At 43.0% G+C, this 144179-nt stretch overlaps 2 protein-coding genes, 3 long non-coding RNA genes and 1 other non-coding gene across 13 annotated transcripts; 4 read left to right on the forward strand and 2 right to left on the reverse strand.

Moving 5' to 3' along the window:
- Window positions 1–23835: 23835 nt before the first annotated feature.
- Window positions 23836–57707, reverse strand: GJB2 (gap junction protein beta 2). 5 transcript variants are annotated; one of them, XR_006586051.1, is made up of 4 exons: window positions 56200–57707; window positions 49565–49682; window positions 43400–43543; window positions 40344–41264 (listed from the first exon to the last, which is right to left on the reverse strand). XR_006586051.1 is itself a non-coding variant. In XM_019815796.3 (3 exons), the coding sequence occupies exon 3, from the start codon at window positions 25976–25978 to the stop codon at window positions 25298–25300; it is 681 nt and encodes a 226-aa protein (XP_019671355.1). In that variant the 5' UTR covers window positions 25979–25997; window positions 49565–49682; window positions 56200–57683; the 3' UTR covers window positions 23836–25297. The 5 variants fall into 5 exon arrangements, 3 of the variants coding, with proteins under 3 accessions (XP_019671355.1, XP_023104615.1, XP_003980299.1); XM_019815796.3 differs by lacking the exons at window positions 40344–41264; window positions 43400–43543 and adding an exon at window positions 23836–25997 and having other exon boundaries at window positions 56200–57683; XR_006586063.1 differs by lacking the exons at window positions 40344–41264; window positions 43400–43543 and adding an exon at window positions 43551–43920 and having other exon boundaries at window positions 56200–57706.
- LOC123380387 lies at window positions 31409–33376 on the forward strand. The gene is made up of 2 exons (XR_006586086.1): window positions 31409–31898; window positions 32117–33376. It is a non-coding gene; the product is annotated as an uncharacterized LOC123380387 (long non-coding RNA).
- A 197-nt stretch (window positions 57708–57904) lies between the features above and the next one.
- GJB6 (gap junction protein beta 6) lies at window positions 57905–67816 on the reverse strand. Of its 4 annotated transcripts, none has more exons than XM_023248688.2 (3): window positions 67767–67816; window positions 64935–65102; window positions 57905–59430 (listed from the first exon to the last, which is right to left on the reverse strand). In XM_023248688.2, exon 3 carries the CDS (start codon window positions 59413–59415, stop codon window positions 58630–58632), a length of 786 nt encoding a protein of 261 aa, XP_023104456.1. In that variant the 5' UTR covers window positions 59416–59430; window positions 64935–65102; window positions 67767–67816; the 3' UTR covers window positions 57905–58629. The 4 variants fall into 4 exon arrangements, with proteins under 4 accessions (XP_023104456.1, XP_023104489.1, XP_023104500.1 ...); XM_023248721.2 differs by lacking the exon at window positions 67767–67816 and adding an exon at window positions 66911–67381; XM_023248732.2 differs by lacking the exon at window positions 67767–67816 and adding an exon at window positions 66404–66533.
- LOC123380381 lies at window positions 58067–61708 on the forward strand. The gene is made up of 2 exons (XR_006586075.1): window positions 58067–58205; window positions 59996–61708. It is a non-coding gene; the product is annotated as an uncharacterized LOC123380381 (long non-coding RNA).
- A 37856-nt stretch (window positions 67817–105672) lies between the features above and the next one.
- Window positions 105673–109869, forward strand: LOC123380455. Its single transcript, XR_006586252.1, has 2 exons — window positions 105673–106753; window positions 107694–109869. It is a non-coding gene; the product is annotated as an uncharacterized LOC123380455 (long non-coding RNA).
- Window positions 109870–132993: 23124 nt separating this feature from the next.
- On the forward strand, window positions 132994–133100 carry LOC111556713. Its single transcript, XR_002736422.2, has one exon. It is a non-coding gene; the product is annotated as a U6 spliceosomal RNA (small nuclear RNA).
- Window positions 133101–144179: the final 11079 nt, after the last annotated feature.

Genomic DNA, 144179 nt, shown 5'->3' on the forward strand with positions numbered 1-144179 from the left:
TATGCATACGTATATATATAGATATAGATATCTATATATATGTATGTATATGTATGCATATGTATAGATATAGATATAGATATAGATATAGATATAGATATTCCACAGGGGCAGCTGGATGGCTCAGTTGGTTGAGCGGCCGGCACTTCAGTTCAGGTCATGATCTCATGGTTTGTGAGTTCAAGCCCCACGATGGGCTCTGCTGACAGCTCAGAGCCTGGAGCCTGCTTCGGATTCTGGGTCTCCCTCTCTCTCTGCCCCTCCCCTGCTCACACTCTGTCTCTGTCTCAAAAATAAATAAACGCTAAAAACTATTTTTTTCCTTAAAAAGTCAACAATTAAAAAAAAAGCAACCTGATTCAAAAATGGGCAAAGAACTTGAATAGATGTTTCTCCAAAGAAGATGTACAAATGAAGTAAGCACATGAAAAGGTGTTCAGCATCACTAATCGGGGAAATGCAAACCAAAACGACAATGAGATAGCACCTCACCCCCATGGGGATGGCTACTACAAAAAACAGAAAACAACACCCACAGGAAGCAACGAGTGCTGAGAAGCACAAGGGATAACCGGAACCCCTGTGCACTCCTGGCGGGAATGTAAGAGGGCGCAGCCAATGTGGAAAACGGACGGCAGTTCCTCAGAAAAGTTAAAAACCGCATCATCTTCTGATCCAGTCATTCCGCTCTTGGGCACACACCCGAAAGAACCGAAAGCTGGGCCTCAAAGAAGTACTTGTACCCCCGCGTTCATCGCCGCATTGGTCGCAACAGCTGCAACGTGGAAGCAACCCACGTGTGCACTGATCCATGGTTAAGCCAAACGCGCCATACACATCCGATGAACTGTGATCCAGCCTTCGGAAGGAAGGAAATGCTACAACACGGGTGAACTTTGAGGGCATTACGCTATGTGAAATAAGCCAGTCTCGGAAGGACAAATACTGTAGGATCTCACTTATAGGAGGGACCTAGGATATTCGAACGCATAGAGACAGAAGATGGAAGCGGTGGCCAGGGTCTGGGGAGGGCGGAATGGGGAGTTGGTATTTAATGGGGACAGAGTTTCCGTTTTGCAAGGTGAGAAGAATTCTGTGGATGAATAATAGTGATGGTTGAACAACAGCGTGAATGCGTTTAATGATGCTAAACTGTACGCATGGAGATGCCTACAATTTACATTTTATGTTTGTGTATTTCGCCACAATTTTTGCAAAGTGGAAAAGACCCCGTGCTTTCTATAGGACCCTACAAACACAATGGAGCAGTTCCTGGGGGGCGATTCAGACAGGGAGCTTGGACAGCTGTCTTTTCCAGTTGAAGGGAGCCAGCGTGCTTTCGAAAGCAAGTAGGAAAACGGTTGATAAACTCAGCAAACACGTAGGAGGTGCTTCCTGCTCGGTGCATCAGGTAGCATTGGTGTTTGGTGCGGCTCAGAAATAAAGATGCTCTTGGTGGAGTGAACTTATTTCTTTAAAAAAAAATTTTTTTTATAATGTTTCTTTATTTTTGAGAGAGACAGAGACAGAGCACGAGCGGGGGAGGGGCAGAGAGAGAGGGAGACACAGAATCCGAAGCAGGCTCCAGGCTCCGAGCTGCCGGCACAGAGCCCGATGCGGGGCTCGAACCCACGAACTGTGAGATCATGACCTGAGCCGGAGTCCGGCACTTAACTGGCTGAGCCACCCAGGAGCCCCCGAGTGAACTTATTTCTGATAATGATAATGTAACTGTTGACAGCTCCTTGGTGAAGGTGCTTGATCTTCCCGGAGCCTCACAAGGAGAGTGTGAGGCAGAGATCGCGTCCCATGTGGCAGAGGAAGAGGTGGAGATGTGGAGGTGAAATGGTTTGCAAACGTTTTCTGCTGCTAGGAAGTAGCTCACAGGCCCAGGCCTTTGGATCGCAAATCTAGTACTTTTGCGGAACACTTGTGAGGCTTCTGAGGTTGACTGGGAATGAACTTAGTCTATAGATTAGGAAGAGTCTTGGTCTCATCTAGAAATATTACCAGCGTTAAGCTGCCAGGTTGTGGTTCTGGGATGATGGGTCTTCCTGTTACCATGACAGGCGTCAGGATGCCGGTACATTTCCGTTTCTTTCTTTTTCCTGAAATGTTCTTTATCCTCTCTCATCTTCTGGGGGAGATGTTGCTACTTTTTTTTTTTTTTTCTACTTGAAAGTTATGGAAACCAAGACAGAGAAAGGATGAATGACTTTTCAGGAGAATGAAATTCTTTGGTGGAAAATGGATCGCACGTTTCAGACTGAGGTCTTAAAGTCAGAAGAAACAGGGCAGCGATCTGCACAGTGAAGGTGAAACCTTGGAACTGGCCTCAGGCGAGATTTATTTTTAAGGAGTTGGTTTCTGCTTTGGTTCCTCTGGCCTTCCTGGTATAGAGCGGATGGGGTATTTCATGCAGTTCGTGGGGACAGGGCTTCCCTTGGCGCGTGGGCGACATACCTCGTTACACCTGAACCTGGGTGGACCCTCGTCAAGCCTTCTTACTCAGCCTGGCTCCCGCAGTACTGAGGTCAACACGAAGGGCTTTGAAAGCTGTAGTCGGAATGTGGTCTGTCCCCTCCAAACTACTGGGGCCACCGCGGGTACCATCTGAAGGCATTTGGAGCGGCTGGTTGTGTCTCCCCTGACCACCTGGAAAGTGGGGTGCCCACCGGCCGAGGCTACAGCTTTATGGGGGAGACCCCTTTGGAAAAGCCCAAGGATTTCATCTCCGCCAGCACCTGGGGCTGCACCTCCTCCCTGCTGTCATTCCCCTCCCCCACTGAGCGCACCCATACCAAGCCCCTTCTGAGCGCTTTGTGACCCGCGGTAAATGTGGCCTCCCTGACGACTCGTCTCGGTGAGACCCACTGTCCCGGGGCGCGGCCTTCGGCTGTGTCAAGAAGGGGACGCCACTCCTTTTCCCGCCCCTGCGGGCCCCAGGGCCTGGAGCCTGCATCTGTGTTCTTGCCTGGTCACTTGTCTGAAACCCTTCACCCTGTCCCAATTCCTCACGTCTTCCGAGGCGGCTCAGATGGGCTTCGGTGTTCGATGATGGTCAAAGCACAAAGAAAGGTGCCTTTAAGAGGTATCAGCATAAGTTCGTCTTTTAAGCCATAAAAAAAAGATTAAGGAGGTAATGAATCAAAGCAAAATAGCAGCACGTGGCCATTTGTGTTAATGGGATGCTATTGACGGAAAAGGTCTTGCGCCATCGAAGAGGGACCTACTAAAAGCTGCTATCCAAAACAGGGAGGTGTGGTCCCTCCACTCTGCTGTGTGGACCACATTTTAAGGAGTGTAGTCAGTTTTGGACACAATCCAATCAAAAGGTTGTTTAAACGGGACACCACCCATTTAAAAGCTGGCTGACCCATGTAAAGGGATGGGACGGACTGAAAACCACACGACATGACGAATGGTTGAAGGCACTAGGGATATTTTGCAAAGAGAAAGGACTCAGGAGACTGAGTCCATTTGGTGAGTACTTACTATGTGCCAGTCACTGGGCTAAGAGATTTACATATATTCGCTCATTTAATCCTCACAGAATGTCCACTGATGGATGAATGGATAAACAAAGTGTGGCACGCCCACGTGCACAAACCCACACACCACCCCACCCCCTCCAGGAATATTATTCAGCCATATAAAAAAAAGAATTATCTTGCCATTTATGACCATATGGATGGACCTTGAAGGCATTGTGCTAAGTGAAATAAATCAGATAGGAAAAGATAAATACTATATGATATTATTTAAATGTGGAATCTAAAAAAAAAAATTAAGAAAGAAAATGAAACACGAAACACACGTAAAACAACCCCTTACCACAGCTCAATATAAAGAGCGGATTGGTGGTTGCCTCAGGTGGACACTAGAGGGTGAGCAAAATGAGTGAAGGGGGTCAAAAGATACAAATTTCTTGTTATAAAATGAATGAATCATGGGATGCGATGTACAGCATGGTGACTACAGTTCATAATAATAATATATTGCATATTTGAGAGTAGCTAAGAGAGTGGATCTTGGGAAGTGATCACAAGAAAAATAATTTGGTAACCATGGATAATGATGGATGTTAACTGGATTTATTGTGGTGATCATTTTGCAATACATACAAGTATTGAATCATTACATTGTATACCTAACACATTAATATGATGTTATGTCAATTATACCTCAATAAAAAAAATCCTCACAGGAACCCCGGGAGGGTCATAGGGTCCCCAGTTTTCCAATGAAGAAACGGAGGCTCAGAAAGACTAATTAACTTGCCAAGGTCACAGAGCTAGTAAGTGGCAAAGCAAAGATAGTAATGTGAGTCTGCTGGTTCTTAAGCCCTTGCTTTTAACCAGTTGTGTGTATATACATATATATACGGCAGAAGATTTAGGCACGTTTTGTGTGTCCTCCAAAGGGACAATCATGACCCAGGACAAGGTACTGGAGAATGGCTTTTCCTTCAATCCAGTATATATGCCCTATTGGAGTCGTCAGGAGGTAGCTGGCTTCAGGAAGTGATGGCTCCTGCCTTTGGAGGGGGTAGAGACCGCGGGAGTGTTTGAGGAGCGGGGGATGCCTCTGAAAGTGTGCTCAGGGGCTGCATCTGTGCAGGGCTGGTGGAAGATGGCCTTCTGGAAAGAAGGGATGAGTTCAGATCTAATGAAGGCAATATTAGCGTGTGTCAAAGCATTAAGTGAAACCCACTTACTGACCCAGTTGATTTTGGAAACTTTTCAAAAGAACATCTGAGCCACCTTGTGCAGCCTGCAGGACGAGGAGAAGGGGTGTGTTTTCGAGTCACCCCGCGGGAGGCCCGAGGTTCTCTGAGACTTGCCTCTGCCCAGTGGGCATGGAGCAAGACTGAGGCGGAGGAGGGGTGAGTGTGCCCTGAACTTCCGGGTCCATCTCCTCAAAATAACCTGTGCTCTTAGAGGAAGGACAGACAGCGCAATAGCGCCAGAAACTTCTGGAACTCGAGTCTGGAGGCGCTGCTCCTCGTGGCGTTGCCTGAACAGGTCTTGCTCACCGATTGCCTCTCCGATACCTCGTCTACTCTTTTGCTTCTTGGCACCTACTGGCTACATTTTCTTCTCCCCTGCTCTTCTGGAATCCTCTCATTTTAATTTTTCTTTTCCCTAACGTGTAATTTCTTCTTTTCGTCACCTAGTTCCTCATCACTGATTGTTCTTCTGTGCCTCCCCCGCCATGAGTCTTCCTCCCCTGTCCCTTGCCGGCTGTGTCGGGAGCGAGTAAAGGTGGTGCGGACAAGCCTCTCCACCGAATTCCTGCCGACAGATTCCCTGCCATCAGTAGCAATTACCACACAAGTATATTTTTATTTTTCAGAATGACTAAGAGAATGTCTGAGTTCAAATCACTGGTCTGCCCCTCATTAGCTCTCTAGCATGGGGCAAGCTTCATGGGCCCACATTGGTGCAACTTGGAGATTATCCACATAGGACTGTTTTGAAGATGATTCAAGGTGACCCACGGTGTGAAAGAGTTGAATACAGTGCCTGGTACATAGTTGCTGCTCAAAAAAAAAAAAAAAAAAAAATGGCACTCATTATTATTACTTTGAAAATTTTGTAGCAATCTGTCATTGCTACAAAATGACATAAACCTGTCATTATTTGCTAATAAATTGCTAATGACATAAATCTGTCATTATTTATGTTGTAATTTACAAAAGTATTAGTCTTCAGGAGATTAGGAAAAAAAGTAATCTTTTACTACGGATGGTTTCAGAAGCACTTGTCTAGATGTCATTATTTCCTCTTGGCGAAAGCTGCTGACTCTGAATAGGGGTGTTTATCTAATTAGTGAAATCTTCAAACGTTGAAAGAATCAGCTGCGAAACATAGCCTCATATTTCCCTTTGGGCAAAGAATAAACAGGTAAGAATGAAAAAGCCTTGCTTCTATTAAGGGAATCCATATCTTCCCCTTTCTTCCTTGTGCCCCCATGTAAGGCCCCTTTTGTTCATTCGCAGGGTGGTTGTTGAAGAATTTGTCTGTACTCATCTGGCCCAAAACTCCGCCTCTGTGTATTCACACTCGATGAACCCAGACCAGGATTCAGTGACCCCTCAGAAGAAGACAAACTTGATTTCCTCCTTCTTCAAGGTTCAGTGTATTTGCTACATAGGGACAATGTATTTATAAATAGTTTGCAGCTCCCAAGAGCGTAGAAGTGTGTGTCATTTTCTCAACAGATAATAGCATCAACCCTCTTGAGAAAAAAGAATGACATCACTTTTAAATGATTCCTATGTAACGTCCCCAAGGAAGAGTGTGTTGCAAAATGAAAGGCTATGCGTGTATAGAAATTTCCAAAACAGCGTTCTGTTTACAAAGGCCGAGTCAGGTGTTTGTCAAGGGGAAAAAAAAGCATAAGCCATTGGCTTCTCCTGACAGGACTTTCCTGCTTTTTCTTGTAAAAGAATGAGGTATGGTTAATCCTTTTATTTCTATCCGAGAGCACGGAGCAGTCAGGCGCTAGGTGCGATCTAGCTTGAATATTCATTCAGCAAGGGTCCAAGAGCCGGTAGTGCTGTTCTAGGTGTTGTGACCCTTTCAACATGTATTGACCAGCTTCCTCAAAGAACTTACAGTTCATCAATTCATCAAAAAGGTGGGTCAGAGACTGAGTGAGGAAGGCCTGGGGGTGCCGTGGTGAGCTGGGTTGGCCACTGCTTTCTTGGAACTTTCACAGTCTGATGAGACAATCGCCAAGCAGGTAAATCACACAAGCAGACACATCCTGTGTTTTATCAAATCAAAAGTACCATTGATTGCAAGATATACCATTACTTATGTTTCACCAAAATAAAAGCTGTGATTTTGATGGTAAGATGTCATCAGTTGTGACACACGAAGCTCTATTTCAGAGATGTTGAAATGTTTGTCTGAGGATCTGCATGTATGAGAATTAACTTAGAAATTAATTAATTGTTAATCATGGTGAGTGCTTCAAAGGGGGAAAAACATATGGTGTTACAAGAAAGAGTCACGGGAAGGCCTACTTTAGATTGGGTGATGTTTGAGTTGAGTATTAAGGGATAAGGGATCGTGAGAAAAGTCAGATGCTTCTTGAATGAGTGATATAGGAAATGAGTGAAGTAGGAGCTTGGAGGAGGGAGAAATCAATTTGGGTAGGAAGAGTCAGGTAGGAATTGAGCTGGAATCTGAATGATTTGAATGATAGGTGGAAAGGAAGGCCAAGACAAGGGACACAAAAGCAGCAAACGCAAAGAGCAAAATCTATTAATTAAAAATAATCCATCCTAAAATCCATTTGGAATCTCAAGGAACTCAAAAAAAAAAAAACAAAACAAAACAAAAAACCCACCCCAAACCAAAAACCAAAACCAAACAAAACCCCAAAAACCAAAAAACGAAATGAATTTGAAAGGGAAGGACAAAGATGGAGGACTCACACTTCCTGATTTCAACACTTACTGGAAAGCTACAGTAATCAAAACAATGTGGTATTGGCAGAAAGACAGATATATAGACCAAAGCAATAGAATAGACAGCCTAGAAATAAATCCTTGTAAATATGGTCACATTGTTTTTGATAAGAGTGTCAAGAAAATTCAATAAGGAAAGGACAGTTTCTTTTTCTTTCTCTTTTCCTTTCTCTTTCTCTCTTTTCCTTTCTTTCTTTCTTTCTTTCTTTCTTTCTTTCTTCTTTCTTTCTTTCTTTCTTTCTTTCTTTCTTTCTTTCTTTCTTTCTTTCTTCTTTCCTTCTTTCTTTCTTTTGTTTTTTGAGAGAGAGAGAGAGAGAGAGAGAGAGAGAGAGAGGGAGAGAGAGAAAGCACATGCATGAACCAGGGAAGGGCAGAGTGAGAGGGAGAGAATCTTAACCAGGCTCCACACTCAGCATGGGGGTGAGGGGGCCGATATGAGGCTCAATCTCACAACCTTTGTATCATGACCTGAGCAGAAGTCTAGAGTTGGACGCTCAACCAACTGAGACACCCAGGCGCCCTGAGGAAAAGAGAGTTTCTTTAACAAATGGTGTCTGGACATGAAAAGATGCTCAATGTTACTCCTCATCAGGGAAATACAAATCAAAACCACATTGAAATATCACCTCACACCAGTCAGAGTGGCTAAAATGAACAAATCAGGAGACTATAGATGCTGGAGAGGATGTGGAGAAACGGGAACCCTCTTGCACTGTTGGTGGGAATGCAAATTGGTGCAGCCGCTCTGGAAAGCAGTGTGGAGGTTCCTCAGAAAATTAAAAATAGACCTACCCTATGACCCAGCAATAGCACTGCTAGGAATTTATCCAAGGGATACAGGAGTGCTGATGCATAGGGCCACTTGTACCCCAATGTTCATAGCAGCACTCTCAACAATAGCCAAATTATGGAAAGAGCCTAAATGTCCATCAACTGACGAATGGATAAAGAAATTGTGGTTTATATACACAATGGAATACTACTTGGCAATGAGAAGGAATGAAATCTGGCCTTTTGTAGCAACGTGGATGGAACTGGAGAGTATTATGCTAAGTGAAATAAGCCATACAGAGAAAAACAGATACCATATGTTTTCACTCTTATGTGGATCCTGAGAAACTTAACAGAAGACCATGGGGGAGGGGAAGGGGGAAAAAGTTAGAGAGGGAGGGAGGCAAACCATAAGAGACTCTTAAGAACTGAGAACAAACTGAGGGTTGATGGGGGGGGGGGGAGGCCGGGGAGGGTGGGTGATGGGTATTGAGGAGGGCACCTGTTGGGATGAGCACTGGGTGTTGTATGGAAACCAATTTGACAATAAATTTCATATTTAAGAAGAGAAACAAATGGTGCCTGGAAAATGGATATCCACATGAAAAGAATGAAGTTATACCCTTACCTAACACCATACACAAAAATTAACTGAAAATGCATTAAAGATATAACACAAACGCTGTTACTTTTAAAAGAAAACACAGGGCTAAAACTTTGTGATGTTGGATCTGGTGATGATTTCTTGGCTGTGACACCAAAGGCACAGGAAACACAAGAAAAAAACAGACAAATTGAAGTTCATGAAAATTAAAAACTTTTGTGCATCAAAGAACATGATCAACAGAGTTAAAAGGCAACCCACAGAATGGGAGAAAAGATCTGCAACTCATGTATCTGATAAGGGATTAATATCTCGAATATATAGAGAACTCTTAAAACTCAACAACAACAAAAACAAACCAATTCAAAGCACCTGAACAGAAGACATGCAAATGGCCAATAAGCACATGAAGAGATGTTCAGCATCGCCTATCATGAGGAGAATTCAAAAGCAAAAATGAGATACCACCTTGCACCGCCAGGAGGGCTACTAACAACAGCAACAACAGCAAGATTACAAGTGTTGAGAAGCATGTGGAGCAACCGGAACCCCTGCGCATTCCTGGCGGGAATGTAAAAGGGTACAGCCGCTGTGGAAAACGGATGGCACTTCTTCAAAAAATTAAAAATACCGTTAACATCTGATCCAGCAATTCCATTTCTGGCTACATATCCAGAAGAATTGAAAGCAGGGCCTCAAAGAGACATTTGTACCTCCGTGTTTATAACAGCATTAGTCACAATAGCTGAAACACGGAAGCAACCCAGGTGCCCACTGACAGATGAATGGTTAACCCAAATGTGTTACATACCTACAGTGAATTATGATTCAGCCTTAAAAAGGAAGTCAGTTTTGCAATATGCTACAACATGGCTGAACTTTGAGGGTATTATGCTAAAGGAAATAAACAACCACAAAAAGACAAATGCTACACGATCCCACCTATATGAGGTACCTAGAATAATAAAGTCATAGAGAGAAAGTAGACTAGTGGTTGCTGGGGGCTGGGAGGAGCAGAACGGAGAGCTGTTTAATGGGAACAGAGTTTCAGTTTTATAAGATCAAAAGAGCTCTGGAGATGAATGGTGGTGATCGCTTCACAGCAGCGTGAATGTGCTCAATGTCACTGAACGGTACACTTAAAAATTATAAATTACATGTTATGTGTATTTTACCACAATTGGTAAAAAAGATAATGGGGCATGTCTGCAGGTCCAGGAAGAGATCATCTGGGTTGGTGTGAAGGACTTCACTAAGGAAGTAATAAAAGATGAGTTTGAAGGCACAGACCGGCACCAGATGCCAAGGCCCTTGGATGACAAACGAGTAAGGCAGGAATTTATCTCTCAGGCAACAGGAAATCCGGAAATCCTGGGAGGATTCTCTCACACTCCCCACCCATGCACATGGGCCCCCAAGTGAAGAGATAGGATTCATTCATCTTCCCAGAAAGAGTGCGGACCGAGAGACTGATCATTCGTTAAGTGAGGCAGGCTCGGAGATCCGCTGGGAATGAGTAGAACCGGGTCTATACAAAATCAGGTCACACAGAGACCAGATTGGTCTGTGGGTGACAAGAGCAGTTGTGCAATTTTCCCTGGCTGCAGCAGGTGCAGACAGAATGAATGGTGAATCACTTCATCCCGGGGGATCACCATGCTAGGTGTGTCCAAAGGTCAGTGAGTTGAAGGATTGAGGTCTTAGCCATGGGACCTGGGGGGCGAGGTGTGAAGCTAGGAAGGGTGGTAGGCAGGGAGGACTGGAGGCTCTGAGGGCCTTGGGTAGAAGACCTAAGTGAATGGTAACTGTGGAAGCTGAGTGTACCAACTCATGGACTTTCTTGGGTATTTGCCACGTGACCAGGTTGAGCATGGAGTAATGCTATTAGGAGAAGCCAAAAAGGTATGGATTAGGCTTTTCCATTCCCAAAGGATACACTGTGTAAGTTATAACAAGGGAAGAGAACAGGTTGGAGTGTTCTTTAGACTAATGCTTTACCTCATATGCTGAGAAGGGTTCCAGACCTCACAGTTGGAATATCTTGGTCAGTGGGTGAAGGATGCCCACCTCTCCAAACTCCAAAGAGATAGGGCGTGGGAACTGAATATCAACACTGTCGGTGATGGGCTGGAGAAGGGGGTCACACCACCGACTGGATGGTGTCTCATGCACCTGGCCTCCTGACTGGGTTGAGGAGGAGGCTATGAGGGCCCTACAGTCCACTCAGCCCTTTGACATTGTTGACAGTTGGAGGGTGAAACCTCGCCATCAGAGAGGTGAGAAACCAGGAGGGTCATCTCATTCCCTCTCCCCAACTCCTGACAACTACCATTACATTTTCCGTCTCTGTGAATTCTCTATTCTAGGTGCCTCATGTGAATGTTTCTTTATGATTTCTGAGTTAGAAAATGAAGAGTTCACTTAAAAGCTCTCTGCTTCTTTTTGTATCTTAGAAATATCAGCTTTTCGGGGCGCCTGGGTGGCTTGGTCGGTTAAGCGTCCGACTTCGGCTCAGGTCATGATCTCACGGTCTGTGAGTTCGAGCCCCGCGTTGGGCTGTGTGCTGACGGCTCAGAGCCTGGAGCCTGTTTCAGATTCTGTGTCTCCCTCTTTCTCTGACCCTCCCCCATTCATGCTCTGTCTCTCTCTGTCTCAAAAATAAATAAACGTTAAAAAAAATAAAAAAAAAAAAAGAAATATCAGCTTTTCTTTCAATGACTAACCTATTTTTTACTTTGAGGGTTGAAACAGAGAAGTGTGTTTCTTTGTATCTCTTTGGCTAAGAATTCCCCCCAAACACAGCAAGTTCTGGGCAGAGAGGAACCTCTCAGAGGTATCGAAGGAAGTTCCATATCATGTGACTATGATCCAAAAGAGTGGTGAATGGAGATCATCAGAGTAGACATCTACTCTGTGTGATATCCGGGCGTTGGCACATTATCTGATTATAGCAGAATCTCCTGATACGGTGGTAGGGATCTGATGGACAAGAAGACTCGGAATGTTCCAGAAATGATGGAATTGAAGGTGGGTAAATAAAGGCAATGGGGGAAATCGAGAGGGTCTTTCAGTGGCCATAAGGGGCATCGGAAGAGGATGGCTGTGACTTTGCTAGAGAATGCTGACCCTGATTCTGGGTAAAGGTGTAGGAAGTGAGTGAGTCTCTGAGGGAAGCCCTGTGGTTGGCATTTACTGAGCACACAGTTCTTCCTCAGCATCCTTTGAGGCTTTGTTCCGAGGATGCCACTGCCAAGCATCCCCAGGCGTGCCAGGCAGAGAGAACCACTCCTTCCTTTGTTCTGTGGATATAGATTCAACAGATATTTGGCACTGAATGGAAGAGGGTGGCTTCTGTGCTATCATGGAAGTTCACTTAATCCTAGGTCTATGTTAAGGTTTGGTGAGAGGAATCCCCTGAGCGCCCCTCCCGAGTTCAGAGCCAGGTGAGAAATAAAACACAGGACAGGCAGGTAGAAATCAAAATGTCAGCTCTATAAAGGCAGGACAAGAGAGCTTTTGATACTTCTTTCTTCTTTCCAAAATAGATAGAATTATGGGGCACCTGGGTGGCTCAATCGGTTAAGTGGCCGACTTCAGCTCAGGTCACGATCTCGTGGTCCGTGAGTTCGAGCCCCGCATCGGGCTCTGGGCTGATGGCTCAGAGCCTGGAGACTGCTTCCGATTCTGTGTCTCCCTCTCTCTCTGCCCCTCCCCCGTTCATGCTCTGTCTCGCTCTGTCTCAAAAATAAATAAAAAACGTTAAAAAAAATTAAAAAAAAATTAAAAAAAAATAGATAGAATTAGCTACCTGCTCATTGACTGCTGGACTCTTCTGCAGGGGCACAGCCCGCCGGGTCAGCTGACCCCACAGCACAGAGCGGGCCAGAACGCACCCCTCGGCCTGCAGACAGACCAAACTGGAATGGCCACAGGGCATCGGGCTTCACTGGGCCCATTCCATCTTCCTGACTGCCCCATGAGGTAAGTCTCTCCTCTCACGGAGACACATGGATGAGACAGGAGAGGAGAGAGAGATAGGGACAGAACACCTTGAGATGCTGTTCCATCAGGAGCACCCCCATGGAGAGTGCTGGGATGGAGTGCCATTTGGAGCACGTCTCACACTGCGTGATAGCTGTCCTTCTGTCTTGGCTTTTCTTTCAGTGAAAGCTTTGCCAGCAGTACAGGTTGCCTTATTCACCTTTGTGCTTGGGCATTTAAGGGGAGAATCAACCCGTGTCAGCACTTCGTGGGTGTTGTTTGAGTAAGCGGAATGGGAAGGAGACAGGAACACCTCCTTCCAGAATCCAGGGGAACTCCTGGAAGTCCTGTTCTCCAATTGCTCGGGTGTGGGCTGGAGTGCCCTCAGGCCAAAGCAGTAGCATGGTTGACATGATTTTTCTGACCTCCCAGAGGATTCCTCCTGGCCTCCTTGTTGGGTTGGTTGCTGACCAAGTTCTATGTGCCTCAGTGCCTAGTAGCTGGCCTACCTCCGCACGCACTGCCGTGTCATCCGGACAGGGCATAGGCCTCGCGGACCCAGGCATCAGCATTGCAGCTTCCCCAGTCCCTTCTACGCCTAGTTAAAGGCCCCAACCTATTATTAGACCTTCCTCGCTGAGCACTTTTCTGTCCCTTCATTGGTTGTTGAAGAAGAAGCCTCACACCCTTTTTGGAAACTCATCCTAACCCAGTCTTGCCTGTGATTAGGACTGACTCAGAAGTAAAAATGCTTGCTGAATCACCACCACTTCCTAGAACACCCTAGCATTTTCATTAATTAAGGCCTCCCTGCCACATGTTGAATCACTCCAGCCTGGGATCTGAAATTAGGGTGCGCCCCAGGTGCAAGGGGCTCTTTAATGAGCACAACTCCGTCTGTGCTTTACTGGGACTCCGGAGCACAGGGCTCTTCCCGCCCTTCTCCTTCGGTGGCTGCGTCCTCCAGACAGGAGGACGTGCGAGCATGTGGTACAAGACCAGTGTCCTTCTATTTGCCTTGGCATAGACATTTCAGAATTCAAACTCACATACTCTTGGCGTTGTAATGGTGGTTTTTATTTTTTGTCTTTTTGTGTTTTGAAAGTACTTCCCTCTCAAACAAGCTTTAGTTAAAGCCACTGGTTCTACTCCATTTTGAAACCAGGCAATGTCCTTACGTTGAGTGTCAGTTGCTGAAATACTAGGAAAGCTTCACGTAATTTACCAGGTACATAAAAGTTTGCTTGGGCATATATTCGAAGTGACTTACACGTGTGAAGGCCACAAAAGACTAAGGGCTTTCCGATCCTGATGGGGCCCCTTGCGGGCTGTCTTACTTTGGGAGCGTAGTTTGCTCATCTGTAATGAGGGGCCGCCGCTGTGGTAATAGCAGCACAGAGGTGAAACTCAAGCGAGAAGGAACAACTGTATCTGTGGAGGCCTACTCTGCGTCGGCTACCCGGCCAAGTGCTTTTCACATTGATATTTTATTTTAATTAATTAATTTATTTATTTATTTTTCACGTTGATATTTTATATTTATTTATTTATTTATTTATTTTTCACGTTGATATTTTAAAAAATGAGTCTGAATGCTTAAAAAGTCAATGCAAGTGTTGGTTATTATAAATTGTGTAACCATGGGAGAAGTCTGCTTATCTCTCTGAACTTAATTTCTTCATCTGTGAATCCAGAATAATGCCACCAAACTCAAAGGGTGTGTCAGGCTCACATGGAATTATCCAAGTAAAGGTGTTGGGTGAAACTTATAAAGCAGCTTACAAGTGTTAGATATTATTATCGGTGTTGATGATAAACCTTTAAATACCTGCTCACAAATGAGTTCGACAGTCTTCTTCAAGGGATATATCTCTCTAATCTGGGTGGCGGTGGGGTCAATGACAGTGTGGCAGAGTATCTATGTATCCTTCTATCCAACCCAGCCTGTAGCTACACCCTCTGATTAGTCCACACTGGCAATTTTCGAAGGGACTCAGAGCTCAGACCGGCACTGCTGGTGGGCCCCTGGGGCTGCCATCGCCAAGTCTGGAGGCAGAGCTCTCACGCTCTGAAAATTGGCATGAGCGTTTTTCACGGTGTTTGTGTTTTGTTTTTAGAACCACGCATGCTTTGAGATCTTTTATCTTAAGACTCCTGATGGCTGTGAAAGAAATGCAAGTAGCCACTCTTGTGCTAGTCGCTCTACAGTGAGTAGTTTGTACCACGTGAAGTCAGCTCAAGAAATTTTAGGTTCCCGCCTGGAGGGTACCAGGGTCCCTGCTCACTTTCTTATTTCTAATTTCTACTGCTCGGGCTTGGAAGGTAGTCCTGTTTGGGTCTTCTTCTCTGTCTCACCAAATTAATCTGTTGGCAAGTTCTGATGATTAGTAGTACATTTTTTCGTACATATTTCTGCCTCTCTTTCACTAAATGAATTTGGCCCCATGCCACTGCATCTGATCATACCAGTAGTTTCCAGAGAGCGTCCCCCTCTCCCTTCGACCTTTCTTCTACAACCGTCCCGGAGTCAGAGTTATCTTTCTGGAGCCCTGCTTGGATTGCGTGCCTCTCCAGCCCTGCAACATTCAGTGGCTACCCGTTGCCTGCAAGACAAACTCCATCCTCTTTGCCTTTCTGCTTACCAGCCCCGGCCCCCTCCCCCCACTCTTCCAGCAGCCTCTAATACATACCCCGGCTTCTTCCTTTCCCTTTGCTCATGTCATTCCTCTACGTGAAATGTCCCCCTCCCATTTCCGTCTCACCCCCCACAGGGAGTTGTGAGCAATCTCTGCTTCCTTTGCTCTCATCTTCCTCCGCAAGGTCTTAGAGACCAGGACTGAGCTTCACAGGTCTTGAAGCCTCCTGCAGAGCTTTGTTGGGACGGAGCTGATGAATCTAGAATTATTTGGTGTTCTTTCGGCTCGTTCATCCTTGGGGTCAACTGGGTCTTCTCATGAACCTTCTGGGCCTTCTGTACCATTCTCTGCACAAGCATAAGTAACTCAGAATCAAAAGTGCTGGACAGTTGCCGGTTCTCGTCTGTTTTCCTTCTTTTTTGGGCAGGATCACATCTTAACTCTGTTCTGACTTCGTTAAGTTACCCCTTGTTAAATGGAGCACACTGTGCCAGAATGTGAGCTGCAGTTTGACCACAGACCACAAGAAAAATTGAGATAGAGAAGCTTATTATCCACAGGTCGCGAGGCATGTGCACAGCATGCCTCGAGGGGCTACACAGGGAAGTCAAGTCAGGGTACAGGCAGAGAGAGAGGCAGGACCTGAGGCACCTGTCTTTATTAGGGCCCGTGGATGGAGTTCTTTGGGTCTCTTGGGCTAAGGCTGGACTGGTCAATTCAAACCCAAAAGAGCCGAGTTTTGGTAAGCTCCATGGGGGTCTTATGTCTGGGGCCCATAAGGGGAAGGCCCTGGGAGGTAGGGTGACTGTTTATCGCAAAGCCAGGAAAGTCATGGCCGGGCTGCTGTTTAGGGCATGCATGCACTTGCACGAGGGGCTAGGGTCAGTTTCAAGCCCCCCACGGGCCAAGCAAAATAGTTGCTGAGGCAGCAGTACCCTGAGTAGCTTAGCTAAACCCTTGAGGATCTCCCAGGCCAATAAACAAAATGATTTCCCCATTCATTACTAAGCAGAAGGAGCCCAGAAGAAATCGTTTAAAAAAAAAAAAAAAGACTACAACAACAACAGGTGTTAATTCCCTGTTTCTCATAAACATGTTGACTTTGCTACATTCCTAGAGCATTGGAGCACCTTTTTGGAAACTCAAAGGTAGTAAAAGACTCCTAAGAATGAAAATCCTATGAAAAAAAATTCTGTTTATGATTTTAAATTTCTTGTACCATTTATACAGCTGGAAGTTTGCTGGCTGTTGGGAGAAAATTCTTCCAAGCCCCCATATGCTTCTGGATATAGAGGGTATGGTTATTATTAAAACTTTTGCCTCTGTTTGGGATATAAATGAAAAGTAGTCCAGATTACTAGAATGAATTCTAATTGATACCAGCTTTGGGAGAATTAACAACAGAGGAACATAGAGACGTGAGCCTTTAAGAGCTGGCCATGGGAGGTTCCCTTTGCCCCTACCATTTTTATCACTATTCCTGGCAATTATTTTTGTTTTGTTTTGTTTTGTTTTTAGTGGGGGAAGGACAGAGGGGGAGAGACAGAATCTTAAGCAGATTGCACGCCCGGCATGGTGACTGATGTGGGGCTCAGTCTGACGACTGTAAGATCATGACCTGAGCTGAAATCAAGAGTCAACTGACTGAGCCACCCAGCCACCCCTCCTGACAATAATTTTTATTTATAATATTCTACCTGGTATGGGTTACAGGGAGAACTATAAATATTTCTGAGACTCGGAAAGGTCACTTCTAGCCACTTGAACAGGAGGCAGAGTCACTTTCTGGTACTTATTCCCTAAATGACTTGATCTGACTTGAACATGATTGTTTTTCTTAGGGCAGGGAAAGACTCAGCTGTGTGTTCAGACTTGTCTTATTAGTTTAATGTTTATGGTTAATACACATGGGCTTAGGAATTTATTTTGGTGCATTATAGCACTAATAAAATAGAATAGAGACATTAATAGTGTTTGATGTGTTTCAGAGTTCAAAATACTTCTAAACATACTGTGATCACAATCAGTGTCTTTCAGTGGGGAACATCCATTGTCTCTTGTGTTGAGAAAAGAGATGTCTCTTTTCTCACTTTGAAAAGTTATGGTAAAATACACATAACATAAAATTTACCATAGTAACCATTTTTATAATTTTTTTTTTTAAATCAACGTTTATTTATTTTTGGGACAGAGAGAGACAGAGCACGAACGGGGGAGGGGCAGAGAGAGAGGGAGACACAGAATCGGAAACAGGCTCCAGGCTCTGAGCCATCAGCCCAGAGCCCGACGCGGGGCTCGAACTCACGGACTGCGAGATCGTGACCTGGCTGAAGTCGGACGCCTAACCGACTGCGCCACCCAGGCGCCCCAGTAACCATTTTTAAATGTACATTTTTAAGCACATTCACATTATCTTGCAACCAACACCACCATCCATCTCCAGAACTTTTCTTAATCCCCAGCTGAAACTGTTAAACAATTACTCCCCATCCCCCCATCCCTGGCCCCTGGAAACCATCATCCTACTGTCTGTCTCTCTGGATTTGACTGCTCTAGGTGCATCCACAAAAGTGGAATCGTACAGTATTTGCCTTTTTGTGGCTTATTTCACTTAGTGTTCTCAAGTTTCATTCATGTTGTAGCATGTGTGAGAATTTCCTTCTTTTTTAGGTAAAGTAATATTTCATTGTATGGATGTACCACATTCTGTTTATTCATCCATCGGTTAATGGATACTTGGGTTGCTCCTGCCTTTTGGCTATTGTGAATAACGCTGTTATGAGTTCCCATGTTATGTCATGGGTGTTCAAATAGCTATTCAAATTGAAATCTTTCTTTAGGAAAAGGCAGGGCAAATGGGAAAAGGTTATGCTTTCTTGAGCTATTGTGACTCAAAATTGCCCTAAACCCATTTTTCAGGTTTTAAAAAGTAGATATCGCAATTAATAAGGAACTGGAAAAATTAAAGTGGACTATATTAGGTGATTTCCACCCCCCCCCCAACATAAGGAAATAAAATCAAATAACACTGAATCTTTAAAGATTTGCTGTGTTAATGTTAGATGATGAATTGAAAAAATTTTTCAAATAACACATTCACCTACCCATACAGATGAATGTTGAGTAAGAAATAATCTCACCATGGCATTTACGGTCCTAGATAGTAAGATTTCAAAATTCAAGTGACAGAATACTTAAATCTAAGGGAAAACCTAAATGGGAAATTTGTGGAAAACCACTGACTATGAGCCATGAGATTACAGAAGTTTGCTAATATTGCCTATTATACTCTTTCGCAGAGGAAATATTATACGTTTATGTGTGAATTTTTGGTTTTCATTTTTTATGGTTACCCTGACAAAACAACAATGGCTAGGTATCTACAAATTGGAAATACAAACCCAGAGCAATGGAAGCAATAGGGTTTTTAGGAAGGGGTAAGTGTGGCTGTTCCGGTGTAGAGGTTTTGTAAGAAACGCCCCACAGGCCCAGAGGGAAGCCACGGGGATGGGAAGGATGCCGTGCCCTGTAGTTACCCTTGTTGGCAGCAGATGGCAGCAGAGAGAGGCTTTGCACACCTCTGGGGGTTCTGGTCTGGACTGAGGGCTTCTGAGAAAAGGTTCAGTCAGTTATCACATCAAATAGTAGAAAAGGTCTTTGATAAGTTATTCAGCTTCTCCAAGAAATGGAAAAAGCCAAAGTAACCACGTCGCAGGTCTTTTCCTGGCCAAAGACAGCCATCTTTCATGATTTAGCTTTTTGTTTCTGAAGGCCCCCAAAACAAACCATTTCACACTCTGGACTTTCGGTGGTGCTTTGGTGTTCCTGCCTCACCCAGCTGGTTCCACACTGTACTTTTTTTGTGTGGTTTTTTTTTTTTTCTTTAATGTTTATTTATTTTTGGTGGGGGAGGGGCAGAGAGTGAGGGAGACAGAGGATCCGAATCGACCTCTGCACTAATAGCAGAAAGCCCGATATGGGGCTTGAACTCACGAGCTGTGAGATCATGACCTGAGCGGAAGTGGGTGCTTAACTGACTGAGCTGCCCACGTGCTCCCATACTGTACTGTTTTGTATGGCAACCGCCTCATACGCCTCTGTCCTCCACATTGCGACCCTTTAAAATCATCTTTGCATTTGCCAGAGGCTTAGACAATGCTCTGCACATAGAAGGAGCTCAATAGATGTGTCTTTTTTTAAATGGATAATGAAATGGTAAATATTATTAAATATTTTTGTAAGATACTTCACAAAGTTGGTCATAATGTCCATGCTATTAAGATGAAAACTTGTGAATTAGATGCAGCTAATTCACTCCAAACTCAAGTTATGCTGGTAGATGGACTGACATGAGTTGGAAGGAAATCTTGGGTGGTGTTCCATATACAACATTTTTATTGGCTTAAGTAACTATAGAGAAAGCAGGCTAATTAAACTGACACATGACATAAAGTTGGAAAGAATTGCCAATAAACTGAATACAGGGCTCAGAAAGATCTGGATGGACTAGAGGGATGAGCCAAAATCAGCAAGATGAAATTCGACAGGGAAAACGTTAGAGGCTTGTATTTAGGTTGGAAAAATCCATGTGACATGGAGTATAAATTTTGATAGGAGGTGGGAGGCAGTGGGAAGAGAAGGGGAGGGGGAGTACTCTGTGAAAACTTGGAAACAGAGCGACTGTTCATGGACAAGGTGGCGGTTCAACAGTTTGTGTCTCCGTCATTCTATGGAATATTGTACATTTGTTAAAAAAAAAAACAAAACAAGTTAGATCTATACATACCGACCTGGAAAGATTTCCAAGACGTATTACAAGATGAGAAGCTACCACGGAAAAAAGTATGTAAGAAATGCAAACCAAAGTAGTTATGTATGTATATCTCTGTATCTATATACATCTGCCATTGCATAGAAAAAAGATTGGAAGGATGTACATTGAGGTCTTAATACTGATACTTCTGAGTAGGACTATGAAATGAGACTTTCGCTTGACTTTATATACTTCTGCGTTTCATTTTAAATGCAAATGTATTTGTATATTAATTCTGTAATTACATAAATCATCTTGTAACTGAAAGTGAGGAAAGGTGACGAGGCCGTTAAAAATCTCCCTCAAGGGGGGCCTGGGTGGCGCAGTCGGTTAGGCGTCCGACTTCAGCCAGGTCACGATCTCGCGGTCCGTGAGTTCGAGCCCCGCGTCGGGCTCTGGGCTGATGGCTCGGAGCCTGGAGCCTGTTTCCGATTCTGTGTCTCCCTCTCTCTCTGCCCCTCCCCCGTTCATGCTCTGTCTCTCTCTGTCCCCCCGCAAAAAAATAAAATAAAAACGTTGAAAAAAAAATTAAAAAAAAAATCTCCCTCAAAATTAACGTGTGATACTGCGTCTAGAATAGTCACCCCAATGCTGGGCCACGCTGGAGTGCTGCACCTAGTGCTGGGCACCGTCCGCCTTCTGGAAGACACTGAGGGGGAGCCTAGCGACCCCTGGCACACTTATCCCTGCTTGACTGCCAGAGGTTAGAAAATGTGTTTTGTTCTCTCTTATTTGCTTGTACCTCGTAGGTTGGTACACAGTAGTTGCTTCATATTGGATGAACCAATGAATGACTGAGAAATGTGGGGCTATATAGCTGGAAAATAAAGTTGAGGTTGAACTTGGATCTGTTCTCAGCTCTTTAAGGTTCTTAAGTGGAAAATAGACTTCCTCTGGGTCCACCAGAGGGCAGAACAGATGCTGGAAAGCTGGTGTTATAAACAGGCAGATTTCTGCACAATAGGGAATTCTTCTGATGGCCTCCAGCCCCCTCCTTCTTTGGCCTCATCTCCTCCCAGTCTCTCCCTGACTCTGGTGTCCCGGCCTTTCTCTTCCTGGATGACTCTTCCCTGAGATATCCGTTTGGCTTGCTTCTCTTATGCCTCTTAGCAGAGAGGCCTTCCCTGGCCACCCTACATCGAACAGCGATTCTCATTGTCCCTGGCCCTTCCTAGTTCCCGTATGCACAGAAAGTTCCGTTGCACTTATCTGCAGCATATATAATCGACAGGGATTTGTTTGTAGCCTGCCTCCTTCAACATGAAGGCAGAGATTTTGTTTTGTTCGCAGTCCCGGTGCCCAGTAGCTCCTGGCACTCCGCTGGCCCTTGGTAAATATTGGCTGAGTAAATGAATAATTCGAGATGCGCAGGAATGGAATGGAGTGTCTCTAGAAGTCAGGACTTCTTCTTAACCCTATCAGCACTGGGGAAGATGGGGCGTCCCTATGGTGTTGGCTACTAGCTTCAGGAATTAAATGCACTGGGAGAATTCTGGAAGTCCAACCCTCACCCTTTGTGTGATAGGACTGTCTGCTCGTGGCCTTTGAGTATGATATATTACCTCCCCGAAAGGCACGTTCCTGGTCCATTCAATAGGAATAATACTACCCGAAGGCCTAAGACTGCCAGAGAATCTGTGAGGATTAAATGAGATCATATGCATAAAACACGTGGCAACAGAGACTAACTAGATGAATGGACGCTTTATGACCCTGTTGACTTTTCTTTAATCATAGACTAACATAACTGTCGGAACCCTACCTTTTTATGTCATGACTTTTGCACCTAGCCTCTCCTCTCTCTCTATTGTGCTTACATCAGATTTAGTACAAATGTGCCACTTTTTTTCCAGCTTCCAGTTTGTCAAGCTCTGCTTGAGTCATTTCTATCTAAAATACCACCCATCATCTTTCCAGCTTGGGATCTATCTCATGGAACACGCATGGCAATATGTTACTTAGCACTTCACTACGTAGAAAGCTTCTACAGAAATTGTCTTACTTAGCTGCCATTAACCTTGGAAAGTACCAGTAAGCCCACTGTAAGATGAGAGAACTGAGGTCCGGAGAATTAAGTGAGCTCTTGCAACACCCACCAGACGCCCCTCTTGGCACGTTGCCTGCTGCTGTCTGGTTGACTGCTGAGGTCGGTGACAGCAGTGATGGTCAGCTCGGGCCAGGCCACCCTGGAGAATACTGCCTGCGTCCTCCTGAGTCGGCCCTCATTCACTCACTGCCAATTGCCACCCGCCTTTTGACAGTTGCGCATCTACGGAAGAGTTGAGACCACGAGTGCCAGCTTACTAGCAAACCTTGTGCCAGATAAATTGGCAGCCGGGCCGCACCCACCGTTTCACAAGCTTCCAAGGTCAAATACGTGGATGCCCAGCCAGTGCGGAGGCCCTCCTGGAGGCTGGCCAATGGCCTTGATGCAATCAGGCCGGCCCAGGGTCTTTTGGTGGTCCCTTTTGAAAAACAAAAACAAAAGCCCCAAACAGAGGTTTTTCTTACCTAGCACAAATGATAAATTTGAGATATGTACTGAGGATTAAATTCATGTTCAAAGTTCAAGCTCTAATTTTCAGGTGTGTGGCCAGACCGCTCTATAAGCTCTTCAAAGTGGTCAGTAGTGATCTGGAATTATTTTGGTCTAGTCTTTTAAAACGTTGAGAGTAATAACCTTCACAGCTTATAAGAATGAACACATCTATCTTAAAAATAATGTGCCGTTTTAACAGCCTGTGTGCAGAGCACTTTGGAAGATGACCAGGGACTATTTTTCTCTTTTCTATTACCTGGATGAAAGTTGGCTGATTTTTTTGTCCTCTTAAATCCATTTAGAAAGCGAGCGCATGGCATACGGTTCTCCATAAAAAAACATTCCTAAGTATTTATGTGTAAAATGCTGAGGTCCTCGGGCTCAAGTTTCCTCTTACTGAAAAGCCAGAGCCGCTGTTGGCCGGCTGGGGGAGAGCCCCTGGAGGCAGGCAGGCCCGCAGACAGCAAGCACTCCCACACACAGGACAGGCTGGCCTGGCCTGCCTACGGGCTTATTTCCCATAGAAATGGGCGATAAGGAATGCAGAGCAGCTTCATCAGACCAGATTCGATTACCTGCAAATATACAGAAAGTACATCTCCCAGAAAAGACCCCTTATAGAATTTTTCTCATGCCTCAGCCGAACTTCACCATGAATGACATTTTCGGCTCCCGTGATTCTTCTAGGAGCCAAACCGGTCACGTGAACCCAACTTGGCATCCTGCAGGTTACAAATCCGGTCCACACGTCGTGCTGCACGTGTGTTTGTCAAAAGCCTGTTGGAGGTGAGCATGCGGCTGGACAAAAATACTCTTTCCCCCTCTCCTGTCAATCTTTCTGGTGACAGAGGCTTTCCTGTACCCGGGCAGAAGAATCCCAGAATGGTGGATGGACACCCTGGTAATTTACCGAGTTGGCGTTATAAAATATAAAATATTAACATAGAACACTGGCTATGGGTTAAAATAAAACCTGCTCTTCTATTAAAAACTGTAAGAGATTTTAAATAGTTATTTTACGAATTAATTATATTTAATATTTTAAATGACATTTGAGACATTACAAAATTATTTAGTTACAAGCATGGAATTAAAGCTATGATTTATTATTACAAAATGTTTTTACAGTGCTATTCTTGGCGACAGAAAAGTGTTTACCCTCACGAAAGTATGTCGAGTACCATTTTTTGGAAACCATGTCAAGCACAGTGATAATATTAGGGTCCAGTTTGTCCCATAGAACACCTAAATATTTATCTAAACTCTAATTTCTATTGAAAAACAAATGCCTACCAATTCTATTTTCACTTAAGAAAACCGGATGCTAAAGAGGGAAGCAAACTTTTGAAGTAGACGAAACTCATTTTTAATCATTAGAATTTCGAGTCCATCTAAATTCTTTAAAATTTTGTTTCCATCTATTCTTTGCAAACAGTAACTACCACTCCCCCCATTTTGTTCTGCACCATTAAATTGTACTGTGGCAATGAAGCACTCCCAAGCAGCCTCTTTAAGCCAGTGCTCCCACTGTTGACCACCGTAATGGAAAGGGCAAACACTGTAGAGAGGGTGGCTTGCCCCAGCCTGTAGTCAGTAGTAGCTGGTGGTCCATCCAGCGTGTACTTCTCATGCAGAATTACACCTAAGGTTTTGAAATAAGGCTCTTTGCTAATACAAGCCACCCCTAAGAACTTGTAGTTCGTTTCACGTGTGAGAGGCTGAAATGCGTTTACGGGCTACATACCACAATGAATACAGCCACCAGCCTCGCAGGGGCGCTGCAAATTACTCATAACTGAAAGGCTCTATTTTAAACTCAATGACAGTATCTAATTGCACACCGTTTGCATATCAGAATCTGAGCCTTTGAAACAGGGTGAACATATCACGGTTTTCAGAACATCTTACGGATCAAAAGAACATCTATCCCATTTTAAAGTTTTCACTTAAAAAAGCACAACAGAGTTTGAAGCGTTAGATAACCCTGTCCATTGTTACAGACTAAAACTCCCCAAGCGAATAAAAGAACCAAGAATCTCTATGTTCACCTTTAATTCAGGGAAAACGGCAAAGAGACCCTTAAGGAGATCAAGCAAGCCTTCTCAGCATCCTCTTTAGAACCTGGCGTTTCTCTCCTTTCCTCCAAGAAAGAGAAAGAAATGCTGATGTCCTTTGTTTAAAATAGGAGACAGCCCACACCCACAAGCCCTAGCGGCCCGGGGCCTCACTGGAACTAATTTTAGTGAAAATCAGCATGGGCACAGAATCATGCCTTTGTTTTCAAGCTTTAGGAGAGGAGAGCTCTGGTGGAGGCATCTGGAGTTTCACTGACATCCAGAGCAGTTTCAAATGGTTGCGTTTAAGATAGGAATCTGTATCTCGGGAAATGCTGGTGACCGTGCCTTGACGGCAAAGCACCTGTCTGTGCCTCCTCCTTTTCACCCTCTCTTTTATCCACTGGCTGGGTAATGCGTTAAACTGGTTTTTTGGACTTTCCAGAACAATATCTAATTAGCAAATAACACAATTCGGTGACATTTAGCAGGATGCAAATTCCAGACACCGCGATCATGAAAACCGTGAAGACGGTCTTCTCCGTGGGCCTGGAAACAAAGCAGTCCACTGTATTGGGACAAGGCCACGCGTTGCACTTCACCAAGCGCTGCATGGAGAACCCGTCGTACATGATGTAGAAGACGTACATGAAGACTGCTTCAAAGATGACGCGGAAGAAGATGCTGCTGGTGTAGGTCCACCACAGTGACCCTTCGATACGGACCTTCTGGCTTTTGATCTCTTCAATGTCCTTAAATTCATTCTTTATCTCCCCCTTAATGAACTTCCTTTTCTTCTCGTGTCTCCGGTATGCAACATGCATGGCCACCAGGAGAGCCGGCGTGGACACGAAGATCAGCTGGAGAGCCCAGAGTCGGATGTGAGAGATCGGGAAATAGTGATCGTAGCACACATTTTTGCACCCAGGCTGTAGAGTGTTGCAGACGAAATCGGCTTGCTCATCTCCCCACACTTCCTTCGCGGCTACGACAAGGATCATAATGCGGAAAATGAAGAGGACGGTGAGCCAGATTTTCCCAATACTGGTGGAGTGTTTGTTGACGCCCCCCAGAATGGTCTGCAGCGTGCTCCAATCCATCTCCTCCGGGCCGTGTGTGCTGGAAAAGGCAAAGCGAACACAACACAGGCGTGACTCGTCAGGACGGAACTGGGGAGACTTCTCCGGGTCCCCGGTGAGTGAGCACTCTTAAACCTCCTCGCGAGCAAATACCAACTCTTACGCAACCTCACCCAAAACGATGAAAACAAAACCAGCCCAGCTCGCTGTAGGATTAGACGCATAGTTCCCAAACCGCCTGGAACGTGTTCGTATGTGTTGTCTAATAAAGACTAGCGTGTTCCCGGGAAGAATTCACCCCGTGCTTGGCACATAACAGAGATGCGGGGGGTGGAGGAGGAGCGCCACAGCAAAAGTACTTGCTAACTTAAAGGCACTAATTAGTGCTGACCGAACTCTGCACTCTGCGGACTGCGCGGGTCACTCCGCACCTGAACGGGACCCGCCTGTTACTTCTGCCCGCTAGCCTCAGGTTTTGGACGGTACCACCGGGACCGAGGCTGGCTGAGGCCGGCCTTGCCTTAAAGGCCAACAGACCAACTCCCTGCAGAGCTACCTCCCTTGAAAACATTTCGGTTCACTTTCATGGATTTGGGATATAACAGTGAAATGACTGTTACCGGTGGTAAAGTTTACATTTGAGGCACTCCCAGGTTAAAATTTCACAGAAGGCTTCACTTCCTTTTTCTATATGAAAAGGAACAGGTGAGAATTAGTCTCCCCATGGAGGAAAGCCACGATGCATGGATTTTTGCACATACTTTCTGTGTCTGGATGGGTGGTCCTCACTGCCACGGTGGGGTGGGACTGATTTGCTCGGTTAGTACTGAGGGATACAGCTGTTTGGTGACGGCTGTAATTGTGCATTTTTCCTTGTGGGTCATGGTTTTAATTTAGAGGCGTTTCTAAAGGTGCACATTAAGAAAAAGGACAGCAAATTTAACTCCGTGATTCCCCGGTCACCGGCCCTACAAGATGAGTCACTGTATTGAAGTTCAGAACCAAAGCCTGCTACTCATGGAAAAGGGATTTGGAGAAGCCTGTGATCAATCTGCCATGAGACAGTGGCCTTCTCTTCATCCCAGGATATGAACTGCCTTCATTTATTCGTAGTTACAGCCCAACTGTCTCAATCAACCCCTCTTGTAAACAAGATTCCACCTCTCCACAACTCTGGTGAGTGATCGGTTTTCCACCCCTTCTAAGCTGGTAGTGAATCCTCCTTCTTCTCTTACTTAAAAGCATAATGCTCTCCCCACTTGGAACAAGTTGGGTCCCGTTTCCTGATGGACTTCCTAAGCAAGCTGGGAACGAATGCCTTTCGTCACTGCGCCCCATCTTGGGCACTGCTGTGGGGCACTAAGATCCGGCCGGAGCCATCCGACGCCATCCTGGTCAGAGGAGGCAGGAGAGACACGGAGAAGAGTCACAGACACAAAAATTCCGGAAGATTGAAATATGCTTGAGACACATTGAGACCTACTCAGCTTGACAAAGAGACACATCGACTGGAAGAAACTGTGGTTTAGTCTGGGTTCAGCCCCGACCCTTTAGACAGACTGTCTGGGAGGTCCTCAGGTGAACCAAAATTCATCTTTGAACCAAACAGTATCATGAAATTAGACAGTCCGGTTCTTCATCAGCACCGAGTGGAGAGCAGAACACTCACCGAAATAAACTGTCCCTGGTTTAAGTCAATACGTCCGACTAAAAATCTAGGGTGGTCCTTACGCCTTGGCCTCTTCTGCGCTACCAAGGATCACATGCTCTTTTGTAAACCAGTCCAATCACCATCAGCTGAGAAAGATACTGTCGTTTTGTAAAGCTCTTGATCCTTTAAAGGATCTGCTTTAAAGATCCTCTTAGGAAAAGGAGCAAATTACAATGCGCTCCGCAGGAGAGGCGGGGGTGATAGGTCAAGATGGACTAGCCAAGCAGGATGGAATTGTCCTCGGCATTCAGATCACCCAGGGAGCTGCCCTCCTGCCTTTCCTGACCTGGCAGATGGGTCATGGGCAGGCTCCTACCTGGCCCACACCACCCTGTCATTGTCTGGAGTTGGGCCAGAAGTGGGTTGAGAAGCTGCTTCAGGTCTTCGGGGAAGGCACCGGGTGAATCACCAGGTCCCAGAAAAGGCAAAAGGAGCTCTTGACCCCTTTACCTTCTTCTCAGTCCTCACTTTTTGGATGGTTGACCTCTCCACAGAGCGCCCCCACCCCCTCACAGGTGTCTGTAACTGTGACTGACTAAGCACACTACATTTGAAAGAGACTCAAAGGACTAATGGGGACATGGCCGTCGCCACCCATCTCAAGACAGAGTCCCAAGTAAGTGGTCGTGGTCCTACGTGTCCGCCTGTCGGAAAGCTTGGAGGACACACGCCTTTTGGGCTTATTTCCTCCTGCCAGTGAGGGGGCACCGAAGGGCTAACGCGGCCCGTCCTACAGAACACGCTTCTCAGCTGCAGGCTACCTCGTCTGTAAAAGGTGTCCTGAGAGCGTTCTTTCCAGCTGGGAAACGCCACCTGGGGACAAACGCTCTTGACTGTTGGGGAAAAAGGCAAGCAACCAAACCAACCTCAGCTTCAGGCCGCGTCTAGGTCTCCGGGCTCGCGGGGGCAGGGAGTGCTAGTTAATCCGGCCGGACCTCGACCTGAGTGACTTCCCTCCCCAGGGCAGCGCAGGAGGTGAAGGTCAGTTTCCTGCTGCGAAGGCTTCCTGCTTTGCCCACGACTTTCTGCCACTTTCTGAACTAATCCTTCGGCCAACGGAACAGGTCAGGTGGCCGCAGTTACGGCGACCGGGCAGCAGAGCGAGAATCTCCCCCAGGAGTGTCTCGACACTCGTCACGCTGAGCCGGAACGGTCCCCTCCCCCGCCCCGCGCGCCCAGCCCGGTCACGGCCCCGGCTTCGGTTACCACGTCCCCTTCTCCGGCGCTGCTGCAAATCCGGCCCGAGCAGCCCGATTCGAATTTCAGAGCTCGGCCTGAGCCGCTCCCTTTCCAGACGTCCGCGCTCGCCCCTCGCCTCCCCGCCCCAGGTCCGCTGCCGCGACCGCCCGGGACAGGGACGGCGCAGGGGCCTCAGCGCGCGTGTCCAGCTCGCGGGATCCGGGTTGCCCGGACGCGGCCGGGTCCCCCAGTCCCGGCTGTCCTTCCTGGCGCGGGGTCCCCGGCCCTAGGCCGTCCCGGGGTCCCTCCCGGCGCCGGGTCCCCCAGTCCCGGCCGTCCTTCCTGGCGTGGGGTCCCCGGCCCTAGGCCGTCCCGGGGTCCCTCCCGGCGCCGGGTTCCCCAGTCCCGGCCGTCCTTCCTGGCGCGGGGTCCCCCGGCCCTAGGCCGTCCCGGGGTCCCTCCCGGCGCCGGGTCCCCCAGTCCCGGCCGTCCTTCCTGGCGCGGGGTCCCCCGGCCCTAGGCCGTCCCGGGGTCCCTCCCGGCGCCGGGTCCCCCAGCCCTAGCTGTCCCCGGGGCGCCGAGAGTCGGGCGCACTTGCGGCGCGGCCTCACCTGTGCGGGAGGGAGCGCTCGGCGGGGCCGGGGGCGGGCGGCGGGCGGCGAGGGGGTCCCGGGTGGCGGCGGCGCGCTCTGGCGGGGTCTGGGCCGGTCCCGGCCGGGGCCGCCTCCGCGCTCGCTGCGGGCTGGGGCGCCGCCGACTGGCTGGGAGTCCCGGAGTGCGGAGCGCGCCGGGCGCTACGGGTCCTCGACACCTGCCTGCTCCAGCGACGCCTTTTAACCGCACCCGACACTCCGCCTCTTCCCCCAAAGCCATTTAGAAAGTTACGGAGGGGGCGGCACCTCGCTGCCCGGCCTCCCTCCCCTGCGGCGGGCGGGGCGCGCGGGGCCTCCCCGGTAGCCGGGGCTTTCCGGGACCCCGACGCCCCCCATCGCCCCTCGAAGTCCCGGGGAGCCCGGGCCGCACGGTGCCCCAAGCACCCCTGAGCGCCTGGATTTCCCCGAGTCCCCGTGCGCGCCACTCCCCGCCCCCCCCTCGCCCCCCCCCCCCCCCCCAGCCCCTCCGCCCAGGGTCGGAGCGGCGGGGGGCTGGACCTGGCGACCAGAGGAGGATGCAAAGCCCCAAGCCTCGGCTCCCTGCATTTTGGGGATGGGTGGGGTTAAAGGACAGTCGTTGTTGCTGTTATTGTTATTCTGCTTTAGTCCAAAGAGTACTATTGCATTTAAAGCTCTGCTTTACTCGTTTTTTAATTATTGGGAAAACAGGAGTTCCCGACGATTTGAAGATTGAAGCTCAGGCTGTGGAGGTTCCAGTTCCGCTGCGGGGCGGTGACACAGGGTCTGTTCCCGCCTTGGATTTTGGGTTCGGAGTGGCAGGCGGGTGGGCCACCAGGGCTGGCCAAGTCCCTGCTTCTTTCTCCCCCCCGAATCTCACAGGCCAACTCAGCCAGCGCCTGCCTGGATTCCCTTTTTGATTCGACCACGTTCGACAATATGCTAAGGGCTAGGGTTGGAGGCGGCTGGGGGAGACAAGTCTTGCTCTTGCCAAGGCTGGCACGGCCGTCTCCGTGGGCCCTGGACGTGCCGCCATGCGCGCCCCGGCAGACGGTGCCCCCCTGGGCCCTGCCGCTTCCTCCTCCTCCCGCCGCGGAGAAATCGCCAAGGCAGTTAGTTGCTCGGTTTGGGGCGGGGGCGACCCAGATGATTCAGAAAATAGAGGCTATGAATGACATCTACCCACCCCTCCTCCCCCTGCACGCGCACACCATGAAAGGGGAGCGGATCCTGGGCCGCTCAGTTCTCCCAGAAGCTTCATCCCGGATTAGGAAGTCTCATGGTTCACATTTGGTCGGGTATTTCGAGGTCTCGAGATGCAGGTTGACAGAAGGGGGATATGCACAAATCAAGCGGATGGAGAACCAAAACTGCCAGAGCAGGACGCGTTGGGGAAATAGCGCCAAGCGTGGGTGGCTGTCACTGCTCAGGTACCTTGATTTCTGCAAAGAGCGGCCAGTGTGGAAGGGTGGGCAAGCCGTTCTCAGGCTCAGTTTTATGTTAAGCAAAGATGATGATTCATCCTGACAGCGCAGATCCAGCTTCAAAAACGGATTTCCCATGATTATCCCCATTGGCGTGAAAGCCTTAACTTTTCCTTGTAAGACTGGTGCCCCGTGGCCATGGGCCAACTCAGGCCATTCTCGTATGGGCGAATGTGAGCTTTTCCCCGTGGTTGCGACCCCACCTTCCAGCTCTGAGTCTTAGTCTAGGAGGGAGTGTCTGTTCATGAAGAGACAGAGGCCCAAGAGTTGCCGAAAGCCCTTGCATGGCCCATCTGAGAGATGTGCTGAATCGGCTTTTTAGAAATTACAAGGCAAAGCCGGGTGGAGTGGAGGAATGAACCTGCTGGGTCTGAGCGCACATCACAGTTGAGGTAGGAGGCGTCTCAGGGTGGAAGGTGGGGGGCACGGGGGCCGGGGTGGAGGGGGTGGACGTTGTGGAGCCGGCCGGTGGCTCCTCCCTTCAGTTACTTTCTGGAACAGCACTGTTTAGGAACCGGTTAGAGCCCTGCTTGGGTCAGAATGAAGGAAGGGTCTAGAACCATCGTAGGAAGCTTGCTGGTAAAGGTGGTTTGGAGACTGCAAGTTGAGTCACTTTCCCCCATTGAAAAATTTCACCTCAGGTTTTAGTGTGTGTCTCCTGATTACAGGTTGCTGTTCAACTTCCTTTTCCTTGTTTTCCCGGACTTACTCTCCTGATTTGCATAATTAGTGTGCGTTGTGGGCTAATTGTATATCACAGCTGCTCCTATTTGGGGCTATGTAGCTAGGCTTCCTGCAGCTCTTAAGTCTCGACCTGATTTTATTCTGTTTTGTGTGATTTGTATTGTTTTCTGTATTGGTGTTTTCTTCCTTACCAGACTTGAATTTCTTCAAGACAGAACATCTTAAATATATATTTTTGTGTCGTCCAGAGTAGAGGAGGAAGAAAAGAAGAGGTACGATGGAAAAAAAGTTGGGATATTTAAAGTTATGTCCACATGAGCTTAGACTTACAATTAGGAGGTCACACCACAAATTAATAGTTTTGTAAATCCTGTAATCATTTTGTGAATAGCATAATCCTATTGCTGTCTTTTTTTCCTTCGGGCTAAAAGCATTACTTTGTTAAATGGAAACACTGAAAATAAGCCTTAATTTTGTCCCCTGTTTTCAGACGTCTTCATCTTTAAACTGACCAGCCCCTGGAGAAAGCTCTGCCCTCCACTCCAGGCTTCCCGGGGCCCGGAGCATAGCAGATGCCCAGCACGTGCCTGCTCCTTGATTGGTATACCTCTGTCTTCTTAACCTGCAGGCACTGAACAATATAGAGAATGTTTTTTGACTCGGCTTTATGGAAAAAACTCTGGTGTCTCCTGAAGCGGTCTTGAATGAAGCAATTCCCGGGGAAACTCGGGCACGTAGCGAGTAGCTATTGATGCTTAACTGATGAGATCTGTTACAGCCACACGTTGTCACTTTGGAGTGTCAGAGACACATATGATGAATATTTTTACATACATGCTTAGTAGCAAGCAGGCAAACCCCAGGTGTTTATAATTGAGTTGAACTTGTATGCAGGCATTTAAAGTGATGCAGTTGTCAGGTTGTAAGGTGAAATGTGAATATTTGAAGCTATTCAGGGTTTTAATTTGACAGCTGTTTTATAAATGGACCAGAAGGAAAGAAGTTGTTCTTGTGTAAGAAATCAGTGTGAGAAAAATGATATTTCTTCACATATTTTAATGGATGATTGCTTGCCAGCTGCCTAATGGGGCAGCCCCTTGGATGCCCTCTGGGAAGGATGATCTGAATGCATATAAAAAATGTCTCAGTGAAATTTCTGACACACAAATCATATGTAGGAGATAGCAGAAAATATTTCAAGACAAGAAGAGACTTGTGAGAGAATGGAGTCCCCGTCCGAAACCTTGGCAGTTTTAGGGCAAGTTAGAATCATTGAATGTCTCTTAGCTATCAGTTATTAGAGTCGTTAGCTACTGGTCTAGACCCACTCTCTTGACTTGGCTATTGAAATATTATTCATCATATTAATAATTGGCAAAAATTCCAGAAAGTTCAGCCTCCTTCAAAATAGCAGTCGGAAACTGAAGATACAATGAACCCTTGGCATATCTGGGTAATTAATGATTACTTACATATGATAATATGATTTAAAAGCAGGAGTGATCTTTAAAAGTAAGCCTTTAAAATTTTTGTGAATAATTATTACAGGAGAATACCATTTCCCTATGATTTCCCTCTGCATCATTAACCCACACCCTTATTTATGTATCCTGAAAATTGTTAATGTCAAATCACTTAGGGAAAAAAAAAATCAGTTGTTACATTCAAAGAGTTAAGAAAAAAGATCTCAGACTTCAATAATTTATTCTTTTCTTCACTTTCAAATTAAAGTCATCTCATAAAAATGCCAGCTTTTGAGTGTGACTAAAACTGTTGTAAGTCTTTCCATTTTCCTCATTCTATTCTTATATTCACACATAAAATATTTGGGGGAGATTCATGGTGCTGAATGTGTCTCAGTGGCAAGGCAGTAGTAAAATAAGTTGATTTCTTTTGTTTTACTGGAGGAGTGTATGCTCTTACTTGCAAATACATCAGTGTAGCTCTTTTATGATTATTTAAGCAGATGATGGAGAAATTACAAAGATACTTCCAAATGTATTTGTATCAGAGCACATGTTTGTCAGAAACGAATCCAGAGCTATCAATCCACAGGCAAACTGGTAGATAAAATTTATTTCTAGTGAATATAAAAATTAAATTCTGTAAGCTGTGATGACTTATCAAAATGGAAGTTCTGCACCATTCACAAAGGAACAAAAGAGATTTCTACATTTTAGTTTGTGTTACAAATCATCTTAAAGAGCTTTTGGAATAAGTTAGGGCACAGTAAACACTCATGAGTTGCTTAGTAAAAAAATCACAGACAGAGGTTTGACAAGGGACTACAGAGAGATTCCCTGGTTATTGTATTTGATAGACTACAGCAGATTTCTATGAAATGCTAGTGTAGAATGTCCTGAATTTAAATTTGTCACTCTCTGGAAACCCCTGATTACACAGCCAGTTTTGCTACTGAGGTTCCAATCAGGTGGATGTTCTCTGACTTAGAAAGCCCCTCTTCTGGAATTGGATGTGAAGTCTTTGGTCTGAGGATTCAGAACTGGGTTTGTGTGTTAGCTATTAGTCTAAACTTCATAAACTATTTTGGAGTCATTTCTGTGTTGGGGGAGTCATTTCTGTTCTGTGTTCTACGCACATGTTGGTGTGTAGAGCTCTGTGATACAATCTCATCCTTAAAAAAAATATCTTTGTGCCAGGGGAAAAAAAAAAAGGGCACTTGCAATACCCAGAGGGTACAGTAGATGGCGCTGGGAAGACTTGCCAGGAAGTTTTTGTAAAATGCACGTACTTGGAAGATAGTGGGAGATAAAAGGATAATCTTTTCTTCTAGTCCAGTGTTGCTTGTCCTGAGAAATAAATTTCTTTCCTCCCCATGCCCCCACCAAATTAAATGAAATAGGACAGAATAGAAAATATCAGAATGAATTGCTCTTAGGGTTTAAGCAACATTCTATGAAACGTTTCATGAAATATTTCCTGTGTTTTCATACTCACATCCACACGTATGCACTGGACCCGATGTAAAGTGTACTTCTTGCTGTAGATCCCTGTCACAAAAAGCCGGAAAGTCACTGTGCCATTCCGTTTCCAGAGAAACAGACATATCACTGTGGCCTAGGTGAAGAGTGTACCGAGGGAGTGATATCTGGGCCCTAAGAGCAGCCTCCCAGCTCTGCTGTGTTGTATTTGAGCTCCCAGACTCAAGGTCCCAGAAACCCCAAGCTGATGAGAGTTACTGGTGGTCGAATCGCTCAAGAACTTTAGTTCCGGCTGGTAAATGACCTCCTTCCATTAGATCTGCTTCCCTGTTGCCTCTTTCCGATCTGAGTATGCGGTGTGAATGCCCCTCTCCCATCTGAGTATGTTGGGTTCTGGGACGGGTGAGAAGCAAGAGCAACATTTGGTTAGGTCTTTCGCTAACTTGATAGGATTGTCAAAAACAGATGCATGTAATGCTGTAATGTCTAGTCCGCTCAAAAGTCATGGATCAGCCTTTTTAATAGATTATGTGTTTAAAGAACCAGATGGAGACTTTTATGGTCAAAAGTATGGATTGAACTATGGTGCTCTGGGTAAGAGGAGTCAATAAGCATAACGTCTTTTATGATTTCTTTATTGCCTTTGAAATAAACCAGTGATAGTGAGGAATTTAGAGTACAGGGCTCTTCTCTTAGTACTATGGGGGCCTCGTTCACAGTGTGAACCGTCAACAAAGATGGTAGTGGTCAGTCTGGAGGGTCTTGGTATCATCTCAATCACCATATGATGGGAAACACTCATTTTTTTTTTTTCTTACAGGCTATATGACATTACATACTAGGTTAGTAGATGGATAGGCCTTGGAAAGATACAGTCCCTGCTTGTAATTTACCAAAGGCAAAAATAGGCCACTGCAAACGTAACATATTTGAATAACTAATTCGAGTGTGTAACATAAATGAAGGCATCTCTGGGATAATCCAATGCAAAGGTCATTGTGTTAATCATTTATCTAGAACTTGATATCATGAAGTGAGCCAAATGTTTTATGTTTATTTTATTGCATAACTCTGAGGAAAGTATTTTTAATGTCATTCTACAGATGCGAAAACTGATCTGTGATGTTTGTATGTGATATGAATCTCTATGAGTCTATATATAGATGATTTTTCTTCCCTCTCTTATACAAAAGGTAGAGCATTGTACACCCTATTGTGCACTTTGCTTTTCTCACTTAATATATCATGGAAATCTTTTTCTGCAAATAAATAAAGAGCTTCCTCATCTTTCACATAGCTTCATAGTATTCCTTATATGATTATATAAAAATTTAATTAAAAGCCATGTAATTTTCCATGATTCCATGTTTCTGATCTTTTGCTATTACAAACAGTATTATGGCTCTGCTTCAAATTAGAGTATAGAATGAAAAATACCATTATTCCTATGGTAACAACAAAAACCCTGCTAAAATGAAAGTCTATTGGCAATTGTCAAAGAAAAGTGGGCAGATTAAACTTAGTGGAACTGACTTATAGGAAGTGATGGTGAGCGGAGAGCCACAACTGCTTTCATATCTGGAGAATAGCTCCTGATTTGTGGGAAGGTGGAGAAGCAGGCCTCCTGTAGATGAAGAGATTTTATAGAGTTGAGGAAAACATCAGTCAAGACACTAATAACAATATAGGTTGCCAGACAGATTGGAATTTAGAAGTGCCTCAAATGCAAAAATGAATAGCTTGGCTTAATAATCAACCTCCCTCCCTCCTGGCCCCCTCCCCCTGCACAGTGTTACTGCAAAAGTGTCAGTGTAGGCAAGTCTAGACAACCAAGAATTACACAGTTTCACACTATTTGAATTTTGGAGTGGTGCTACAGTTGGAGTCAAAGTGAGCCCACACTATATGATGTCTGTGTCAAACAATGACAAGATAGAAGAGACTAGCCACTCCACAGTGGATGTGTAGGAAACTGAGGTTGGGCTGAATGGCAAATGTCCTTTTTCCATCAGATATTAGAGGTACACTCAATTCAAAAAAATTAAAAAAATATTTTTTTAAATGTTTATTTATTTTTGAGAGAGAGTGAGAGACAGAGTATGAGTGGGGGAGGGGACAGAGAGAGAGGGAGACACAGAATCCTTGGCAGGCTCTAAGCTCTGAGCTGTCAGCAGAGGGGCTTGAACTCACGAGTCATGAGATCATGACCTGAGCCAAAGTTGGATGCTCAACTGACTGAGCCACCCAGGCACCCCTCTATTTTTGAGAGAGAGAGAGAGAGAGAGAGAGAGGGAGAGAGAGAGAGAGAGAGACAGAGCACAAGTGGGGGAGACACAGAATCTGAAGACACAGAGAGAGGGACATAGAATCTGAAGCAGATTCCAGGCTCTGAGTTGTCAGTATAGAGCCAGATGCGGGGCTCAAACTCATGAGCTAGGAGATCATGACCTGAGCCGAAATGGGACGCCCAACCGACTGAGTTACCCAGGAGCCCCCAGAGGTACACCCAATTTAATTAACACTATAGCTCAGCCCCAGATCAATTTGACTCTTGATAAATCTGCATGATCAAATCTTCATTCTAGCCACCTATCAGAAAAAAAAAGACTTGCACTCACTGGAAAAACAAAAACAAAACACCCCGGGGAAATCCTTTTGTATGCAAAATCAGCACTGAGTAAAAAATTACAAGCCATATGAAGAAACAGGAAAATGAGACCCATAATCAGGAGGAAAAAAACAGTCAATAGAAGCAGACTCACAAATAGGTTGAATGGTAAAAGGATTGGAAAAATATATACAAGGCAAACCCAAATCACAGGGAAGCTCAAGTCACTATACCATTCAGTGTATACCTCAAAACAAGGAGATTACCAGAAGTAAAGAGACAAATTAAAAAGACAAATTAAAGAGACAAATGGCAAACGGATCATTTCATCACGAAGACATCAATCCTAAATGTGTATGCACTAAGTAACAGAGCTCTAAAATACATAAGGCAAAATTGAAAGCACCAAAGAGAGAAATGACAAATTTATATTCATAGTTAGAATAACTGAGCAACTGATAGAACATTACACAAAAATCAGCAAGGATATGGAACATCAAAATAATACTATCAACTAACTTGACCTCATTTATCTTTATAGAACACTATGCCCAGCAACTGCATAATATACATTTTTTAGGTGCACATGAAATGTTTGCTGAGAGAAAGCATGCTGAACTATGCAACATGCCTCAATAAATTTCAAAGAATGGAAATCGCAGAGTATATTTTCTGACCTTTGCAGAATTAAATTAGTTATCCACCTACCTACCTATCTACTATCTATCTATATTTGGTATTTTCTATACCAGATATTTAGAGATTAAGCAAACATAAATGGGTAAAAGAAAAAAATCATAAGAGATCCTTCAAATAAATAAAATGAATGAAAATGAAAAACTTCAAAATCTGCAGGATGCACCTGAAGCAGTGCTAAGAGATAATTTTTTTACTTTAAGTGTATACATTAGAAAAAGAAGAAAAGCTTAAAATTGATTATCTACATTTCTACCTTAAGAAGCTTGAAAAAAAGAAAAATGAAACAATGTAAGCAGAGGAAGAAAATAATAAAGATAAGAAATCAATGAGTTAGAAATCAAATAATGGAGAAAATGCAACAAAGCTAAAGTTTAGTTCTTTGAAAATAGTAATAAAATTGATAAACTCCTTATCTTCATCAGTTTGGGCTGTCATAACAAAATGCCAGAGACTGAGTGGCTTAAAAAACAATTTTTTCCCCTCAATTTTGAAACCATGGAGCCTCAAAGCCCAAGATCAGGGTGTCAGCATGTTTTAGGTTCATAAAAATTACATTAAACATGTTATATGAAGTGGCTGATAGAGGATTTTTCTCATTGACCAATTCCTAAGACTTTTAGTTTTAGGAAATGTGTTGTGTCCTCTTTAATTCCCTTTGTCATTTATTTTTTCTTTGTGAATTACTGGTCCAAAATTTAAATTAAGATGTCGTGGCGGGGTGGGTCACGGCAAAGGAGTACACGGTGCGGGGGGTGGTGGGGGAAGCTTCTTGAAACCTGGATTAGAGTTCAGTACTAATCTCTTCCTCCAGATGTTTTGTGAAACCTTGTAACAAGTAGAGAAATTGTTAGTTTTGAGTTTTATTTCACTTACCATAGAAATAGTAAGAAATAATAATATAGACAAAAGGAAAGAAGAGATAAGGATGTACTTGAGAAACATCTCTTCAGGACTCAGGGAAGACTTTTTCGATATATGTGTATTTTGATTTTAAAGAGATTTGGAAACTGAGAGAAAAGATTTTCCCAGGTGACTTTGACTTCTGGCAACATACTAGGAAGACCTATGCTACAAGTTTCTTCTTCCCTCTTCAGATATAAGAATTCTCAACAAAATATTATCTAAAAATTGTGACAAATAAGTAAGGGAAAGAAATAAAGACACGGAAGTGCCAGAAATGAAGAGAGCGTTCAAGACCAGCACAGTGAGTAGTAAGTGAACCTAGGGTGGCTGATAGGAGGGCGAATCTGAAAGTGGAACTTAGAGCCTCGGGCTGATGTCAACTTTGTCTGGAGGGCATTTATTTTTGCTTCTGGAAAGCAGTTACGGTAGGTGCGGTATCATCAATCCAAAGTCTGAACGGATTCAAACTTGGCTTGGTGAGTGTTGCCTGATTTCAGGTTACTCTTACTCCTAGTAAGCCCTTTGGAGGTCCAGACCGAAAGAGTGGGGGTATTTACAAGGGCCTGTCCTCTGGTGGACCCCCAAGTTCAATTTTTGATCTTCTAGCCCCATGAGATTGCCAGAAACTCTATTTAGCCTCTTAGCCTCTCAACTTTGTTTTTGTTTGTTTGTTTGTTTGTTTGTTTGTTTACAAATTGGCAGATGCCTTGTGAATAAGATGGTTCACTTCCCTTCTCATCTTTTCTGGCTGGGATCTTGGCTCTTCAAGTCTTTGCTACTCTGGTAGCTCTCGGAAGTTTTCATACACGTCTGTTCACATTGTTCACCTTCTCTACATGTTCTCAGCAGTAGGGTTTGTCTTGGAGAAACTAACCCACCATTACGTGAGCCAGAAATAACCTGCTTGATTATTTGAAACTATACAGTAGATAATGTTGAAAAACTTTCTAAATTTTTTTTATAAATATCATTTGATAAGATTTTAGAAGTTTTTATTACTTCAAATGATCTATTATGTAAAACTTATTTGTGATAGTCTTCTAAGTTTTTCCTCATGGATGAGTCCGGATTTTCTTTGAATCATGAGCTTTGATAGAAGTAATTGCTATTTTGAAAAAATATATGTATATTCTGCTTTTAATGATATGCACTTTGAGCATTACTTTTATCCAGTGGTTATGCTACCAACAATAAAAAGCCACTGTGGTTATTTGTGTCACGCCACGCAGGTCACGCTCAGCCTTGCTGTTGTGTACCTTTCTCGCACCAGATCTGTGCACCAGAGTGTAGTGTGTGAGGGCAGAAAATGAGACAGGGCCTTGGAAAATGCCTTCAAGAAGAACTGAGGCGTGGTGTCCACACCCCCTCTGCTTCCCCATCACTCCCAGCAGTGCGATGGGAGAATGGGTCAGTGACACCCAATTTTGAGTCTTTGCTTTTAATGTTTTTTTTTTTTTTAATTTTAATTTGAAAGAGAGAGAGAGAGAGAGAGAGCGTGAGGGAGGAGCAGAGAGAGAGGGAGACAGAATCCGAAGCAGGCTCCAGGTTCTGAGCCGTCAGCACAGAGTCTGACGCCGGGCTTGAACTCTCGGACGGTGAGATCATGACCCGAGCGGAAGTTGGAGGCTTAACTGACTGAGCCACCGGGTGCCCCTTAAGTCTTTGCTTTTTCCTTATCCACTACATGGCCTGAAATGAAATGCCTCATCCCTCTCAGCCTGTTTCCTCTTCTGTAACATGAAAGTTTACATCCCATCGTGTACAATGCCTAGGGCAGCAGACACTCACGAGATTAGGATCTCCGATTTAAAGAGACTCACTTTGCATTTAGGAGGAAGGAGGAGCTGGACGGAGCAACAACTGGAGCCAGCAACCTACCTACTTCCATCCTTAGAGGGAAGATGCGTGCCGGGCAACCGCCTTCCTCGAAACGGTGGCTCTCGGCCTCAGGCCTGCTCGGTATCTGCGTCTGAGGCTGTCTGCAGGTCCAAGAGGTGCGGCCACTGTGACACGGAGCAAACTGGGACACTGGGCTCTCCCCTTGTGATGGGCTTGGCTTCTGACCTTTTGTCTATATCGGAGAAGGCAAGGGAGAACGTTTGGAAAGAGAGGAGAAAGAAGATAGCCACAGCAAAACAAAGCAAAGGAGCTGGCAGGAAAAGTGGCGAGGCTCGTGGCACCAAAGGAAGCAGAAAGCCGAGCAGGATGAAGGCAGAAAGTAGACCCTGGAGAGATTCATCAGAGGTCTTGAATGCGGTTTGACTCGTGAGGAGAGTGAGGGGCGACCGCAGGGGGTTTGAGAGAGCTGCTCAGCGGCCTGGAGAACAGACGGACCACGGGGGATGCCGTCCGTCGGGAGCAGAGGCTCCGGCCCGAGCAGAGCGAGGCCACGGCTGACACGGTGTGACGCAGGGCGACCGCCTGAGCTTCGCCCCCTTCCCCGTGTGGAACAAGCTGCTGAACGGACACACTCCTGTTTTGAGTCCCTAGGGGCCGAAAAGGGACAAATCAACCTATGCTGCTTACATAGCAGTTTCTGCCATTCTGGGGCGGAACACAGCCCAACTTTTACAGATGCGTCTCCAGAGTGGAGATACATCGGGGAGGTAGAGCTATTTTCAAAGCACCTGCTTGAAATGGCACGTGTCTGTGTTTCTGAAGACCAGTGTGAGGACAGCCAAGGAAACGCCAGAATGTCAATCCCCCCGCTTCCCAGGCCGACCAAATTAGACTCCGGACAAACGTTCTAAATTACTTCAGGCAATTCTCTGGCCCACTGACATTTGAAAATTTGCCTGCTCATGGGCATCTGGACTGAGGCTGGCTGTATCAAAATCAACTCAGAAATCTGTTAGAAACACAGATTCCTGGGCTGTGTGTTGGGGGAACCATGGCCCGTAGTCTACATTAAGTTGATCCTTATGATTTTATAACTGGGCTTAGCACGATTTTGACAGATGTGGATGTGCTTCAGGGCAAACGTCACATCCTGACCCTATAAATACTAGTTCCAACTGAGAGGTGCCCATCTTCTGTTTGTGTTAGAACAGTCATGTATGGGGAAGAGGCGCGATATGATAAAATTTAAAATCCCAAGCGTCTTGTAAGTAAATTTGAGATTGTGGCACATTTTCTACCAAGCGCATCTCTTTGGTATTAGCACTGAACCTAAATACTAGTTCCTGATGAGTGTTGGACAGCTGACTTCTATGAGCAGAATCTAGAAGACCACTCTTAGGTCTCTTTTAGGGCCAAAGTTAAACATGAAACAATTCTTCTCTCAGCTTATGCCTTCCATTTTTCGGACATTGAAGATTTAGATACTGACTACCAGTCAGAAGGGACAATCTCCGTCTTGTATACGCTGGCTTGTATTGGTATGTTTTGAATAGGAAACTAATCTCTTAGTTTTGCTTAGTAATTGCTTAGAAGCAATTACTTATAGCTGAGTACTAATTATAATCTAAAATGCCACATTAATCCTGAATCCATACATTTAAAAGTTATGTTAGCAAAAAAATAAATAAATAAAAATCAATCGTCTTAGTGTCTAATAAGTCATATCCAGAAATAAATTTAGGTTAACAAGTATCTTCACGTTTCTGAGGTTGGCTAATGATGGATGAGATCTGTAGCATTATCTCTAAAAAGATTTTTGGCTGCGGTCTCACAATTAATTTCTCACTGTGGTGAGTTTTTCTCACGGCGCTCTGATATCGGAATAATTTCAAGGCGTTCTGTCATTTCACCAACTTTTTTCCCTCTTAAAATGGCCTGAAAAGGCCTTGGCCAGTGGAGCCCTGTTCTTCAATCAGCATTCACCTAAGTACTCCTCGTGGGAGGGAGAAACCATAGCAACGGCAGTTCTGGCGGTTGGGGAAGTTGTCTCGCAGAGCCTCAGAGAGCTACTGTTGGGTCCCCCTCAGGATGGCAAGCTAATGAGCCTTCTTTCCTTCCCAACAGCTATGCCACAAAACTGGGAGAAGAGGCATTAGTATTCAAGACCCCAATTAATTCAATACGTATAGTGGCACTCTCTATATGAAGGGACATGTTTTGGGGGTAAAGCGAATTTGTTCTCTTCTGTCCAGGAGCCCCCACCCTAGAGGGGAAGCAAAGAGAACACAGGAGTGCAAACACAAGCAGGGCAACCCTGGGGAGGAGGGTGAGGAGGGAGTGGTTCTGGGGCGAGGCAGGGAGAATCTTGGGAATGAAGACTTTGAATTACTTTAGAAAGAAAGGCTGGAGGAAGGGGCAGACAGGGAGGACATTCTAGGCAGGAGAGAGTTGGTGCAGTGCCCAGAGGTGGGGATAAATAAGCAGTCCTCAGGAAGCAGAGTGCGTACATAGGCAGACTGGGGGTGGGGAGCACGGAGACGTCAGTGGGAGAAACCTGGAAGTACTTGCTGATGTCAGAGGATTTGGGATTTTACTTTGTGTTCGGTGGTGACTTTGCCCACTTTTGGACTCAGCCGTCACCGCTCCCTCCCTGGCACTTCAGGGGCTAGCCACACTAAATTGCTACTCCTGCGTATGCCGTGTTGCTTCCTCCATGTCTCGTCAGAAATCTCCATTCCTCCCCTCTCTCCCACTTAACTTCTAATCATCTTTTGAGACTCACCTTCTTCAGGACACTGCCCAGATAGGTTGGCTGCCTCCTCCCACGCCAACAACTTCCAATGACTCTTGGTTTATCACCATCATATTGTTGCATTTTCACATTATTTTAGAATTTTCTGTTTGTAGCTCTAGCTCCTCCACTAGACTGTAAAGAGGCACAATATCTCAGTCATCATTCTGTCTCCTGACACGCAATACAGAACCTGACTCCCAGGAGCCTCTTAGTATGAGTTTGCTGAGTGAGTGAGTGTCCGGCCCAGATCCAGGTTTCAGTGGAATGACCCTGGAAACTGGAGGGAATGAGTAACAGATGTGGAAAGGCTAGTTGGAAAGCCACTGGTAAGGTCCCTGAAAGAGGTAATGATGCCAGGGTAGCAGGGAGAGGCACTCGAGATCCAACGTGGAGCTGTACGAGGTATGATTTGGCCTCTGTTGGCAGAGGGAGGAGTCAGGAGGGAGAACGAGGGGGCTCACATCACGTCTCCCAAGCTGTCCCCAGCCCACACGTGTGCTTCTTTTGACCTGCAGAATATTAGCTTTAAAAACAGCATTTTTCACAGATCTAGAACAAACAATCCTAAAATTTATATGAAACCACAAAAGACTTCAAATAGTCAAAGCAATCTTGAAAAAGAAAAACAAAAGTGGAGATATCACAATTGCAGATTTCAAGTTATATTACAAAACAGTAGTAATTAAGACAGTATGGTACTGGCATAAAAATAGACACATAGATCAATGGAATAGAATAGAAAACCCAGAAATAAATCCACAATTATATGGTCAATTAATCTTTGACAAAGGAAGAATGAATATACAATGGGAAAAAAACAGTCTTTTCAACAAATGGTGTTGGGAAACCTGGACAGCCACATGCAAAAGAATGAAACTGGACCACTTTCTTTCAACATACACAAAAATAAACTCTAAATGAATTACAGACCTAAATGTGAGACCTGAAACCATACAAATCCTTGAAGTGTGTACACGCAGTAATCTTTCTGACCTTGGATATAGCAACATTTTTCTGATATGTCTCCTGAGGCAAGGGAAATAAAAACAAAAGTAAACTATTGGGACTACATCAAAATAAAAAGTTTCTGCACAGTGAAGGAAACAATTAACAAAAGGCAATCTACTGAATGGTAGAAGATATTTGCAAATGATATATCCAATAAATGATATATCTGATACATATCAAATATGTCCAATAAATCAATACATAAAGAACTGATACTACTCAATATAAAAAAATAATCCAATTAAAAAATGGGCAGAAGACATGAACAGACATTTTTCCAAAGAAGACATACAGATGGCCAACTGACACATGAAAAGATGCTCAACATCACTCATCATCAGGGAAATATCATTCAAAACTACAATGAGATATCACCTCATTCCTGTCAGAATGGCTAAAATCAACAACAAAAGAAATAACAAGTGTTGGCAAGGATGTGGAAAAAAAGAAACCCTCATGCACTGCTGGTGGGAATGCAAACTAGTGCAGTCACTGTGGGAAACTGTATGGAGGTTCCTCAAAAAATTAAAAATCGAGCTACGTTATGATCCAGGAATTGTACTGGGTATTTACCCCCAAAATACAAAAACATTAATTCAAAGAGATACATGCACCCCTATGTTTATTGCAGTATTGTTTACAATAGCCAAACTATGGAAGCAGCTCAAGTGTCCATTGATAGTTGAACGGATAAAAGTGACACACACACACACACACACACACACACACACACACACACTGGAATATTAGTCAGCCAAGAAACAGAATAAAATCTTAGCATTTGCAACGACATAAATGGAGCTAGACTGTATAATGCTGAACAAAATAAGTCAGTTAGAGAAAGACAAATACCACATGACTTCACTCATATGTGGAATTCAAGAAACAAAACAAATGAGCAAAGGAAAAAAAACAAGAGAAGAGAGGCAAACCAAGAAACAGACTCTTAACTATAGAGAACAAACTGATGGTTACCAGAGGGGAGATGGGTGTGGGATGGGGGAAAGAGGTGATGGGGATTAAAGAGTACGCTTATCATGATGAAAAAAATGATTAAAAAAAATAAGAACTGTAAAATAAAAAAAAAACCTTTGTTGTCAATATTTTAAAATCAGTAAATGTTTACATAAAAATACCAATTTCTAGCATTGATTGAAAGATCAAGTAACACTGGACCCACAGTATCATAAATCAAGAAGGAGCCAAGCTGGGAAGCAGCTGCCATCTTTGGAGAGAACCCATTGGCTACTTTACCCATTTGCTGTTGCGGCCTCTGTGAGTGTCAGTCTTGCACTAAGGGGCCAAACCTGGGAGACTGGGGAGAATGTCTTTAATCAGTGTAAAAAACCCAGGTAAGCGGATGTTTTCTTACTTCAGAGGAAAATAATTTGTTCCATTTTTTACATGATAAGTTTGAGGTGTCCACAGAGTCTTTATTGGACGCCTCTTGGAGATAGCTTGAAATATTAGTCTGAATAACCCATTTTGAAACCTGTAATAAATTAAAGGAGCTAGGTAATGGCCATCAATGGTTGCTGACATCGCCACTGGGAGACAACGAGACATATGCCTTCTGATGGGAATATATAATACCACCTATAAAACAGTCTTGCAAAAGGAAAAAAAATCTCCTAAGCCTTTAAATCTAACTATCAGTTTATAGAATATACAAAAGATAGAAGAACATATAGAAGAAATACCTCAAATATGCAATCAGCAAAGTCCAGGCTATGAGAAACTCTAGGAAACAAATGATCTAGTTTCTCAGAAACAAAAAGTTACAAGAAAATAAAGAGAGGTGTAGGGGAACCAGTAGATTACAGAGGCTTGAGAGACATATTAACTAATTGCAATATACAGATTTCATTGATTTCTATTTAAACTACTATTTAAAAATAAAGAAATATTTTGCTCCCAGGATGATGGAGTTGATGTACTTTTCCCAATTCTTCTTGCCAAGTACAACTAAAATCCTTGGAAATTTTTTTTTTTCAACGTTTATTTATCTTTGGGACAGAGAGAGACAGAGCATGAACGGGCGAGGGGCAGAGAGAGAGGGAGACACAGAATCGGAAACAGGCTCCAGGCTCCGAGCCATCAGCCCAGAGCCCGACGCGGGGCTCGAACTCACGGACCGCGAGATCGTGACCTGGCTGAAGTCGGACGCTTAACCGACTGCGCCACCCAGGCGCCCCTAAAATCCTTGGAAATTATAGAAACAAAAACATAAGAAGACCCTGAAAAGTGGAGAGAAGAAGGCAGACCAGGGAGGGACCTTGGGACTCACATGGTGGTGGGTTTGCCTAGGTGTTCTTTTTGCATCACAAATCTCAGACTTGGAGTTGAAGAAGCCAATAGTCCAAAATACCAACGGGTGCAGACAAAATCCCCCAAACCTAAAAATCCAAGATAAACATTCTGTCTCTAGCCAAAGAGCCAGGAAAAGGGAAACGTAGCAAGACAGAAAAGTTTTAGACAATGACTGCTTTACTCCAGCCTAGCATCAGAGAAATAACTTATGCCCTCACGCTGATACCAGTAAAGGCCAAAAAAGGAGTCTAGACTTAGTGAGGCTACAATGAGATGTCCCAACACCCCCTCTGGGTGGTGTCAGAGAAGGCCAAGTAGGGAGCTGGGACTTTCATCCACTGGTTGGTAAAAAGGCCCCCATAGCCTGTGGTTTCAGTGGATGCCATGTGAGGAGCCTGAACTCTACCTCCATCAGGAAGTCATGACGTATCTCCCCCCATCCCCCAGAGTTGGCGTCAAAGGAGGCCTAGTGGAGAGCGAGGGATTTCACCATTGCCCACTAATAACAAGGCCACAACCCACCAAGGTGTCAGTAGAGATCACATTGGGAGATGGAAACCCCATCCCTTCCCAGAAATAAAGAGGGGCCCTTCTTCACCCTGAGTGTCAATGGACATCAAGTGAAAAACCTGGACATCTACCTCCGCCTGAGAGTAATGCGACTGTGCCCACCCCTATCCTTCTTCCCCTCTTGTGGTGTCAGAGAAAGCCAGTTAAAATAGATGATTTAAATGAAATAGATCCAGAGTCTTATAATGTAACACCAAAAGTATCTAAATTTCAATCTAAAATCCCTTATCATACCAGGATCTGAAACTGAATGATAAAATCAATAGATGCAAAAGCCAAGATGACAGAAATGCTAGAATAATCTGATAAAAATTTTAAAGCAGTCATGATGAAACTACTTCAACAAGCAATAACAAACATGTTTGAAACAAATGAAAAACAGAAAACCTCAGCAAGAAATAGAAAGTCTCAGCAGAAAAATAAAATATATAAAGAACGAATTGGAAATTTTTGGAGCTAAAAAACACATTAACTCAAATAAAAAGCTCAGTGGGTGGGCTCAACAGCAGAGGGATGGAAGAGAGAAAAGAATCAGTGGGCTATAATAACAAAAACCACTTGATCAGAACAAGAAAGAGAATATAGAATGGAAAAAAAGAAGGGACTCTCAGGGACCTGTATTACTATAATAAAAACCCTAATGTTTGTGTCATTGGAGTTCCAGAGGAGAGTAGAATAAGGGCAGGACTAAAAAGAGTGCTCAAAGAAATAATGGCTGAAAACTTTCCAAATTTAGCAAGAGGCATAAACCCACAGATTAAAGAAGTTAACCCTAAAGAGGATAAATCCAAATAAATGATGCCAAAATACATGATAAATAAATGTCTGAAGACTAAAGACAAAGAAAAAAAATCTTGAAATCAGCCAGAGAAAAACAATACCTTAATAATAAAGAAAAACAATCCAAATTATAGAGGATTTCTCATCAGAAATCATGGATGCCAGAAGGAAGTGGCACAATATTTTTTAAGTCAACCACAAATTCTAATACCAGCAAAAATATTCTTCATTGAATAAAGAGGAAGTCCAGGCATTCACAGATGAAAGAACATTTAGAAAATATTTCACTAACAGACATATCATAAGAGAATGGCTAAAGGAAGATCTTTATATAGAAAAGAAATAAAGGAAGGAACTTTAGAACATCAGGAAGGAATAAAGAATAGACTAAGCAAAAATATGAGTAAATACAATAGAATTTCCTTCTCCTCTTGAGTTTTCTAAATGTGACAGTTGAAACATAAATTATAACCCTCTCTAACGTGATTCTAGATGTATGGAGAGGAAATGTTTAAAACAATTATAAAGAAAGGTAAAGAAATGGAATGGGAGGTAAGATTTCTATATTTCACCTAAATTGGTAAAATAATGATGCAGGTAGACTGTGACGTTATATATATAATGTAATATCTAAAGCAACCACTAAAAGAGCTATACCAAGATGCACGCAAAGCTGCTAGATAAATAAATAGGGAGTTATAAGAAGCATTTAAGCAAACCACAGGAAGTCAGGAAAAAGGAAACTGAAATAAAAAAAATAGATGTAAGAAACAGGAAACAAAAAAAAAAAAAAACAAAGTGGTGGACTTAAGCTTTACATTATCAATAATTACATTAGATATAAATGGTCTAAATACACCAATTAAAAGACATAATGACAGAATGGATTATAAAACATGACCCAACTAGGTACTGTCTATTAGAAATTCAGTTTAAATATAATGACATAGATAGGTTGAAAGTAAAAAGATGGAAAAAGACATAAGCAAAGAACCAAAGGAAAGCAATAATGGCTGTATTAATATCAGATAAAATAAACAAAAGAGTCACCAGACACAGAGAAGGACATCATATAATGATAAAAATGGCAATTGAGTAGGAAGAAATAGCAATCCTAAATGTGTATGCACTGAACACAGAACTGAATAATATATGAAGCTCAAACTGATAGAACTGAAAGGAGAAATGGACACATCTGCAATTAAAATTGGAGACTTCAACACCTCTCTCTCAACAACTGATAGAAGAGCTAGACAGAAAATCAGCAAGGATTTAGAAAAACTCAACATCACCATCAACCAATAGGATCTAATTGACATTTCACCTGACAGCAAGAGAATGTTCTTTTCAAGCACTTGTGAAACATATGCCAAGATAGACCATATTCTGGTTATTTTTAAACGTATCCAAGATTTGCTTTAATCAGGTAGTATAAGACATGCAGACTTGGAAATGACTGTTGTGAAGGAAAAAGTGTTAACTCACAGTTCTCTGGAAGCAGGAGGCACAGCATACCATGAAGGGCCACATGGGGGAAGCACCAGAGTCAGCAGGAGACAGCAAGGGTGTGAAGAAATATGGGCAAAACTCTTCACTGTTGTTTCTGTGGGAAAGGCAAGGCAGGGTAAACAGTCTTAGGATTGGCTGGTTTGAAAAATTTCAGCCTGTTGTCTGGTATCTGGCCCTGGGGTGATTAGGCAGGTGGATAGTGGCCCAGAATGTGAGAGTCCTTTGAAAGCCTGGTAAAAAATGTGGCTGAGGCTATGAGTTTTGGATTGGTTTGTGTGCATATGAAAGATACACTCATGGGGGAGTTGTTTGCTATCTTTGGGAATTAGCTAGCCATAGGAGGGGCAACTTCCTCAGGGTTAGCAAGACTACAGATGTGAAAAACATTAGAATAAAAAGATATTCTTAGTAAATGAGTCATAAAACAAACCTCAATGCATTTAAAGTAGTTGAAATAATAAAGAGCATGTTCTCTGATCACAGTGGAATCAAAGTAGAATCAATGACAGAAAGATAACAAGAAAATCTCCAAACACTTGGAAACTAAAACACATTTCTAAATAAACCATCATGACTCTTTATGGAAAACCCAAAAGATTTCACCAAAAAACTGCTAGAACTGATCTATGAATTCAGCAAAGTTGCAGGATATAAAAATCAATGCACAGAAATCAATTGCATTCCTATACACCAATAATGAAGCAACAGAAAGAGAAATCAAGGAATTGATCCCATTTACAATTGCACCAAAAACCATAAAATACCTAGGAATAAATCTAACCAAAGAGGAAAAATCTATACACTGAAAACTATAGAAAGCTTATGAAAGAAATGGAAGAAGACACAAAAAAATGGAAAAATATTCCATGCTGCTGGATAGGAAGAACAAATATTGTTAAAATGTCAATACTACCCAAAGCAATCTACATATTCAATGCAATCCCTATCAAAGTAACACCAGCATTCTTCACAGAGCTAGAACAAACAATCCTAAAATTTGTATTGAACCAGAAAAGACCCCGAATAGCCAAAGAAATCTTGAAAAAGAAAACCAAACCTGGAGGCATCACAATCCTGGACTTCAAGCTGTATTACAAAGCTGTCATCATTAAGACAGTATGGTACTGGCACAAAAACAGACACTCAGATCAATGGAACAGAATAGAGAACCCAGAAATGGACCCACAAATGTATGACCAACTAATCTTTGACAAAACAGGAAAGAAGAGCCAATGGGATAAAGACAGTCTCTTCAGCAAGTGGTGCTGGAAAAACTGGACAGCGACATGCAGAAAAATGAGCCCGGACCACTTTCTTACATCACACACAAAAATAAACTCAAAATGGATGAAAGGTCTAAATGTAAGATAGGAAGCCATCAAAATCCTCGAGGAGAAAGCAGGCAAAAAGGGACCTCATCAAGATAAAAAGCTTCTGCATAGCAAAGGAAACCATCAGCAAAACTAAAAGGCAACCAACAGAATTGGAGAAGATATTTGCAAATGACATATTAGATAAAAGGTTAGTATTCAAAATCTATAAAGAACTTATCAAATGCAACACCCAAAAAACAAATAATCCAGTGAAGAAATGGGCAAAAGACATGAATAGATACTTCTCCAAAGAAGACATCTAGATGGCCAACCGACACATGAAAGAATGTTCAATATCACTCATCATCAGGGAAATACAAATCAAAACCACAATGAGCTACCACCTCACACCTGTTAATGGCTAACATTAACAACTCAGGCCACAGCAGATGTTGGCGAGGATGCAGAGAAAGAGGATCTCTTTTGAACTGCTGGTGGGAATGCAAACTGGTGCAGCCACTCTGGAAAACAGAGTGCAATTGTAAATGGGATAGATTCCTTGATTTCTGTTTCTGTTACTTCATTACTGGTCTATAGGATACAACTGATTTCTGTGCATTGATTTTATATCCTGCAACTTTGCTGAATTCATGGATCAGTTCTAGCAGTTTGTTTTCCAGGTTTTGAGGTTTCTCAAAAAATTAAAAATAGAACCACCCTATGACCCAGCAATTGCACCATTAGGTATTTATCCAAGAGATACAGGTATGCTGTTTTGAAGGGGCACATGCACCCCAGTGTTTATAGCAGCAATATTAACAATAGCCAAAGTATGGAAAGAGCCCAAATGTCCATTGATGGATGAATGGATAAAGATGTGGTACACACACACACACACACACACACACACACACACACACAATATGGAGTCTTACTTGGCAATCAAAAAGAATGAAATCTTGCCATTTGCACTACGTGGATGGAACTAGAGGGTATTATGCTAAGTGATATTAGTCAGTCAGAGAAAGACAAATATCATATGACTTCACTCATATGAGGACTTTAAGATACAAAACAAATGAACATAAGGGAAAGGAAATAAAAATAATATAAAAACATGGAGGGGGACAAAACATAAGAGACTCTTAAATATGGAGAACAAACAGAGGGTTACTGGAGGGGTTGTGGGGGGGGGATGGGCTAAATGAGTAAGGGGCACTAAGGAATCTACTCCTGAAATCATTGTTGCACTATATGCTAACTAACTTGGATGTAAATTAAAAAAATAAATTAAATAAAAATTTAGTGTTAAAATTAAAAAAATAAACCATCACGGGTCAATACATTGTATTGAATGAAAATAAAAATAAAGCCTAACTTAAATTCCACATATGAGTAAAATCATATGGTGTTTATCTTTCTTTGACTTATTTCACTTAGCATTATAACCTCTAGATCCATCCATGTGATTGCAGTGTCAAGACTTCACTATTTTTTATGGTCTAGCAATATTACATTGTGTGTGTATACACACACACACACACACATTCTATTGTGAGATATATATCACATCTTTATCCATTCATCTATGGATGGACACTTGGGTTGCTTCCACATCTTGGCTATTGTAAATAATCCTAGAGATAGGTGTGCACATATCTTTTCCAATTAGTGTTTTCATATTGCTTGGGTAAATCCCCAGAGTGGTATTAGTGGATCATGATTCTATTTTTAATTTTTTTTTGAGGAACATCCATACTGTTTTCCACATTGTTTGCACCAGTTTGCAGTATACCTGAAACTATTGTACACTGTATGTTAATTATACTGGAATTTAAAAAAAAAAGAGAGAGAGAAAAAAACATCGCATCTTCAAAAAAAAAAAAAGAATACTCAAAACTCAATAAAAAGACAATGTCATTAAAAATACATATTGGGGTACCTGGGTGGCTTAGTTGGTTAAGTATCTGATTCTTGATTTTGGCTCAGGTCATGACCTCACAGTTGTGGGACTGAGCCCCATTCTGGGCTCCACACTGAGCATGGAGCCTGCTTGGGATTCTCTCTCTCCTTCTCTCTCTGCCCCTCTCCCACTCAGGTGCACGCTCCCTCTCTCTCTTGATTCCTGTCTCAAAAAATTACAACATATCAAATTTGTGGGACACAGTTAAAGGAATTATGATAAGGAATAGTATAGCACTGAATGAAAAGAGAAAGAGACTCAAGTCAATAATCTAAGCTTCCCCATCAGGAATATAGAAAAAAAAAAGTGCAAAATAAACTCAAAACAAACAGAAAGACAGAAATAATAAAGGTAAGATCAGGAATCAATTAAATTGAGAACAGAAGAAGAATAGAAGAAATTAATGAAACAAAGAGCTGGTTCTTTGAAAAGATCAATAAAATTGACAAAAATTCTAGCAAGACTGACAAAGGGGAAAAGAAGAGAGTGCAATATGGCAAGAAAATGAAATAAAAGACATTTAGAACAGAAAGGAAGAAATAAAACTGTCCCGACTTGCAGATGATATGGTTGTCTATGCAGAAAATCCCAAGGCATCTTCAAAAATCTCCTAGAACTAAGAAATGCAAGATCACACAATACAAAAACAGAACAAAATCCCCATACCCAAACCATTTATTTCTTTATACTAGCAATGAACATATGGACTCTGAAGTTAAAATAAAAAAGTATTTATAATAAAAGAAAATGGAATACTTAAAATAAATCTAACAAAACATTTATATGACTTGTGTGCTGACAACTATACACTGCTGATTAAAGAAATAAAAGAAGATATATGTAGAGGAACATACTGTGTGTATGGATAGGAATATTTGAAGATGTCGATTTTCCTTAAACTGATATCCAGATTTAATGCCATTTCTACCAACCCCCCCCCAAGACTTTTTAGACACAGACAAAATGATTCTAAAATGTATATGCGAAGGCTGATCAATTAGAAGAGCTAAGATAATTTGAAAAGGAAGAATAAAGAGAGAGGAATCACTCTAGCAGGTTTCGAGGGTGATTTATACAGTACAATAATCAAGACTATTTGGTACTGGTGGAGGAATAAACATGCAGATCAATGGAACAGAGAATCCAGAAATAGCTCCACACAAATATAAACAATTGAGTTTTGACAGAAGTGCAAAAACAACTCAGTGGAGGAAAGATAGCATGTTCATCAAAGGGTGCTGGAGCGGGGCACCTGAGTGGCTCAGTCAGTTAAGCAACTTACTTCGGCTCAGGTCATGATCTCATGGTTCGTAAGTTTGAGCTCCGCGTTGGGCTCTGTGCTGACAGCTTAGAGTCTGGAGTCTGCTTCAGATTCTGTGTCTCCCTCGCTCTCTGTCCCTCCTCATTCTCTGTCTCTCTCTATCTCTCAGAAATAAATGTTAAAAAATTTTAAATGAAAAAAAGAAAAAGGGTGCTGGAGCCACAGGACATCTGCATGCAAAAAAAGAACCTCAACTTAAATCTCAGACCTTATAAAAAATTCAACACAAAATGGACCACAAACTTGAATGTAAAACCTAAAACTATACAGCTTTTATTAAAAAAAAAAAAAAAGAAAAGAAAGAAAATCTTTGGGACTTTGAATTAGGCAAAGACTTCTCAGACTTGACACTAAAATCACAATCCATCTAAGAAAAAAAACTCGATAAACTGGACTCCATTAAAATGTAAAACTTTTGGGGTGCCTGGGTGGCTCAGCCAGTTGAGCATCCGACTTCGGCTCAGGTCATGATCTCACGGTTCGTGGGTTCGAGCCCCATGTCAGGCTCTGTGCTGACAGCTCGGAGCCTGAAGCCTGCTTCGGATTCTGTGTCTCCCTCTCTCTCTGCCCCTCCCCCACTCGCATTCTGTCTCCGTCACAAAAATAAATAAACATTAAAAAAATTAAAAAAAGGGGCGCCTGGGTGGCTCAGTCGGTTGAGTGTCCGACTTTGGTTCAGGTCATGATCTCGCGGTCTGTGAGTTCAAGCCCCGTGTCGGGCTCTGTGCTGACAGCTCAGAGCCTGGAGCCTGCTTTGGATTCTGGGTCTCCCTCTCTCTCTGCCCCTCCCCTGTTCATGCTCTGTCTCTCTCTGTCTCAAAAATAAATAAATGTTAAAAAAAAAAAATAAAAAAAAATAAATAAAAATAAAAAAAAATAAAATGTAAAACTTTTGGTCTGGAAAAGACCTTGTTAAGAAGATGAAAAGAAAAGCTAAAGTAGGAAAAAATTTGCTAACTACTTTCTGTCCAAGGACTAGTATTTAGACTATATAAAGAATTATCAAAGTTCAACAGATAAAAAGTCTAATTAGAAAATGAAAAGAATATAAAAATAGCAAATAATCATATGAAAACATGTTTAACTTCATTAGACATTATGGAAATGCAAATTAAGCACATCAATCAGAATGGCTAAAATAAAAAATGGTGACAACACCAAATGTTGGCAAGGATGAGGAAGAAGCGGATCACTCATACGCTGCCGGTGAGAATGTAAAATGGTGCAGCTGCTCCGCAAAACAGTTTGGCAGTTTCTTAAAAAATGAAATGTACAACCACCGTATGCCAAGCAATTGAACTTCTGAATGTTTATCACGAGAAATGAAAATGTGTTCACTGAAAAACCTGTTCGTATTTTTCACATAGGCCACAGACTAGAAACAGCCCAGATGTCCTTTGATGAGTGAATGGTTAAACTCTGCACATTCATACCATGGAACATTACTTAGCGCCAAAAAGGATTAGACTGTTAGTGCACACCATGACCTGGATGAATCATCAGAGAAGTATGCCGGGGGAACGAAAATCCAATCTCACAAGGTTGCATAGTGTATCATTTCTTTTATAATAATGTTCTTGAGGTGACAAAACTATAGAAATGACGAGCAGATCAGTGGTTTCCAGGAATCAAAAAGGGATGTGATGAGTGGAGATGGGATGGGAGAGAATTGGGCATAGTTATAAAAGGGCCACATGGGAGATCTTTGTGGTGCTGGCAACGTTCTACGTCTTGACTGGATCAATGGCAATACGGTGGTTGAGATCTTGTACTATAGTTTCACAGGATATTACCGTTGAGAGAAAGTTCAAGGGGCACATGGGCCTCTGTATTACTTCTTACACCTACATGTGATTCTACAATTATCTTAAAATAATGAGAAAAAAAAGAGGAACATTTACAGGACAGCTGGGGAATTATGAACCACGACCGGATTTTGTAACGTGATGGTGGCATTGTGTTTTAGTTTTAAGAGATTAGTCTACCCTTACGAGACTCGTACTGAAATATCTACCAACAAAACGATGTGTCTGGGACTTGCTTCAGAGGAATCCAGAGTGAGGGACAAGCAGGTGAGAGTCTCCTGGGAAAGCGAAAAAGCACGACTAGATCATCCGCTGGAGCTGGGTGACAGGTGCAGGGGGTTTCTCCACATCATACGTTATAGGCAGTCACCCAGCACGGAGCTGTGGTTGCCGGCACAACATGGTCGTGAAGCCACTGCCTTCGGAGAGAGTCGGACCTGGTTTGAACCTTGGCTCTGCTACATATGAGGCAAGTCTGGGGCCAGTCATTTAACCTGTCTGTAAAGTGTGACAGTATCTCAGGGTAATCGTGCAGACAGGAGATTGCCAAAGAGGAGCACAGGGAGAGAAAAGGAAAGGTCTTCTCTCCAGGGGTGGGAGGGGGAGAGGAGCCAGTGCAGGAGACCGAGGAGCCATTCGAGGTGGAGACCCAAGGTTAGGCCGGGCAGGGTCTTGGAACCCAAAAACAAAAAAGGTCCCGGAAAGAGCTTTACGAAGATGAAAACCGGTGGGAAGCCATCAGCTTCGGTGTTCAGCAAGTCACTGGCGCTGACAGAGGCTTGGGTTCAGTGGCCAGGTGGGCCCAGACGAAGGTGCTGAGAAGTGAGTGGGGCCAGAGGGCGTGGCCACTACTCCTGACCTTGATGGGATGGCGTGGAGGGACAGCTCCAGAGGCAAGGAGTGTTAGGGGGGCTAAAGGGCAGAAACCGACCGGAGAAGAGAAAGAGATGGGAAGTAAGAAAGGAGGGGCTGACCAGGGGTCCCGCCGGGCGAGGCACCGGGAGTTCCAAGATCCTGGCAGGAAGGAGGTTCCCCTCTGGTGCAGACTGGGGTTGTTACCAAGGTGGTTTTGTCTACCCCTGGCATTTCCCCCTCGCCCTTCATCTGATACTCATTTGAACGGCTATTTACAAAGGAAGAATATTACGGGACGTCGGGAGAAATGCGTGCTCCCCAGGTTTTTTAATTTGATGGTAGAGTTGTAGTTTGGTTTGACAAGGTAGTCCCGGTCTTTATAGATTAATACTGAGATAGTTGTGGATGAAATGGTACGTGTGGAGTTTGCTCTGGACTCCGAAGAAAATGAGAATATTCCGTTTTTCTGGAGGGAGGTCTTAGACTCGTGGCGCCACGTCAAGCCCTCGTGCACGCTTCTTGCCCGTCAGGTTTCCTCGCGCGGAACGCACCGTGCTGCTCTCGCCCCTTCACACGGAGGCCGCACGTGCGTGTATGCGTTTCCACGCTCGAGTGACCGGACCGCGACCGGCTGACTCGCCAGCACCCACGCTGCCGGCATCCGCGTTCGGTCTGGGGCTCCCTGACGAGAAAGGCGTCCTGGCCTGCGGGCGCTTATCTCCGTCACACGCACCGAGGGCGCCGGTGACGAGCGAGTCCTCTGAGGCGAGCCTCGTCTCACAGCCGCTGCCCGCTTCCTCAACCTCCGCTCTGCCCGGGCTGCCCCGACCCGGGGGGGGGGGGGGGGGGGAGTTTCGCGCGTCCTGACGCGGCCGAGGCCCGGTGGGCCGCTGACCGCGGCTCGGCTCGTTCGACGGAGGCCGCGAGAGTCCGCCTCGACCTCTCGGGCGCCCCCACCCGCGCAACCGGCGGCCGACGCGGCAAAGCCACCCAACCGACGCGTCCTCGCGCGAGGTGGCTGCGCGGACGCCGGACGAACAGAAACCCGTCACGCGTGCGAAAGGTAAGCCACGGGCTGATCTTTATTGAGGCGAGCGCTCTGCTTTCGGCCGTTCGCCACGGCTGCACACCGGCCAGTTTCCAGAAGCGCCCCGCTTCCCCGTACAGCTCTGTCTACATTCGGAAAGCGATAAAAACGTGTTGTACGATGACCGATGTCCACCTTAAGAGTATCACGACAGCTCGTACATTTGTCAGCAGACCACACAACACGCTGCTTACAACAAGGCAGACTCTCCACAAGTTCGAAATTTAGACACGTGTGGCACCGTCCTAACGCTAGCATCGTTTGTTTTTCCAGGTAAGAGAGACCAGTCATTATAAAAATACTTTATATGAATTCAAAGTCAGAACTAAAACCTCCAATCCTATAAAAATACCTTTTACTAATCAAAGTATCAATTTCTAGATAAATGTTCTTTACCAACAACAGTTACACAATTTTCGGGAAACACCTACTAAGACAGTCCATTTAACGTGTTAAGGTTACTTCAAGGCACAGTGGCCATCGTGTCTTAGTTTTCAGAGATGGGCCACATACTCGACTACGTTGCGTATTACTGCACCAATTATTCTAGAAAAAGTTAACGCAAGTGTCTATGGATTATGAAAGCCATTTATAAAGACAAAGTCTTCAGTCTATAGAGGGGATTTTTAGGTGGGCATTGCCTTCAGGAGAAGACACCACTTTTGTTATGAGTCGGCTACACCGTGCTTTGAAATGTTTAGCTTGGAAAGCCTGTGATCGCATTCTGACCACTATCTGAAATCAGCTCGTTCATTTCGTTTTGCTTACTCTCTTTTAGGGCATGATTGGGGTGATTTCTCTGTGTCTGTGCTCTTTTCGATCTCCTAAAACACACTTTCAGGAGCAGGTAACACAGCTCGGCCACGTTAAGCAGCATGCAAATCACAGATGCGGAAATCATAAAAATGGTGAACACGGTTTTCTCAGTAGGTCTCGAGATAAAGCAGTCGACAAGGTTGGGGCAAGGGTCAATCCCACATTTCAACACCCAGGGCAGGTGGTACCCGTTGTAAAGGAAGTAAAAGACGTACATAAAGGATGCTTCGAAGATGATGCGGAAGAAGATGCTGCTGGTGTACGTCCACCACAGGGACCCCTCTATCCGGACCTTCTGCTTTTTAATGTCTTCGAGGTCTTTGAATTCATTTCGCTTGTCTCCTCGCCTGAATTTGCGGGCGGCCTCGTGCCTGTAGTAGGCCACGTGCATCGCTACCAGCAGGGCCGGGGTGGACACGAAGATGAGCTGCAGGGCCCACAGCCGGATGTGGGACACAGGGAAAAAGTGGTCATAGCACACATTTTTGCACCCTGGCTGCAGCGTGTTGCAGACAAAATCTTCCTGCTCGTCACCCCACACCTCTTGAGCGGCGACCACGAGGATCATGACGCGAAAAATGAAGATGACGGTGATCCACACCTTCCCGATGCTGGTGGAGTGTTTGTTTACACCCCCGATGAACGTGTGCAGGGTACCCCAGTCCATTGTGTTGGCTTATTCCTAAACAGAAAACATTAGCAAAGGTTAACTAATGGAAAGCTCCTTCGAGTTTTATGAAATAGTACGGTTATATTACAGACGGAAGCAAATTTCCCTAAGAGGATGCTGTGATATTTTATAACTTCAACCCCCTAGGTTAGTAGGTTTTCTGATAAGGAATGCCCACTCGAAAAGCATCCTAACATCTTGAATCAGAAATAACTGTTACAGGTTTCAGATCATCCAGATTCCACTGAATTCAGATTATATATTAGGTTGCTGTTGGACGTTAACCCAGGAACTCAGGTAAACAAATACATTTCCAAGTTTTCTCTTATCCACCATGAGTTTAAGTATTGTATCAGTTTTCGTTTTGCCCAGGGGATCACGGAAGTTCAACAGTGGATCTTATTAAGTGGCTTATTGAAGAGAAAAAAAATTAATCATGGGAATGACCTACTGTGGCGTACCTGGCAGACTCGGAAGGGGGAAGGGCCCCCCAGTACTTGTTGGCTTACTTTATACAATGTATTTATAGCCGTCTCTAGTTTGAATAACATCGTTTGCTGAAATCTTGTGTTCTTAGGGGCCCTGACGTCACACGCCACTGGAAGGTCCTCTTCCAAGAGTATCATGAGCTTTTACGAAAAGCGCTCACTTGTTTCCATGGTAACCAGGACTGGTGACAGCGCTCCCTCCCCGACAGCTCAAGCCCCAGGAGCCATGGGTGAAGGGAACCGGTGGCTGCTGCCAGGTAGGGCTCCCCTCCCTGCTGACTGAGCACTGACTTAGTGTGCTGAGAGAAAACGCTCTTGACTTCCACAGGAACTTCTGCTACAGTTCTAACGGATATGCCCTCTGACCCTACATTGCTGCAGAAGACGAGAGAATGAATCAGCGTTTGCCTTAAACGAAACACCACCACTCTGGCAATCTTTTGAAAGTGAAGTCCCTGTTTTCAGAGATAAAAGACTCACACAGCTTGTCAAACCTTTTTAGGGGCTGAGGGCGACACCAAAGTCCTTTTGTCATTGGTCTTAGGGAGACCTTCCTGTATCTGACTGCTGGCTGGGGTCAGGCGTCTCCTCAGGCTGACCCCCCCCCCCCCCCCGACCTCCTGGGCCCCTCCTCTGGCCCACAGCTCTGCCTCCCCTGAGTCACGTGTGCTGCTCTTCGAAGCAGCTAGGTAGCGGGAGGCAGCCTCAGCGTCCCCAGGAGGGCTAGGCACTGACGTGTGCCCCAGAAGCAAGACCCTTCGTTGACACTAATGAAGTCAGCCAGCTCTGTAGTATAAAAGGCAGAACTCCATTTTAGCTGGCTTTCTGGGAAATTTGTCTTTGCCCTTGGTTTGGCTTTTAGACACTACCTTTTCCTCAGAAGGACACAAGGCCCAAGGAAATGATGCCACCACACACCTTGCACACGTGTATGTATTCCTCCTGTCTGAACTGGGCAGGGGAAGTAGGGGGCACATGCTGTGGAGGTGGAGGGGAGTGGAGGGCAAGCAGGGGCATAGCTAGCAGTTTCTGCACTGTGAGTTTCTCCCCCGTCTTCTCTTGCTGAAACATACAGAGCCCAATTATAGGAAAACCCCTCCTCGCACCACATCGCCAAAGCCAAGTAAATAACGATCCCCAGGCCTACCATAAGCATTTATTGAGTGTCTATTGTATATAGATGTCAGCCATTTCACCTTTGCATCTCAAGACATAGTCCAGTTCCCAGGGCTGAGTAGGCTCGGAATAGAGATGCAGAGCAGGTGGGGGATGTCGGGGCGTCAGGGCTAGAGGTGCTGGGAAGAGCTTCCAGACAGAGATGCGTTCCTATCCCATGAAGTTTAAGGCGTTAGATCACAACTAGGTAAGCTGGGAGCACAGAGCATCTCAAAGAGAAAGCAATAGGGAGGAGACCGTGAGGCAGCCCTTCAGCACCTGTACTTGCACTTGATTGACAAGTCACCGGAAGGCAGGATAATTAAAGTGATCACAGAATCTCACAAGATGCTTATTCTTTCCTCGAATAATCCAGAAGAAGGAGTTAAAAACCAGCACTTAACAAGCCAGGACCCTCCGACTACTCAGGACTCCCAGACCCTGCAAGCAGGCGCCAAGGCGAAGGAGGTGGAGCTGGGAATAAGAAAGCTGAAAAATCATTCTGGAGGATTCAGTGCGTATTGGCCCATTCCAACTCCACTGGCCAGAAAGCAGTAAAGAACCTCAAAATGTCTGTAGTTGCTCAAATGCCATGGGAGTCTTTTGAAAGTTCTAACACGGAATACAAGAACATTTGAAGTCTTGAATCCAAACGAAAGCTTCCATTGTGGCCCAGATAGGAAAACTCAAATCGTGGTTTTAACTTAGCCTAGACTTTGAGAAGCATGTTAATTTTTCAATGAAAATGAAAAGGGAGGTAGAATTCCATAGCTGAGGACTTGGAAGGCAGAGCTGGGGGGGCAAGGGCTCGAAAGTGTGTCAGACAATTCTGGGGGGGGGGGGGTGGACATTGCCAGCAGCTCTGAGGAGCTCAGATCTTCAACTGACAAGATGATGGAAGACAACCCCAACCCCCCCCCCACACACACACACAATGGAGGGGCCCAGGCTTGGAACAACAGTGTCAAAAAGTTTAATTACTGAAGGAGGCAAAAAAATAAAATAAAATAAAATAAAATAAAATAAAATAAAATAAAATAAAATTTAAAAAAACATGAAAAAGAAAGAAAAATATGATAAACTTGGGTCAAAAGAAAAGAAAGGGGTGGGCCCAATGCTTGGAGCAGATGGTAAAATTTGAACTGATAGCAGATAAAAGGCAGAAACTCTTATTTTACTCTCCCTTCTTTATCAAAGAGAAATTATTTTAAAAATTATTTCTTTTTTAATGTTTACTTATTTTTGAGAGAGAGAGAAGGGGGGGGAAGGGCAGAGAGAGAGAGGGAGAGACAGAGTCCGAAGCAGGCTCCGGGCTCCGAGCTATCTGCACACAGCCAGACTCGGGGCTCGAACTCACAAACCATGAGATCATGACCTGAGCTGAAGTTGACCCTTAACCAACTGAGCCACCCAGATGCCCCTAAAAATTATTTCTAACGTAGTACAAGAGAGGTGGGGAGCTAGTGTGTACTTTCTGAGAAAGAGATTTTCAATGTCCCCAGTACATGTATCTTCGATGTTAAAAACTCACCTTGGGTAATACAAACTGTAAAATTAAGTTTTAGTCCCTACTGAAAGTCATTATAATAAATTTTCCTAATTGTTGCTCTTCTATCCTGGAAGCATTTCAGGAGGTAGAGACTCGTACAACCTGATGTTTACACATATTTTACAGCAGCTGTTCACCTAGGGGGTCACTCTGGTTTGTTTATGAAATGAAGACGTTCTCTAACTGATGAACATCTCCCATTGCAATTTGGTTTGATTCAGTGCACATTCAACAAGTTTTTGATTTATCAAATAAAAGTTCACATTTTCCCAAACCCTCCAAAGTGCAGAGAATTTAAACTCCTCCAAAGGTAAGAAGGCTGTGTTTTCCCTCTGAGTTCTTTATCAACCGCCTTCTTGAACAATGACACGCCTGTAGTCACCTATTACCTGCTCTTCTAGCAAGCAAACCGATCAGGTGTCAAAGGACAACTCAGTCCGAAGGAATCTGGAAAGGCTGAAGTCATTGGAGGGGTCAAGAGGCTTTCCCCGCAAGAATATGGTCCCAGCTTTCTAGAAGCAGGACCCTTGACATCTGCACCTTAGGTCTTCTCCTTCTTAAAAAACAAAACAAAACAAAAAAACAGGGACAATTATGATAACAGTTTTATTTCTTTTGGCTTTTCTGGGTGCCCAAATCACACATTCTGAAGCTCTATCAAAGTAGCAAAGCTGAACAGAGAATAATCTATTTTACAATACTTTTGACTTCCACTAAAAATCAGCAATTTACCTGTACCTTTAAAGGGAGAAAAAGAGATGCCTAGGGCACTAAGAAAAACGAGTGATTAAACCCAAATACGGGTGTGTCCTGCCTACCGGTCACTCAAGACGATCAGGCTAATGGCAAACCACCTGATCTGTAGCATCTTCCTGCAGGAGCAACAGAGGCCCTATCACTGATCACAGTAGAAATGGCTCGACAGCAAGCACTGCTTTCCATAGTCTCCGTCCATAGTCTCCGTCCATAGTCTCCATCGCTCCCTTGCCCTAAGTGCGCAGCAGGAAAGCCATTGAGTGAATTGGCCCATGTTTCCTACACAGAACTTTCTTTGGTCCAGTCCACATCATTTCCTCAGGGCCTCACCAAGGAAGCCAGGGGCAGGGGTCCGGCATACCACTCTCTGAGTGTTGAGAACCTAAGGACAGCCTGCCTCACAACTATGAGGAGCCAGTCAGGGAAAGGGACCGCCCCAAACTTCCTGACGCTTTGCCGCAGCCACTGGTAACGCCTGGCTGCCCCCCAGGACACTTTGCCCACTCAAGGAGCCCAGGAGAGGAAGGAGCGGACAGAGGGCAGAAGACTCAGCAAGGCTGAAAGGAGGACATTTGCTTCCACTTGCTCCTCCTGACCTGGCCTTTCAGTGGGTTAAAGCCACTTCTGGCTTGGGGCGAAGAGACTGCCCACGGCCCGATCCCCTCTGTGTCTGCCCTATAAAATTGTAACTCTTGGGGTAGTTTTCCATCAGCACTGTGGTTGCAGATTTGATGGCCGAACACTCTGTGAAAATTACTTTCCAAAACAACCGCATCCATTGAAACCCTTTGCAATTGGTGTCGGTAAACAAAACACCTCTTTCCTTTCATGCTTTAGGCAGGCTGCAGCCAATGGGAGGAGACTCTTCAACAAAAAGTAGAATATTAACTCTTTCTTTGCCAACCAGAGAGGTTTATTTTAAGCCAGCTTCTCTGGCTCTCTTTTAAGGAAATAATACATATGCCTAGCTCCCGTAGTCTTGTCTCCGTACAAGAATGTGGTCACACCTCAAGTTACAAAGGTAAAACTGTCTTTGGTTTTCTGGTATATCTAATCGTGGTGAAAACATTGAATTCTTGATACGAAAGCTCCAGGCTGGAATACTTTGCTGTAAGAATAGGTAAACAATTGATCTCATTCTGATGATACACACAGTATTCTGAAGTTAGATTGTTCTTCCCTTTTACAATTCAGATAATTTAAGTCTATGGGCATTCTGCTTCAGCAATATGATTTTCTGATTGTTTTAAAACTTAAAAATTTCATCCTAAGTAGTTGGCTTAAAAATGCCATCTTAAGTTTCACTGATGACAGAACGAAAACTAAAACTTTACAATTATAGTGTTACCCCTTAGCAGACACCAATGAGATTTCCAAGAGGTGGAAATCATCTTTCTAGAAAGTTCTGTTCCCATTTGGATAACCCTTTCAAAGATATTCATTGAATATCTGATAGGCCTGAGAACAGAGCACATCCCTCCCGATTTCCACAGTAGCTTTAGGTAGTTGAAGAGATTTATATTGATGAAAGACAATGTCAGAGCGAAACAAGCACATCTGAGCCTTACTTTCAAGGAGTCACAGGGTATTGGCCTGGAGGAGAATTAGGGCAAGGGTCCCTCTTCAAGGGTTCAGGCTTTCTTCTACACCATCTGATTGCTTAGAAGGCAACAGGGCACAGTAACGACATGAATATAAATCTCTACGCAGTTTCTGGAGGTCAGTGAGGGTGTCACCTGTTGAGGGAAAAATAGTAGATGTGGCCATATTCATTGAACTACTCCCCACGTGTCTATTGCATGACCTTTGTGGGTGTTTTTCTTTATCCCCAGAACTGTTATGAGGGAGTCTAGAGGCCGCCAGTTTCCTGATGCTTCTTACTTTATATACCAATAAAATAAAACTAAAAAACTAAAATCTTTAATGTAGATTCTTTCCCCTATCAAAGATCATAATTGTGATCCCCAACCAATCCCAAACCTCGAGCCCATTCCTTAAAAAAGGGGGAAGGGAATTTGAAAAACTGGATATGCTCTTTTCTCCCTCAAATCGGCAGTCTAAAAAAATCTCAAACTCTTTAATCAAGAAGAATCTATATCTGTTGTCTCTCAACAGATATCCAGGTCTTCCTGGGGACAACCTTAGGTTGTCCTTTAAATGTAATGACTTAAAATGTCATCAACTGTCCTTTCAGAGTAACAGGTTGTGTTAAAATGGATTTAGGGTTTATGTACTTCTTCAAAATTAACTCAATAAAAATGAAAGAACTTTTTCTATCCACGTAGTCTAAATAGAAGCATGGACAATTCATAGAATTACACGTATTTCTTAATCCATTTAAGAATTCAGTGAGTTGGGGCTCCTGGGTGGCTCAGTCGGTTAAGTGTCCAACTTCGGCCCAGGTCATGATCTCGCCGTTCCCAACTTCGAGTCCTGTGTTGGGCTTTGTGCTGACATCTCAGAGCCTGGAGCTTGCTTTGGATTCTGTGTCTCCCATTCTCTCTGCCCCTCCCCTGCTTGTGCTCTGTCCCTCTCTCTCTCTCTCAAAAATAAATATTTTTTAAAAAAGAAAAGAATTCAAAGAGTTAAATTTTCCATTAAGCAGTCTCTGTTCATTCAAGCAAACCTGTGCCCTTTCCAAAGATTTAAGTCTACCTTGAGTTGAATGCCCATGAAAATAAAAAAGGAAAAGGCACTCTGTGGGCCCATACATTCTCACAGTTCAAGCAAGTTAAACAGAAATCTTAATATATCTTAACGTAGCCATCGGGAGGATTATGTCCTCATGGCCAAGACACGTGCGTTGAAAATTATTTTCCCACCATTTTATTCTGTTTAACATTTTAACTAATGTCTACAGACTACTCATAGCTCCTGGAATATTCAGATTGGATCAAAGATGCACAGTGAGGGTTTGCAAGCAAGAATTTTCTTTTCACCCCATTGAAGTGCTTAGTCAGACCTTCCGCAGGTCTTTTCTTTCTCAAAGCTGTTGTAATTCAGGAAAGTAAGAAAAAGAAAATGAATTCGCTGTTACCTGTACCGGGGTTTGTTTTAAAATAAAAACACCAGTGGAGCAGTGGGACTGATCAGCATCTTCCCAGTTTGGGTCTCTGCGGGGCAGGGATGGGGAGCCCTGCACCCCCTCCCATCCCCCACCCCAGTTACGTCACAGGCTAGGGAGTGTTGATGTTTTCTCTTCGTGACTTCCTTCTCCCGTCCTTGGCAGGATCCAGACATCACCCCCAAAGCCTCAGCCTGGTCCAAGCCGCAGACAAAGCTCTCCACAGGAGCAGTTTGAGCGGCATCCCGCAATTCTAAGGAAACTGCATCCGGGCAGGACATTTTCTTCTAGAACACTGGTTAGATTCGACTAGAACTGGAGCAAGAAAATACTTCTGTGGCATAATGTCTACTGAGGGGAAAGAACAATGATGCACGGTAACGTTCAATCAGGCCCTAAACTGACAGGGAGATTCCACCTGGGCGACGCCAAGGTGGCTGCTGGGCCAGGTGTCCCTGACTGCATTCGGGCCCCACTCACCTCAGCTCAGTCCCGCTCCCCCGTCAAACACAGGATACAGGTGACACCTGGGACTGCTCCTTCACCAGACAGGAAGTCCCTTCTGGTGCCTCCACCTTTCAACTGAGATGTGTCACCAATGACACTTAATTACTGTTGTCCAGTAAGTGTCCAGCAATTGCACCACTGTCATCTGCGTTTCCCAAGTTCTTTGGGCGCACATCACGCAGCCAAAGGGGTCACTTCTACCTGGGACTTTTCCACTAGCCCGGTTGAACCGGCCTTCCTTTGCCCCAAGCAGGGACGTTCCAAGCAGGGTTCATCGGTGTTCGGTAAAAGCAAAGAAAATCCAAAACGCGGCAAAGCAAGTGGGGGAAAGGGGCCCAGGTCCGCACCTTGGCCGCTTATACACACGGTTGGTGTATTTATAAAACCTGTTGTGCGAGTCGAAGGGGGACCATCCAGGGTAAAAGTCAGACCCGTCCATCCTCGTTCCTCCGGGCGCGCGGAGGACGCCAGGCGCTGCGGGGCGGCATCCGGCCGTGGCCCCGGGGGTCGCGGGAGGATGCGGATCCCCGGCCGATAAGGTTGCCCCGGGCAACCCCAACGCGCCGACCCCCACCCCCGCCGCCGCCCGGCGCCGGGAGGGCGACTGTGCCCTGCGGCCACAGGGCCCACCTTGGAGCGGTCGCCAACAAGGGCGACAGAGGCGACGGGCTGCAGACCTCACCCGCGCGGGGCCCTCGGAGGCAACGCCTGCGCGCCAAGGGCCGAGAGGGCGCCCCCCGTCGCCCCCCCCCCCAACCCCGGTCCCCCAGCCCGCAGCCAACACCCGGGGGCCGCCGTGCCTGCGGCCGCGCGCCTGGCACCCGCTTACCTGCTCGGCTGGACGGCGGCCGGGGCGCGGGGGGCGCGGGGGGCGCGGGGGCCTCGGCGCGGGGCGGCGTCCTCCGCGGCAGCCGGGCGGCAGGTCGGGCCGGGGCGCCGCGGCTCCGGAGCCGGTGTCGGAAGCGGCCTCGCGTGCAGGCCCGGCTCCCACCTGCAGCGCCTTTTAACCGCGCCCCACCCCGCCTCTGCCCTGACGCTCCCCCGCCGGCCGCGAGAGGCGAGCGCGCCGAGACCCGACGCGCGCCCGCCCCGGGGCGCGGGGTGCAAGGCGGGCCCTCCCTCGGGGGCGCGGAGAGCCGGGGTTGGACGCGGGGAGCGGGTGGCGCCTCCCTCGGGGGGCGCCGCGCGCTGGGGGCCCGGCCGGACCTGGGCCTGAAGGGGTGGGGTTCCTGGCCACCGGCCCCGCGCCCAAGGGAAAGGGCCTGGGCCAGTGGGTCCGCAGCCCTCGGGGGCTTCCGAAGGAGGTGGACTCGCGGGGATCGGTGTTGGGGACAGGGTTTTTTTTTTTTTTTTTGTTTTTTTTTTTTTTGCCAGGACACATCCTCTTTTTTTCTGGACGCTGCCACCTTCTAAGAGCCTGGCCGTGCGCGCGCCGGAGAGCAGCCTGGAGAACCGTGACTGTTGTTCTTTATTAATTAACGACCGCCTAGGGGAGCTGAAGGGGCTATTTTTTACTAGTCCTCTCCGCCCTTTGACACCTCCTCGGGGGGAAGCCGAGTGGGCCTCCCGGGCTGGCCGGGTCACCACGTCAGGACCTGCTGGTGCCCTCCATTCACGGACGGGGCTCGGGATGCCCGGGGTAGGCACAGGCGTTGGTGCAGGGGCCGGTGGGATGCAAATGTTGGAAGCTGTTTGGGGACCCGGCTGCACAGGTGCAAGGCTGTCCTAAGTCGGACAGGAGAGGTGGGACTTGCGTGTTCCACGCGGTTGGTAATTAAACATCCCCACCTAAACCAGACGCAAGTCGCTGGGTCCTATTGTGTCATGCAACACGATGAGTGGTGGTTCTTCTGTCTCTCTAAGGTCCTGAAAATGAAGCAAGAGGATGAAAATCTACCTCCCTCCCCTGAAATATTTTCAGGAGAACAAGATTCTCAGAAAACTGCCCAGACTCAGATAAGTTAAAAATACTTTGGGGTGGGCCCTCGAATGGCCTTGAAAGTAAGCTTGAAAGGAGGCGCACAAAAACCTGTTTTAGGCTTTTTCTTTAGACAGGCTTGCTGTCTTTAATGTATCCTTTGCCTTGAATGTTCCCTCAGCCTTAAAGGTGTGGCTGGTCCTCTCCTGCCCTCTAGTCTCTCCATCATTATCCCCAGACAAATACACCAGCGGACCCATCTGTTTGCATAGTAACATGACTCAATGGTAAAAGCAGACTGTAAACCTCTTTGGGGATCCTAGTCAGTTTCAGCTTTTGTTTTCGCATTCCCAGCACACTAGGTAAAATACTTTGCACAGGGTAGATGCTGTTCCATGAGTATTTGCATCTTGATTGGCAAAGCCCAAGCAACATGGCAGATAATCCTGGAAATGGCTTTTACTCCTCAGGTATGACTGTCCACCTTCCCCCTCTTTAAAGTTGCTTCCATACAGCACTGTGTTTGAGCACGTAGATTCTAGACCAATGGAAATCATTCCAGGACCTTTCCAGGAAAGAACTTTGGAACTAAAGTAGCCACAAAGAATGTGTTTCATTTGCTCAGGTGCCCAGAAAGGGAACAGTCTCAACACTGTGCAAAAGTACTCTTTTCCTGTATCTATGGGTTTTTACTTTGTCATTTGCCTCCTAATGTTTAATCCCGTCCAATTTTCACTTCTTACCATATGGTCCTGTGGCAGCAGAAATTTAAAATGGACTGTATAAATGTACGGGCTTGTTGAGATGTTCACCTGAAAACTGAAAGTTAAGGATTTTATGCTAATGAGAACCATCTAGAGTGTAGACTGTGTTGGTGACCTGTGTGGCACACATGGAAAAACCTTCGGGAGCTGATTACAACTCCACTATCCACTTAACAGCATCACGCAATTCTGAAAGCAAGACTTTTGTAGCCCTGGTTGTAATCAGTGACACGATTGATTGATATCTTCCCTCTGTGTCTTAATGATGATTTCCAGAGGCCATAACTTTAATCCGCACAAAATCTGTGAAGTGTGGATCTTCCTTTGCAACACCAGAAGGGTTGAAGGGGTAACAGTGAAATACTCTTTTGAAAATCTATAAATTCTCTGGGTGACCTCTCCTGCCTTTCCATGGAGAGCAAAGGGGACTCCAGCCCCCACTCCCATCAGGGCCACCCCCCATGCCCTGCCCTGCTGGTCAGTGGAGCAGACTCACAGTGTAAGCTCAAAGTACAGCACAGGGACTCTTCCTCATAAGTGACATAGTCCCAGATGCCTGGAAGGGAGACGACCGTGTTCTCCCTTTAAAAAACACAAAATGAAACAAAAAACCCCAAAAAACTAACATTTGTCTATTCAGTCCACAAAAAAAGCCTATATTGAGCAGGGCTTTATTAGGCTGGGGACATAGAGGAAACAGTTCCCATATCAAGAGTTTTCTAGTTTGATTTTTCAAATCTGTGTGCAAAGGTCATTTGAGATGCTGTTGAAAGGGTAATAGGACAGGTTTCTGGGAATCTAATTCCGTGAGTCTTGGGTGAGCCTAGGAACTTGCATTTTTATCAATTATCCTGAGTGTTCCTGGTCTAGGTAGTCTGAGAGTGATACTTGGAAACATGATAGTTATGGATGTTCTTTGCTTTTTGATTTTTAAAAGGATATCAGTGTTTTTATTTTTTCCTGTGTTCTGTTTATTTTATTTTATTTTATTTTTAGCTCTGGTATAGTTAACATACAGTGTTATATTAGTTTCAGGTGTGCAATATAGTGATTCAACAATTCCATACATCAAACCAGGAAAAAGACTCTTAACTGTAGAGAACACACCGATGATTATCAGGGGGGAGGCAGGTGAGAGGACGGGTGAAATAGGTGATGGGATTAGGGAGTGCACTTGTGATTTTGAATTATGGTAAAATACACAGAACATAAACTTTTAGCCATTTTATTTTATTTATTTATTTATTTTTAAACGTGTATTTAGTTTTGAAAGAGAGAGAGCCAGAGTGAGTGGGGGAGAGGCAGGGAGAGGGGGGCAGACAGAGGATCCAAAACGGGCTCTGTGCTGACAGCGGAGAGCCCTATGTGGGGCTGGAACCCAGGAACCGTGAGATCATGACCTGAGATGAAGCCAGACATTTAACTGGCTGAGCCACCCAGGCGCCCCACTTTTTTTTTTTTTTTTTTTAATTCAAGTGAGTTAACGTACAGTGTAGTCTTGGCTTCGGGAGTAGAACCCAGTGATTCATCTCTTACGTACGACACCCAGTGCTCATCCTGAAAACCATCAAAATCCTACAGGAGAAAACAGGCAACAACCTCTTTGACCTAGGCAGCAACTTCAGCAACTTCTTACTTGACACATCTCTGGAGGCAAGGGAAATGAAAGCAAAGATGAACTATTGGGGCCTCATCAAGATAAAAAAACAAAAACAAAAACTTCTGCACAGTGAAGGAAACAATCAACAAAACTAAAAGGCAACCCATGGAATGGGAGAAGATATTTGACATATCAGATAAAGGGTTAGTATCCAAAATCTGTAAAGAGCTTACTGAGCGCTGCACTTTTAACCATTTAATTGTACAATGCACAGAGATGTTTAGTCACAGTGTTTTTCCACCATCACCACTGTTTAGTTCTATATTGTTTCCGTCACCTAAAAGGAAACATAGTAGCCACTGAACAGTCACTCCCTGATTCCCAACCCCTGACTAACTACTAACCTGCTTTGTTTCTATGGATTTACCTGTTCAGGATATTGCATACAAAAGGGCTCAGCCATATATGGCCTTTTGTGTCTGGCCTCTTTTACTTAGCATGATGGTTTCGAAGTTCATCCGCGTGGTAGCTTGCGTTTGTACCTCATTCCTTTTAATGCACGAATATACCACATTTCACTTACCCGTTCATCAGTTGACGGGCACTCTGGTTGTTTATACCTTTTGGTTATTGTGAACAATGCTGCTATGAACATCCGTGTGCAAGTTTTTATGTTAACACTTGTTTGCAATTGTTTTGAGTATAAACCAGAAGAGGAGAGGGGCCGCTGGGTCATGTGGTCGTTCTATGTTTAACTTATTGAGGAACTACCCATCTTCTATCGCAGCTGCCCCGCTTTGCAATCCTACCTCCAGTGTCTGAGGGTTTCACTTTCCCCACATCCTCACCAACACTTGTTATTTCCTTTGTCTTTTTTTAAGCTACTGCCGTCCTAGTGGGTACTAAGGGATTATCTCGTTGTGGTTTTGCTTTGCATTTCCCTGATGTCTAATGACACTGAGCATCTTTTCATATGCTCGTTGGCCATTCGTATATCATTGGAGAAATGTCTGTTCAGTTATGGACGTTTTCATGTGTCCAAGTGATCTACAAACACTATCTCAACAAATACAGAGTTCCTCCGATGTGCAAAATGTAGGCTCCTGCCCGACTCTGGCAGTTCTGTGTTCCCTACAGACTTTGCAGTGATGAGGCAAGGTCTTGTGTCGGAGGATGAAGGGTATGCTGGCGATGGCTGGTGAAATTGGGGAGGGGGCACAGAGCCCGGCTCACCGTGAAGCTGTCATCGAAAAGCGTGGCTGCGTGTCCTTACTCTTTCTGGCTGCCAGCGCTGGAAGTCCTGAGATACTGGTTACTACTCTGGGATTGTCCTCTAGTTCTCCACGGGGCCCTTCACGTACGTGAACTGAAAGCCCTAGCTGTGGTTTTGGACCTTTTCTTTTTATAATAAACCTTTTCTTGTAAAACAGTTTTAGACTTACAGAAAAATTGCAAAGATAATAGAGTTACCACATACCCTGCATGGAGTTTCTCCTAATAGTAAAGCCTTACATGAGTATGATACGTTTGTTACGATTAATGAACCTATGGCAATGTGTTATTACTCACTAAAGCCCATACTTTACTCAGGTTTCCTCGGTTTTTACCCAATGTCCTTTTTCTATTCCAGGATTTGTGTCTAAGATAGTGTGTCACCATTAGTCACCATGTACACTTAGGCTTCTCCCGGCTGTGACAGTTTCTCTGGCTTTCCTTGTTTTTGATGGCCTTGATAATTTTGAAGAGTGCTGGCCAGGTATTTAACAGAAGGTCCCTCAACTGAGGTTTGTCTGATTATTTTCTTTGATTAGATGGGGGTTATGCGTTTTGGGGAGGAAGACCACGGAAGAGAATTGCCATCTTCATTATGTCGTGTCAAAGGCACATGTTGTAATCAACATCCCTTGTCCCTTGGGATGTCAGGCTTATTCATCTGGCTGGGGTAGGGTCTGTCCGGTCTTGCCACTGTAAGATTACATCCTCCCACCCCCCCTTCCATACTGTGCTTCTTGGAAGGAAGTCACTGCAGCTCACAGGTAAGGGGTGGGGGAGTTTCGCTCCACCTCTTTGAGGCTGGAGTAGCCACATAATGATCTGTTATTCTTCTGTGTGGGACATTTGTCCCTTCTCCCGATTTACTCATTTGGCCCGCATTTGTTTATATTGCCACGGACTCATGGATATTTATTTTATACCTCGGATTATAATTCATAAATACTACCTTATTTATTTTGTTCAAATCATTTCATCTTTGTCCGTTGGGAGTTCTTTCACTTGGTTCCTCTTTACCTTTCGATACACACCCATCATTGTGGGTTTTTTTAAATGCTTTCTTTCTAGCCCTGCAAGATGCTCGAGGCTCGTATTGTGTGTGCCGTGCCCCATCCCTAGGATCAGGCATTTCTCCAGGGAGCCCTGCTTCCGTTCAGGGGAGAGCTCGGTGTCTGTGATCTCGTTTGCCTATTTGTTCCTCTACTTGACTGTGGGCTCCCTGAGGGAGGGTGTCTGGACGGTGTTGTTCATCAGTTTGTGTTCCTGTACAAGCACTAGTGCTGCGCCTGATGTATTCTTGAGGCTCAGCAAGCCTTTGTTGAATGAATAAGTTCAAGGAGTCTTTGTGGGGTGGATTAATTGAAAATATTAGAAGGGTCTGGTGGGTGAAAATGCGAGGAAAGAGTAGTTTGAAGATCTAACCGGTGACGTGTCTGTGTACGTGACAGAGTGGCCGGTCTCCAGGAAGAGTGGGGACATGGTGCTGACCCTCGAAACAGTTGTGATCTCACAGGGAGATGCGACACGTGCTGTTAGAGGGAAAGGGGCCTGTCGTTTTGCAGCCAGAAGTTCCAGGCGTCTCCAGGGAAGTCAATCTGGAGAGCGCAGCATCCGGCTCTTGGCTCTGCAGAAACAACGTAAAGTTATGGGACTTGGAAGAGAGGCGATCACAGGCCCCAATCCAATGACACTGTTTCCTCATGGAGATGCACCTGGCCTAACGGGCGCTTGGTGGGAAGGTGCCCCTGGGAGACCCGTCCACTCCCCCACAATGCCTTATGGTACTCTACAGTTGTGAGCAGAACAGGTGGATGCTTTAAGGCTCTTTCCATCGAGCCGTCCATCAAGTGACCTCAGCCCAGTATCTGGCCTGCCGTCTAGAGACAGGATCATTTCCGAAAAAAACGCTGGATTCTTGGTCTTTGACTCTCGGCTTTTTAAGCTTCATGCAGAATATAGTTCTTATTTAAACACGTCTTCACTTCTTGTGTCATCTCGAAATATACCTAGTGGGGTTATACTTTTCTTCTAATACACATATCCAGACTCTTCTCCTTCTTTTATCTTCTTTTTCTGTTTGCTTTTCACAAACCTTAGTATTTCCAGGTTTTCGTTAGCAACTTATTAGTGATTTCTTAGATTGGGATATTTCCGTGGCAGGCCAGTACTAATTTGGGGGTGACATTTTCATGACTTTAAGTACACATCCTGGGGTGACTTCTTATAACCCTCTAAGTTCTGGCCAAAGAAGAATATATTAAAACTATGTATAATAATTATCACATATAATATCATGTCCCACGAAATATCATTTCACAACGTAAGACATACACCGCATACAAAAGCCAAATTCCCTTCTGCGGGGGATCAGCGAGGGGAGAGCTCAGTGAGGGTGACAAGCTCTGGGCGGAGCTTCGTGGCCTGGGCAGGGGGCACAGAGCGCCTGGGATGGGCTGCGGGCAGGCATGTGTGTGTGGCAGCTGGATGAATGTGATGTGCTCGTGTGATGGCAGGTGGGGGGCGGGGACTGGCCGGCCCGGCTGCAGCGGACTGCTGGTGTTGGGCATACAGGGGCATCGTGGTCAGGTAGGGCCCAAGTGCATGTGGGGGATGCCAGTCAGGAAGAGGAACTAGACTAGCTACGAAATGAGGAAGAAGGCGCAAGATGCCGCTTGACGAGAACCAAACGTGGCGACTTTAATGAAGCGCGCGTCCATTACGAGCCAGTGGGATGTGACTGCCCCCCAGCCATGGCAACTTTGGGCACCTTCAGTGGAAGTTTGGTGTCTCAGTGAGCTGGGTGTTTCTTTTCCCTCTTTTCTAAGCTGGTCCCGCCCAGCGGGAGCAGATATGTTTCTTTCCAGGGGACATTTACAAACTGTAAACAGATGGGCCAGCAGTGGATTTCTATGAGGGGAGGAGTTGACCCGAGGCCAAATGACCCTCAGCAGGGTGCTGTCTGGATGGGGGACAGACCGAAGGTCTGCTCACTGGAGAAACACTGGTAACACAGTCACCACTGGGGAGGAAAAAAACCGAGTCCAGAGGTTCCGTTTTGAGCTTGAATGACCTAGACGATCATATTTCTCTTCCACTGACAAGTAGAGATGCTGATAAAGGAAGCCGCCTTGGGAGTGATGGAGTCTGTGAGGCTGACTGTGGGCCGGGACGGTGGGGGGTGGGGTGGGGGGTGGGGTGGGGGGTTGGTGAAACGCTATAGGCGACGTGTGGCTGAATGTCAGGAATGAAAGCCTAGGTCTGGGAATCCAGTCTTGTTTCGGACTCCCTGTTTACCCTTCATTCCTGTCTAGTCGGCCTTTTCCAGATGGGCCTGCACTTTTCCCAACCGTGCTCAAAATCCTATCCATCTTTCATGGGCTTGCTGTTCCGCGGTTGTTCTTTGAATTCTTGTTTCTCCCCATTTACTCCTGGAGAGAGATCATCCCCGTGTGCTCTCCCCGGTCCCTCCGCCCCGCGCTCCTGTGCTCCACGTGCAGCCCTCCCTCTGTTACCGCTTTCCGTGCCTTTGCTTTACCTCTCTTGCAATGATTTCCTTGACGGTTAAGACATTTCAGGATGGAACCCGTCCCTTACTTATCTTTGTATCATTGCTTCCCCCCGGCCCTTAGTACCACCTACCTAATGCGCAGATCATGTCTGCTGCTTCTGTATCATTGATGGAGTAAATCGTTCAAGTTAACGTGGAATTGAGGCAGTATACAGTTGCTGTTTGGAAGAGTCAATTCTACAAGAGAAGGGCTTTGGTGGGAGGGAAGGTGGAGGTATAAATGCTGAGCCTGCAGAAAAGAGGAGTGGGAGCCAGTAATAGGAGAGAGAAGAAGGGAATGGAGAGATAGAGGCTAGCCCAGACGAGGGGCAGATAGCTGTGTGGCTGACTAGGTGGGGACAGAGTATCCAGGAGGCTGGTGCACTGATCAGGACTCACCGGGGAAGCAAAACCAATAATATATACATATATATATTATACAGAAATTTATTTTGGGAATTGGCTCACATGATTGCGAGGGCTGGCAAAAGCCCAAATCTTCAGGGCAGGTCAGCAGGCTGGAGCCCCAGGGGAGAGCTGGTGTTGCAGCTTGAGTGTGAAGGCACTCTGAAGGCAGAGTTCTCTCTCCTTTGCCAGGGCGGGGGGGTGGGGGGACCAGTCTTTCTGTGAAGGCCTTCAACTGATGTGTTGAGGCCCACCCACATTATGGAGGGTAATCTGCTCTACTTAAAGTCTATGGTTTAACTGTCAATCACATCTAAAAAACATGTTCACAGGCCATTTAGATTCATGTTTCCCCAACTACATGTTTGCACTGTAGTCTAGCCCAGTTGGTGGATAAAATGAACCCTCACAGGTGGGTTCATTTCTTCCTCCCAGCAGATGAATCCTACCAAAGGGAGCAAAGCTTTAGGGCCACCCTGGTAGACAAGGTTACTTCTCCTTCCAGGGGCTCACAGTGGAGCTGAGAGGCCAGTGAGTAGACAAGCAATTGCAATACAGCAGTGAGGGCTGTGATAAGGGTGGCCAAGGGCAACGAGCACCATACACGGGCCGAGAACACGGGAGAAAAGCTGAGGGGACTTGTTAAGACCTTGATTTAATGTGTGGCATGCACATCGACAGAAGCCGCCACAAAATGTTAACAATTATTGATTCTATCTTGTCTGAGGTGATTTTACAAGTAATCTTAATTTCCACCGACGATAAATACATGATACATTGATTGTTAGAAAAATAAAGACTAAAAAGTAAACTAGAAGAGACTAGGGATATCGGAGGGTATGCCTTTGTCCCTTCTTTCTGTACAAAGAACGGCGACCATACTGGAGACATTTTTCTCTGCGAGTGCCCTTTGGGAAAGAAGAAGTCGCCTGCTGATAAGGTGTCGAATTCACTGCGGATGCACCCTTTTGGAACAATGAGCTTCTTATACGGAGTGTTGTTTGTTTACTTCTTCTCCGTGACTCTTCTCCAAAATGTAAGTCTGCTGACGTGACACATGACTGTTGTCACCCAGGTGTGTTATCAGCGGAAGGCTGCCGGGCCAGGCCCCGAGGCGAATGCGGCACCGGCCAGCGTTTCGAGCTGCGTGCGGGCTTGGAGCTAGTTCAGGAGTTGACCACGGAATAGTAGAAGACAAAACAAGAAAAGCCACGTTGACTGTGATCCTGAAATAAAAGCAGACGCTTTAAGTCTACTCCTAACTCTCCCTACTAGTTTCCAGGTGCGCTGTTCCAGCAACTGGCTTTCTAACTTCTCTGGCAGGTGACCAAGGTCAGTGGGCCTTCCCTGAGAAAGGCCCTCTTTGTAGTGGGTTCACTACGGGTTCAGTCGCTCCTAACCCAGCTTGCGGCGAAGGTGAATCGAACACGGTTGCAGCTGAGCTTGGGGGCTGCTTCAGAGAAGAGACTCGGAGTGTTGGGTGGGATTGGAGGAGACCCAAAGGGATGGGCAAGAAGGCCCCAGGTAGAGTGAGGGAAGAGCCTCCCGATCCCTCTGCTTTCCTGCTTCCTAAGATCTCCGGCAACGGCGATGCCTTCCCTCTCTCCGCCTCCCAGGCCAATCCAGGCATACTCCCAGGAGGAGATTAGAATAATAATGTTCTTATTACTTATTAATAAATTCCGTGGAACAGGCATTATCTCCACCTTCCGACAGTCCCCCAAAGCAGGTAATACTGTCCCCAGGGAGGCACTGGTGACTTAAGGCTTCCCGGCGAGGTGCAGAGCCAGGATTCAGACCGAGCATAATTCAATCTCCAGCTTCATAACTGTTCCCGACAGCCTGTCACCTCTGACTGCGTCCTCCTGGACGCTCCCCTCAGCCTCCGCCCCTCTGCCCGCTCTTGCCTCTAATTGCACTTGGCCCTCGACGCTGCATTTCACCACTTCTCTGATCTATGGGGATTTTCACTTCCCTTCTGCTCTCCAGTGCGCAGCTGTCCGCTGGCCAGTCAGGGCTCTGTGTGTTCTCTGCGCTTTCCTGGCTTTAGAAGACCGAACTACAACCGCGGCCCCGGCCTTTCCTGGTTAATGAACTTGCCACCTTAAAAATGAGAAGCTGAAACATGGTAGCAGGTGAAAGTTCCTGACAGGACCTGGCACCTGGGCAGGTGCTCCGTGAAAGCTCATTTCTTCCTTTCCCTCTCTTTCTCCTCCTCTCTTTTCTTGTCTTACTCTTTCCTCAGCTTCCTCCCTGTAAACTGGGGATGTTTCAGCATCTCACAGAATTGTTGGGATCTTAAATGAAGCCGTGTATCTGAAAGGCCAAGCACAGTGTCTGAAACGTAATGACGTCTCAATCCTTGCCACCATTTCCATAGGACATTTCTCACTCAACAAAAAATGTCAACAGTGCTTTTGTGTCACATTCTCCACCCCCCCCCCCACCCCCCTTGCCTGGTCCTCTCTTGTCTCGCCAGCGTGTAATTTGATGGTGTTGTCGCAATGCGAGTTTAGGGAAAGAGGGTCTAATCTCAGCCGGGATGGTGCTTGTTTGAGATCTGGTGGCCTGTTTGCTCCTGGGTTCCCTGTTGTGTCAGCCAGCTCCCGGGCTCCTTGGACCTGCCTTTCTGGAGTGTTCCTGCCTCCTGCTCTCACGTGTGTCCAGGTCATCTGTTTGAGCTTGAAGACATTGCAGGGACTGTTTACAGGGTCCCAGGGATCATTTGAGGAGAAGCTGGCAAAAAACCTTGTGGTTCAAAACTGCCCCGTGGGTTTATTTTGCCCTTGTTTATTGAAACATATTTTTCAGAATCTCTTTACTCCTCCTGTTTCATTTAGCTTTGGCTGCCTATCTGTCAGTGTAAAGATGTAGGTGGTTTAATATTCCGGAGAACTTCTCCTGTCACAGTGAATCCTGACTAGCTCATCCCACTTTGTTCCTGGTTACTTCCACTACTTAGGATGAAGTAGTTCAATCTGAGAAATGAAATGAGAAAAGAATGCGGCACATTTCAGGGAAATTAAAAGAGGGCACCACCTGTGTGGAAGTAAGGTAGAGAGTTGGTTCATCCTTATTGGGTTGGGTCTTTGTTGTGTCACTATTTATCTGGAAGTATTATACACTATTGCAAATGATCCTTATTTCCTAATGTAAATATATAGAAAAGCCTCATCAGTTTAGCCTAATCCTTCCTCCTTCTTCCCTTTCTGGATCGGTCAAAAGTCTCTAAAGTACTTAGAAAGAGATACAGCCGTTGACAAACAGGACTAAACAAAAACGTATTGCCTAATAGAAGTTCTTAGGAAATTGATACAAACATTTCTATTATTATTCTTTTTATGCACATAGATGCTCTTAAAAGATTTTAGGTTTGTTCTCTAGTTCAATACTTTTCCAAAAGGAGCTTTGCACTGTTAATTTGTCAGCACATCTTTATAAGTAGTGAAAAAGTAAAATTTCAATCTATTTTGAATCTCTGTGAGTTCAGTTATTTTGAATTAGCACAAGGTAGAACTATGAGGTTTCGCCCCATGGCCTTGTGTTCCATCTCTGTGCTGGATGACCTTGGCTTTGCATTCTTTGGTTCTACTATGTATGTTCTTCCATTCAGGCCAACTACAGAGAGGAGACAATACTTTTGAGCTTGACATCGGGCAGCATTGAAGTGCCTGTGCTACCCAGACCGTGGACTTCTGCCTGTTCGTGGATCTGGTCAGTAGCTCATCCCTTTCTCCTCAGGCACAGCTGTCACGAAAGAAAAGCTTCTCATTGACTCGACACTGGAATATTACAAACAAGTACAGACTCATCTGATGTTGCCCCTCTCTTTTTCTCTGTGGGACAGTAGGGAAGAACAAACTTTGGTAAGAATAGAGTAAAAGGAAACTGGAAAAGGTTTATTGTTGGACAGCCAGTTTTCCATAATCCATGATGTGGGTTATAATTTTATGAAAGTTGATGAACTCTAAAAGTAAGGTTGATTCTCTTCCTCACTAAAACCTCTTCCTCCTTCTGTCTTCTCCTTCCGCACCAACCCCATGTACATAATCTCTGGAAACTGGAGGTCTCACATGGGTAAGTCTCCTTGGGGTTCAGAAGAGTCTGGACATTTGGTTATAGGGTGGAGGCTGGGGACAGCACCGGGCCGATTGGTGCTTCATAAATGTTCACTGAATGTATGAGATATAGAAAAGATTCAATGGCCTACTAAAAGTCCTTTGGAGACTTCTGGTTTCTGGTACAACATGTAGAGACCTTAGAAGTCATCACTCTTGTTCTGACAACAAGGAAAAAGTTAAACAAACTGAAAATCAACAACTCTTCTTAGATTGTTCAGAGAGTTGAGGTCACAGAGAAACCACTGTTCCCAAACTGGAGAGAGAAGCAGATACAGAGCAGAAGGTTGCTGCTAGAGCCAATGTTTTTCCTTTTATCCACTATGTCCTGTCTGCTTTTCAACAACAACAACAACAACAACAAAATAGGGTATAGCTAAAAGGCACAAAACGCAGTCTGAGATTCAAAGCAAGTGTCTGAACCAGACTCAGATACGGCAAAGATTTGGAATTACAGATTGAGAATTTAAAATAACTGATTAATATGCTAAGGGCTCTAATGGAAAGTGGACACCATAGCAGAATGGATGGGTGATGTGAGCAGAGAAATGGAAATGCTAAGAAATAAAATAAATAAAATAAAATAAAATAAAATAAAACAAAATAAAAAAAATAATAGAGATCGAAAGCACTGTAAGAGAGAAATGGAGAATGGGTGCATAAGTACACTGGACAGGGGGTGAGGAAGGAATCATGAAACTGTGTCGATAGAAACTTCCCAAACCAAAAAAAAACAAGAAGAAAAAAATAAAATTAAATTAAAGAAGACAATATCCAAAACTATGAAACAATTACAAAAATTGTACCATACCTGTAGTGGGAATACTAGAGGGAGAAGAAAGAGAAAGAGGTAGAAGAGGTATTTGAAGCAATAATGACTGAGAATTTCTTAAAAGTAATAATAGAGAGTAAACCACAGATCCAGGAACCTTAGAGAATACAAAGCAGGATAAGTATTTAAAAATCTACATCAATACAAAAAATATTCAAACTGCAGAAAATCGATGAAAAGAGAAAAATTTTTATTGAAGCCAGAGGATGAATAACTACCTTATTTATAGAGGGACAAGGACAAGCATTACATCAAACATCTTTTGAGAAACTGTGCAGGAAAGAAGAGGGTAGAGTGAATTTAAGTGTTGAAAGAAGAAAACTTACCAACTTGGGATTCTTTATCCTTGAAATTCTTCAAAAGTGAGGAAAAATACAAATACCTTCTGATCCCATTTTATGAGGCACCTAGAGCATTCCAATTAATAGAGAGAGAAAGTGGAAAGGTGGAATGGTGGTTGTCAAGACCTGGGTGGAGGAGGGGTGGGGAGTTGATTGTTTAATGGGTATGGAGTTTAAGTTTGGGAGTATGAAGAATTTCTGGATATGGAATGGGAGAGAAAGGACTGGTTGAGCTACATTATGAATATACTGAATGCCACTGAAATGTACACTGAAAAATGGTTAAAATTGTAAATTTTGTATCCCGTATGTTTTATCACAATGAAAAATGAAAATATTTTAAAGTAGAGGAAAAATAACAAAAACAAAGTAAAAGAAATAAAGATTTCCTCAGACAAAAATTGAGAGAATTTGTCATCAGACCATTTTGGTGACAGACCCAGAACTAGAAGAATAGTCTTCCTTGCAAGAAATATTAAAATAAATTCTTCATAGAGAAGGAAAATGATATAGGTCAGAAACCTGGATCTACATAAAGAATGGAAGAGCATTGCAGAAGGCATAAATAAGAGAAAATATGATCTTTTATTTTTATTATTATTAATTGATCTAACAGAAAATAGTTTGTTCAAAATAATTATTGCAACAATTGTTTAGTTACTATAACTTATGTATAAGTGAAAGGTATGACAACAATCTTATAAGGGACAGAGGGAACAGTTAGTAATACTCTGATATAAGGTACCTGAACTGTCAGTGAAGTGGATATTTGATGTGGTTATTTGAAAGTTTATTTATATTAGTTGAAAGTGTATTTGCACACTTAAGAGCAACCTGTAAAAAAAGTAAAAAAAAATTATAAATGATATGCTAAGAGAGGAGAAAAGTGGAATAATATAAAATGCTCAATTAAAATCAGAGAAGACAGGAAAAGAATGGAAGATCAAAAACAAAAACAAGGGCAATGAATAGAAAATAGTTACAAATATGAGAGATATTAAATCCACTAGACCAATATCAACTTAAATGTGAATGATCTAAATAGATCAGTTAAAAGACAGAGACTATCAGAGTAGATCAAAAAATAAGAAACCAACTTTAAAGACACAGATACTTTTGATTTTAAAAGTAAAGGGATGGAGAAAGATATACCATGTTAACATAAATCAAAAGAAAACTGAAATAGCTATATTAATTTCAGACAAATTACACTTCAGATGAAGGAAAAATAATCAGGGATAAAAAGAGGCATTACATAATGGTAAAAGGGTCAATAATCTAAGAAGATGTAACAATTCTTAACGTATATGCACCTAATAACAGAGCATCAAATTATGTGAGGCAAAACCATGAAACTGTAAGAAATAGATGAATCCACTATCATACTTGGTAACATATCAGGAATGGACAGATCCAACAGGCACAACATTGGTAAGAACACAACTGAATTCAGCAGCATCATCAATCAACTGGATCTAATTGACATCTACAGAACATTCACAGCAAAATACACATTCTTCTCAAGCTCGCATGGAACATTCACCAAAATAGATCACATTCTAGGCTATAAAATATACCTTAATAAATTTAAAAGGGTAAAAATCATACAAAGTTTGCTCTCACACTACAATGGAATTGAATAAGGAATCAATAACCGAATAATAGCCAGAAAATACCAAAATATTTGCAGATTAAACAACGCATCTAAATAATTCATGGGTCAAAAAAAATTTCAAGAGAAATTTAAAAAATTTGAAATAAGTGAAAATGAAAACACAAGTTATCAAAATTTGTGGGATGCAGTGAAAGCACTGCTCGGATAGAAATTTATGGCACTGAATGCATACATTAGGAAAGAAGAAAGACCTAAAATCAATATTTTCTAGTTTCTACCTTAGGAAACTAGAAGAAGAAGAGCAACATAAACTTAAATCAAACAGAAGAAAATAAATAACTAAGAAAAAAAGAGAAGACATGAATTGCTGTTTTAGACATAAAAGAGGGGCTATCACTACTGATCCTATGGACATTAAAAAGATAATAAAATATACTATGGAAAGGTCTATGCCCACAAATTTGATAATTTAGATAACATGGAACATTTTTTTAAGTCACAATCTACTAAAATTTACATATGGAAAAACAGTTAATCTGAATAAGCTTATATCTATTAAATAAATTGAAGCAATATTATTAAGAAGCTTCCAAATTAAAAGCACAAGACCTAGATGGTTTCACTGGTGAATTCTACTAAATATTTAAGGAAAAAGAATACAAATTCTGTACAATATCTTCCAGAATCTGAGGGAATATGTTCTTATTCTGTGAGATTGGCATTACCCTGATTCCAAATCCTGATAAAGACATTGTAAGAAAGGAAAACCACAGACTAATACCTCTTATGAACATAGATATAAAAATCTTCAACAAATATTAGCAAATCAAATCCAACAAAGTATAAAAAGCATTATATACTACAACAAAATGAGGTTTACCCCAAGTAAGGAGTATTAGTACAACATTCAAAAATCAATTAATGTAACCCATCACATCGACAGGCTAAAGAATAAGAACCATAGGATCATATCAATAGAAGTGGAAAAGCATTTGTCAAAATCAAGGCCCATTCATGATAAAAACTCTCAATAAATTAAACATAGAAAGGAACCTCTTCAACTTGATAAAGAACATCTACAAAAACCCTACACGTAACATCATACTGGTGAGAAACTAAATGCTCTCCTAACAGGAACAGGGCAAGGATGTCCCCTCCCATCCCTACTAACAACATTGTATTGAAAGCCTTAGCTAATGTAATAAGACAAGAAAAGGAAATAAAATGGAGCACCTGGGTGGCTCAGTCTGTTGAGCGTCCAACTTTGGCTCAGGTCACGATTTCACTGTTCATGAGTTCGAGCCCCGCATCGGGCTCTGTGCTGACAGCTCAGAGCCTGCAGCCTGCTTCGCATTCTGTGTCTCCCTCTCTCTCTGCTCCTCCCCTGCTCGCACTCTGTCTCTCTCTCTCAAAAATAAATAAATGTTAAAAACAAAAGAAAAGGAAATAAAATGCATTTTATTGGGAAGGAAGAAATCTTAGTTTATATATGACACTATTATTTATGTAGAAATTCTGAAGGACACAACAAAAATTCTCCTGGAACGAGTGAGGGATAATAGCAAGGTTGCAGGACACAAGGTAATATGCAGAAGTCAATTGCTTTCCTGTATACCAGCAATGGACACAATTGACAACACTATTTATATTAGCACCAAAAGTTAAATACTTAGGAACAAATCTAACAAAACACATACGAGATCTATACTGGAAAAACTATAAACCTCTGAAATGAAAGAAATCACAGAAGATCTAAATAAATATATATTTCTTGTTTGTATTAGTTTTTTTATGGCTGCTGTAACAAATGACCACAAACTGAGTGGGTAAAACAACAGAAAATTTTTCCCCCACAATTCTGAAGGCTAGAAGTTCAAAATTAAGTGTTTGGCAAGGCTGTGCTCCCTCTGAAAGATCTAGGAAAGAATCCTTCCTTGCCTTTTTCTAGCTTCTGGTGTTGCCAGCAATCCTTGATGTCCGTTAGTTTGCAGCCATATCACTCCACTATCTGCCTCTGTCATCACATGGCCTTCTTCCCTGTGTGTCTATGTCTCCTCTGTGACTACTGTTTCTCTTATCTTTTCTAAAAGGACACCAGTCACACTGGATTTGGAGCCCATCCTAATTCTATATATCCTCATCTTAGCTAATTTTGCCTAGAAAACTCTACTTCCAAATAAGATCCCATTCACAAGTGCTGAGGGTTGGGACTTCAACACATCCTTTTTGTGGACCCAGTTCAACCCACAACAGTGTTCTTGGATAGGAAGTCTCAACATGGTTAAGATGTCAGTTTTTCCCAACTTGGTCTCGAGATTTAAAGCTACCCCTATCAAAATGTCAGCAACGTGTGGATCTGTCATCAAGCTGATTCCAACGTTTATATCAAGCAGAAGAGCAGAAAGGCAAAAGACCCAGAATAGATAACACAACACAGAAGAGGAACAAAGCTGGAATATTGACACTTTTCAACCCCAAGACTTCCTATAAAACTACAGTCATCAGGACGGTGTGGTATTGACAAAAGAAGAGAAATATAGATCAATGTAACGGAATAGAGAGCCTAGAAACAGACCCATACAAACATAGTGAGCTGATTTTTGATGAAGGAGCAGAGACAGTTCAATGGAAAAAAAATATTCTCTTTGATAAATGGTGCTGGAACCACTGGACATCCACATGCATATATATATATATATATATATATATATATAGAGAGAGAGAGAGAGAGAGAGAGAGAGAGAGAGAGAGACCTTACACATTTCACAAAATTTAATTCAAAATGGATCATGTAAAATGTGAATGTAAAACTCCAGATTTTAAAATTTTAAGAAGAGAGTGTAGGAGATAATCTAGAGGAAATCTTAGGCTTGATGATGATTTTTTAGATACAGCACTGAAAGCAGAATCCATGAAAGAAAAAATTGGTGAGCTGGGCTTCATTAAAATAAAAAACTTTTACTCTACAGAAGATGCTTTTAAGGTAATGAAAAGACAAGCCACAAATTTGGAGAAAATATTTGCAAAGCACATATCTGATAAAGGGCTGTACACAAAATATGCAAAGGGCTCTTAAAACTCAACAATTAGAAAACAAAAACTCAGTTTAATAAATGGGCAAAAGATCTAAACAAGGCACCTCACCAGAGAAGATATGTAGATGGCAAGTATGGATTTGGAATGATACCCCACATCATCTGTCATCAGGAAATGCAAATTAAAACAACAGTGAGATGCCTCTACACACCTATTAGAATGGCTAGAACCCAAAAGAATGAAAGGACCAAACACTGGCAAGGATGTGGGGCAATAGGAACTCTCACTCATTGCTGGTGGGAATGCAAAACGGTGCAGCCACTTTGGAAGACGGTTTGGCAGATTCTTACAAAACTAAACATAGTCTTACCATACAATGTAGCAATTGCGCTCCTTGGCATTTACCCAGAAGAAGAGCTGAAAACCTACGTTTACACAAAAACCTATGCACAGATGTTTGTAGCATTTTTGTTCATAACTGTCAAAACTTGGAAGCAACCAAGATGTCCTTCAGTAGGTGAATGAACAAACATGGTGTATCCAGACAAGGGAATATTATTTAGTGCTAAAAAGAGATGAAAAGTCATGAAAAGAGATGGAGGAAGCTTAAGTGCGTATTGCAAAGTGAAAGAAGCCGACCTGAAAAGGCTACATACTGTATGATTCTAAACAATAGGACATTCTAGAAAAGGCAAAACTATGGGGACAGTAGAAAGGTCAGCGGTTGCCAGGGGTTTGGGGAGAGGAAAGGACGAATAGGTAGGTGCAGCACAGGGGCGTTTTAGGGCAGTGAAATTATTCTATACGATACTATAATGGTGGATACATGTCATTATACATTTGTCAAAACTCACCCGATGGAACACCAAGAGCGAGCCCTGATGTGAACTGTGGACTTTGGGTGATAATGATGTGTCAGTTGATGTTCCCTGATTTTAACCAACATTCTACACTAAAGCAAGATGTTAATAATAGGGGAAACTGTATATGGGGAACAAGGGGTATTTGGGAACTCTCTTTTCTTTCCACTCAATTTTTCTGTACACCTAAAATTGCCCTAAAAAATAAAGTGTATTAATTAAAAAGGAAAAGAAAGCCCTTTTGTTCTTTAGCTTAAGATCTTACATTAATTAACAAAATCATGTCCTGTAGCTAATAGCACTTACTTACAACAAACCATTAAAATATTTAAGCAGTTGATTTTCTTAACAAATGTGTTTTTAAATTTGGGGGAGGCGTTATTTATTTATTTTGAGAGAGAGAGGAGAGCACAAGCAGGGGAGGGGCAGAGAAAAGGAGAGACAGAATCCCAAGCAGGCTCCACACCATTAGCACAGAGCCTGATGTTGGGCTTGAACTCAACGAACCTTGAGATCATGACCTGAGCTGAGATCAAGAGTCAGATGCTTAATGGGGCGTCTGGGTAGCTCAGTCGGTTAAGCGTCCGACTTCAGCCAGGTCACGATCTCGCGGTCCGTGAGTTCGAGCCCCCCGTCGGGCTCTGTGCTGACAGCTCAGAGCCTGGAGCCTGTTTTGGATTCTGTGTCTCCCTCTCTCTCTGCCCCTCCCCCGTTCATGCTCTGTCTCTCTCTGTCTCAAAAATAAATAAACGTTAAAAAAAAAAATTTTTTTTAAAAAAGAGTCAGATGCTTAACCAACTGAGCCACCCAGGTGCCCCAATAAATGTGTCATTTATTACATTGCTTACTGTAGTAATTTTCTTTTTCATTCATTCAACAAATAGTTGAACATTCATTCACTATGTTCTAGGCCTAACACAGTAAATTGGCCATATTGCATGAATAAGTGAGTGAATGAATGAATGTGAAAACATTAAGCTCTTTGACTTTTAGCCTCCCTCATCTTTCTTTGATTTACCTCTTCTCACCCCTATCTCTATGTCTGGTCTGTTGAGTACACGTTCTGGTACGTATAATAACCAGCTGTTCTGGTCTCCACAAACAGGGCTACTCACTTATAATTTCTACTTTGTGGACGGGTAGAAGGTTCAGGGGTTTCATGTTTTTATGACAAATCAACAAAGAATTGGGAGGGAAGCAAGCAGACCCTGAGCTCGTCCATTTTAGAACTTCTCTCAGCTCTCATTCTCCATATCTGCAGATCCAGGTTTCTCGAGCATTATTTTTATGGGGACCAAAGAGGACCCGGAAACAGTTGTCAATCTACTAAACAGTTACACTCTTCTTCAAGAAAATTTCTGAGAGCCAAGCCATGTTATTTGCAGAATCTGACCTACCTTCAGCCTTTGGTTCTTAGGGCCTTTGGCCCTATCTGGGCCCAGTGGTAAGATTTTGACCCAAAGTCTAAGCTATTTTATCTTCCAAGGCACCTGTGTCAAAGCTCCATAGCTGAAATGATCCAGGCAGACGGAATCCTCTATCTTAACTGATGAAACAAGTTAGTGTCCCACTGTTTCTCTTTTTAATGTTTAACAAGAAACTTTGCACAGTTACCAGAATCAACCGTGTAATCTTAAGCAACTGGAAGGATCAACATCCGTCTTAGTCTTAAGGGAGATGACGTGGGTTCTATCTTTGACCTGTTTCTGTCCCAGCTGGTGTCAGAAAAGCAGCTTAGCATCAATCACCCACAACTAACACCCTTGTATTTGGCCGGCACCAAACCGTAATATCCTTTCTAGCGTGTCATTACAAACTTGGAAGCCATCATTTGCCTCCTGGAACAGGGGAAATAGTATCCTGTGACAAATGGAGAGCAAAAGAGTTTGATTCAGTCTGTACCTAGTGTGTCAGTTTTCTAGTTGAGCTAGGGAAAAAGGAAGCATTGTTTATAATGCTAAATTTCATTATTGCAAGGGAAGGGGGAAGGGAGAAAAGTAAAAGCATGGTGATAAATATATACTGTAAGAAAAGTTGTTTGAGAACTTCCCCCCTTCCACCCTTCCTTTTGAGTTCTCTGTCTCGGGTAACGGCCCAGACAATCTTCCAGTCACTGACGTGAAACCTCCTTATCCTTAGGCACCCCCTAGCCCCCATAAGCCACTATCTCAATTCTCTCTTCTGAGTTCTCTTGTATCTCTGTTCTCTGTCTTTTCAATGACTTTATTTAGGCCCTTGTCACCTTTTCATTGGATGACTCACCCATTGCATTCACTCAATGAACGTTTACTGAGTCTCCGTAGGTGTGCGTGGCTCTGGACGTGCCTGCCGTGGGACCTGCATGGGACCCTGGCAGAGAAGAGACATTGACATGGGTGTGGCAATGCCGTAAAATTTTTTTGGGTGTGATTAAGAAACCATATCCTGCAGTAGGTTAACACCTAAGTCTGTGTAATTTAGTGTGATGTAAGGAGTGACTTGTGCTGAGTGAACAATCTAAGCCTTGAGAGATCTAGCAGGCGTACCTTGGAAGATGGAGTCGAAATGTAAACCTCCTGGAGCTTCACGTACTCGACAGGCAACAATGACACTACAGTAAAGAATCTGTTTCTACTAAGCCCACATGTCCGCCATGCTTGACATCGACACTAGCGCTAAGCTCTTTCCCACCGGAGAACTACGTGGGCCGTAAATGTCGAGATCTGTCTCAAGATGCACCTTTCTCATAGAACTCAGGGGGCGCCTGGGTGGCTCAGTCGGTTGAGCGTCTGACTTCGGCTCAGGTCAAGATCTCACAGTCCGTGAGTTCGAGCCCCGCGTCGGGCTCTGTGCTGACAGCTCAGAGCCTGGAGCCTGTTTCAGATGCTGTGTCTCCCTCTCTCTCTGCCCCTCCCCTGTTCATGCTCTGTCTCTCTCTGTCTCAAAAACAAATAAAACTTTAAAAAAAAATTAAAAAAAAAAGAACTCAGTAATGAAAGGAGCCTGTTAATAATGTCTTTATACTATTAATTGTTCAGTGCTATGCGGTTTTTGAAGAGCTCTCGTGTGCATTACCTCACTTGAAAACAATTCTCCAAGATAGGTGAGGTAGATATTTTCGCTCTACAGAGGAAGAAGCTGAGGGTTCAGAAAGGTTCGTTCATTTCTTCATTCAACAAATATTTATTGGATGTGACTGTGCCACACATGTAACATAAGGTGCTGCCCGGGCAGGTCTTTTCCCTTCTTGCTCAGGCTCTTTCTATCACCTCGTGAGACTGAAATGAAACATCAGCAGAAACGAAATGCAGGCAGTTGGGCCAGAGTAACTCAACTCTGCAATTTTTGGGTGCTGCAGATGATGCACCTGGGGTACGTCTCACGCCTGGCTTCTCCGCTTGGATTGAGCATTAAGCTTCAAATGACGAGGCTGACTCTTCTCCCTGCAGTGTCCTTTGAATCTCCCGGGATACAGTAAATCTTCAGCATGGTCCCACAGGATATTTCTGAGCTGAATATATATATATATTTTTTTGTATATGCACACCCAGCTATTTGAGAGCTTAGTGGCTTAGACGTTTTTGATCTGTGTTTGCTGCAAAGTTGCTTTGATTGATTGATTGATTGATTGACTAAGTGGGGGGAAGGGGCAGAGAGAGAGAGAGAGAGAGAGAGAGAGAGAGAGAGAGAGAGAGAGAATCTTAAGCAGGCTTCATGCCCAGTGTGGAGCCTGACGTGGAGCTCGATCCTACGACCATGAGATCATGACCTGAGCTAAATTAAGAGTCAGAAGCTCAACTCACTGAGTCACCCAGGCGCCCCTGGACAGTTGCTTTTAAAATGGGTATGGGGCACCTGGGTGACTCAGTCAGTGAAGCATCCGACTTCAGCTCAGGTCTTGATCTCGCGGTTTGTGAGTTCAAGTGCTGTGTTGGGCTCTGTGCTGACAGCTCGGAGCCTGGAGCCTGTTTCAGATCCTGTGTCTCCCTCTCTCTCTGCCCCTCCCCCCGCTCATGCTTTGTCTCTCTCTCTCTCAAAAATAAATAAACATTTAAAAAATTAATAAAATAGGTAGACATCTTGGAAACCACCACTGGCGTGAATGTGAATTCCTGCTTGGTATGAACCAGATAGTTGAATGCCTTGATACAACAGCACCAGGGTGTCTTTATGGAGCTGAATCAACTGTCAAACTCTCAAGGCATGAGTCTGCTCAGACGTGTGTAGTGCAGGGGACAGAAAGTGCTGGCTGGGCACTCTGAGGTCTTCCTACCTTCCTCTTTTTTTTTTTTTTTTTCAACTTTTATTTATTTTTGGGACAGAGAGAGACAGAGCATGAACGGGGGAGGGGCAGAGAGAGAGGGAGACACAGAATCTGAAACAGGCTCCAGGCTCTGAGCCATCAGCCCAGAGCCTGACGCGGGGCTCGAACTCACGGACCACGAGATCGTGACCTGGCTGAAGTCGGATGCTTAACCGACTGCGCCACCCAGGTGCCCCAGCCTACCTTCCTCTTGGTGGGCACTCTGCGGTCTGCCCACCAGTCATAAGGAGCTAGTCTTTCTGCCCCAGGTGATGGCTCAGGTGCAAAGGGTTGAGTTTCATGGGCAGGTGTGGGGGGGGGGCCCTGACTTTGGAGCATCATTCCTCACAGGAGCCATTCCTGTAGTTTCCAGGGTCCCCACAAATGCACGCACCGGCAAGATCATTGCACCGAGGGAAGCCCAAGCATGTGGCTTCCTGTCAGGTGTTCACATGTTTCCGGTCGTGGTGCAGTTATCAATCAGGCTGTTTCTATCATCAGTGACAGTTACATAGTCCAGGACAACAGGGCCCAGAAGTTAACCGCAGGTCAAATTCTTTTACAGAAGAGAAAGATTTTTTTTTTATTAAAAATTTTTTTTAAAAAATATTTGTTGATTTTTGAGAGAGAGACAGCATGAGCAGGGGAGGGGCAGAGAGAGAGGGAGACACGGAATCCGAAGCAGGCTCCAGGCTCTGAGCTCTCAGCACAGAGCCTGATGTGGGGCTCCAACCCATGAACAGTGAGATCATGACCTGAGCCGAATCTGGACACTCAACTGACTGAGCCCCAGGGGGAAAGATTTTGCTAATCCTTTGCCCACATCCCCATCCAGACCTGGATATTAGCATTTACCTTTTCTTCATATGTCAGCAATATCACAAAGACATGTAAAGGCACTTGAAATATTTCAAAGGAAAATTCAGGATAATGCTATGATTTGTACCGTCCAATTACTGTGTAAGTTAAAGTTAGGGTGTATTGCTCATATCCCCCGGGCTAATGCTGTTTTCTCCAGATTGATGTGAACAGCAGTGCTGACGACACAGAGGTGTCCTGTCATGACAGGACTGACTGCCGTGTTTTATGGACAGAGCTCTCCATCCTTCCTGAACTACGCCTGCTGCTGTCGGCCTGCCCACAAGGGGTTCTGCAGGGTCAACAGAGAGTTGATCTGCTGGTCAGTTTGATGGTGGGCTGCCTAGGCCAGTGGGCACACCCAGGAACACGGCCCCTGGCCCTGAGCCATCCTCTCAAAGATGCTGCCTGCCTGCTCTCAAGTTTAGTACTCAGGTACGAATCGCAAACTCTGGTTGGGTTGACCCTGGCCAGGTATATCTCTTCAGCGATGCCTGACGATAACTTGAGGTGAGTGAGCTGTGTGGTTACCAGGCAGCATAAACAAACGTTGTAAATTATAAGCACTGTACGGACCAGGTATGATTCTGGCATTGCCCCTTCTTCTCAGTAGGGTGGTGGTGGGGCCTTCATCAGGACTGGCTGGGAGAGTGGGTCGGTGCCTTTGGCCACGATCCATTTCACCTAATGTCCTGTTTGGGACTCCCGACCTCCCTTATCCACTTCTACATCTCTTCTTGACTGTGCTCACCTATTTGCTTCTGAGTAGAATGAGTTGCCCATCTCCCTGACTGTGGCTCCTTGCGTCCACGACCAACCAGTGAACTTCGTTTCAATAAGTGAGAGAAATGGCGCCAGTGGAGGCCTCGACCGTAGTCCGGGGGACTGTGCGGGCAGGTGTCAGCAGGGCCTGAGTTCTGTGCACCAGGCCTTTGAGGAGACCTCCAGGAGTTGCCAGATGGGTGCAAACGCTCGGTTCCCATTCCCCACATCCCTCTAAAGCAGCAGCTGTCGCACCATCTCCTAGGAGGTGTATCAGCAGAGGATAACAGAAGAGGGGACAATGACCCCATAGCTTTATACACAAACTGGTTTACAAAGGATCCCCACATTCGATGACCTGCCATTGTTCTGCCCTGTTACCCGATTTACCCATCAGAGCGCTGTGTAGTCTTTGGTGTCAGTCTGAGGTCCTTTCTTGGTTTATATTTGGTTTATCTTGGCTATATTTTATCTTGGTTATATTTTAGTCCCAAGATCTTTCCAGCTTACACATACAAACACTTTAACAGGTTTATCATTTAGGATTAGGTGGTAGTGTTGGAATCAAGTTGTAGATTATCTTCGTGTTTATTAGCGTTGTAGGATTTACTATCAATTTGCCTTCTACGTGGACATCCTGTTTGAGTTTTGAGCTTATCATCCCTGTTTGGAATGTGACTATTTGTACACTTCCATGTAAGCAAAATCATGAAGCATGTGACGTTTATCATTTGTGTTCCCCATTCTTCCACTGTCTCCATCTTTAATATTTATTTCTCCGGCCTTGCTTCTTTGCTTTATCTAGGGACATATTGTACTAAATCTTGTCCTTGTGATACATTTCTTTTAAGAACTGAGGACATAAAAGCTTAAGATGTTGTTTTTTTCTAATTAAAGATGTTGTATTTTCTAATTAAATCTGGTAACATTTCCAGGTATTCTGAAAGATGTTGAGGGAACTATTTTGAAGCAGAGAACTCTACTGGTTATTTCCAACTCCAAAGGCTGGTCCACGTGGAGGTAGAGGGTGCTATGGTGCACGTGCGGGATTTGTACGTAATCTTCCTTTCTCGTCTACCTATTTAAAACCGTAAGTTCATTTCTAAGCACTGTTGTAATTTCATTCCACAAATTTTGAGCTGACATTAAAAATGTGTTTGCTAATTCATCTGGTAATGTCTTCTTTGATCCATGAGCTAATTAGTTGTGTTTATTGCTTAATTTATACATACATGGAGTTTTCTACCTATCTTATTGTTAATTGGTTTTTAATTGAATTTGGTTTTGGTAAAAAAAAAAACTCTAAGATTTTGAAAAAGACTCCTTTTTAGGTCAATTTTATGTTGACAATAAAATTGAAAGAGAGGTACAGAGATTTCACATATGCCCTCCGTCCTCACACATGCAGAGTCTCCCCATTATCAACATCACTCACCAGAATGCTACATTTTTTTTTTATCAAGGATGAATCTACATTGGCACATGGTAATAACCCCAAATCCATAGTTCACTTTAGGCTTTACACCTTAAGTGTTGTACATTCTATGGGTTTTGACAAATGTATAATGACATATTATATCACTATAGTATCGTATAGAGTATTTTCACTGCCCTAAAAATCCTCTACACTCTGCCTATTTGTCTTTTCCCCCACATCCAAACTCAACCCTGGGAAACTCCTGATCTTTTTATCATGTCCATTGTTTTTGCCTTTTCTAGAATGTCATATGGTTGGATTCATACATTATATAGCCTTTTCAGATGGCTTCTTTTACTTAGTGATATGCATTTAAAGTTTTTGTATGTCTCTTCATGATCTTATATTTCATTTCTTTTATCGCTGAATAATGTTTAATTGTTTAGATGCATCACAGTTTATCCATTCACCGACTGAGGAGATTTTGATTGCTTCTAGGTTTTGGCAATTATGAAAACAAGTGCTACAATCATTCATGTGCATGGATGTTTTTCACTCATTTTTGTGTGGACGTAAGTTTTAAACATCAAGGAACACAATTTCTGGGTCTTATGGTATCGCATATTTAGTTTTGCAAAAAATCACCAAATGTCTTCCAAAGTGGCTGTACCACTTTGCATTTCCACTGGCAATACATGAGACTTCCTGTTCATCCTACATCGTTGTCAGCATATGGTGTGGTCGGTGTTCCAGATTTTGACTGTTCTAATAGATATGTAGTGGTATCTCATTTTTGTTTTAATTTGCATCTCCCTGATGACATACGATGTGGAACATCTTTTCAGATGCTTATTTGCCTCTATATATCTTCTTTGGTGAGGGGTCAAGATCTTTTGCTCATTTTTTAGTTGGGTTGTATGTTTTCTTATTGTTGAATTTTAAGAGTTCTTTGTATATTTTGGATAGCAGTCCTTTGTCATATGTGTCTTTTGCAAATGTTTTCTCTGAGGCTTGGCTTGTGTTCTAATCTCTTGATACTGAGTTTTGCACAACAGATGTTTTTAATTTTAATGAAGTCCAGCTTATCAATTTTTTTTTTGTGGATCATATCTTTGGTATTGTATCTAAAAAGGCAGCGCTACATTCAAGGTCCTCTAAATTTTCTCTTATGTTATCTTCTAGGAGTTTTGTATTTTACATTTAAGTCCATGATCCATTTGGAGTTGATTTTTGTGAAGGGTACAAGGTCTGTGTCCAGAAGTTTTTGTTCTGTTTTCCTTTTTGCATGTGGAGATCATTTGTTAAAGAAAGTCTGTAAGATTTTCGTATTTTGAAATTTATGGAGACTTGTTTGAGGCTCAGCATATGGTCTGCCCTGATGTCACTTGTGCTGTTGAAAAAAATGTGTATTCTACAGTCGCTGGGTACAGTGTCTATGACTGTCAACTAGGGCAAGGGGGTTGGTGGTGTCGCTCATATCTTTTGTCTCCTTACTCATTTTTTTTTGTCTTGTTGTTCTGCCAATTAACAAGAGAGACGTGTTATTATCTAACCGTTTTCATAAATTTGTCTTTTTTTCTCTTCAGTTCTAACAGCTTTTGTTCATGCATTTTCAAACTATTGGTAGGCACATGCACGTATAATTGTTAAGTATGTGTGATGTTTGACCTTCCGTCATTATAACATACCTACCATTTTATTTACAGAGGGAGGGCTCTTTACCTTGAAGTCTGCTTTGTTACATATCAACATAGCTGCTCCAGTTTTAATACATGTAGTGTTTGCATGGTGTATCTTTTTTCTGTCCTTTTACTTTCAACCTATTACTGCCTTATTTTTAATGTTTGTTTATTTTTGAAAGAGAGAGCATGAGCAGGGTGGGACAGAGAGGGAAGGGGACAGAGCATCCTAAGTGGGCTGCTGTGTGCTGACAGCAGTGAGCCCGATGTAGGGCTTGACTCATGGCTCACGAGATCATGACCTGAGGTGAAGTCAGACATCCAACTGACTGAGCCACCGAGGCACCCCGTGTGCCTCTGTATTTAAGATGAGTTTTTTGCATACAGAATATAGTTGAATCTTGCTTTTCTTCCCCCAGCCTACTAATCTTTGCCTTTAACAGAAGATTCTAGTCCACTTACACTTAATGAAATTGTTGGTTTTGTTGGATTAATCCTGCCATTTTGCTATTTGTCTCCCGTTTTTCTTTTTTGCTTTCTGTGTTCCCTTCTATTCCTCCTTTTTTGCCTTCTTTAAATTATTTTTTCATATTCCATCTTAACTGTTCTGTTTACTCTATTCCATTCTATTAATTATTCTTTTTCACTATGTCTTTTTGCATTATTGTTTAACAGGCAGCTCTAGAAAAGCAATTCTGAAACTTCATGTGCACCTGAATCACCTGGAGGGCTTGTTACAACACAGATCACCGGGCACCACCACACAATTCCTTGTTCAGTGGGTGGGGTGGTGTCCTGGGAGGTGCATTTTTAACAAGTTCCCAGGCGATGCCAATGCTGCTGGTCAGGGGACCACCCTTTGAGAATATTGTTCCGGGAATTAAAGTCTGCACCTTTAACATTTCACATTATACTGAAAGTTAACACTGTACTCCCTCATGTGAAATATAAAACAGAAAATTTGCAACAGTACAGTTTCAATTACCCATCACCCTAACCATTGTATTGTCGTTGTCATATTTACTCTATGTATTTTAGAAACCCACAGTGCATTCCTTTTCCTTTTGCACTAAATAATCATATGCTTTCTAATGAAGCTAAGAGAAGAAGATCAAACACGGAGTCTCTTATAGTTACCACATATTTACCATTTTCAGTGATATTTATCCTTCTTGGAACCCTATTTATTATCTGGTGTGATTGCCTTTCAGCCTGAAGAACTTGCCTTAGCATTTCCTGAAGAGCATGTTTGTTTATAATGAATTCTGTCAGTTTTTGTTTACCTGAGAATGGTTTTACTCTGCATTCATTTTTAGAAGATATTTAAAAGATATTTTTCCTGGGTCGGTTAGCTTTTTTTCTGGGTCTGAGACTCAGAAATCTTAATTTTTCACAACATCCCAGGTCATTGTTATGCAGAGCGTTATAGGCCCTATTTTAACGAAACCTGTAGTAAGCACTTCACTAATGTTATCTGTATAATGAGGAGATCACTTGTGGCCTTGGTGGTGGGAGTTTCGGTGGAGTGGGGGGCTGAAGTGGTTGAAAGCAAACGTGGAGGTGTAAATGAGGAGTATAGACAATGTTACTTAATTGACCTTCTTTCCTCTTAGAGCAAATTCAATTAAATTTGGGTTGTAGTCTGTGGCTCCACATTTTGGGTACTTCGATGGAACCTTGAATTTCTTCTGTCTGAAATTGTTAACAATCTCCATTTATTCTGCTCTCCAAAAGCTGGCTTGAAAAGGGTCATATGCTTTTTATGTTACGATTATTATGGTATATGGTATATTATGATTATTATGTTTATTGTTATGATTGTTATGGGTCTGAAGGTCCAGGCATTGTGGCCTCATTGCTCGTGCCAGTGACGTTCAGGATGAGTCAGCGCTGGGCCTGGTATACCCATAGTTGCTGCTTGAGCAGAGAGGCAGTACGTTTCCGGACACATCCTTTTAAGCAGATGAGGAGCCATCTTGCCCCGTTTCCTCACACCTCTGGGGAAGCAGCGTGCTGTGAATTGATGTTTTTGGGGGAAGAATCATGTCGGGGAGAAAAGAGTGGGATAGAAGAGAAGGCCCGTGATCAGAATATGATGCACACAAGGAAGAATGCCAGGAAGGACATAGAAACAGAACACTGCAGGGTTTGGGGGGCAGCCTATAACAAGGGCACTTTATTTTCAAGCGGGCCTAGTGGCAAAGAAAAATAGGAGGAAGCAAGAAGTAAGGACTGTTCTGGGTCTATCAACCCACAGGTGGTTTTGTGGACATAGAAAGTAGTCTGCATGGGCCCCCAAGGGCAAGTGGCTGGCCAGGCGCCTTCCGCATGTCACATTAGTCTTACCAGTTTAGTTTCTTCTTTAGCTTTTAGTGATCAGTTGGAACATGTAAGTGATCATATTGTGGCTCTGGCCTCTCTCCGGCCAATTTAGCTTGTTTATTCTGGTGCTGATACCTTACGACCTAAGTGTGATTCAGGTCTTTAAGCTTTTTAAGGTGGGAACAGCCTGTCGTACTGGAGTAGCTTCTTACATAAGTATACATTATAACATTTGGAGATAAAGATCCCAGCTATGTATGGAGACAGTCTGCCACCACCCTTGGACACAATGCTTAGGGGTACGTATTAAAGATTAGACACAGTATCCACCCTCAAGAGCATTACATTTTAATTCGGGAATCCAGGGATATCAAAACAATCCACATATGTGTCAGCAAAAGTCATCAGATGGAATATAAGCGCACTATGCCGTGGGAGGATACGGGGTAGACGGTAAGTTATGGTTTCCTGGAGCAGATGAAATGCAAAATAAAGCAAAAGTGTGATGCAGTGAATTGGAAGTGAGAGAAGGTGTCTGTAGAGGATGGAGGAAAGAACACAGGGATATCAAGTATATGTCTAATTGCCATTGTGCAAAGGCCCCTATGAAATACTCCAGTTCTATGGGCTTAGCCCTTTTTTTTTTTTTGCAGTTTTGTTGTTATGTTGTTGTTGTTGTTTTGCAAAATCAGGTTTTCTTTGCATCTTTCTTGTGGGCACAGCTTACGAATGGCATTGTTTCATTTCACCCTTGAAGCCAAGAGTCACCTGAAGGACAGCAATCCCACCTACTTACCTTTCATTTCTGTCCTTCACAGCCATCCCAGCAGAAGTGGGGGGAGCTGCTGAGGTGGTCCCTGGAGGCTGATTCTCCCAGGTGTTATCATCTCTGTTTGATTTACCTATAGATGTGATGGCCTGTGATTAAAATGACTGTTAAAAATATTGTCCATACTCCTTCAGCTGCAGTTAAGGCTTTCTTAGTCATCATTTTTGCACTTTTTGTGGAAAAATAACGTGCTATCACGTGTATCTTCTCAATTTGACTTTAAACTTCACAACAACCCTTAAAATATAAGAGTTGCGACCCCCATGCCACAGTTGAGGGTGACTGAAGCACACGGGTTAGGTAGTGTGCCCAAAATGCATGGCTAGTAAATGGCAGGATTTGAATTCCCATGGCCTGGCCTCAGGGCCAGACCTCAGTCATCATGGAACCCATCATGGAATTTATAGTCTACCAGCAAGGATGGGGTTTAGGTTCATGAGCTGCATGAAACTGTACGCAGAAGTGTGTACGCACATGACCATGGACATTTTTCTGGGGAAAGGGTTTATAGCATTGATTAGATTGTCTAAGAGATGCATCATCTTTGGAGAGAGGCAACAGCATATAATGATGCCCACCACTCTAGTTCACTTCTGTGTGTTCTCCGGGTGTTATTATACTCCTAGAGAAGACCAAGCCTTTCCAGCTTAAACCTCTAGCCTTTTCGATGTCTTTGAAACGTTGCGTCAGGTTCCATTTATTATGTGACTAATTCTGCCCAATTGACTCCTATGACACTAATTACAAAATATTTCTACTTCTGACCATTTTGTTTCTCTATCATCTGTGATACAGTGTGGACCCAGACACAGATGAAGGGAGCATAAAATTTGAGAATAAGGATTGTAATCGTAAAAGGTGCTGGTGCGCCTGGGAGGCTTGGTCAGCTAAAGGGTCCGACTCTTGATTTCAGCGAAGGTCATGATCTCACAGTCGTGAGTTTGAGCCCCTTGTAGGACTCTGCACTGAGAGTGTGGAGCCTGCTTGGGATTCTCTGTCTCCCCCTCTCTCTCTGCCTCTCTTCTGCTCGCACTCTCTCTCTCAAAAATAGATAAAATAAACATTTAAAAACTGTGCCATTTGGAATATTTTTATGCTTGGAAATAGTAGTTCCTCTCCTGGGAAGGCTGACACTTCATTATACTTCCTGAAATGCACTGTGTGCAACAAGCACACGCAGTCTCTGTGGCGTGCCTCGTCCACGGCTGCCCTTCCTGTGCTGTTCATAGGGACCCAGCTCTGCCTTGCCCTTGTCTGGGCAACGAGAGCTTGAAAGCCATCCCGACATTCCATGGCGCAGGTGTCATCGCTCTAGAGTCTCAGCAGCGGACGACGTCCAGGAGCAGATTGCCTGAGACGGGTGGGAAGCACGAGGTAGGTGGCCAGCCGTGGAAAAGTGACAGTTTCATAGAGAGTCTGAAGATGATTTAGGGCAGAGGAGTGACAGAAGCAAGGCGCTTCCCCCTCCCAAGCGAGGGTGTAATCCAGGCAGGGTGTGTGGCAGCCCTGGAGAGGACAAAGGGCTTCTGGGCACAAGAGGCCACCAGCTGCTTTGGGGTTGACACAGGCTAGTTCAAATCTCCAGGGCTTTTCTCTCTCCTTTTCTGTAGCATGTTGGGTGACTGTGTCCACGGATAGCATAAACAAGTAGAGGGCGAAGAAGAAAAGGGCAAAAATCTGAGTGTGCGTTTATAAGAAGTCAAGTGTGCGTGGGAGAGATCGAGAAAAGAGAGTTCAGCTAGTAGGTCTAACTAATCCCTGGTGCCTCGTCATCCGCTGTTACTTCTCTTCCCTTCCCTCTTTCCACCTCTAAGGAAAAACTGATATGTTAGTTAGCGAAAACCCAAAGGAGTCCTTAGACACTTGATGGTGACTGTCCTGTGCAGAGCCACCCGTGTAGAAGGTACAGGCTTCTGACAACAATGGATCCCAAGGCGCAGGCCCGGACTGTCACTGTCAGTTCCGCTGCCTCTAATGATCCGAGCAAGTCTCGAGGACGGCCTGCATTCAAGAGGGCACACGGCCTCATCTCTGGTCCACCCCTGTTGCCTATTTCCAGAGCACGTGCTAATGCTTGCTTACAGTTTGTAATGCATGCTGGGGCACCTGGGTGGCTCAGTCGGTTGGGCGTCCGGCTTCGGCTCGGGTCACGATCTCACGGTTCGTGGGTTCGAGCCCCGCGTCGGGCTCTGCTGACAACTCAGAGCCTGGAGCCGGCTTCCGATTCTGTGCCTCCCTCTCTCTCAGAGAGAGTGGGACTCTCTGTCTTAAAAATAAATCAAAACATTAAAAAAAAATTTATAATGCACGTTTACACCATTATCTGACACGATCTGCAGGCACTTATAGTCTTCACACAAGAAACCCACATCTCCAAGTGGGAAAGAGACTTGCCCCCTGTCCTCTCAGTAGTGACAGTAGGGCCAGAACGTGTCTCCTGACCTCTGGGCTCCATGTGCTATGGATGCAGCCCTTCAACAAGGCTTCATCCAGCTGGAGTCAATTTGATTTTTGGAAACGTCTGAAAGCTGTTCTTCATCAGGGTTGGCTAAAAAATAAGTGGTTAGGTTACCGTTTTGGTCAGCATGAGAGGAGACCATGTTACTTATTCTCTTGCATAACTCATAAGCAGCTCCTGGGTATATACCTGGGGTACGAGGGGGGTCCCCACGGGGGGTGTTCAAAGGGGGTGCAGGTTCCTCTGTCTGTGCTGTCCGTCACCCCTCATGAGTATTCTGCCTGGAGGTTTGCACTGGGGCTTTCTGGGGTTGCCGAGGCCTGCCAATGAACGGGGCTGGTCGGTCTCTGAAAGTCATTTCCAGATCCGCACTGGTAGACCCTGTTGCTACTGTATTGATTTGCTTTCTTCTCAAACTCCACTTCAGAGGAATGATGGGAAGGAGGGAAGCTTTGAAACGAAAGCCTTTTATCTCTTAAATTTTTCTCTGTAAACGAGTCTCACCAGTTTTCTTTCATTTCCTTCTTGCCCCTTGGTGCCCGGCTCTCCTAAATTACCGTCTGTCATCTCCACAACAGAAGCAAAGCAGTTCCTTATATGCGATCCATTTATTAATAATTTCCATTTCCACGGCTCTCACCGTCTGCAGCACTGCTTCCGCCCCCGGGCCGTGCTCATTTTCTTCCTTACTATTTCACGCACAGAGTTGTACGGCCATTCCCGTGATAGCAGTTTTTCACGTGGCCGATTTCAGCTGCTCACTTTTACGGGATCAGTTATTTTCAAACACTTCCTTGGAGCCTCAAGATGATTCAGGCGTTTTTCGCAGCACAGCAGTTATTACGTGATTAAACAATGTGTCATTTGTTACTGCCCATGGAGAATGTTTTATAATTAAAGTAAGACTGATGCACGACTAGTTGCAGGAGTTGACATTTGGATATGCTGGCAAATGATCACCAGTGTGCCAACCAGTTATTCATTTACTCAGCGACGATTTCTTAAGTTTCTCCTTTGTCCTAAGCATGAGGGTTATAGTGTTGACAAGAGAGATGAGTCCCACGGAACTCAGTGGTCTGTATTCTGAAATGGTGAGTGGCCACTGCCTGAGACCTTGTGGTTTCTTGGAGTTTTCTGACAACAGTGAATACACGTCGGAAGTTGCTTGGTCAAGTGATGAAACCAAGACAATTTAGTGACAAGTTTGATGTTCTTTGTTCAAAAGAAAACAGCCCGTGGACGGGAGGAGCACGGTGCCTCACAAGCAGCCACGGAGGACTCTGCAATCTTCCTGCGAGGTTTCGAGCAAGAGTGAGTGCAGAGGAGGCAATGTGGAGATGGGACAGTTGGCTAGGAGGTTGGGGATGTCCTTAGAAGGCCAGCAGTTTCTATTTTCTGGTGGAAGGTAGCGAGGTCAAGCTGAGCTGGAGGATTGTGATTGGTGTGATTGGTGACTGGTGTTTCCCAAGTGCAAGCCGCCTTAGGTTTAGATTTGTGACTTCGCCGGGGGCAGCCTCCATTTTGTGGGTTCGGATCCACAAATCAGTGCTACCCACCTTAAGGTGGTGTTAGGAGTCACAACCAGGAATAACACAATTTTAGACAGTCGAACGCAACAAATTGTTGGGAATGCCAGGAGTAGGGGAGTAAGAAAGGATCAGTGGGCTTAGGATTCAGCGGCTTAGTTAAATAATGGTGTTTTAAGTGGTCATGCAATGAACACTTTATCATGACCGCCATTTCAGCCTAGGCATTCTCTCTTCTGATCCTACAACAGATTGATGACACGGTGGCAGGAGGTGATTGGACATCGAGGGGACAATCAGCACCAACAGAGTGGTGAAGTCTTTACTCCGTATTGGGATGAGCCACCCACGGGGGCTCGCATTACTCATAGGCATTTATCTCAAACTGCCCATTCTCTGGTAGCTTTGTGCTTTCACACATCCTTAGTTTGACTGTAAGTTCCTTATGGACAAGAATCCTTTCTTCTGTATATCTCTCCACTCAATGCCTGTAACCATGCCCAACTGCCACGTGGGTTCCACTTGACAGAGGATTTCATCGGTCCTTGGGAAACGTATCATGGAATTGTCTTACACAACCAAAATCACCCATAAAGAAGGTCCTTTTGAGATCTTTCTAATAACCATATGCTCTTGGGCAGGTTTCAAAGGTGTAAATCTTTTTTTTTTTTTTTTTAAAAATTTTTTTTTTTTTTAACATTTATTTATTTTTGAGACAGAGAGAGACAGAGCATGAATGGGGGAGGGGCAGAGAGAGAGGGAGACACAGAATCGGAAGCAGGCTCCAGGCTCTGAGCCATCAGCCCAGAGCCTGACGCGGGGCTCAAACTCACAGACTGCGAGATCGTGACCTGGCTGAAGTCGGACGCTTAACCGACTGCGCCACCCAGGCGCCCCACAAAGGTGTAAATCTTGTACAATTCTACATGCGTACGGATCAGGATTCTAAGACGTTAATAAGGATATACTGTAATCCTGGAGAAGCTGATTATCCCAATTTTATAAACAAAGAGAACAAATCTTCCTGACTTTCCCAAAGCCACATGTTTTATAAGTGTATGTAAAAGGGAAAAGCCAGCAAACGGCTTGGCTCGCTTTAGACAGGTCACTTACGTATTTCAGGTCATTAACCTTTCCTTCCCCTTACATTTTCTTAAATTATTCTCTATCATGAAAACAGCTAAGTCTTTAAGTCTTCAGAGGCATTGCATTTGAAATACATTATTAAGTCTCCAGAGTCAACAGGTGCCATCAGATGCTATCAGCAGTAATAATACTCTTCTAGGACCATCATAGGTGACAACCATGGGTCTTTTCAGCTTGAAGCTTCTATTTACCAGTTCTGTCCCACTGAAGAGCAAAATGCCTGCTGATCATACTGGTAAAATGACCTTCTGCTATTTAAATTTATAAGATACAGGTTTTAATTGTATTCTACACTATTTAACTAAATAGTAGTGAAAACATCAACCATTTAAAAATTTTTATCAAAACAAAAAAGTTTATAACTTTAAATTTTAGTTTATAACTTTAGTTTATAACTTTAAGTAGAACCGAAAGACTTTCAGTGCAATATTTCAGTCCACTGCCCAGCCCCCGTACTTATCCCAGTACTTTGCCCCAGAGGCAACCAGCACCTTCATTTCTGGCCACTCTTCTGAGATTTACCACTATATTTCTAAGCAGTGTGCTTAATATGCTATATACTGATTTATGGATATTAGACCTGTTGACTTTTTATTCTGCCATTTGAGGGCTTAGTTCTTATGTAATCCCCACCATTCCTACCAAAACCTACAACCTTATAACGGAGTCATAACTCCTATTTTGGTGAAATCAATATTGCTTCATTACATGATTTTAAACTACGTACGTAATCCCTTCTGGACCAAGGTGTGTTCTATGTTTACAGTTTCTTTCTCTTACAATTTCTTCCCCCCACCCCCAGTTCCCCCGCCGGGGCCGTGGAGTAAATAATGATTGTGTTTCCCTCCGCTTAGCTTTCTATGTGTTTATTGTTCCATTTTTCCCCTGCTCTACCAACCAATCTGTCACATGGCCAGAACTAATTTTTTCCAACTCCCAGGCACAGCTCTGAACACTCGACCTGTTCCATTTGTTTCTTGGCGTCCTCACCCTTGCCCTGCTCCCATCTGGACTGGGTCCGGCCGGCTGCTGCCCAGCGGCCAGCCAGGGCCCTCTGCCTTTCCCCCAGGTCCGAGCTTCTGCTCTCTGGGTTCCATGTCTTCTTTCCTGCTGTATGTCCCCATTTGGCTGAAGTGCATCTTCTAGTAGCTTCCTGAGAAAGAGAACAGGGGGAATACACTTCTGTGTCTTTCTATATAAAAAAAGCTTTATACTCGTCTCGTATGATGTCTTCATACACTCGATGTGCCATCCTCTGGCCCTCCCCCTTCCCTTCCCATTTCTTTCTTCTTAGGAGTTTACGCCTTTTTTTCCCCTGTCATTTAATTGGCATGTAACACCGGGGCAGAGATGAATGCACATGTTTAGGCTCGTGTTAAGCAGAAGTCTCATAATGTGTGTGTATTTAATGGACTCCTTATTTCAATGCCGGTTCTCATTATTTGTGCAGGGTACTGCATTTTGCAGAGTGAGCCCACCTCTGTGCCAGGCCGGCCCTGTTCGGTTGGCACTGTGGTGCACCCCTGAGAGCCGATGAAATGGAGAGTCATAGAAGTGAAGTAACTTTCCCCAGACCACACAGTTTAAAGGCCAGAGCTGAGGTTCGAAGGCAAATCTGAATCAAAGACTGCTCCCTTTCTGCCCACCTGCACCGATAGCCAAAGCCCCAGAGACAAGGCCCATCACGGCCCTATATGGATTAGCCCTGGGAGGCGCCGTGGCAGCCGGGGTGACTGAGATGGGCACCGCGGAAGAGGGGACGAATGAGGATGGCAAAGATAAACGGGCAGTGTAACTCCAGGCAGAGTGAGTCGCCGGGGCAGGTGGCTGGTGCCCGCTGGGGTACAGCAGGTAGCAACCTGGGGCGAGATCCAACCGCAGGAAGAAGGGGTTAGAGTCCGAGGCTCCACCCCCGTGACCCTAAGTGACCTTAGGCAACTTACGTCTCTAAGAATCTGCCTCGCTGCGAAGTGGGGGCCATAACAGTTTCTTCAAAGCGCTATTTGAAGGGTTAAATAATATGTTATATGTGAATGTTCACTGTGTTAACTTTAGAGCACTTAATAAATATAAAATATTCCTCTGATCAGCCTAGAAGGATCAATTATGATTATGAAAGGCCTTAAATTCCAACCTGATGAATCTTCTCATTTTTATAGGCAAAGGAGAAACGGAAAATACGTCTGATGGGGGAGTGGCAGTGTGGCGGATAAAGCGAACCTCTGCTAGGTAAGGTCTGGGCTTCGGTGTGGGGTGCGGCGGCCCCTGGTCCTGCAAAGGGCGCCGCGGGGAGGCTGGACACGCGCAGGCGGCGCACACTCTCCGCTGAGCGGTGTTTGTTCTCAGGAGGGAGCCCAGTGGAAAATTTTGAGCTGCGGTCAGAAACCATGTGTACGGTCTTGGAAACTGAAGATGTTCCTTTAAAAGAAAAATCACAGTGCTTTTTAAACTCAAATGACAGCATTGACCATTATCTGCTTTTCTCTCTTGCCAGCTCTAGAGTTTTCTTGGGATGTTATCAGGGCAAGTATCAGAACAATGCCCACTTCTGTTTTGTTTTTAACCTGAATTACAAATTACCAATCGGCAGATGTAGGCCAAGCAAGGAGGCTTCTTCTGCATGCTGGACTTTTCCAAAAATGTAGAGGCTCGGGGGTTGTTGTTGTTCTTTCTGCTCCCCCACCCCCCTTTTCCCCAGTGGAGGTACTTTTTGTGTTCTGTTTTTGAGGGCTCCTGAAGATTGTTTGAGAACTTGACTGCTGGGGCAGACCAGCACTGATGTTTTTTGTTGCCGTTATTTATTCTGCTGAGATTTCTAAAAGAATCAGACGAACAAAAAAGCTAACCCCTCCAAAACAAACTCCAAAACCAAAACAAAACACACAGACAAACTCACAACTTTCTTACAGTTGCTTCTGAGAGGCAAGATGCTTCTGGTCACCATTATATTCTATGTAAAGCTTCAAGTTTTGATAGTGTAGTAAATATAGCCTGTATCTATTTTCGCTGTTGATGTGTTTTTCTCTTGAGAGAGGGAATCGAGTGAAAATGAACATGGTTGGGGTCCCCTTATCTAGTGTACTTCTCAGGAGTCTGTTGGACTAGGCATCTACTCTTTCCCCACGCTCCCTGAATGTGGTTCAGCCACTGCCCTTCTCTTTGCTTTCAGAATATCTTGCCCCTGACATATCATTGTGCTTATCGGTGATTTACGATCAACTGCTTTCCACTAACCGGTGGGCTTCTTGCGGGCAGCATCATGTGCTCGACAGCTTTCTAGCCAAATGCCGAGCAAGGATTGGTGCCCTGCGGGAGGCTGGAATCTATTTAAAATGAGGCCAGCATCAGCGGTACAAAGGCCACCCTCTGGCAGCCCAGGAAGAATGTGCTGTAATCAACATTCTGGGAAGACTAGACAAGAATGGAGAAGTCACCCACACCGGGAGCCCCAGGGAGCTTCGGGTCCCACTCCAGCACCAGGAGCTCATCTATTACACAGCACGGCGATCATAAACCGATTTTTATTCTGGGTGGGCGTGTGCGAGTTATACTTATCTCTTTCCCTCATCAGATTGTGATTTCCTGAAGGGCACGGGCTACTCCTATTCAACTTTTTATCCCTACATCTAGCACCTAGAACTGTGTGATCACTCAGCGGTGACTGAGGTGAAGAGGGGAGGGAAGGAAAAAAGCGAGGACAGGAGAAAGGTCTGGGTGCTTGAGAAAGCCTCTCCTTTGCTTCAGAGGCTTGTTCTGGGGCTTCTGGATTTTCGGTCCTTGGGGGCAGGCTGCGAGCTCTCACTGGCCCTTGGTGGTTCTTTCCAGGCTCCCCGTCAGCCTCACAGGGTTGTTGTAAACTGCTCTCGGAAAGGAGTCACAGAGGGAGCCCGTGCTAGGATCACCCGTGCACTGAACACCCAGCTCATCCCAGTGGCTATTTCAGAGTGGAAGATGGCAAAACGTTTTGATTTCACTTTGTTTAAAAGCAAGTTGTTCCTTTTCCTGACTTTTATATCCCAAGGCTAAGAAACAGTATAAAACAACTTTTAAAAATGTATTTCAATGTTATCCATTGTTCACTAAAAGAGGGTCATAAAGGGCACAAGATGAGAGGAGACGCCGGGGCTCATGTGAGTCGCTCGCGGAACGCATTGGGAGAGCCCTTTCAAAAGATTTGATTTAGGAAGCAGGAAATGATTAAAACCGGATGGCTCTGATGAAAATTAGATTTAAATTTTTCATTAAATTTGCATAGTTGGATGTAATTTTACTTACGATCTCCCCTATATTCCCTGCCTACAACATTCAAAACAGGTAAGGCCAGGTGAACACCTGTGCGCGTATGTATGGGTGTAGGTACGCACACATATTTTTAAATTATCGAGTCCGGATGAGAGTTTTTCTTATGACATACAGATGTACAACAGTGTATCCCCAGATATGTTTAATTCACTTTCATTACCAGCCCATCTCTTTGCCACATAATCGTCACACAGTGGTTCCAACAGGACACCTGAGCGTGGAACGCCGACCCAGCCTTTAAAACACAAGTTTCGGATTTGGTATTTTAGCAGGTAAAAGTTCAGTTTTTGGTTTTATCCTTAGAAGAGAGTACGTACATAGCATTTACTCCATTTTTGTAAGGTAAAGACCGATAAATCCCCAAAGGCCTTGGCATTTAGGACAAGGTTAATGCTTTATCCATAAATTTACTCCTTAAACTCTGTGATTCCTTGTATCCAAGTGAGATACCCTGTTGGCTGGACAATGGCCTATATCTTAAATATGCAGAGACCCTCCCGAGCACACGGAGTGTGAAGGAACCATCGCGAATGGACAATTAGAAGTCCTAGCGAGTTTAGCCATCTCTGGGTGTCTAAAATAAGAATGCCAGGGTATGACTGATACCCGGGAGAGCCTCTGGACTTCTCTACGTGATGATTAGCCTTCACTTTATGGAGGCGTGACAACAACATAATAATAGCCACCGTTTATTTATCTACTCCTGAATGCTTACCATGTGAGGGCGAAAGCCTCGTTAATTCTTATCTTATTCAGTCCTCACAACAGTCCTGTGAAGTAGGTACTATCATCATCCCATTGTGTAACAAACAAACTGAGGGTTAGAGACGTTAATTAACTTGTCCCAGGTCGGACGACTAAAAACGTTTGGGAGCCATTTTTTTGAATAAAATTCTAACAAAGTCTACGTTTTAAACCGTTGTAAAGTCTTCCTGGTAAGACACACGTCTGTGGGATCCCGTGATTTGTAGTTATTCATTTTGTGTATAGCTTGACGGAGAAAGTATCATTCTCGTTGCCTACACATAAAAGCTTCAAACTGATCCTTTAGGAGGATGTGTGATTCCATTTAGTTGTTGATAAATAGAGTCCTGCGTTAGCATGTAACATGGATCTTTTTCCTCGTTTACCTTCTGCTGAACTTTCTGAGAGACCGTCTCACTCAGAAGAGCTTTGAATCAGTCCCGTTGGTAATGAAATGCGAAAACAAACCTTTGTTTTGGCGGGAACCACGAAGTCGCGGGCTTCTGCGCTCCTGGTCCGCGTCCGTATCGACGAGGAAACCGAGTTTCACGAGCTGCTGTGGGAGACGGTAAGATTTCCTAACTGAACAAAAAATTCTTTTGACTTTATGGACTCGCTCTAACTTGGTGCCCGTGTGGCTACTTAAGTTTAAACTGGAATTCATTAAAATTAAATAAAAATAAAAATCCAGCCCCTCAGGCCCCCTAGCCGCATTGCGAGTGCCCAGTACCCTCCAGGGGCTGCCATATTGGAAAGCACGGATACGGAATATTTCCAGCCGCGCAGAAAGCTGGGCTGGACAGAGACGTCTGGATTATTTAGACTCCCGAGCACCAAGTTCCACACTTAGCAAAGACCACTACTTTTTTCACCATGAAAAAGAATTTTTTCCCCCACAACTAAACAACGTCGAAGTATAGTTACGCACAGGATGACGTTCGTTTTAGGTGTGCGACACGGCGATCTGACAGGTCTGTGTGTCAGGCCGTGTTCGCCACAAGTGTAGCTGCCATCTGTCGCCACACAACACTACGACGACACCGTCGGCTGTCCTCCCCGTGCCGCACCTCTGATCCCTCCGGCTTCCTCATTCCGCAAACGGAAGCCTGTGCCTCTACTTCCTCTCACCCGCTTTGCCCATCCCCCCACTCCCTCCCCTCTGGCAACCTCCACTCTGGCCTCCGTACTGATGGAGCCGACAGCTGCTTCCGAAAGTAAGGGTGCCTCGGGATGCGGAAGCCCAAGCGGAACCGCCCATCCGTGGAGTGAGACTACTTTGGGCTCCGCTGCCTGTGTCTCAGGGCTGCCAGTTGCGTTTCTTTTCATTACCGAGAGGAGAGGACGTTCCGCGTGGTGCCTAGTAAAGCAGCGCAGACAGTAAACAGCAGCTCACAGGCTGCTCCTGCCAGCCTCTCTCGGGTGTTCCGCCTGGGGGGGGTTACAACACCTGCCACGGCCTGGGTGGGCCAGTGCAGCGCGTCGCCGGCAATCTGCCCGCACCGCCAGCACCAGGAAAGGTAGGGCATTCCTCTCCCTCTGCCTCTTTGCCGTGCAAACGCTCGTCGACTGTTCACCAAACGTGGGGGACGCTTTCTCTGGATTTATTCACGATCGCCCCCTGATTCGCCGCCTCTCAACCGTTTCCACGCAGGAATACAAAGTAGGAGTCTGTGATTGGGAAGGACGGCACATGGCGTGGGGACGCAAGCCCCGCTGAGCCACAGTACCAGCCACACACACACACACACACACACACACACACACACACACACACGCAGCTGCAGCGGCCACGGGGACCAGCGGCATGTGCCGTCCCTGCTGGAAGTGGCCCAGGGAGGCTCGGGCTGTGTTCCTGAAGCTCCAACACCCCAACTAACACACAGACTTTTCTGTGAGTGTGAGAACTGTGAATTCACTTTGAATCTTTAGAATTAATTTTAGGCGCGCCTGGGTGGCTCAGTGGGTTAAGCCTCCGACTGTAGACTTCAGCTCAGGTCATGATCCCACCCCTGGTGAGTTGAGCCCCTTAGGGAGCCCCACACAGAGCTCTGAGTCTGGCTCTGGGCTGACGCCTCGGAGCCTGGAGCCTGCTTCGGATTCTGTGTCTCCCTCTCTCTCTGCCCCTCCCCTGCTCGTGCTCTGTCCTGCTCTCTCAAAAATAAATAAACATTAAAAAAAAAGAAGACATTGAAAAGAGTAAGGGTGGGGGCACCTGTGTGCCTCAGCTCGTTAAGCCTCTGACTTCAGCTCAAGTCATGATCTCTCAGGTCGTGAGTTTAACCCTCCCCCCCCCCCCCCCATCGGGCTCTGGGCCGACAGCTCAGGGCCTGGAGCCTGCTTCCGATTCTGTGTCTCCCTCTCTCTGCACGCCTCCCCTGATTGCACTCTGTCTCTCTCTCTCCAAAATATAGAAATAAACATTAAAAAAAAAAGTAAACAATCGCAAATCTTTCAAGGGTGTGATGCCTTTGAAGCCTTATGGCACTGAGGAATAAACTGCCCTGTGGGACCTTTGTCATTAATTCATTAGACAGATGCCAATGGCACAGCTACAGATTTCTATGATTCCCATTCATATAGATTACTTAATCTATATAACTTCCCATAAACTAATATACATACATCTAAGTGAGATGTGGTCTTTTTTTTCATGGTGGAAACCAAGTAGAAAGGTAAGGTATCCAATAACTGTAGCGCAAAAGTGATTTTTATTAGTTGCCACAACTGGAGGATGAGAGTCCAGTTTTCAGTTTATCCATTTTCTAAAATTTTATTTAGGAAATTTGTTTTTAAATTGTATGTAACAAATGTTATTAAGTGGTTAAAGAGGATCAGGTGTTATTGCTTCCTTTTGTGACTGGCAGATGACTGCTTTTCTGAATTTAGTGCTTAGGCTAAAGAAAAAAGGGTGCTTCCCGTAGGAAAACAGAAAAATGACCGGGTTTGGACACCAAAAAGGATTTAGCTCTTAAACACGAGAGGGGTCTAGAGCCATGAAGTCTACATCTAAGCACCCCGTCTCTTTTGAAGGGCTCAGGGTGGTCACATGAGAGGGCTCTGCAAAGACATGTTAGCAGAGAAGGAAGGGATTGACGGCATTTTCTACTCTTTGGATTCTTGGGATCCACTCTTCCGATGCATTCCTCCTCGTTGTTTCGTGATAAATGGAACTTCAGAGGGGAGCCGTGTGGGCAGAGGGACAGAGACACAGGGGAAGAATCCAGCCCATTGTCCAACTGGGTGATATGAATGGTGGGCGGAAGCTGCGGACAGTAGAGCATTCATGAGGAAGGCACTGAGTTCTCATTGTGACCCCTTCACCCTGATGCAGAGTTTTCAAAGACGGTTCATTCAATATTCACGCCAGCCTAAAACCAGACTGAAAAAAATGATGGGATGGTGTCTTTTTTTAGGCAGCTGAAGATGCAGACTATTCCGGATGGCTGCACTGAAAAATCACAGGGAGGGCTTCCTCCCCGATTCACTAGTGAGGACTCTCTGGGCTTGGCAAATTCTCTTTGTACCTGGGGTAGCAGCTTCTACGAGACAGCCAGAGGCAGAGGATTCTATTTTCCTGTAACCCTTGGGAAGTAATGTCCCGCCTTCGTATCAGAATTGGCCTGGGTCTCCGTGCCAGACTGCAGCCTACCTACCTACTATCCAGCATTCCTTTCTTCCTCGGTGGCAGAACTCTGATCTAACCTTGAATCAAAAATGACTTTTCCCAGCCTTCCTTGATGCTGAGCTTGGTGATAAAATTCTGGCCAAAAAAAGATGAAAGTGAGTAAGTTGGGTGGGTTTCTTGGAAGACTCTTTAAAGAGGGCTGACAGGTATACCTTTTCCTTTCCCTTTTTCCTTTGTGCTACTTCTTGGAATGGTTGTGATGGCTGGTGCACAGCAGCCATGTTAGATCACGAGGTAAACTTGAGGATAGAAGCCATGTCCTAGGATGGCAAGGCAGAAAAATAGATGCGCCTGGGCTACTGGTAACTGCAGAGCCACAACAGAATTGTATATTACCTTCCTCTGGACTTCATTTAAGTGAAAAAAGATAAACTTCTTATTTTGGGGTGTTCTGTTATATGCAACTGAAACAAAGTTTAATTAATTTAGGTTCTAAGACCAATTTACTTTATTGGACCTCTATTAAATTTTAATATTTCCTTTTCTGACCGTATCAGTTATTCCTCCTTCCCTCCTGAACTTGGCTGAACTTGTTTTCCCACTCTTCCATTTTCTCTAGTTCAGAGGCCCCACTGCCCCCCCCCACCCCTTTTCTCCCTACATTCTGGGCCGTGTGAGTCTTCGTTTTAGCAACTATCTCTGACCAGCACCACCCACTCTCTCCACCCCACTATTCTACTTGCTGCAGCTCCTGTGCTAAACTAGCCCAAAGTTAACCAAATCACGTATCTCATCCTACACACAGGCTACTGAGGATTGTAGGAGAAAACCTTCATATAGTCCTGCAGTTTAATACAACCAAATTAATGCTTCCCGCAGCCCTTCCTTGTGCAACTTGTCAGATTCCTCTCCATCCTTCTCCCTAAATCTTCACGACTCTCCTCAGGCCAGTGACCACCTGCTTCCCTCAGCCAGCAGCCACCCTGGCTTCCTACTTCCTCAGCGCTGCCTCTCCAACCTGACCACCAGCCCTGGGGCTGGTGAAAGAGGTGCCCTCTTACCCGCTGGTGGAGAGTGAGCCTCTGCTCTGCAGTTAGCCCTTCCCTCCTCCAACTCTGCTATCTTTTCCCTCCAACTTTTCTCCCCTAATTTGATCCTCTGTTAAGCCCGTATCCATCTGTGGGTCACACGGCCTCTTTTCTCCAGTCTTGATCCTCTTGAGAGAGTAATGTGCATTTATTTTGTTCTTGCTCCTAATTTTACTTCTTGACCCATTGCAATCTGACTCCTATAACTCTATGGAAACCGCTCTTGCTAAGGTAGCCCATCTTCCACCCAAATCAGTGGAATTTTTGCTGTCCTTAATTTTTTACCTTCCTCTGGCATTTGACATAGATTGATAATTTGCTTTCCAATGGCATTCCTCTTGTGGTTTGTATCGTAACAATCTCCTGGCACCATTCCTTCTTCATAGAGTGCTGTCTGTCCTTTCCTCCACATGGCTGGCCCCTACCGTGCAAGACCTAGCTGAAGCGTCACTTCCTCTGCCTTGGCTGAGCTGAGGTCCACCTGCTGGATGTGAGCCTGCCCAGCCCCTAGCCCAGTACAGCAATGCTGTCACTCCAGCCTTGCCTTTCTGTTCTTCTGAATCTGCCAGAGTCTTATCTGGCACATAGACAACACGTGAATTTTTAGTGACATTTCAAGTAATAGAGAAGTGCGTAAGTAATAAGTGACAGTTCCCCGGTGACACCACCCCCAATCCCACATCCCATGCCTTCCCCCAGCTCTTTCTGTAATCTAACATCCATGTTGTATGTGGATGCATCTAATCTTTTTTTTTTTTTAACATAGGATCACAACCTGTGTACCATTCTGCCACGCAACATAGTTTTCTTATTAACAGACTGAATTAGGGGCGCTTGGGTGGCTTAGTCAGTTAAGTGTCTGACTCTTGGTTTTGGCTCAGTTCGTGACCTCACGGTTCATGAGTTTGAGCCTTGCATTAGGCTCTGCCAGCTTGAGATTCTCTCTCTCCCCCTCTCTCTGCCCTTCCCCTGCTCACACATGCTCATGTTCCCTCTCCCTCTCTCTCTTCAAATAAATAAATGAACATTAAAATTTTTTTTAAAAAAAGACTGAATCAACTGAGCCCTAAGGTATGTATTTCTCATCCATCCAAGTAAATGAATACCCAGATATTTGATGGGTTATTTGTTGTCATTTTCAATAATTACACAAAGAGAATTTTACTGTATTTTCTAGTTAAGGGTCTCTAGGAATACAGTGTTCATAGTTTTACCTTATGCTGCCATTTTACTGAATACATTTATTACTTCTAGAATATTTTGGTCAATGCCCTTGGATTCTTTCCATGTAGTCATGTAATGCACAACTAATAAGGAAGCAAACAGGTCTACATATTTTTAAATTATAAAAAAACTCATAGCATTTCTAGAACTCTGAAAAAATAGAAAAAGTAAGATTATAGATTATATGTGTCATCTTTCTATTTTAAGAGAAATGAGCTACCATTACATATAATGTACCTTCATTTTAAAATATGCCAATCAAGAATAGATTTTGAAGTAATAATGGTTGATATAGTAATGATTTTTCTTTCATTAATAAAATAAGTAGTGTTTTGTGTTCCCAGTGTTATATTAACTTTTCGTTTCTAGAACAAACCAATCTTTTAATGTGTCCTTATGTTCCTTGTATTGCTATTTTATTTTAAGCTTTAAGGAAATTGGTCTGTTTGGAGTACCTAACAAATCTGAAGATCAAATTATATTTGTCTTGTGAAAGAAATTTTATGCTACGCCTTCTTTTTGTACACTTTGAAACAGGTAATATAGCAGAAGAAATTTCTTTTCTTTAAAAAATTTATGAAATCCTTGTGGACTGTTGGTTGGGACTGTAAAATGCTGCAACCACTATGGAGAACAATATGGAGGTTCCTGAAAAAATTAAAAATAGAATGACCATATGATCCAGCAATCCTACTTCTGGGTATATATCCAAAAGAATTGAAGGCAGGATTTCTGAGAGATATTTGCCCACTCATGTTCATAGCAGCAGCATTCATAATAGTCAAGGGTAGAGGCAACCCAAATGTCCATTGCTAGGTAAAGAGAAATACACAATGTGACATGTGCCTATAATGGAATATTATTTGGTCTTAAGAAGGAATGAAATTCTGACACATGCTACAACATGGGTGCACCAGGAAGACACTCTGCTAAATGAAATAACTAGTCGCAAAAGAGACAAATATTGCCTTTTTTAAGACCACTGAAGTGCTGGGATAGGGTAAGCAAGGCCACAAAGCTTTCCTAACCATTCTGAAATTGCCTCTTCAATTGATTCAGCATTTGCCTGGTTGCTGTAAGCCTCCAGCTCTTTTCTAGAGTTCTGACAAAGCTGATTTTTAACAATTTCTGCTTTTTTTTAAATTTCTATATAAGGACAAGAACTTAGAACTACCTATCCACCATTTTGCTATCATTCCAATGTCTTCTGTCTTGATGATCTGTTCTTGGATGATCTATGCTTTTATCTTTGTCTTGCACACCCTTTCCCTGTCTACTTGGAAAATTACATTCATCCTCTAAGATCTTGACTGAATATCACCTTCTGTGTGAAACCTCTCAATGATCACATTTTGTTTGTGGGTGCTCGCTAATGGTTTCATGCACACATGCTATTACATCAAGTATAACTGTTTATTTAACATATGTGTTTTCCACTGGATGGTGAACCCCTTGAAACTCATGATGGTGTTTTGCTTACATTCCCCCTCATAACCCTTAAGCTCAGAGCCTGGCACAGAGTGGGCATCCAAAAGTGGCACATAGAACAGTTCATATTAAGGGGACACTCAAGAACAGGTGAACAGGAGTTTTCCCTGACATCATGAGAAGACTGATCTTGCAAGAGTATGGAAGTGGGTACACGTGGAGAACAAGACAAAGGAGGGATAGTAGAAGACAAGGGGTAGTTTGAGTATCTTCAAATTCTATAGGTCATGTACAGCACCTGTCATTTTCTCAGAAAATTATCCATTAGTTAAGCTCTCAATGGAACCCTCAAGGGTAATGGAAAGGAGTGGAAATAAGCAGCAAATAAAATGTTAATGTTTATTTTATTTATTTTTTTGAGTGAGCATATGCACGAGCTGGGGAGGGGCAGAGGGAGAGGGAGAGAGAGAATCCCAAGCAGGCTCCACACCCTGCCTGAGCCTAAGGGGGCTCGATCTCACAACCATGAGATCATGACCTGAGCTGAAATCAAGAGTCAAATGCTTAACTGACTGAGCCACTCAGGTGCCCCTTTAATTTTTTTTTTTTAATGTAAGGTGCATTACATTAAAAAAAGTTTGTCAAGAGTTGTTGATTGGCAGGACATTTCATTCACCCAATTCTGTTTTTTTTTTTTAAGTTTAAACAAAAATGCTTTTTGTTTATTTTTGAGAGACAGAGACAGAGCACGAGCAGGGGAGAAGCAGAGAGAGAGGGAGACATAGAGTCCCAAGCTCTGAGCTCTCAACACAGAGTCTGATGCTGGGCTCGAAACCATGAACTGTTAGATCATGACCTGAGCTGAAGTCGAATGTTTAACCGACTGAGCCACCCAGGCGCCCCCACCTAATTAATTCTTATTCAACATATATTTTTTTCCTCAAATAGGTAAATGGAAGTCTTAGGCTTTTCTTTTTTTAATGAATAGTTTACTGCTTCTCCCAGTTGAAAGCTGGGCTAATCCACTTTGGTGTTGGAGAACTCGTCCATCTTTTTGGTGGCCAACAAGTAGCCTCTAACGCTTGAGAGTGGGGAACGGCTAGCAAAGATGGTCTTTGTACTAACAGAGAGTGGAGTGGTGGCTACGAGGGTTTGGGGAGGAGTGCGTGCAGTGAGCTGTCCTTTAATGGACATACAATTTCAGTTGTGGGGCGTCTGGGTGGCTAAGTCGGTTAGGCGTCCGACTTCGGCTCAGGTCATGATCTCATGGTTGGTGGGTTTGAGCCCCACGTCAGGCTCTGTGCTGACAGCTCAGAGCCTGGAGCCTGCTTCCAATTCTTTGTCTCCCCTTCTCTCTGCACCTCCCCTGCTCATGCTCTGTCTCTCAATAATAAATAAACGTTAAACAAATTTTTTTAATTGTTAAGATGATAACTTTTGTGTGTGTGTGTGTGTTTACCACAATTTAAAAAAACAAAAACAAGAAATTCTTCCATGAGGCCACTGGGATTAAGTACCCTTTGGTTTTAACCATTGGTTCTTGGGAATCAAATCTATTACTTTATCTTTCTCGTACACTTTCTTCATCTGTTAGTTAATTTAACCTCTGAGACAAGAATGTCAGGGCTAAATGGGTAACACACACGCAGACACGCACACGTGTGTGCCCCCTAAGAGGAGGAAGGAACCAGCTCGCAGACTTTGGCACCTGAACCCCTTAATTTTAGACAAGAAAGCCAAGTGACGGGCAAAGTTCTGCCACCCTTGTGGCACGAGCTTGTGGCAGATTTGAGACTCCAACCCAGGGGTCTGTCCTTGCTCAGTGGATCCTCAGGAGCTATTGAGATCTGATGATATAATGGTGGAATCCGCAATTAGTCTTAGCTCTACATCATTCTATGTACCTGTAGTTTGTGTTACGTATTTTGTTGTGCTTCATCTAGTTACTGTAACTCGCTGCCCTTCAGTTTCTGTAAAACTGAGATAGCAGTTCCTGACTTCATTGGGTGGTTTTGAAGGTTAAATGAAATCATATTCAAAACACAGTGTTTGAACTTGAATAAGTATTTAATAAATGTCAATTAGTAGTATCATTATTATTATTATTAAAAAAATTTTTTTAACATTTGTTTATTTTCAAGAGACAGAGAGAGAGTGTGAGCAGGGGAGGGGCAGAGAGAGAGGGAGACACAGAATCCGAAGCGGGCTCCAGGCTCCGAGCTGTCAGCACAGAGCCCGACACGAGGCTCGAACCCACCAACCCTGAGATCATGACCTGAGCCGAAGCTGAATGCTCAACCGACTTAGCCACCCAGGTACCCCTCATAATTATTATTTTAAATGTGTCATTAAGAGGTACTATTGTGTAAGGTATTATAAATTGCTTTACATACATTCTCATTTAATCCTCACCACACGTGGGTTATTCCGTTCTTATAACTGAGGAAACTGAGGCCCAGAGAGGTTAATATCTTACTCTGGGAACACAGCAAGCAAGCCGATGGCGTTCTACTCCACAATGGTGAGATCTCGTTGAACTTTCTTTCTTTGTTGTGTCCCTTGGGCGTCCTCTTTTTCTAAGAAATGTCACTCATGTTTAGGCCTGTGCGCTGCCCTTCAGCTGGTCTGTGCTGGCATTTGACATTTTCCCAGTCTTGTTTCTGGGCACATCAGGACTTACACTGTATTTATAATTCTTTGTTCTTATCTTTTTAATTTAATATGAGCATATTTTTACGTATAGTATGAGCATTTTTTTGTATTGTGAAATATTTTTAAAATCTAATTCTTAGTGGCTAAGTGGTGTTTGATTTTATAACTCTGGCAACATTTGTTTCGCCATTCCCCTAACTTTAGGCATACCGAATGTTCTCCATATCTCACTATTATGCATAACTGCAGTGGTTTCCTGGTCCAGACACATCTATGCACATCTCTGATTGTTTCTCCAGTGTAGAAATTCAAAAGCAGATTTTCCAGGTCAAAAGAGATGACTATATAAGACTTTTTGTTACATGTTGAGGAATTTTTATTTCATGAAGGCCTCACTAACCCATTTGAGATTTACAGTTTTTAAAAATCTTTGCCAAGCTAAATGCCATGATAACTCATTGTCACTTGCCTTTCTTTTATTTCCGTGGGTTACACTATTTTTCTTCCGTATTTTATTGGCCACTTGCCTTGTTCTTTTGCAAATTGCAGTTGATAGCCTTTGCCTGTTTGTAAATCTGGAAATCTGGGTGTGAGATTTTATAAATTAAGAGCATCAACACTTTGTAATATATATATATATATATATATATATATATATATATATATATATATAATATTCTGGCTGTCATTTTTTGGTAGTTTTTCCACCCATTTTATTTAATATTATAAATATGTCTAACACTCCCAATCGTTTTTTATATTAACCTTTATAATAGCTATTCTTTTCATCTTTTCTTTCAAGTAGTTTCTGGGCTGAACTTGAAGGTTTGCTGTAAGTTCAGAATGAATTGGCCAGGGCGTAGTAGGGTAGGATATTTTTTTTTTTAGAAGATCGCCAAGTGATTCTAGCACACAGCCCAGGCTGAGAATCACGGCTTTCAACCACACTATGGATGATCTTAGCCAACTGACATATTTTTCTGCTTTTAACATCCATATATTTTAACCCAACTATTTTACATTTATGCATGTCTTTAAGTTTAGCTGTTGTATCCCAAATATCAGGACACTTCCCTTTGGCTGTGGTCACTTAAGACATCCAATGTGATTTGTGTTTCCACTATGCCTTTCTGTAACTTACTAGGTGATTTTACTGTCCTTTCCTTCATAAAACTGTCCTAATTTGCCTCATAAGTGTAGCATCTACTCTTCGATCTTTGTTGCTTTTTGCAGCTGTAGGATTTTGTGGAGAAATCATATTAGGGTCTCTGCCTTAAAATTGTTCTCTACTGGGGGCACCTGGGTGGCTAAGTCCGTTGAGCAGAGTGGTTGAGACTTCGGCTCAGGTCATGATCTCATGGTTCATGAGTTTGAGCCCTGCGTTGAGCCGTCTTCAGATCCTGTTCCCCTCTGCACCTCCCCCGCTTGCACGTGCGCTCTCGCTTTCAAAAATAAATATTAAAAAAATATAAATAAATAAAAATTTTCTATTCTGACTTAAAAGAAAAACCCAGCCTGACGATGTTTGCAGGGATGTTTCCCAAAGGCAAGGTCTGAGATCACTCCTACTGTGGTATCTCGCTGGCTTGTAAGAGCCTGTCTTTCTCTTTATAGTTAAAAAAGCTGACAGTGAGGTATTTGTAGATTCTCGGGGGATGTTTCTGCGGGAAAATTCTGTCTCTTTAAAAATCTTTGCTGTAAGGCTTTCAGTTGGGGAAAATAGTTTTGAATTATTAAGCTAGCTTTCTTATCTTTGGCCTTTTTAAGTTCCTCTTATTTTCCATTATTATGGTCCCTGATTCTGTCTCAGCGGCACTGTTTATCGTATGTTTGAGTGTATCACTGTGATTCAGTTGCCTGAAATCGCGAACTTTCTATATATCTGGTGCCTTCTGCTACAGCTTGTTCCTCGCTCATACTTCTTTGGATGGTTTCAATACCTTTATGAAGTTACTGGTTGGACTTTTTTTTTTTTCTCATTTCAAGTTTAAAGGACATTTTAAGCACGGGCACTTTGTTTTAAAGTTTTAACTTTGGAAAATATTTCTGTGACAGAAATAATACATGCATATGTGCTAAAAATGAAACAATCCTTTACACAAATAAAATGAAATGTAAATGTGTCTTATAATCTCAATCCCCCAAAGACCAAACCATACTTAACTGGTACTCTATAGTCTTCCAGAATTTTATTCTATAGTTATAAAAATCTATTCTTTTATTACTTGTTTTTTTTGTTTGTTTGTTTTTTGTTTGTTTTTAATACTGGAGTCATACCATACATGCTATGCTTAACCATAACTTGCTTGGTCGCACACTAGATTGTTGTCATATTCTCATTCTTTTTATTGCTGGACAATTTGTTGTTCTTTGGATGTGCCATACATTTTTGGAAATAATTCCTTGTTAATAAGCATTTAAGTTGCTTCTGTCTTTTCCCATTATAAATAATGCATTGGTAGCTATCCGGACACACTCATGCAAACATGTATATCCTTCCACAGCTTTGCAAGAGTTTTATATTTTTGAAGGATAAATGCCTAAAAGTAGAAATATTGAGGAGTATTTTCTGGTTCTTCTAAGTGGAAGTACTCATTTCTATTTCCTCAGGTTCTCCTCTAAACTGATTATTAGCTCTTTTTCTCAGAATTTCCTTTAACCTGGTTATTATTATTAGCTTTTAAATCTAAGCAATATTTTGTTTTAATTTGCATTTTTTGAACTCTAAGAAGATTGACCCTTTTCCAAATGTTTATCTACCATCTGTGCTGTCTATTTGTTTCTTTCTTTATGATTTTCATTCTTTTCTTTTTATTTGTGGAATCCCTTTATGTATTAAAAATACTAACTGACATATATGGGATGCACTGTTTCACTTCACCCCAAGTGCATTTTGAGTTAATATAGGTTGTTTTTTTTTTCCATCTTATGTTTTTAACTTTAATACAGTCAAATTTACTTTACCTTCATGGGATTTTGGCCTAGATCAAAGCTAACAAAGCTATTTAAACCCCAAAGTCACAAAAACATATTCTTGTTTTTTACTAATATAATTTATATATATATAAAAGTTTATAATTTTGTTTTTCACTGTTTTATGTTTGGAGCATTAATGCATCTATAATTTCTTTTAATAGATGATTTGTGTTGAAAGTCAGGCTTCATTCTTCTTCCAAATGGATAGTCAGTCATTCTTTTTTTTTTTTTTAATATTTATTTACCTATTTTTGAGAGAGAGAGAGCACAAGTGGGAAAAGGCAGAGAAAGAGAGGCAGACACCAAATCCAAAGCAAGCTCCAGGCTCCGAACTGTTAGCACAGAACCCCAGGAGACTAATTCAGAGAATATTTGTATATTTAGTGTTTGTAGATGACATCCAACAATTTTCCAAAATGGTTGTACCAATTTACTCTTCCAGCAGCCATGTTTGAAAGTTCTTATTGCTTTTCCATCCTGGTAAGTCAGCTGTTTCCTGCTTTAACCTCTCTGTTGGGCATCAAGTAATATCTCACTGGTGTTAATTTACATTTACTGGTTTCCTCGTACCATTGAGTTCTTTCACAAAAGTTTATGGCCACTTTCTTTCTTTTTTTTTTTTTTAATTTTTTTTTTCAACGTTTATTTATTTTTGGGACAGAAAGAGACAGAGCATGAACGGGGGAGGGGCAGAGAGAGAGGGAGACACAGAATCTGAAACAGGCTCCAGGCTCTGAGCCATCAGCCCAGAGCCCGACGCGGGGCTCGAACTCCCGGACTGCGAGATCGTGACCTGGCTGAAGTCGGACGCTTAACCGACTGCGCCACCCAGGCGCCCCATTTTCTTGACGTACCTCTTCAAGTTTCTTGTCCATTTTTTAATGGGGTTTTGTTATTTTTCTTATTTTATTATAGGAGTTCTGGATAGGAGTTCTTTGTAAGTAATTGGTATGACAGATATCTTCTCCCACTCTGTGGTTGGTTTTTTCACTTTCTTAATGGTGTCTTTTGATGAACCAAAGTTCATCAAAGTTTATTTATTTATTTTGAGGGAGACAGGGAGAGCACACATGTGAGTAGGGAAGGGGCAGAGAGAGAGAAAGAGAGGGAAAGAGAATCCCAAGCAGGCTCCACACTGTCAGTGCAGAGCCCAATGCAGGGCTTGATCCCACGAACTGGGAGATCATGACCTGAGCCGATATCAAGAGTCTGATGCTTAACTGACTGAGCCACCCAGGCACCCCTGATGAACTGAAGTCTTAATATAAAGCTTAAATTAAGTAAGTTACTTAAATTGGGTAACTTAAGTGTTAATTAAATAGTAAAATGAGTATTAAAATAGTCCAATTTAGGGGCGCCTGGATGGCTCAGTGGGTTAGGCGTCTGACTTTAGCTCAGGTCACGATCTCGCGGTTAGCCTGGAGCCTGCTTCCGAGTCTGTCTCCCGCTCTCTCTGCCCCTCCCCTGTTCATGCTCTGTCTCTCTCTGTCTCAAAAATAAATAAACGTTTAAAAAAAAATTAAAAAAAATAGTCCAATTTACCACTTTTTCTTTTGTGGTTAATACTTTTTGTGTACACTTGCCTTTCACATTTAGAACTATGAACATTCCCCACCTTATAACAGTTTGTGATTTTTTGACTTTACGATGGTGCAAAAATGATATGCATTTAGTGAAAACAGTACTTTGAATTGTAATCTTTTCCCAGGCTAGAGATAGGTATGATACTCTCTCATAATGTTGGGCAGTGGCTGAAGCTTCCAGTCAGCTATGTGATCACGAGGGTCAACAACAACTCACACACTTAGAACCATTTTGTACCCATGCAACCATTCTATTTCTTATTATAAAATAGGCTTTGTGATTTTGCCCAACTTCAGGCTACTGTAAGTGTTCTGAGCACATTTAAGGTAGGCTAGGATAAGCTGTGATGTTTGGTAGGTTAGGTGTATTAAATGCATTTTGATTTATAATATTTTCAAATTATGATGGGTTTATTAGGACATAACCTCATTGTAAGTTGAGGAAGATCTGTAAAAGTAAACTAGAATGATTTTTGCTTATGGTGCAAAGTAACAGTCAAGGTTCATCATTTTCCATCTGATCCTGGACTTTTGTTCGTTGGGAGATTACCCTTACTAGTACTCAGTCTATTCAGATTTTCTCTTTGGTGGGTTGTATATTTCTAGGAATTTATACATTTCTTCTAGGCTTTCTGGTTAGTTGGCATATAATTGTTTGTAAATGGCCTCTTATGATCCTTTGTATTTCTGTGGTCTCAGTCATAAAGTCTCCTCTTTCATTTCTGATTTTATTTATTCAAGTCCTCTCTCTTTTTTTCTTGGTTAGTCTAGGTAAGGGTTTGTTGATTTTGTTTATCTTTTCAAAGAACAACTCTTAGTTTCATTGATTTTTTTCTATTGTCTTTTAGTCTCTATTTCATTTATTTCTACCTGATCTTTATTATTTCCTTCCTTTTACCAACCTTTGACTTTGTTCTTATTTGTCTAGTTTCTTTATGTATAAAGTGAGATTGTTTATTTGAGATTTTTCTTATTTCATGAGGTAAGCCTGTGTTGCTATGAATGTCCCTCATAGAACAACTTTTGCTGCATCCCATAGATTTTGGCATGTCATATTTCTGTTTTCATTTGTGTCTAGGTAGTTTTTGTTTCATCTTTGATTTCTTTCATGATTTATTGGTTGTTCAGTAGCATGTTGTTTGAGAGGTGTTTATATATATTTTATCATACAGTAAGTTTGATCTATACAAACTTCTATATAGTTGTATAGTTGTATACAAACTATACAACTATAGTTGTATAGTTGTATAGTTGGTATACAAACTATACAACTATAGTTGTATAGTTGTATAGTTGGTATACCAACTATACAAACTTCTATACAGTTCTTGAATTTTAGTACATGAAAAATATTTGTGTAATCACCACCACAAGCAGAATATAAAGCAGTTCCAGCACCCCAGTAAATTTCCTTGTGTTATATCCCCTTATACTCACCTTTTCCTTAACTCTCAGCAATTATTCATCTGCTCTCCATTACTATAGGTTTTGTCTGTATGTAAATGTCACACAATGCAAGAGAGAAAAGCTTTTTTCTGAAGTTTTTGCAGGGTCTGGACTTTGCACTTCTCTAACAAATCATCTGATTTTATCTTAATCCTATTTTCCTTTAAAACTCAGGTGAAATGTCATTTCTCTGGAGTGTCCCTTGACCTCTGCTTATTTTCATTAAGTTAATTTATACGCCTTTTCTAGGTTTCCATAACATCTTGTGCATACTTCTAATCCAGAAATTTTAATCTCCTGTCTTAGTCTCTAAACTGCTTAGGGGGGCCAGGTATTATACTTTACTCAAATTTTTTCCCAATTGCCTATCATAATATATACATACATATACAAATATACATATATAATTAGTGATAAATTATTAAAATTTAACGAGTAAATAAATAATTAAAAGAGATGCTAAAGAGGGTAACATTGAGGCTCCTAACCTTGGGTGTCTCAGTACTGAAATTAAGAAAAAATAAAATCAACAGCATGTGGTAACTTGGAAATACAAGAATTTGAGAATGTTTCCCAGAAAAAAAAAATCACAAATAGAAAGTTGTGCTCAGATTTCATTATTTATTAGCTATTTGAACTCCACACACATATTCAGGTAGTCTAGTACAAATATTCTAATAAATATTCTTGTACTTGATAGCCAGTTATGGCAGTAACCAATCGTGGTTGGGTTAGGGGAGGTTGTATTTCCAAGGCCAGTGGTTTTCAAACTATTCCCCATCTTTATGGTTTTGAAGAGGGATTTTGGAATCACCTCCAAGGTCAGTATCTGGGTAACGGAGCTCCAGACCCCTGACCCCAGTTTTAATCAGAGTTCTGCCGTTGTTTCCATTTCAAGGAAGAGTTCTACTGCTTAAAAAAACAAAACACAAAAAAACTTGGAGCACCGCTGCCACAGATGGAGTGGCAAATGCAGTTCATGTCCATCTGTGATGTGCCAACTTCTTCAAATTCATTTCCTCTGGGGTATTCTTTAAGTGGATAATTTCTTTCTCATTTGATCCCATTCATAGTTAGAATCCACCCTTGTCCTGCTTTCTTGAGTTTCTGCCATGTTCTGGGAATTGTCAGTAATTTGGATAGTTCTCTGGAGTTTTGTCTTGAGAGAATGGTCTTCAGCCAACCCCTGGAACTCCTTCATTAACCAATAGGCACTTAATCACTTCTTTTCAGAGTCCTTTCCAGTGAAAATCTTTCTCAATGGAAAATTGCGCTAGTAGTCAATGATCCTTTGGCTTATACTGTTCATTTTTACTTATTTATAGTATTCATTGTGTAGCACAAAATTATGAGATTTGTAAATAACAGAAATACTACTTGAATTCCAAAATCAAATTTAACTCATCACTATTATAATTTAAATGCAATGATGATTAACTCAGTGTCTTTAATCCATAGAGTTTCATTCTGAGTAGGAAGGAAGGCAGATGATCACCTTCAGAGGAGGTCACAGGTGACTGGGAGAATGGGGAGGAGTTAAGGAACAAGAATCCATAATGAGGAAGAAGAGCAGGTTCAATGGGTATAAGTGTGTGGGAGAGGTAGAAGTCAAGAAAGTTCTTGTCAAGAGAAACACCTCCAACAAGAAAATTCTGGAGGTGGAACAAGTCTAAGCAATGACAAGATCCAAGCTGTGACATTGCTGGTGGGTGGCTGATGGAATGAGGTGAAGGCCAGTGGAGTTGAGAAGGTTAATTTGTGAGGCAGCTAGTTAAATGGATTATCAATATGGCTGTTTTAGCCAATTACCTTTCTAACCCTCTAGGTAAATTCTCTAAGTGTCACAGTAGTGGCTTAAAAATGACATTGCTTCTCCTAATAAAAAAGTATTTTATGAATTTTTCAACTACACTAGGTCTCATCTTCTGTTGCTAACCTAGCTCCGGGAGGAGCATAATTGGATAATAGGATCAATGAGGGTCATGGAAGATAAAGCAGATAGGATAGCTGGCTGCCAGAATGTGGAGATGCTGAGGACTTACCTAGGTTGGGATGATTTATATATATTTTAAAATTTTAATGTAAAAATTCAAATTTTGTTTGGTTTTGCTCACTGAAGGCAAGGGTGGACAGAAATCAACCTGCATCTTCTCTGGGGTCACTGCCTCCTACTCACAGCCAGGCCAGCAGGTATGGCCTGAGGGGCCCTGCCGTGGTCCTGGATGCCCAAGCAGGTGAAGAAGGGATTCTTGGTTGTTTAAAAAAGAAAAAAGCATGAATTGAGAAGACCAGGAACCATGGTTATGATTGAGGGCTCTAGGAAAATTCAGAAAACCAGTTTAGAGCGGTGGAAAAGTGTAACTGGGAATTAACCAGAAATGAAGGAAAAATGTATCCTTTACAGCTAGAAGGGTCTAGCTGCAATATGATGTACAATGTGTTTGGTCGCCGTGATTTACAATTTCTTGAGAACAGCTTTTCAGATGGGTGTGTGCAGTGACAAAGTCCAAGGTGTGGCTCTCTGATAGGGTGAATGGGGAGGTCAGTTGAATTAAGGAAGCCAGACGGTAACGAGTCATTTTGTCAGATGGATCACCAATAGAGAAGTTTTGACCAGGTAGGAACAAGGGACAGTTAGGCAGCAGATAATGAAAGTTATTCAACGATGCCTTTTCTTGACCAAAGGAATGAATTTATTAACTTCTTATGACTGCTTTAACAAAGCCCCACAGACTGGGTGGCTGAAACATTATAAACTTATTCTCTCCTAATTCTGGAGGTTAGAAGTCTGAGATCAAGGTGTTGTTAGGGCCACAATCCCTCCACGATTCTGGATTGAATCCTTCCTTGCCTGTTCCTAGCTTCTGGTGGTGACCATCAACCCATGTGTTCCTTGACATGCAGCTGCATCGTTCCAATCTCCACCTCTTGTTTAAATGGCATTTACATTTTTTCCTGGGGAAAGAATTGCCCTTTTTGGTTGCTTCCTTGATTGTTTTTCAGCGTACTTTTCTCTAATTCAACTTGTCACTCAGACACATTGTAAGACTCCTCCTTGTCGTCAAATACTTTAGATAAGCCATGAATCCCTTAATTTCTTGGCAGTATTCTTCCTAAAACTCTCTGCCTCCGTGCCCTCCTGTTACTGCTAGGCTTATTGCACAGCCGTCTTCCCCTCACTAGCATCTTGAAGATGACAGATGACCCTTATGGGTCCTATTCTCTAATCATGCCTCTCACCTTTTTTGGACCTCCTGATCCAAGAACCCATGTCTCTCCCTCTCTCTGATTACTCCCTCATTTTGGTGGAGAGCATACTCCAGGAAGTTTCTGAAGAAAGATACATGAAAGGTAAATTTTTTGAAGTCCTTCATGTATAAAAATGTCTCTAAATTCATTCTTGATTGGTGGTTGAAAGAAGTAACTATCATCTTGCAGATTCTAATATGGCTGTTGACAAGTCTAATGTCATTCTACTTCTCATCAAGTTGACTGAGTCTTTTCTCACCTTGTGTTCAGTCTGCTGATTCATACATTAAAAAATCTTTGATTTGACATCATGTTTTTAAATTTCTAACTTTTCCATTTGAGTCTTATAGTTTTTATGTTGTAGTATGTGTCAGAACATCATTCCTTTTCATGGGTGAATAATATTCAATATGTATATATGTTATATACATATATATATCACATCACATTTTGTTTACCTATTCATCCATTTTGTGTCCTATTAATCATTAAACCCAAGATTATAAAGATTTTCCTTTGTTTTCTTCTAAGAGTTTTATAATTTTAGTTCTCACAATGGCATCTTTGACCATTTTATTTAATTTTTTGTATGGTATCAGGTAAGGGTCCAATTTCATTATTTGCACGTGGAAGTGAAATTTTGTCAGCACTTTTTAAGAACCAGCTCTCTTTGAGGCACCTGGGTGGCTCAGTCGGTTGAGTGTCCAACTTCGGCCCAGGTCATGATCTCGTGGTCCATGAGTTCGAGCCTTGTGTCAGGCTCTGTGCTGACAGCTCGGAGCCTGGAGCCTGCTTCAGATTCTGTGTCTCCCTCTCTGCCCCTTCCCAACTCATGCTCTGTCTCTCCCTCTCTCTGTCAAAAAGAAATAAACATTAAAAAAATTAAAGAACCAGTTCTCTTTTCATTTCTCTCCCCCCACCCTGTTCTCTCTCTCTCAAAATAAATAAATAAATAAGTAAACACTTAAAGGGGAGCTGTAGGGGGAGGAGAGAGAGAGAGGGAGGGGCAGGGAGAGAGAGAATCCCAAGCAGGCTCCATATTGCCAGAGCAGAGCCCAACGTGGGGCTTGATCCCATGAATGGTGAGATTATGACCTGAGCTGAAATCAGGAGTTAGATGCTTAATGGACTGAGCCAACCAGACACCCCTACTGTTCCCTTTTATATTGTTTTTGATGCAAATCACATCCTTCTATATTGCGTGCCAATTAGCATAAATATATGTGTTTTAAAATGAATTTTTCTTTTAAATCATTTAGGAATAAAATTAAATTTACAGACAAAAAATACAGTAACACTGGCTTTTATATTTGTCTATGTAGTTACCTTTACTGGAGTTCTTTATTTATTCACATGAGTATGAGTTACTGGCTAGTAAGCTTTCCTTAAAGCTCAAGGACTCTGTTCAGCATTTCTTATAGGACAGGTTGGCTAGCAAAAGATCCCTCAGTTTTTGTTTTTCTGGAACTGTTTTATTTTGTCTTCATTTTTGAAGAATAGTTTTGTTGGATATAGAACTGTCAGTGTACAGTTTCTTTTTCTCTCAGTATTTAAAATATATCATCCTTCTGGCCTCCAGAGTTTCTGATGAGAAATCAGTTGTTCATCTTATCAAAGATCCCTTGTATATGATGAGTTGTTTCTTTCTCGCTGCTTTAGTTTCTCTCTGTCTTTGTTATTGGACAGTTTGATTATATATCTCAGTGTGGAACTCTGAATTTATCCTCTTTGATGTTCACTGAACTTATTGTATGTGTAAATTCATGTATTTCATCAAATTTAGGAGGCAGTTTTGGCCACTATTTCTTCAAATATTCTTACTGTTCCTTTCTCTCTGTCTCTGTCTCTCTATGTCTCTCTCTCTTCTTTCTGGGACTCTCACAATGCTTATTTTGCTGTACTTGCTGTGTTCCACAGTTCTCTTAGACTCTGTTAATTTTTATTCTTTTTTCTTTCTGTTCCTCAGACTGGATAATTTTAATAATCTTATGTTCAGGTTTGTGGATTCTTTTTTCTGCCAGTTCCAATCTGCTGTTGAACTCTTCTAATGAAATTCTATTTTAGTTATTGTACTTACAATTTCTAGAATTTCTATTTGGTTCCTTTTTATAATTTCAATCATTTTATTGATGTTCTCAATTTGTTCATCTATCATTTTCCTTAGTTCTTTGTCCATAGTTTCCTTTAGCTCTTTAAACATATTTAACACCATTGACTTAAAGTCTTTGTCTAGTAAGTCTAATGTCTGTATGTCCTTAGAGGTGGTTTCTGTCGAATTGCTTTTTTGACATGAATGGGCCATACTTAGATGATTCGCTGTACACCTTGAAATTTTTTGTTGAAAAATGGGCATTTAAAAATTACAATTAATATTTTGATATTTAATAGTATTTCTTATATAATAAATTAACTTTCCTGAGGGTTTGCTTTTGTTGTTTTTTGATGGCTTAGGGTTTTTTAGTGACTTTTCCTAACAATTTTTTGCAAAGTCTGTATTCTTGGTCACGTGTGGTCACTACCATCTCTGTTGTTATTTCAGAGGTTGGCCAATGACCTGAGAGAGTTCCTTAAATGCCCGGAGCCAAAAGGGGGAAAAAAAGCTACTCTCTCAGTTTTTGCATCTTGACTATAAGCTGGGGCATTCCTTCAGTGAGAAACCAGCCTGCAAAAGCAAGCTCCACCAGGAATGTGGGCCACCATTCCCATAGCTGCTGCTATCCCTGCACTGGGGAATGAGATAGTAGTCAAATGGGCAAAAATGCCACAGTGCCCTCTTACTGAAATTCAGTTGCCCTTTTCTTCATTTAGGAGTGTTCTGGTTGTCCTAAATTTAAGATTAGATTACAGAGTTCAAAACCAAAGATTGACAGATTGATTCTGTCAATCTTTGCCAATTTCTGCCTGTTTCAGTGGAGGTACCGCTTCTTTAAGTGCCCGTCTCTGCCCTCTTATGTGATGTCACTCTTGTAGTTTAAAAACTTGTGTTGTCGGGGGGCCTGGGTGGCTCAGTCGGTTAAGTGTCTGACTTCGGCTCAGGTCATGGTCTCACGGTTCATGAGTTCGAGCCCCGCGTCGGGCTCTGTGCTGACAGTTCAGAGCCTGGAGCCTGCTTCAGATTCTGTGTCTCCCTCTCTCTCTGCCCCTCCCCCACTCATGCTCTGTCTTTCTCTGTCTCTCAATAATAAATATCTAATCTCTATGAAAATACTAATTACAACAGGAAGTTTGGGGAGATTTGTTTCCATGCTCCATGAACTGTTTCTTTCCTCTGATTTCCATTTTTCAGTTTGTTTTGCTCTTTATCTTTTAAGTGTTCCTCAAAGATCTCATTGACTATTAATATTTAAGAGTAACATACTAAAAAGCTGACTGTAATCTCTGTGTGCATGAATAGGACTCTGACAGGTGGATCACACTGTAAGTGACTGAGTGGAATCCTTGCCATTTCATTAGAGGACAGGAGCTCTCACTGTTTTGCATGGTGACATTCACTTGTTTTCAGAGCTGTTGTACCCTGTGGGCTGTCATTTATGTCTCCAAGTCCAGAGCCCCTCTTGTTCAACTTCACTGAAAAATCAAGCTATGGTCTTTTCAGAAGGGGAGGACAGTTTCCTGCCTACATGCCAGGATATTGCTGCTCCTTATATACACTTCCAATCCAATCTTCCTTCCAGCTCCACTCTACCTCTCTGCTTTCAGAGGTTCCTGGCACTTCCATTCCTGATCATTGCCAGGCTGTTGCAGCCTCCATGGGCTAACTTCCCATTGGCTTCCCCACTTGCAAGCAGTGAAGTTATAGCTTTCACCTTGCTGCTAAGACAGCAGCGGCGACTTGTTCACTTGCTTTCCATTACACATTTTGTTGATTGTCTCTCATCTGCTATTGTCTTTTCACCTGTGGTGATTTGTGGTCATTTTAATGAAGCTTGGGGAGGAGAGGAGATCAACTATGCATTTAATCTGCCATATTTCCACGATTTCTTTCATATCATTAGGGTGAAGGAAAGCCAATGACACTGAATGAGTGAGATAAAACAACTATAGACTCAGTAGTTTGGTAATAAAGCATGATCATGGCATTGTGGCAGGGAGTGGTTAGCTCATTCCTTCTTATTATAGGTTATCGACGTTTTGTTTTGAAAATAAAGTATGGTGCTCGCTTCGGCAGCACATATACTAAAATTGGAACGATACAGAGAATATTAGCATGGCCCCTGCGCAAGGATGACACGCAAATTCGTGAAGCGTTCCATATTTTTAATAAAAGTCACTCCTGCAAAAAAAAAATAAATAAATAAATAAAAATAAAGTATGAAGAATTGAGACTGACAGAACAAATGTCATACAGGAGCTATCTGAGCCTGGTCAACAAGGACCATCTAGAAGTGAAAAGACTTTGATTATAACTCATTCCTTGTTTCTGATGTAAACTCTACTACTTACAAAAATAAAAAGGAGAGTGACAATAGTCTCCCTCCCTCTTCTTTTTTTAAGTTTATTTATTTTGAGAGAGAGAGCATGAATGCACAGCAAGGAAGGGGCAGAAAGAGAGGGAGAAAGAGAATTCCAAGTAGGTTCTGTACTGTCAGCACAGACCCCAGTGCAGGGCTCGATCTCATGAATCATGAGATCATGACCTGAGCTGAGGTCAAGAGTCAGTCACTTAACCAACTGAGCCACCCAGGTGTGCTTCTCTACCTCTGTTGTTCTGTAACAGTTCATTTTCCATGCTCTTCTTCTGATTAATGTAAAAGGTTTTACTTACTAAACGGTTAAGACACCAGCACTAAAATCCTTTGTAGTTCAGCTCAGTTCAAGCTGAATTTTCACTACTTATAAAAAAAAAGACGTTATATAGGCAGGCTCAAGAGAATTTACTTAGCCTAAGGATTGTACAAATCCTATTATATACCAGATAAATAAAGGACAAAATAAGCCTGCATTGAGTGCTCTAGGAGTGGTGGTGAGATGAACATTATCCTCCACATAAATATCACATTGAAATGAAGTTTTGTTCTGCTCGAGAAATGTTTATTGAGCTATTGCAGGTTCTGTGTTTGCAGTGGTGAAATAAAGATGAATGAGTCAGTCCTTCACGCCCTTGGGACCAAGGGAGGGAGGTGGAGAAGTGACTTCAGCACAGGATGGCGTGTTTCCTGCTAAAAGTACACATGGATTGCCAACAGAGGCCAAGGAGCCACATCCGTGCGGGGCGGGGCGGGCGGGAGCTCACTTTGCCTCGTCAGGGCCCCCTGTGCACATCTCTTTAAAACACTGTGATCAATACTGTTGGCAGCTTGAACTCAACTATGTTGGCAATACTTACACCTCAGAAGTTGGCCAAGGCTACAAATCAGAACTTTCCCCCCAAAAAGCCAGTTGTCAAACATTTACCAGAACAATGCTGCCATTTCACTCTACTTGTTTGCACCTTTCTCCACCTAAATAGCCTCTCCAGGACAGACTCGTGTTCACTTAAATTTACCTCTTAGAGTTGCCCCTACTCTCCTTCCTCTTTGTTCTTGTCACTTAGGACAGAAGTTGGGTGGGAGCTTTTCCCAGGTGGTGAGACAAATCCTCATTTAATCTCTCTTGAATGAGGTGAGGGTAGGAGGCAGGGGCTGATTTCCTCAGCTAGTCTTGACTTTTTTCAAGCAACGCATCATTAAATCCTTTCAGCCTGCCTTCAGAACACATCCGGAATCCAGTCCCTGATTGCCATGTCCACTCTATCAGCTGGTCCGGGCCACCACCGTCTTTTGTCTGCCTAACTGCAGTTGCCTCCCTGCTTCTGCCTTCACAGTTTTTTCTCCACACATCAGCCAGAGTGACCCTGCTTTGTTTCTGATCATGTCATGTCTCTGCTAGAACTCTTCAAAGGGCCTTCCATCTCACTGGGGGTAAAAACTCACATCCTCAAAAATGGCCTCCCAGGCTGCTGTGATCTGGCCTCCATCGCATGCTCTGTACAGCCTCCTTGGCCACTTCTCTCATGAGGCATCAGCCATACTAGCCTCATTGCTCTTCCTCAATTATGCCAAATATGCTCCTGCCTCAGGGCCTGCCTGTGTGCTGAAATTGTTCCCTGATATTCCTCACTCAGTGATATTCCTCACTCCCTGGTATTCCTTTACCTCCAGCAGATCTCTACTCAAATACCACTTTGTCAGGGAGCCTTCCCTGACCACTCTGTTTAACATGGCCATCATCCCCATTCAGCCTCCAACACACGCATCTCACTTGGGCCCCCCAGCAAGTCTATTCCATTTCCCTCCTTTGTGTTTGTGCATAGTGCTTAGCATTGTGTGATCTATTATGGACTTTACTTATTTTCTTTTTTTCTGATTTCCTCCACTAGAATAAAAACTCCATAAAGGCAGAGATGTTTTCGTTTGCTGCAACATCCTTAGCACCTAGAACAGTGAGTGGCACGTTGTAGAAGAGAGGGGAAGTGTGGTGACAGCTTAGAGGTCACCTTAATCTCCCAGGACTCCCTGGGGAAATGAACCAATCTCTGTGGGTGAGCTGCAATCTTCCCAGAGAACATGGCCCAATTAGAGAAGGGTGGGACAGAAGGAGGTCTCCCCTGGCATGTGGTTTACACTCACACACCCCTGGGAGGGGTCCTGCTAGACTAACGTCCACTAATATTGTAATGACTGGTTAGTTCTTTGTTAGGGATTTGTGGCAGCAGGCTGAGAGCATGGGCCGCCGGGAGAAAGGGGAGATGGATAGAGACTAATACTTACTCTCATTTGTAAGCCACCCTGTAGGTGCAGAGCATGTCTACCTGCACTATCTCACTTGTGCCTCATGACAAGGCTGTGACATAGGCCAGAAAGATATTATTGTGCATTTTTTATAGATGAGAGCAATGAGGCTCAAAGAGGCTAAATGACTTGTCCAAAGTCAGATACCCAATAGGAACAAAAAGTCAAACCCCACTGCCCTTTCTAACACCTCATTCAGTTAAAAGGTTTTAAACTAACTCTGGCATATGCTATTTGAAACTACCTTGAAAATTGCCTTAAATTTTTTTTAATTTTTTTTTTTTTTTTTTTTTGAGAGAGAGCAAGAGAGAGTAGGAGAGAGGGAGACACAGAATCCAAAGCAGGCTCCAGACTGAGCTGTCAGCACAGAGCCCAATGCAGGGCTTAAACTCACAAACTGCAAGATCATGACCTGAGCTGAAGTCAGACACTTAACCGCCTGAGCCATCCAGGCGCTCCGAAAATTGCCTTTCTGGTGTGTGATATGAGTTGCTTACCTCTCACTGGAGAAAAGAGATTGGGATCTAGTCATTTCTCTTTTGATTTATCCCACGGTGTAATCCAATATAGTAATATTAAAATATGCCTAATATTAAAATATGCCATGATCTCAGAATTCAAATGAAGCCACAAAAGAATTTCTTGAGTGCCGAGCATGTGCCAGAAATCTAGGTTACTTGACGTGTACTTCTTCAAATTCTCAAAATAACCGTGCAGAGCGGGCAGTGGTGTCCCCAGTGTACATTACCTGCCTACGTCCCAACTGCTAGGTGAGGCGGACCTTTAAGATCTGTCCAGCTCCAAAGCCCATCTTTCTGATGCACCAAGCTGTCCCCTTATAACAACAAAGTGACTTCCAAATTAGGGTGCTCCATCTGTAGGATCCATCACCTCTTGCTATAATAACTGTCAAGAAACACAAAAGAGACAGTTGGTTTCAGTATGATTAGTAAGCAGATTCTCCTCAGGGCCTTGGCCAAGCTATAGTTATTTCAAACACATTCACAAAATGTGAGTCTTTCTTGTTTGTCAGGTTGCTCTTTTGTCTTCTTATCTACATTTTCCTCTTTATATTCTTTTTATCTTTGATCCACCAAATGGAAACGTCCCTTAAAGAAGAATCCTACCATCATCTGGGCAGATTGGATTTTGGTGAGAGGAAAATTGAACGACATGCATTTAAAATTGGTAGTTGTCATTTGCAACTATGTGGATGGAACTGGAGGGTATTATGCTAAGTGAAATTAGTCAGAGAAAGACAAAAATCATATGGCCTCACTCATATGACGACTTTCAGAGAAAAAACAGATAAACATAAGGGAAGGGAAACAAAAATAATATAAAAACAGAGAGGGGGACAAAACAGAAGAGACTCGTAAATATGGAGAACAAACTGAGGGTTGCTGGAGGGGTTGTGGGAGGTGGGATGGGCTAAACGGGTAAGGGACACTAAGGAATCTACTCCTGAAATCATTGTTGCACCATATGTTAACTAACTTGGATGTAAACTTAAAAAAATTAAAAAATTTTTAAAATAAAATAAAGTAAAAAAAAAAATGAAATAAAATAAAATAGATAGTTGTAGAAAACTGGTGGTTGCCAGAGGGGAGGTGGGTAGGGGGATGGGTAACATAGGTGAAGGAGATTAAGAATACACATATCATGAGGAGCACTGAGTAATATGTAGAATTGAATCGTTATGCTATACACCTGAAACTGATATAACATTGTATGTTAGTTATACTTGAGAAAAAAAGAAAGGAGATTAAAAAAAGAATTGTTAGCTGTATTGAAGAGTATTGATCCCAACTCCTTGTAGGGTGTACTTCATGTTGGTTGGTTGTTTTTGGTACTGGTCTCCGTTTGGGACATCTTGCCAGGGTCCACCCTGTAATGTGACCTCTGACATTAGGTGTTTTTCTAGCCTCACTGATGGCCTTTAAAAGGACAGAGAACATCCTTGAACAAGTTTAAGAATGAGCGGCTGACTATTATTAGGCTTCAAAATATGTTAGCACTCTTGTAATAATTCTCAGGAACAATTTGGTACATAGAGAATGGAATGTACACAAGCGAACTTCCTTTAGGCATGTTACCTGTGCTTTTTAAAAAATTCTTTTTTAACCGATCTCTTGGTGAATAGCAGCTACATAGACAACTGCTTGTTTTAAATGACACTCATCCAAAGTTTTAGAGCTGGTGTCATTCATTCACTCGTTTAGTAGCTGTTCTTTATTTACGTATGCCAGATACTGCACTAGGCACTAAGTATAAGTGGAGAACATGATAGATGTGTCCCTCACTTCCTGACAGGGGTAAGATGGATTTCATGAAAGTAATCATTTAACTACAGTTATGAAAGATTGCCTGAAAGAAAGGCACAGGGTACCATGGAGTGTGTGACGGGGAGGGACTTTAGCTAGACCAGGAGATCATCTGTCTACTTTCCTTCCTTTACAGATCAGGAAACTGAGGCATACTACAGTTAAGCAACTTTATATACCAGATAGTTCCATCTTGTCTCAAAATCTTAATTATTAAATGAAGTATCATATTCAGCTAAATTTCACAAATTTTTAATGGCCTAGAAGCTAAGGAATTTATTAATTTCTTCCATTGGTAAATAATAGTAGAATTTGGAAATAATGCTTAGGAAGTACCCCCAACCAAGATCCAGGTATTTCTGTTACGTTCTTTAGAAGAAGAAGAAGGAAAAAGAAAAACAATATATGTATACATATGAATATATTTCATATATATTTACATATTCATATATATTATGTACTTCTATGTCTCTAAGATATATTGTTATGTAAAAAGAGAAAAGTGGAGGGGCGCCTGGGTGGCTCAGTCGGTTAAGTGTCTGTCTTTGGCTCAGGTCATGATCTTGTGGTTCACGAGTTCGAGCCCCGCGTCGGGCTCTGTGCTGACAGCTCGGAGCCTGGAGCCTGCTTCCGATTCTGTGTCTCCCTCCGATTCAGGGTCTCTCTGACCCTCCCCCCATTCATGCTCTGTCTTTCTCTGTCTCAAAAATAAATAAATGTTAAAAAAAAATTAAAAAAAAAAGAGAAAAGTGGAGGAAAGTATATATGGAATGCTATCATTATCTAAGAAAGGAGGAGGTATGTCATTATATATTATGTATATAACATATATATATAATACATATACTTATATTAAAGTATATAAAGTATATTTTATGCAAATTATATATAAAGTATATAGGAAAATATATTATAGAATGTCTATAATACATATTTAGTATATATAAACTATATATATATTTAAAGAAAACAATGAAGGATAAACCATAAAAATTTAAAAATTATTAGCTATGTTGGGATGGAGGGTATAGGCTGGAAAAGACTGAGCTAGAATGTATATTTCTTTGAATATGCCTTCTTTTGTAGATTGGACTATGGAACCTTATAAATATTTTACTTAATTATAGAAAAATTGTAATGTTAAAAAGAAATCTATAAAAATGGAAAATAAAAAGAAACAAATGAACCTAACAGAGTATTCAGTGGTGGGATAACCACACAGAGAAGAATCATTCCAAGCAACATTAAGCCACAGGAATTTGACCCTGGAGTTTACTCCAAGGGTAATAACTTCAAAATCAAACAAAACAAAGAAAACTCACATTGTCAATAATCATATTGTTTAGTTAATGAGGGCATTGTTATTTTGAGACCGTTGTATGTGTAATGTGAGATAAAACAAAAAGTAACTATATTTGACATTGAGAAACAGAATATTTTATGGGAGAGATATGGATGTAAGATCGATGAGGTTAAGTAAGAACTCCATTGTCCTGATGTGACTTAGAACCTCTAGTATGAATTCATGATGTATTTTTTCTAAAACAAAAACGAAAACTTAGGTCTTTCCATTAATAAGCACTAAAAATGATAATCAATACCATAAAAATAACTTGTTGTAGTGCTTGGATAGTGGCCTGTAAACATCATTTCCAAAGAAAACTAAACAGGACTTCCTTGAGAAATGGGTGAATCGAGGTTTGGGGCAAGATATGTAGAAGAGGGGCCTTCAGTATCTTGCCCTAGAGGAAGCAAAGAAGCCATCAAGGACAACTAGGGCTGTGTCAGAAGGATTCTGGAAACAACTTGTGAGACCCTCATTAGTCCATGATGGGACAAAATTAGCATCAATAAGGATACGAATTGTAAATACTGAAATATACCAAACGGGTCTAAATCCATGAATTCATAGTAATACTTAAAAAATTCTTGATTACCTTTAGAGAAGACTAAAGAACCAATTCATTATTATGAAAACTGATGAGTGAAGCGAAAGAGTCAAGCATGTATCCTACCTTTTTTATATGAGGAGAGAAACCAGACATCATGTACCCAATACCTATGAAATAACCTTGTCAAAAGTTGGAGCCTGAATTTAATTAAGCTTGTAGGCCTACTACTAGCTTGTAGGAAATACAGATAGAGGAACATGCTAAATAAATGACACCACAGGTATACAACTGGGGATGTAATCACCAGAATACAAATTTTGTGAAACTCTGAAAGTTAAAGGAAAGGACCAAGTAAAAATGTTGGAACAAATCTGTAAATTAAAAGAGACTTAAAAGACATATTAGTAAATCACTGTACATGGGCTTTATTTGTTCCTTATTCAAATAAATAAAATGTTGCAATGTCATATTATAATCAGGGAAACATTCACTGGGTATTTCAAAATGTTGAGGAAATATTAAAGTGAGATGATACTGTATTTTAATGTAAAAAGGGGAATCCATGTCTTTAGAAATATGTACAGATAAAAAAACATCATGTTTGGGATCTGCTTCAAAATAATCTAGGGGGAAGTGGTGAAGGTACAGAGCATATGACTGTTCAAAGTTGATAGTTGTTAAAGCAATTGATGAGAACATATTCATTATACTTTCACTCTACTTTTGTATATATGTATTTGAAATTTTCCATAATAAAAAAGTTTGTGCAATTTCAAGAATGTGCTACAAAGGATAATGAAGCAGTATAATTATGCTTGAAGGGCAACCATTGCGATAACTCGATTGATAGAGATGAGAAGCCGGAAAAATTTGAGATTTATATTACAAAACAGCTAATCTCTTCTTATACTACAAAGCTTTGCATTGGTCTCAGAAGGATTTTTTCCCCAATAAAGTATTTTAAAGATGGGGAGTTTTACTTGCATTTCTGGCACGGCAAAGTAACTGGTACAGGACAAGCCATCTTGGACAAAAGCAACTATGAACTGGACAAAGTAAGGGCTCCTGGGTGGCTCAGTCAGTTAAGCATAGACTTCAGCTCAGGCCATGATCTCACAGCTTGTCAGTTCGAGCCCCCCATGTCGGGCTCTGTGCTGACAGAACCTGGAGCCTGCTTCAGATTCTGTGTCTCCTTCTCTCTGCCCCTCCCCCGCTCACATTCTGTCTCAAAAAGAAATAAACATTAAAAAAATGACAAAATAAACTGGACAAAGTATATGAAGTAACAGTCAGCAGTGCATCGCTATGAGCCTTGAGAAAAGAGAAATACAGGAAATGGGTCCCACCAAAGCAATGGTGTAGTCTCAGTTGATCAGTCAGAAACTGGATTTTGGCATGGATAAAGCAACTGGAAGATGTGGGCAGGGTACTGGAGGAGAAGAAGGTACAATGGTGGGAATATCCCAGACATCCAGGAGTCTGTGTGGAAATTCACGTTTCTTGGCTGGTCTTGAAGGCTGGTCTTCAACCTTGGTTAGAGTTCTGGCCCACCTGAATGGATTTGGCTCACTGAGGACCTGTGCTTTCAGCTGAGACCCAGAAAGATCATGCCTCAAGAGAGACTACAACCTGGAGTGAAGGAAACACATAAGTTCTAAACCACAATAGAACCACACTGACTAAGAATAAAGTCTTGACTAGACCAAAAAATCTGCCAGCAATTTAACCTCCTGCCAGAATAATCCTCAACATGCTTTAGTGGAGGATGACTGAATCCATATTCCCTAAACACTATCATCTAAAATGTTGAAATGTGATAAAAAACTACTAGACTTGTGGGAAAAGTAGGAAATTGTGACCCATAGTCAAGAAAAATAGCAGTCAATAGAAATAGATCTCACGATGGTCTAGAGGTTGGAGTAAATAGACAAAAATTTAAAGTATATATAATATATATATAATATATATATTATATATACACTTTATATAAGTAATATATACTTTATTATATATTTATATTATATATTATATATATTTATATGTTAAATTTAATATAAATTATGCTTAAAGGGCAACCATTGTGGTAACTCGATTGATAGAGATGAGAAGCCAGAAAAATTTGAGATTTATATTACAAAACAGCTAATCTCTTATATATATATTATATATAAATATATTACATATATTTAATATATTAAAAATTAAATGTAATATAAATTATATATTTATGTATATTAAATATATAAATATATTGACTTATATATTATATAAAAATAAATATATATATTTTATGCTTATATAAGTATATATATACTTTATATATATGTGTGTGTATATATATATATATATATATATATATATATATATATATATATACAAATGGTACAAATGAGCTAATAGATATGCAACCTTGCCAGACAACTGGGAACTACAAGTGCACACATATACACAGAAAAATATAGAGCTGAGAAAGGAATAAAAATAAAAATCCACTGAATGGACATGGTGTCCATGAGAAGACATCTTACATGTCTCCTTCTCCAGGTGGTATAACTGACTGTTGGCCTCAGCTGCTGCGCTTTGTAATCTATACCTGTATTTGCACAGATGCCAGGCCTTTCCTGGCATGCTTCCCATAAACAAAATGGCATTTTAAAAATACTGACGGGGAAAAACTTTTGCCAATCTAGACTTCCAAATTCAAAACTGGTAAAATATAGATTTTTTTAAAGTTGGTAGGATTAATTGCAAGCAGACCTATACTATAAGAAATGCTAAATAAAATTCTTCAGACTAAAGGGAAATAACACCAGATGGAAATTTGGACTCTCAGAAAGGAATAAAGAATAGTAAAAAGGTTAAATACATGTGCAAAGATAAGAGAATCCCTGTTTTTTTCTTCTCCTGATTTATTTGAAAAACAACTGTTTATGGCTAAATAACCTCACATTTTAGAGTTTTTACCTTGTGTAAATGTAAAATATGGGATAAGATTAGCACAAGAATGGGGTAAATTCAATTGTACTGTTGTAAGACTTTTGTTTAATGTGAAATGATACAATATTAACTCTAAATAGATGCATAATCTCTATAATAACCACTGAACAAATACAATCAAGGAATTAAAGTAAAATATTAAAAAGTATATTATTAGCCCAAAAGAAAGCAAGAAAGGAAGAACTGAGGAACAAAATCAGATGATAACTAGAAAACACATAACAAAATGGTAGACTTACACTCAACCATGTAAAAAATTACATTAATGTTGATGGGTTAACCATTCTAATTATAAGGCAGAGATTGTCAAGCTGTTAAAAGGAATATCCGAGTATATGCTGTCTAGAAAATACGCACTTTAAGTACAAAGACTGCACCAGGTTGACAGTAAAGGAAGAAAGACATATCATAAAAAGAGGAAGCACAGAGTACTTGTGGCTATTTTAATATAAGACAAAGTAGACTTCAAGAAATTGAATGTTAGAGATAAAGAGTGGCATTTCATTGGGAAGATATAAGAATCCTAATTATATACATGCCTCAAAACAGAGCTTCAAAAAAACATGAAACAAAACCTGACAGAGTTAAAGAGGAACATAGATAAATCCATAATCATGGTTGGAGATTTTAAATGTCTCTCAGTAAAAATAATAGAGCAGCTAGGCAAAAAAAAATCTTTAAGGATGTGGAGGATATCAAGCACATGCCTTAAACCTCTTGAACTAACTGAAATTTATAAAGAACACTACTACCAAAGGAAGAATACATTCACTGCCTTTTCAAGTGTGCATGAAACATTCATCAGGATAGACTACATGTTTTGCAGTAAAGTAAGTCTCTATACATTTCAGAATATTGAAATCTTACAGAATATGTTTTCTGACCATAATGGAATTAAATTAGAAATCAATAACAATAAGATATCTAGAAAAATTCCCAAATATTTGGAAATTAATATAACATGAAAATTTATAAGATACAGCTAAAGCAATGCTTATAAAGGAATTATTTAAATAATCTAAGTTTCAATGCTAAGAAGTTAGAAAAAGAGCAGCAAATTAAATCCAAAGTATGTAAAAGGGAGTAAGTGGTAAAGATAGGAGAATAAACTATAAAACAACAAACTATATACAATTTATAAACTATAGGCAAGACTGATCAAAATAAAAAGAGAGAAAACACAAGCTACCAATAACAGGAGTGAAAGATATCATTACAGATCCCACAGACATCTAAATAATAAGGCAATATTACAAACACCTTTATGCCAATATAGTTAACAATTTACATAAAATACATAAAGAACTTTAAAAACAACTTTCAAAAACTGTAACAAAAAGAAATAGAATATCTGA

The sequence above is a fragment of the Felis catus genome, chromosome A1, assembly GCF_018350175.1.
Source record: "Felis catus isolate Fca126 chromosome A1, F.catus_Fca126_mat1.0, whole genome shotgun sequence".
Classification (NCBI taxonomy): domain Eukaryota; kingdom Metazoa; phylum Chordata; class Mammalia; order Carnivora; family Felidae; genus Felis; species Felis catus.

Bases quoted from the DNA above. Each gene is read 5' to 3' on its own strand.
- GJB2 (XM_019815796.3), bottom strand. From the start codon at position 25,978: ATGGATTGGAGCACGCTGCAGACCATTCTGGGGGGCGTCAACAAACAC.
- GJB6 (XM_023248688.2), bottom strand. From the start codon at position 59,415: ATGGACTGGGGTACCCTGCACACGTTCATCGGGGGTGTAAACAAACAC.